Source organism: Corythoichthys intestinalis, chromosome 8 (assembly GCF_030265065.1).
Source record: "Corythoichthys intestinalis isolate RoL2023-P3 chromosome 8, ASM3026506v1, whole genome shotgun sequence".
NCBI lineage: Eukaryota > Metazoa > Chordata > Actinopteri > Syngnathiformes > Syngnathidae > Corythoichthys > Corythoichthys intestinalis.
The window spans coordinates 21564089-21708267 of NC_080402.1; the positions used below are offsets into that span (position 1 = coordinate 21564089).

The 144179-nt window shown below is 39.6% G+C and overlaps 4 protein-coding genes across 10 annotated transcripts; all 4 read right to left on the reverse strand.

Annotated features, from left to right (window-relative positions):
• Window positions 1–4751: 4751 nt before the first annotated feature.
• On the reverse strand, window positions 4752–69041 carry tacr3a (tachykinin receptor 3a). The gene is made up of 5 exons (XM_057844201.1): window positions 68475–69041; window positions 50263–50451; window positions 49907–50057; window positions 12677–12873; window positions 4752–7207 (listed from the first exon to the last, which is right to left on the reverse strand). The coding sequence occupies exons 1-5, from the start codon at window positions 68840–68842 to the stop codon at window positions 6886–6888; spliced, it is 1227 nt and encodes a 408-aa protein (XP_057700184.1). The 5' UTR covers window positions 68843–69041; the 3' UTR covers window positions 4752–6885.
• Window positions 30166–32812, reverse strand: LOC130920762 (E3 ubiquitin-protein ligase TRIM35-like). Its single transcript, XM_057844200.1, has one exon. It carries the CDS (start codon window positions 32778–32780, stop codon window positions 31422–31424), a length of 1359 nt encoding a protein of 452 aa, XP_057700183.1. The 5' UTR covers window positions 32781–32812; the 3' UTR covers window positions 30166–31421.
• Window positions 69042–107941: 38900 nt separating the features above from the next.
• On the reverse strand, window positions 107942–122167 carry cnga1a (cyclic nucleotide gated channel subunit alpha 1a). Of its 6 annotated transcripts, none has more exons than XM_057844710.1 (9): window positions 121973–122167; window positions 121805–121878; window positions 119382–119432; window positions 119219–119281; window positions 119022–119081; window positions 118801–118905; window positions 112534–112640; window positions 111794–112404; window positions 107942–111699 (listed from the first exon to the last, which is right to left on the reverse strand). In XM_057844710.1, exons 3-9 carry the CDS (start codon window positions 119429–119431, stop codon window positions 110758–110760), a joined length of 1938 nt encoding a protein of 645 aa, XP_057700693.1. In that variant the 5' UTR covers window position 119432; window positions 121805–121878; window positions 121973–122167; the 3' UTR covers window positions 107942–110757. The 6 variants fall into 6 exon arrangements, with proteins under 6 accessions (XP_057700693.1, XP_057700689.1, XP_057700692.1 ...); XM_057844706.1 differs by having other exon boundaries at window positions 119382–119501; window positions 121973–122166; XM_057844709.1 differs by lacking the exon at window positions 121973–122167 and having other exon boundaries at window positions 121805–121952.
• A 3519-nt stretch (window positions 122168–125686) lies between these two features.
• On the reverse strand, window positions 125687–132719 carry enam (enamelin). Of its 2 annotated transcripts, XM_057844680.1 has the most exons (8): window positions 132594–132719; window positions 132470–132528; window positions 132350–132373; window positions 132155–132217; window positions 132007–132078; window positions 126503–126529; window positions 126315–126422; window positions 125687–126137 (listed from the first exon to the last, which is right to left on the reverse strand). In XM_057844680.1, the coding sequence occupies exons 2-8, from the start codon at window positions 132521–132523 to the stop codon at window positions 125856–125858; spliced, it is 630 nt and encodes a 209-aa protein (XP_057700663.1). In that variant the 5' UTR covers window positions 132524–132528; window positions 132594–132719; the 3' UTR covers window positions 125687–125855. The 2 variants fall into 2 exon arrangements, with proteins under 2 accessions (XP_057700663.1, XP_057700664.1); XM_057844681.1 differs by lacking the exon at window positions 126503–126529.
• Window positions 132720–144179: the final 11460 nt, after the last annotated feature.

Genomic DNA, 144179 nt, shown 5'->3' on the forward strand with positions numbered 1-144179 from the left:
TTGCTGTGGTTTAGCACAATACCAGTTCCTGTCTTTGTCACTCCTTCCCCCCTCGACCTCCACCTACTGTTCATCGTCTGGCCGGCCAAGAGGCACTTTTCTTGGCTTTCATACCTGCAAAAGCCGTCCTCCTGTCCTGGTCCTGGATCAGCTTTTTTTTTTTTTTTTCGCTTTCTCTCTTGCGTCACCTCATGACACCTGCAAGACGATAATGACCTCCAGCTTTAATGCAATGTGCTAGTGTGTTGCCGTCAAATTAAAGGGGAAGTTAGCCACTCCGGAGCACTGAAACTAACAAATATCTGACAAACTGCACAGTATTTGTTGAAATCGACTCCACCAACTAATTAATCCCCCGCTAACTCGAAGACTAAGCCTAATGTAAAAAATTCTGAACTTCCCCTTTAATTAATCTTTTCTTAAATTGTAAATATTAAAGTATTATCCAAGCATTTTGAACCAAGAAGTCAAAGTGAAATCTTGTCTCCTGACTGATATATATACCTCTTTGCGCGCACACGTGCATGTTTACTGAGTGAATGTTTTATTTTTTTGGGCTTAAAAAATTCTGGGCACATTCAGATTGTTGTGCAAACCTGGTGAAAATCCAAGGCTGATTTAAAAAAAAAAAATAGAAAAAAACTTTAGTGCCACCTTTAGTAAATTCAGTTTGTAAGCATTTGCTTTTCAGATGTGATATCAAATGACATCACTGCTCTCCATTAAGAACCAAAACACTATCAATTGTTGGACCTGGTTGGCCACTGCCAATAACGGACAGTTTACAATGATGTGCGCTGATAAACTAGCTCTCCGAAACCAATTGTGTCTGAAGGTCAGCTCGCCCTGGTTTGATGAACTTCCTCATTTAAGTTGTTCGTGTTTATATTGCATTAGGTTGAGTGCTCTGTGTTGATACCTTTTGTAAGATAACTATTCAAGGGGAATGCTTTAATCCACTTCAAAGAGGTGCCCAGGTATTGTATCAACAAAAGGTGCATGTCCTGTAAATATAACAAGACAGATGGCTGCTGACTACTTGACATTCTCTACATTGGTGTCAACTCTTTTACTTTTCTGGATTTTCAAGATGAACTGACATACCACTAATTTCCAATTGGATAAATAAATCAGTATTGTTAATTATAATAATAATAATAATAATAATAATAATAATAATAATAATAGATCACCTATAATTCATATTGAAAATGTGTCCAAAATCTTGATTTATCTCACTGAAATGATGAATGCTTAAAGTAGACTGGACACACAACAAGTGAAGATGAGCACACACTGTAGCCTATACACAAACTAAAATACGGGGAAATTACTTTTCAACAATCTTGTTTCATGTGTTATAGTGAATAAGTATAATAATACCATTAGAAATATTTAAATTTGTATTCAGTGTGTCATGTTTTGTGTTGAAATAATTAATATAAATGTAATGTTGCAAGTATACATGTCACGCGGGAGGGTTCTCTCCTGTCTAGATATTGTTGTCTCATCAAGTTTTTATTTTGAAGCCTCACCCTCCTGTTTCCATCACTCACCCTTCTTGCTGCCTCACCTGTCTCTGATTGTGATTGTTCCCACCTGTGTCCCGTTCCTCTTGTGCTTAAATTGTTTGTCACTCCCTAGTCTCGCGCCAAAGTGTTTTCGCCCTCCGTTGACACTACAGCCCGAATCTATAGTTACAGAAATTCTAAGTCCTAAGTTCGTTTTACATGTCTGCCAGTTTGTTGTTATTTAGTGACTTATGCGTTGTCCTTTGTTTTAGTGACCTACTGCATTTTGCCTGGCTTCTTTGTTTCTCGTTTGAATCGTTTTGTCTCTGGGCACGTTAATTCCTTCTTCTGGAGCACCCTGAGTTTTTTCCCACCTCTGAGCACCTGTGGTAATATAAAGACTGACGCCGCCACCGCCGATGTATCGGCTGGATGTCGCCTGCTCTGGCGGGGTACCCTGCCTTGCCCTGGGCTTGGCAGGCCGCTGGGGATCCCGTGGCGTGCTGTGCTGTTTGGGGGGTTGCGGCTGTGGCTCGTCATCCGGGTGGGTGGCCGGGGGTAGGGGCGGGCGCGGGGTTGGTGGTGCGTCCTCTTTTCCCATCCCTGAGGGCCGGTTGAGGGAGACCACCCTGGATTCCGGGGGGGTGACGATGGCTCTTTTGCTGGGCTGCGGGAGAAGGGATGGGCTGTGCTGCGCACCCCCTTTCCGGCCTGCCATCTCGCCCCGGGCTGGCTGGGTGGGGGCCGTGGCCCTGGGTTGGCGCCTACGCGGTGTCTCCGCTCGTCTGCGGGGCTGCCGTGTGTTTGGTGGGGCTCGCATGCGGCTGGATGTGATTGGGCGTGCTCGGGCGGGGGGTCCCGGTGCCGGGACAGGCGATGGGGCGGCGTAGGGTAGGTTGCCAACGAGCTTACACTCACAAGGGATTCACACGATTACTGGGTTCTAGATCACAGAGTTGATTTGTGGATACTATACCCCTCCAAATCACTTAGGTTATAGACTTCCCCACCCCCCTCTCCTTTTTTCCCTTGTCAACAGGCCCCCCACTTGGTGTTAAACGGAAATACATCTAGGGACAGTAACACCAACATATTAATAGTTAGTGTAGGCGTTCAATGTATTTCCGTGAAAAAAAAAAAATTAATGTATCACATGGGAGTATGACATACTCTCATCGTGATCATTCAGCGTGCCCCGTTTATTAGGAGTAAGCAGCGAACAGGAAAGGGTTATGGGAGGACAGAAGAAAAGGAGAGAAAGACAGAAGAAGCACAAACAACAAGAAGAAATACATTGAACGCCTAGCCTAACTATGAATGTGTTGGTGCTATCATTAGTTAGTTGTATTGACGGTTTAGACCAGGGGTGTCCAAACTTTTTGCAAAGGGGGCCAGATTTGGTGTGGTAAAAATGTGGGGGGGCGACCTTGGCTGACGTACTTTACGTAGAACAGTATATTTAAGCAAATTTTATCAAGTCATTCTGTGTGTCACATTTGCTTTATTATTATTTTTTAATGAATAATTTCAACAATCTCGCCACTAGCCTTTGTGGCGTTCTCTTTCGATTCTCGGGAGCTTGCGAAATACTGCTGCTGTGAAATTAAACTAGCTTCAAGTTTCTTCAATTTCTCGCTGCGTATCTTCCCTGTAATCTTGTCGTGCATGTCAGCGTGTCTTGTTTGGTAATATCGCCTCACATTAAACTCTTTAAAAACAGCGACTGTTTCTTTGCAAAGGAGGCAGACACAGTTGTTGCGTATTTTAGTGAAGAAATAGTCAATTTTCCACCTATCCTTGAAGCATCGGCCGTCACAGTCAACTTTTTTTGTTGTTGTTGTTGATTGTTGCCATTTTAGAAAATTGGAAGTCAAGGGTCATACGGGGTAATGTTGCTTGAAGGGCTGCTGCCTTTTAGTGGGTAAATGAGGATCAGCATTTAATGTGTAAGCTACTTCATATGCTAGTAGCAGTACTGCTGACCAATTTATCAAGTCTGTGTGCGGGCCAGACGTTATTGATCTTATGACAGAGGCTGGGGGCCCCCGGGCCGCACTTTGGACATGTCTGGTTTAGACTATTTCAGGGGCCTGATGACAGAGGTGAAAGAGGCGGGGGGGTTAGAAAAATATTGATATTGAAAGAAGTGGAGTGTACACAAATCATGAGGTGTAGAACCCAGTATTTGTGTGAATCCCTATGTTGGCATCCTATTCTCTGTGGTCTGATCACTAAACCTGACACTGAGTTTTTGTACTTGAGTGTGTCTAATTGCACCTCGTCATGTGTGAATCCCATCATATGTGATATTCCTGCAGACGAGTGCAAATGCCGTGGGGGAGCCACCCCAGGGCCATGGACCTTCCCCAGCCAATCGGCATTCAGGAGTGGGATGAGGGGACGCGCCACGACACCCCGCCCACTCATCCGGCCCATGAGCCACCGCCGCAGCCCCCCTACCGGCACGACACACCGCAGGACCCCCAACGGCCCACTAAGCCCAAGGCAGGGCAGGATCCCCACCCGGAGCGGGCGATACCCAGCCGACTTACCGGCGCCCAGCCAGCAACCCGCACAGAAAACCCAGACAGAAAAGAGAGGGGAAGGCGAAAACAGGAGAGAAAACAAGAAGGCGCTGTGGGATCGGAGTCCTGACCCCCATTGTCACAGCGGCCGGCAGGCCAGGCAGAGAGGAGGCCACGCCCTGGGAGCCACGCCATAGAGCCAGGTCTCCGACTGGCACCCATTACCCAGCACAGTGATGAGTCTGCTCCACCTCGTCTAAGTGTGACAATAAACCAGTACTGTATTCTGTCATATGATATATTTATAATTCATTCCTCATTTTTGGGCAAAATAGACCTTATTTCAATAAAAATGCCTACCATAAAAATAATTGGATTTCAGCTGTTATTATTCCCAAACTACTAATTGTATTTAACATGAGCTTGGATTTTTTTTCCTCAGGGTGTTATCGTCTCTAAGCACAATGGATAATTCTTAATTTTCTGTGAAATTTGCCATTGCGGTGCCATTAAGAAAAATATGCACTGCCTTTTTGCTGGCTTGCTTTTAAATTCACAAAAACATGTTTGGTGTCTTACTTTATTTATTCATTTTTATTTTATTTATATTTTGTCACCAATGTGATGAAGAATTTGAGGTGTACCAATTTAGAATGTTGGGTGAGGGATGGGGAGTAGAAATTACTGGTATATGGACATCATTTGTAGCCACAGTTTTAAAATAACGACAATGATATATTTTGGGGGGATGAATAATGGGTTTTTTTTTAATAAGAATTTATCAGCAGCAATAAACGAGAAGGTTAACGTTGTTGCTGTCCAATGAAAAACACATACATCCAAATTTTGTACATTTTTCTGCCCTCTAACTAAAATGCCACTCATTCATTCTTCCGTTCTGCTTAACTTCACAAAGGTCGTGTTGAACAGTATTTACCGTATTGGAGCGAATATAAGACGGCCCTGATTATAAGAAGACCCTCTCCTTTTCAAGACTGAAGTTTGAAAAAAGACTTTTTGAACACCAAATTATTTTTTATTCAGAAAATAATTACAGTATATCTGAAACAAATGATTATAACAATATATTTGAGAGAAAAAGCATGTTATCTTGCCCCATCCAAATCTTAATATTTGAACAAAAATATGTAAACTAAAGTGCAATTACATTCGTAAATGAATGGCTTCTGGTTTTTGAAATGTAAGTAAACCAATCTATTGTGATAAAACAACAAAATTGCAATAACTGCATTAACCATCAAAGTGAAGTCTAACTGTAACTGTAGTCTTGAAACAAATCTGAATAAGGAAAAACATTGCAATAAAATAATGCAAACTGGTTAAACTTCAGAGTAGCTGAGATCTGACATGACAGAACATCGCTTCAATGATATCTGGCGCCATCTAGAGTCGTGAATGGGTGTAATGTCTCGACCCTGAATATAAGTCGATCCCCACTTTTTCAGTCTTATTTCAATGCAAAAAACACTGTCTTATATTCAGGCCAATATAGGGTATTTGGTCTTTGGATTGGATGAAAACAAGCATGAAAATTTGGAAGCCCGTGTTTATCATCGGACAGCGACAAATGACCAATTAATGATGAATTACATAAGATTAAAAATTTTAAAAAATAAAAATAAAAAACTGATCTTCGCCAAGGAAGAATGAAAGCATTGCTTGCTGAAAACATAAATCCCAAAATGCAATGTTAAAAAAAATAAAGCAATGTTTTCAATAAAATCACTACTTGAAATGAGGTGAACATACTGTTAATATTTTTCAAGATACAACATTGAAGAGTTATCACATGTAAACACACAGTATACTTTAACATCCAAACAAATCACATTATTAAACAACACTTATTATTTTACTTCACATTCTTGTGCCTTTACTTTCAAGAAGTCTCTAAACATTCAGAACTCCTATTTATTTAAAGGGCTTCACAACAGCAAGAACATTAATCTTTTTTGTCTTCTTGTTTTGAACTCCTAATACACGATGTTAAAGGGCTTGATCAAAGCAAGAACCATACTTTTTTTCATTAAAATGTTGATTTTCCTTTCTTGTTTTAACATTTTAACATTAATTTATTTACAGCAGGAGAAAAAAATATCTATAGAACAAAGATGCTTTCCTTTCGATTTACTGAGCCCAACACCTGTCAAAATCTATGGCTCATTTTTCTTTTTTATTTAACTGTACACTTTCATTGAAAAGGTTTGAACATGCATTAAAGTGTCCAAACTGCAACGTCTTTTCCTAGAGTGCCCATTCAGGTTCTCATATTCTTACTTTTATACTGTATGTAATGTAAAGAGTACTATTCACAAAATGTAGCAGACTGTAATAACTTGACATTCATTTCTTATGAGAAACACATTATAGCGCTACACGGCAAATGAAATTCACAGTTAATATTGCTCGGAAAATAAAACTTTGACGTACTTACATATTTACAACCCCCACGACGTATTGTCTGATTCACTCTGCTAAGAATAGAATTTCAGTCAAGCATGCAGTGTTTTAATTGTGTAAATTCAAGCAGATAACTGGAACCACGGGGCTGAGACGTTCCCAAAATAACGGCACAATTAACATTTAGATGTTAATTATTGATATCGTTTGTTTTAGCTGAGCGGGAATTCACCGTTGCAAGAGACACTTGATCTGATAAGAGGGAAATATTGTTTAACATTAAGTGCACTCTTATTTTAGCTAAGAATTGTGACGATCATTATAATAGAACACACAGACTCTTGATTGCACATAAGTGTAATGTAAATGGAGGAAATGGCACATGCTGTTTCTTTGTCATTGTGATGCGTGACAGGAAAAAAAAACAGTCAAGAGAATTGCTCAGCTTGAGCAATGGGGATGTTGCCGTTTTGAGTTTTTATGCTTCCAGTGCTGCTAGAGGACAGTGTGTGGCGAGAAGTGATGTAGCTTCTCTTCCTGGAGGAAAGGGACCACTTCCTTCCAGAGCTGTTGCCATCACCATCAGCTTGGTCATAAACCACAACCATGGTGGTGTCCATTCTTGAGAGCGTGTACATGCTGCTTTGACGGGTTGGGTGTTGCCTGGTCGAGCGAAGTTCCAGTTCGTCGTAGCTAGACACCTTGATGAAAGGGCACCAGCGAAAAGCTCTCTTGAAGCCAGCTCGAAACCTGATGTGGTATTAGAGATCAGACGTAGCACATTAGCTGTTACATGGCAGATAGTGGGGAGAAAACGATAGCTAGAAGATATGTAAGATTTCATGTGTGGCAGCTACCCTATAATATATTCTGCGCTTCAATGTCATGTTTAGAGAGCTAGTAGAGTTAATTTAAAATACTTTTCTACTCCATGCATGCTCCACCAATGCCCTGATGTGTACACAGAGCCCTGACATTTTAAGTGAGACTGCCCCCAAAAGCTAATTTTCTTAACTTCAATAGAGAGACTTTCAGTCAAACACTCTGTGCAAGCACACACCTTTGCACATCCACGTACGTTCCCGTGGCAGCAGCGCCATTACAACGAGCCTCCGCTTAGTCTCTGCTTAGCAAAAACATTTTTCTAACCCGCGTAAGACTTGCTTCTAACTGTTTTTACGTTTTTGGTGCTGATTTGATGGGCCAAATGCTCGTTGCTTAATGTTCGTGCTTGTAAAAGCATGCATGCTATGCACGAGCTGCAGTTACGCTTTAAGCTGGAGGTGGCAGTAGCGAGTAAAAAAGTGACAAACACAGTATAGACCCCTAAACGACCACAAATGGCGTACCGCACGCATGCTATTTTTTAGACCGTGACGTCGCATCGTAAAGCGGAAGTAAAGCCGAAGCGGGACATTATAGACCCGCCCTCGCATAGAAACAACGTAATTTGTGCTACATTTCTCTGGTAATCTTTCAAAAACGAACATGCCGATCACGCATTGCTTTTTTGGAACTTGTAGAAACGACTCTAGACATTACGACACATGAAGGATGTTTTCTTCATATGTTTCCGGAAACTAAAAACTCGGGAGGAAAAAATGTGAAGACCGAATCAACTTGCGCGGACTTTAACACCAGCTCGGTGAATCCATTCACATTTCATATGCAGTAAACATTTTGTTGGGTTGGCATGGTCTTTCAGAGGACAAAGAGGTAAGCTATTTTTATATTTTTAACTTATTTTTTTGGCGTAACATTGTGCCGTACAGCTTCTGTCTGACAATGAATGACCTGAAAAGAATTACAATGGTATCTGACTGCCACTGTAACCGTTTCTGTTATATATAAAAACAACTTTAGTAAGGGGGAAGTGTAAATAAATTATAGAATTAAGATGTGTTATCAATGAAAAAATTAAAAGTGTTCGTTGGCTGTCACTGAGTAGCATTTGAGATCGCTACACAAAGCTAACTAAATTACCCCCAAGAACGGTAAGAGACGTAGGACAACCAGAGGATATATAAGAAAGACAGGGCTGATGGTAAAGGAAAGCTTGTTGAAACAGGCGAATGTCATTGTCAGTCACGTCGATAAAAAAGCTAAGGCTATGCTTAGGTCGGCTCGTTTTTTTTCGTCTTTTTCAGGCTTCGACACTCAAGCCATCTCTTTAACTGAACATTTTTATGTTCTTCCACATCTTTGCCAGTGAATTTGGCACCAGTCACATCATTTTCGGAGAGAATTGGTAGGTTTAGCTCTGTAAACATCTCCTTAGTACACGATTTTCATTCATTTCCTATTGCGGACAAACGGTGGCTTATCCCTCCTTGGCAACAGTAGCTAATGTCATGAATATTAATGAGCGGAAGTGACGTGTTGCTTGCGGTACGCCATTAGCTGTGCAAAGGAAATTGTTGGGCTGATGAATTTTTGTTTGTTTGCGTTTTACTGCAATGTATCTTTGTTCAACTACGTATCCTTACCAGGAACAAATTTAGATTTTTTTTATGGTGATAGTTTTTTTCTTTTCTTTCCCAAATACAAAAATCTAGGCTTTAGTTTATTAAGTTAGTATAAAGTAAAAATAAGTCCTTATACATTTTTTTTCACATTGTTCCTCAGTATGGCTTTTCTTACTATGTGAGGTCTAAATATTTGGATAAATTTTGATGCTTTTATGACACACTCGGGTCAACTTTAACAATAAAGCACTTTGCCAAAATAGTGACGTTTTTTTGCCATTTAAGGAAAAGTACTGCACTTGGTCAAACAACTCCAAGTCTGCGTGTCACATCAACACAAACTAAAAATTAAAGTTTTAATGTGGAAGCCAATGACCTCACATGTATGTTTGTTTGTCGCATTGTGCAGTGTGCATTTATCTGTATATATACTTTATATACATATAACCAGAGCTGTACGATAGTGTTAAGCACACTGCTGATTTCAAAACAGGGTGTGTCCATGCTCATGTTTAGACAATAAAAGAAACACATTGAGAATCAGAAATACAAACAAGATATAAAAGATTAAAAAGACAACTAAAGTCAATTTTGAGCCGTAGCTACTAAAACAGGCTGTTGCGCTCACATCACCACTGACCAGTGTTGTTAATCTTACTGAAAAAAAGTAATTAATTATAGTTACAAATTACTTCTCCCAAAAAGTAATTGCGTTAGTAACTCAATTACCTGAATGTAAGAGTAATTAGTTACTTGGCAAAGTAATTGGTGATAATTACTTTTTTTTTTCCCTCAAAAAAAAAACAAAAAAAAAACATTGGCCACACTATGTGAAGTTTTTTGTGAAGGTTTTTGGTACAATTGGCCCGAGCCCAATTCTTTACCCTAATTTACCCTTTACCCTGAATCAACTGTTGAAAGTTGTTAAAATTGCTCCCATTATTGCATTTGTTCCCTTCTCTCTACTTTCGACATATGAAAGTTTTAAAACTGTTTCATCATTTAAAGATAGATTCAAGTCAAGATTTTGCCGATTTAGAAGTATTTTAGATAAAAAGTTACTTAGGTTCGCTAGGAAGGTTCTCTACAACAGAGCCGTCCTAAAAAGTCTACTGCTTTAAGATGGCGGCTGTCTACTAACGCATTTAGTGCCATGCAGTGTTGTTAATTTTACTTTAAAAAAGTAATTACAGTTACAAATTACTTCTCCCAAAAAGTAATTGCGTTAGTAACTCAGTTACCTGAATGTAAGAGTAATTAGTTACTTGGCAAAGTAACTAGTGATATTTTTTTTTTCTCAAAAAAAAAAAACCAAAAAAAAAACAAAAAAAAAACAGGTCACACAATGTGAAGCTTAAAGGGTTTGGGGGACAATTGGCCCAAGCCCAATTCTTTACCCTCCACTTAACTAGACACAAGGGTATTGCGATAACTAGCTAGTAACCTTTGCTATGTGTGGAAGTCATTTAAAGTTGTGAATCAATCATTAAAGTTGTTAAAATTTCTCCCGTTATTGCATTAGTTCCCTTCTGTCTACTTTAAACATGTGTAAGTTTTAAAACTGTTTCATCATTTAAAGATAGATTTAAGTTAAGATTTTGCCGATTTAGGACCATTTTAGATTTTAAAAAATTACTTAGGTTCGCTAGGAAGGATCTCTACATCAGGGCCTTCCTGAGAGGTCTACTGCTTTAAGATGGCGGCTGTTTACAAACGCATGTAGTCCTTAAAACATGTTGGCAATGCAGCAGTGTCTGTCATTTGCATCTAGTTCTATAATATGATATCTACCGTGTCATGTGGGCGTAGTTTGTCGGCTATGGCTGCAGTCAGGTATTATTGGAGCCATCTAGCATCGCGGTTGCAACGGCGTCTTCCCCACTCCTGCTCTGCTCTCGTCCCTGTGAGTCCGTTTCTCTCAGACTTTTTTTAATTTAACCATCTTAGTAACGCATAGTAACGCACGCCTTTCCCGCCTCAGTAACGGTAACGGCGTTGCCAAGATGAGAAAAGTAATTAATTAGATTACTCATTACTGAAAAAAATAACGCCGTTAGTAACGCCGTTATATTGTAACGCCGTTATTAACAACACTGCCACTGACACACACAGTCGTAACCTGCCGTTCAGTCAGCCAGTCACATTCTGCCAGCCTTAGAGACTCCTCACGACAGTATAAAATGCTTTGTGTTTGGTGTTGTTTCCTCAGAGTGTAGCTCTTGCTTGGTTAACCCTGTCCTGTTTCGGATTATGCTGTAAAGACTAATTGTTTGTTCTCTATCCTAGCCTCTGTGAAATGTGGATTAAGTAACAAGCTTTGCTACCTCTAAACCTGTTGGAATACAGAAATTTACAAGACTCTGCCTAGAATTCAAAAGGAACTGTTACCAGTGGAACCAGAATCAGTAAAGAAATTTCCTACCGTTTCATAAAATGTGGGTCGGTCAAAAAAGAAGTGTCAAACATTTTAGACAAAAATAAGTATAAATAATCAATGATTCCTTACCCAAATTGAATTACAAGGGCCTTTGTAGCAAAAAAAAATATCTGGCATGTTTATGGTAGTTATGGAAATATATTCTGACATGAATGACAATTTGTATTAAGGGAGGAGACTGAATTATTGGCCTTGGCATTGGTCCATTCTTTCCTGATTGCCCTTCTACTTTCCGGCTCAACGCACTCAGACAATCCAACTGCATGTAATGCACTTAGCCCTTTTCCCTTTCATTAGGATGCACTGATTAAAACCACCATTTTACTTTCAAAGTACATATGATTACATAATTTTTTAATTTTGTAATTGTAATTTTGTATCTGCATCAACTCGCGTGAGAAAAATGCACCTCCTACCTCCCATCTTCTATTTTCTTATGCCATTTGATACACACGTTAAATTCAGTTTTATTACCCTTTGAAATCCATGATCTAAGAAATGTGAAATAAAAAATTGTCATAATTGAAGTTAAAATACATTTTACTCAGTGTGGAATAAAAATATATTTACTAGGGCTGTCAAAATTATCGCTTTAATGGGTGGTAATTAATTTTTTAAATTAATCACGTTAAAATATTTTACGCAATTAATGCACATGCCCTCCTCAAACAGATTAAAATGACAGCACAGTGCAATGTCCACTTGTTACTTGTGTTTTTTGGAGTTTTGTCGCCCTCTGCTGGCGCTTGGGCGCGACTGATTTTATGGGCTTCAACAGCACCCATGAGCATTGTGTAATTATTGACATCAACAATGGCGGGCTACTAGTTTATTCTTTGATTGAAAATTTTACAAATTTTATTAAAATGAAAACATTAAGAGGGGTTTTAATACAAAATTTCTATAACTTGTATTAACATTTATCTTTTAAGAACTACAAGTCTTTCTATGCATGGATCGCTTTAACAGAACGTTAATGTAATGCCATCTTGTTGATTTATTGTTATAATAAACAAATACAGTACTTATGTACCGTATGTTGAATGTATATATCCATCTTGTGTTTTATCTTTCCATTCCAAAAATAATTTACAGAAAAATATGGCATATTTTATAGATGGTTTGAATTGCTATGAATTACGATTAATTAATTTTTAAGCTGCAATTAACTCAATTAAAATTTTTAATCGTTTGACAGCCCTAATATTTACATATATAGCACATTCTTTTAAAACATTGCAAAAACCCAAATACGAATCGCCTTAAGCACATGAATGTTGGAAATAATTTATTGTGCAACTTTGCTTTTGAACTCACCTGCTGTTCAAGCAACAGTAGATAATGGGATTGTACATGGTGGAGCTCATGGCCAACCACAGCACTGACAGGTAAACTTGCTGAATAGACTTCCACCTGCTCAGTTGCTTTTTAAGTCCAATCACAATAAAGTAGATATGGTAGGGCAGCCAGCAAAGGGCAAAGGTCACCAGGACAATGATCATCATCTTCACCACCTGGTTTAGAAATCAAAGGGCATAGGTGAATGATTTATAAGGTACAGTTCTCAGTTCACAGTTCTTCTCATTGTAATAACAAGGAACGCACTACTGAGAAACAAGTTATATCTGAGAACATAAAAAACGAGGGGATACAAAATAAACAATAAAGACACTGGTTTCTTTACAAACAACTGAAGTTGTGCAACACATGTTTATGGTATTGAATTCCACCAACTGCAGCACAATAAATATTTAAAGTTTACCATAATTTTCGGACTATGAGGCGCACCTGACTATAAGTCACCACCCACCCAATTTGACATGAAAACAACATTTGTTCCTTGATAAACCGCACCAGACTATAAGCCGCAGCTGCCCTCACTGTATTTTGGGATATTTACACCAAAAGATATTAACCGATAACCCCTGGTTTTTACATTCAAAAACTATTTTCTATGATTGAAATTTTTCTTTTTTTGATCAAAGTGATTTTTCTTTTGAGAATCTTTATTTTTTTGAAGCAACTTATTTTTTGATTGAATAATAAAGACAAAAACGTCCTAGGCAAAATTTGGCCCAAACACAAATCAACATTACTTCAATAAAAAAGTTGCTTCAATCAAAAAAAAAAAAAAAAAAAAAATTAATCATCAAAGAAAAATGGCTTTTATATGCATTTTTTTTTATTTCAAATTTATTTTTGCATTCAAGCATATATATATATATTTTTTAAGCGACATTTTTTTTTGTTTGAAAATATATATTTTGATTGAAGGAACTTTTTTTTTTTTTGTTATTACAGCAACTTTTTTTTAATTGAATAATAAAGACACAAATCTACCTCCGTATGGCTCCTCCCAGGGGATACAATTTTTGACTGGGGTAACTACCTTGGCACGACACAGGCCGGCGTACCAAATTCAATGGATGACGATTTTGGCGAAAAGTATTTCCTAAGCTACCTGATTTAGAATTCCCTTCAAGAATGATGGGAAACAAAAAACGCTCATTGTCAACTTATATTATAAATATTCTTGTAAGTTAATTTTATTGCTGACACTGCGTTTTGGAGTCATCAACATCTTGTGCCCGCCCCAAAATTCAAACTCCGCCTATGCCGGTAACACTTTATTCGACAGCGGCGTCACAAGCCTCTCATAAGACCATCATAAATATGACATGACACTGTCGTGAGCATTAATGAATGCTTATGACGGAGGTCATTTAGCATCATCGGGCAAATTATCTCACTTTTGAATGGATGTATAAGATCCGAGCTGAAAATAAATGGAGTTCGTAACAAAATTTGCTGGTGACACTTAATGAGATCAAAAGTGTTACCAATCAACAAATAAGCCGCACTCGACTGTAAGACGCAGGTTTTGAAATGAGGGGGAATTGTAGTGGTTTATAGTCCGATAATTACGGTAAGTTTAAAATGAAAGGTGATGTAACATAATGGTTAAAAAGTGTTTTGGTTTTATTGAACTATTACACAAAATGTTCGACAGCAACATTACTGAAATTGGGTTTTTTACTTTTTGCAGGGAGCTTCAGCATGTGATGCAAAATAAAAACAACATGATGGAAGACAAATGGAAAAATATGCAATATTCTTCTCTCAGATGGTTCTTAGCCTGGGTTCGATCGAACCCCTGAGGTTCGGTGAGTCATTCTAAGGCAGGGGTAACCAACTCCGGTCCTCGAGGGCCCCTATCCGGCTTGTTTTCCATGTCTCCCTCCTTTAAAACACCTGAATCAAATGATCAGCTCATCAGTAAGCACTGCAGGAGCCTGATAAGGATCCTGATTATTTCAGTCAGGTGTGTTGGAGGAGGGAGACATGGAAAACAAGCTGGATAGGGGCCCTCGAGGACCAGAGTTGGCTACCCCTGGTCTAAGGGTTTCGTTCAGTGAAGTTTAAAGTGCATGTGACACGAAAACGCATGTTTATTTCATAATACACGCGATATTTTATGCTCCTGAATGATATGGACCGCTTGGATGTGTGTGGAAGCGATCGCTATATTTATTTAGTTTTTTTAATCCCGTGCCATGAAAATGAGTGACTTCCGGCTTCGGTCTTGCATTGAGGAGGAGGGCGCTGTGACGTGTACGGTAGAAGGCGTCCTCTTCACTAAACAGCAGTACTGTTGTGTATGAGGACGAAGGATTCAGCTGATTTTGCGGATTAATACGTTTATTTTTCGCATCACGCCAGCCAAACGACTGCAGAAAAATCTTGCTTTATGAGGGAGAGGCGTGTGCGCCTTTTTGGAGTTTCAAAAGGTTTCCATTCACTGTGGATATTGGCCAAAACAAGCCCTACTACTGTGGGACCATTGGACTTACGAGGAAGTGAGTAAACATCTTGTTTTGTATTATGTCAAATACGAATACAGCGATTACAAAGTATACACTGCAAACTTTCTTTAAATAAAGGACTACTTATGTTTGATCATTGATAGGCATATAAAAAGCTCTCCTCATGCACATTAGCTGCACGTTAGCTGCACGTTAGCTGCACAACAACTGCAGCCGCCCTCCTCCGGGGAACGAACTGTAAATTGCTCTCCGCCGGGCTGTTTGCCGATCCGCGAAGACAATCGACAACCGGGTCGTCATGTCAAATAATCCGGGCTAGTTATGTGTGATTTTCTGCTTTGAAGACTTTGAAACATCACTCGGTTCGGGTTAGCATGTCGGCTAGCTGTCACGCCTCTTGGTTTGTTTACATTCTCCGAAGCCGGGGAAGGGAAATGACATATGTCCGATGCAGGTGTCATAAAATATCGTTCGGTAGGTGCGACAGTAAAGGTGAAGTCGACAGTTTTGACCATTATGGAGTAATTTTGCCATGTCGTCCTGAATAAGTGCATTTTTATTATTTTATATTCCATTTAGCACAAGACTGTTATTTGTCATGACCATGCCATTTATTTAGCAATTGGGGAAAATACTCGGTTAAAAAGAATATCCTGTAAAAATATTGAAGTAAAGAGACAGAAACAATGACATTTTGCAGCTCTCTTCGTTGCTTTTTCCACGTTGTGAATAGTTCCCCCTCGACGGGCTGACTGGTCCTTCTCAAGCCATTTATTTAGCTATTGGGGAAAAATACTTGAATAAAAAGAATATCCTGTAAAAATATTGGAGTAGAGAGACTGAAACAATGACATTTTGCGGCTCTCTTCGTCACGTTTTCCTTGTTCTGAATAATTCCCTCTCAATGGGCTGAATAGTAAAACCGATGAGCCCAGTCACCTGCTGACGTCATCCACCTGTTGGGGACGCTAGAGCCCTATAATGGTAGGCGTGGCTAACCGGCAGATTAAAAGACTAATTTCTCGTCATCTGCGCTTTGCTAAATTGTTGTATATAGTCGAATCGTCTCAAAATATGATTCTAATTCACATAATAATGCTATTTAAGACTTTTTTTTCTCCTGTCGTATGCTCTTTAAGACACACACAGCCCTATTTTTCGACGTTGGCTAAATCTAGGCAAAGTGCAGTTTTAGACCAGGTTTTGGACTGGTTAGTCGCCAATTTAGAGGCTTTGTTCCAATTCTTTCAACTACTAGTCCTATATCTGATTAGAGGTGAAACTCTCACATGGTATGAGGAAGTACAACAGACCTACGGGTAACGTGCACCGCGTGTACACATTTGCGTCACATTTTACGTCATGAAATAAAGAATGTGAGGCAAGGATGTGATAGAACAGGAATGTTGACATGACAACAAAAATAGAAACTGCAAAATGAATCGAGTTTAATTTCATTTTCTGATTTGAAAAGCAAATCAAAAGGAAAAATCTTTTGTTGACACAGGTTATTGAATTTGTGAGATGATTGATGTTTAATTTTTTTTACGTAATGACTGTGTACAAATTTGGCGATCATTTTGTGCAGGGTTTTTTATATAATTTGAGATGTAAACATGACAACCTGCACGGGCCAGGTTAATGCAACCAAACAGGTTTAATATTGAACAATATAATATATATTCCTCTAAATTTAAATGAAAATTTCTAAGATATGCGCATTGGGCCAGCCGTGGTTTAGAAGTCTGATGATGCTGCAGGCATAAAGATAAAACATACATTTTGGCCTGCTTAAAAACATGCTGTCTAAACATGCTGTCTAAATAAGGAGAAATTTAAATGGAAAAACACTTACCGGTATAGGTTTAAAAAAAAAAAAAAAAAAAAAATCTATTCCAATTCATGTCGTTCTGTACCTTTAGCAAGGTTAAGAACCACTGAATTATACACAGGCAGAATTTTAAGGATTAGAGGGTCAGTATTAATATTGGGATAATGATTTAATAATAAAGACAATAAATCCTCACCAATGTTATCCTGTAATATTATGGCATTACATTGCGAAAAAAGAAATCCACGCAAAATCCTTATTTTGTGTGGAGCATATTAAAACCAACTTGAAATTAGTATCAAACAAATATATACTTAAATAAACATTTACCATTCAAATGCGAATTATCGGTTGAGTAATGAAAAGGTAAAATCTGAGGGCCATTCAGACAGCTTTAGTTTGACGATGAAATTCATAAAATGTACATCAAATTTTGCTAAATAGAGCTTCCTGCTTAAAAATGACCCAACCCAACCACCATTTGAAAAATAAATGTTTTTGTCTCAACGTGTTGCTCTGCAATCCATACTAGATCCAGATCACCTCCCACAACCTACTGTATGTGTTAACAAGGCTGTGTTTTCTGCTCCAACTTTCAATCATATAGCCGGTTCTGTGACACATGCTTTCAACAATTCACTTCTGTGGACAGCCACCATTTGATGCCTGGCAAAACACTCTTCGTGAATAATGTGGTTCTCCTTCGAAGTAGGCTACTGGAGACAAAACAGACATCAGCGTGTCCTTTCTGGAATGTAAACTCATGTGAGAAATGAATACACCTCTGGTTTTGACAAATGCTCATGGCATAAAACAAGGCAGGCTGTGAACTGTGAGATGGTGGCCTAACAAATGAAATCAAATGAAGTCAGTAACTTTTGTGAAAAGGAAATATTTAAGATGTAAGGGATAAAGATTTCAACAGTCGGAATGAAAACACTGTGTCCTCTTTTCATTCCAAAGTGACATCCCCAAGAGGGTAGTTTAATATGCATCAGCTCCTCTGTAACAATTTAATGAGAGATGCGCAATACAGATACCAACATCGGTACTGTCACTGAACATTTTTTCCCTGATACTGATACTTGGTACCAATACCACTTCTCCAACCTGACATACTGTAATGTATACTAACAGTAGGAGTAGGGTTGCCACCTTTCAGAAATAGAAATAAGGGGTGCCCCCCTCGCGCCCAAAGCCTTACGGGCGAAAAATAGGGGCATCCCGAAAACTCCTAAAATGCATAGAAATGTATCTATTTTTGTGGGCATGTGGGCATGGCAGTTTCCTTACGGCAGCCTGTTTTGTTTTTTTCTGCAGGTTAGTGAAAACGAAGTTATGACTATAATAATTAACATTTGTGTTGTCGGCACTGAATCCGGTCACGTGATCCATTGGCAAGCCAAATTTCTTAAGGGAATGTTCCAGGAGAGCTACAATTCCAGCAGCTGACTCGTCCGCATTCTCTATGAAGTCCAGCATTTTGTCAGTGACCCCAGACTCTGGACTGAAGTACTGGAAAGCAAGGCGAAACATCTTCCTGCTCAATTTATTCGAGGCATCGGTCTGTATGGAGAATGGGATGGGTGACGTTAAGATCTTGAGCACATCACCCACTGCCTTTGGACCCAGGACTTGTTTCAACAATGCCTCTTGCTTTGTTCTCCTCAAAGGCATTTTCTTCACCATTTTGGAATCACATAAAAATCTTCTGATTGAGCCTGTGTCCACAGTCAGCACAGTTGTACAGTAGCTCTGGCCACGTTTTACTGTGTTTTATACCTGTGTCACCTCAGCTGCAGTTTAGAGGGTAGGCGTGGGACGATGTCAAATTATTGCTTTAATTTTGGTATCACTATTAATCAATCAGTAGATAGTACATATTTGCAGTAGGACTATTTATTCAGTGTTTATTTGCTGTTAGGGATAATTCCAAATGAGGAGCATTAGTTTGCATAGCAAAATAAGATGTTCTTTATGGGTATATAAATCTATTCCATATTGATTGATAATAAATGCATGTTTCAAAAAAATATATATAAAAAATCAACATTCCTGAAAATAATAAACCATAGTAGTAACTGAAATAGCCTCGCTGTGCTCCTATCAATGCAAGATGTATGAAGGTAAATATAAATATAGCCTATATGTTATCCATATACAAGAGCATAATAACATACCAAATCAAGCTCAGGGGGTGTTTCAGGTACAAAGAATTGTGACAAATGCTCTTCTGGGATCTTATATTCCATTTGTGGAGGTCCCCTGCAGCATGCTGTTTTACACCGCCGTGAGACACTGCAAAAACTTTCCTCCCTACCTTGCAGTTCCTTTATAATCATCATCAGTGACTCTATCGAGCCACGGGTTACCCTCTTCCCACTCCAGTCTATTTTTTGGAGACGTTTCCTATTTTGAGGATGAGGTGGGGTGTCCTGACTCCTGAGCGTCTGCTTTTGAAGACATCTTATTTTTGAAAACGCGCGGGGCAGTGCATTTAGGCAACAAACCCGGAAGTGGAGCGCAGTGCTGGGCAGAAAGCAGCGGGCAGGCAGATAACCATCTTGTTGTCTTTAATATCTCCTGCCCCTTTTGTTCATTATTGTTGGCTCAGTGTTCACTCATGAGTGCAGGTATGTGTTTGTGTGTGACAGACGTGCATGGGCTGGACGCACCGCCGCTCGCCCCTCCCCGCCGCCGGAGCCGCGGGTCGCGCAGGGTCACCCCATGGGACAATTTTGAAATAGGGAATAAACTGCGTTACGTATTGGTTCGATACGGAACGCAACTTTTAATTTCCAATTACGGAACGATTCCGTATTTCAAGGGACGGGTGGCAAGTCTAAGTAGGAGCCATGTCAGACACATAGAAATACTTTATGGTACATAGATGACAACACTTTTAGGAAACTGCAAAGTATGTACTGCAAAATGAATGCTCCCAGTGTTAAGACTGAATGACCAAATAATTGAAATTCCTAGTAACAGGCTACATAATAGGAAATGTGTGGCAAGACAGAGAAAAGCACATAATTGAATGTTAAAATGTCAGTAATTACAAAGCAAGACAATATATTATAAAATATTAGCACCTAATATCATTGAGCTCTCAAATGCAAATTACCGGTTTATGTACGGGCTCTGAAGAAAGTGATCTCGATTTATCTGTAGCCTTAATGAATGGTGGCTACAATTCAGAGTACAAAAGATTAAATCATATTAACACACCCAAGAATATATTTTCGAATTCAACAGACAAGGTCAGAATGAGATGCTGAGTTAATGCACAAACGGACACTGCGATGTCCCTGTTGTGCTGTGTTCTCTTTTGAAAGGCACATGCTGATCAGCTTTTGCGGACACTGTATAAAAAGGGCTCGAGATGATCTTCATTTGTTTTGCTCATTCTTTTGTCTTGCTCCATTATGAAACATTGCTAGGAATACAACAACAACAAAAATCCCTAATACATGAATTATAACAATAATCAAAACAGAAAATGTGTGTTCTTGTCATGCCATTGTATCTATTGTGTAGAGACCTTCGAGAGGCATGTCTGACGAATGGCAGTTATCACATTGGAAGTTGTAACAGGACAAAATTCAGTGTTTGAATGCTACAAACTATTTTTCTCAGAATGTCCAAAGGATATGTGACATTTTGGCTGGATTTCTTCAAATACAACTCTACAGTGCATGAGAATTTCATTTCATCACCCAGCTTTGAATCAACGTGTCTGTTCTGGTTGTCTAGGAAGATGTTCTGCCTTTCATCCAAGGAGGCTTCATCAGTTCAATTAGTAGACCAGTATGGAAAGCTGTCATCCCACATTAACACATATGGTGGTGTTTACGTTGCTCATAGGTCTTGTAAAAACCCAATCAGGTATACAAATTGCAAGTAAGGTAAAACAAGTAAACCCATGCTGTGAAAAAAGCAGTTGCTTGAATGTGAAATTTATGCATTCATGCACCTAAACTCATTTTGCTTTGACCATGTGTTTGTTTCTCCCAATCTAAAGTTTTCATATTGACTTAGTTTTTTCCTCCACCTGCAAAATATAATTATGAATTCAATTAATTGAAATATATTTCAGTGCCATTTTGACTCATTCACCAACAAACATCATGTCACATGACATCCCCTTCTTTCAAGCGCCACAGAAAATTGTGTTCTACAGCTAAATTAGATTCCCATCTTTAGTTATGAGCAGTTGAACATCATAAACATTGTCATATGCAGTGTTGGGAATAATGGCGTTATTTATAACGGCGTTATTTAACAGCGTTATTTTTTCAGTAATGGGGTAATCTAACTAATTATTTTTTCCGCCGTAACAATGCCGTTACCGTTACTGACGGTCAAAAGCAGTGCGTTACTTACTCTGAATAAATTGAAGAAACTACCAGCCGTGGCGAGTCTACTCTGCTCTGTTTATTTGTCATCCAAGACTTGGGGTACGTTTAGGTTCGAGAATAGCGTTTTGTTTTGTGCTTTTTCTTAGCAAAGATATACCACACAGGACGTGCTGGCACTCTGTTTCTTTAATAGCACATACAGTATAACTTCAACATTAACACAAACGTACGGCTCTCGACAGGCCGTGTCTCTACCTCACTCTCGCATCATGTGAGCAAAACAATATTGGCGCCGTGTGCACTTTAGGGTGCCTCGGATAATTCTGTATCAGAATATTACAGCACGTACTTCTTATGACTCCAGGCTGTTTGTCCCTGCTCATTCAATTAGACAATGCTTTCCAAGCTTGCTAACGTTTCTGTGTTTGCTATACCTGAATGCTAGCCTCGTTCCATCCCCCACTCTCAGCCAGCAAGAATGCTGCTTCCATCTTGAGGACGGCAGACGCTTTGAGGGTGACGAGGCTACCTGAATGTCAAATGTACCAAATGTCTATGCGATGGAAATGATTGTGATTGGCTGGGGGTTAGAGTTATGTGTCCTGGTAAGCCAATCAGAGCCGGTGTTTTCACACACAAACCGGAACAGCGCGTGCGGCAAACACACACACGCAAAACCAATGCAAAGGGATATGATGGCAGAGCATTCAGAGGAAATTTTGTCCTTTACAAGGTGGAGATATAAACACTATTTCAAGTCAAAAATACTTGAAGTACAGTAGGCTATGTCTACTTGACTAGTTGTTTCGGGTTGTGAGAGTTAGATTTAATTGATTAAACTCACTTTATATTGTTTACTGCTGATTTTAATTTTATTAAATTGTTTACTGTTTATTTTTGTTGCACTTCAAGTGTAGGATAAATCTGTTGCTGGTGAGGTGCAATAAATATTACAAGGTTCTATAACACAACTACCTATCTGTTCTTCTCTATTCAACTGACTCGAATACTGCTCAGAAAATGTCAAATTCTTTGATATACATCAACTTCTTTTTAAAGTAACGGAAATAATTACTTTCCCTGGTAACTAGTTACTTTTACAATAGAGTAATTCAGTTACTAACTCAGTTACTTTTTGGAAGAAGTAGTGAGTAACTATAACTAATTACTAGGGCTCTCAAAATTATCGCTTTAACGGGCGTTAATTAATTTTTTAAATTAATCACGTTAATATATTTGACGCAATAAACGCATGCACTGAATGACCCGCTCACGCATAGCCTCAAACAGATTACAATGACGCAGTTTATGGACATTAAGAGTGAAGAGAATGCCACCGGCTGCTTGGGGGCAGTGCCGTGTTGCATTGTGCTATTTGTGCTCCACGCATATTTCTGTAAGGTTTCTTTCTTTTATTGGCAATTATGTGTCTCTTGTTGTATTTTGGGTAAGATATGTACAGAGATATATATATGTTATAATGGCAAGTGGACACAAGCAGTCTTTGGACCGCGCCGTTTATTGGCATAAGCTTCGGCAACTCCTTCACAAAAAACATAAGTATCATTTTAGTGAAAGCACAACAAAAATAATATTCCTATCTCTCAAAAAAAATAATGTTCACAAAAAGAAAAGCACTTCAGTCTGTACTAATGAGGCCCTATTTTCACACAGTTAAACAACAATGCAAAGTGAACTGGCATACCCAATCAAAATAGCTATGCAAAATACACATAAAACTTACTCAGACTTTGGTCACGCTATTCTTATTATTGTTATTTTTATTCTTATTATTATTATATTAACTCTACTTTTGATTGAACATTTTACAAATTTTATTAAAATGAAAACATGAAGAGGGGTTTTAATTAGGGCTGTCAAACGATTAAAATTTTTAATCAAGTAAATTACAGCTTAAAAATTAATTAATCGTAATTAATCGCAATTCAAACCATCTATAAAATATGCCATATTTTTCTGTAAATTATATATATATTCTGTAAAATAAATTGTTGGAAAGTAAGATAAGACACAAGATGGATATATACATTCACCATACGCTACATAAGGACTGTAGTGGGCATTTCACTCTACTGTCATTTAAATCCGTCTATGCTGTCCTCACTCCGAAGCATCTACTTTTTCCAAAGCTAGACAGGTAGTGAACGACGCCTTAATAATCAGACTTCTTCCTTTTTCATCTGATTTATTAATAAAATGGCCTCAAACCATTGTCCTCTTTAGACCGTCGTAAAACTACAAAAAAAAAGTACACAAGCATTGCATTAGCAACAACTTTAGCTTAGCACGCTATACAGGTTCACTAAACATAAACAAAAAGCGTCTCATACAAAAAATATAACATTTCGCTTACTAACATAATATGTACATTCTTTACAACAACCATATTTACGGACAAATCTTGTCCAAGGATCATATCAGCACAACATTACAACGTAGGCGTCAGCCCAAGACGTCGTGCAGCCATATTGAACTGGCAAGAAAACAATAAACCATGTCGCAAAGCGACCACAAGAGTTCGCTGTTAGACAGCACAAAAAGCCTTGCTGTAAAACTTACCAAAAGGCAGAATACTGTCTGAGCGGGACATGTGCGTTAATTGCGTCAAATATTTTAACGTGATTAATTAAAAAAAATAATTACCGCACGTTAACGCGATAATTTTGACAGCTCTAGTTTTAATATAAAATTACTATAACTTGTAACTATAACATTTTATTTTTTAAGAACTACATGTCTTTCTATCCGTGGATCACTTTAACAGAAAGAATGTTAATAATGCCATTTGTGGATTTATTGTTATAATAAACAAATAAAGTACTTATGTTCAGTATGTTGTATGTATAAATCCGTCTTGTGTCTTATCTTTCCATTCCAACAATAATTTACAGAAAAATATGGCATATTTTAGAGATGGTTTGAATTGCGATTAATTACGATTAATTAATTTTTAAGCTGTGATTAACTCGATTAAAAATTTTAATCGTTTGACAGCCCTACTAATTGCTTTTTTAAAGTAACGTGCCTAACACTGGTTATATGTCTTTGGTAGTGAATGAGTAATAACCGTTCTTTTTACTAGTCACAACAACATGCAATAAAACTCTATCCGCAACCTTTGTCAAGTACATATTTGTTCAGGCAGCTATATTTAATCTCAAATTATTTCAGAATGGCCTTAGATGTTTTAAGGATGGTATGCAATGATAATTGAAGATTTGCATATTGGTTGCTCAGACATCAAAGGCAGATTTCGTCTTTCATGCAGCTTTAATTTTTCACGATTAGACTTCGAAGGTATCTATCCATTCGCTTTACTACTTATCCTCAATAGGCTGGAGGGTGGGGATTGTGCCTTGAATATTTCTTTAACCTTTATTTATCAGAGTAAGTGAATTGAAAAGTTTTTCAATGCCAACCTGGTTGTAGACAGCAGGAAATTGATATAGTAATATTACATTTATTTAATAAATTACATCATCTTAATAATGATGAAATGAATTATAGCAGCAAAAGGGTGTGATAATTGCATAGGATCCAATTCATTCTCATATTGAGTCTGGTTACATTACAATTCGGGACACAATCAAGCGTCATCCATTACGCTTCCTAATAACTAATTAATGTAAAATATTACATCCATCATTCTTGTATAGTAGGATGACGTTTTTGCCATTGCCATGGCATCAACTATTGATTTAAAACTTCAAAGTGATTTTATGCTGTGTTGTTGTAAAACTCGGTAGTAATGTGACTATAACTGACCAAATGACTGAATGAAGGAGGAACTCTTGAACAGTTCATCCATCATCCTGGCAATTTGTTGATCACCGTTATTTTGATATTTAGGGTCATTAAAGTTATTGGGGAGAACTTGAACACATCCCCACAAGAATAAAAATCATGCATAGTGCACTCTGAAGATATTCGCAGGCCATGCAATAAGTCAAGGTATGAAGGTAGTCAAGGTCAAGGTTTTCTGATGGAACTACAGCATCGCTATGGCAGTCATTGAAAACTTGAGACAATGTTCTTTAATCATGATTATTGGATGACATCGTAAAATATGTTTATTATTTTTATAATACCCTTTTATACTGTACATGTTTTTCTCTCCAAGGAGTTAATGAGGGGAAAAAAAAGCTCGTTTTCCAAATCTGACATTGGGTCGTCCTGCCACCAAATGTGTAGTTTCACACACTAGATTAGATCCTGCACGTGTACTTCTAAATGCCAGTCATTTATGATGGGGCTTGGTGGAAATGAGGTGGAACAACTTATATCACAGAGCTTGGCTAAGTTCTCACACACTCTTGCAGTATTAACAAGTACAATTAATCATTTACCAACTGCATATTATTAGAGTACACAACAAAAGGTATAAATTGTCTGGGCTTGATAAAGAAGTGCCCACGTTTGCATATATTATGTTGAATACACTTTAGAGACAGTATTCAGTCTTAGTTTTTCAAAGTGATGAACTTTGATTGTATTGTTCTTTCAAAATCAATAGAAGCCCCCCTGTTCCCGAATGCAACACCACCTCCCCCTCCTCGCCTGGTGGATGTTAGGTTTTGTGTTTGGTTTCTCCTTGTGTGACTTGTCCTGTGATTACCCATTGCTCTCACCTGTGTGTGTTTTCCCAGTGTATTCGGCAATCTGCATCCACCTGTGTTACCCAGCTGTTCCTTGTCTCGTTATCCCTTGTCTGCTTGTGTATATATGCTCCCATTTTCTGTTCACTCCTTGCTGCGTCATTGTCTATGTCAATGTCTGTGCCTGCGTCAAAGTTGAAGTCCTGTCCTAGCCCTCGTGTTCGTCTCAGTAAGTTTTTGATATTCAGCCTTTGTTAGTGACCTAAGTTATTTGTTGATAGTTTTTTGATCACCACAGCCTTTGTTTTGTACTTTGTGCCTTTTGTTAGTTATCATTAAAGCCTTTTTGAGTTCTCTGCCACCTGCCTCGCTGCCTTTTTCGTTTTCCCTGCATTTGGGTCCATAACAACCTGCCTGCCTGCCCGTTCATTCCTGACAGAATGACGCAGCCACTAGTGGACCCAGCGGGAAAAATCCAGCACCGGCGTACACGCCGACGACCATCCGCATGTTCCCCTGATTATATTCTGCCTCGCCACGTTTTTTTAGATTCAGATTTTTCTGATTTTGAAGATCACGATTCATATGATTTCCATTCTGATTCCGACTCCGACCTGGATTTTGATTTCACGCCCTCCGTTTCCCCTGGTAATTTTTCTTTCCACCCGTCGCACTTTATATCCCGTTCTGAAATCTTGGCCAAAGACTCCTACCTGGGATCCCGGTGGGCCATCTATCGGGGACCCCCCCGGGGTGGTCTGCGGGGACGCCCAGGCTCACTGCGGCCTAATGGGGCTATTCTGCCGCCCCTGCCACCTGAAGGCCCTCAGCAAAAGCCTCGGCGTGGCCGTCAACGCCGACGGCGGGCGGCGGTGCTGACGTCGTGGGTTCCCGAAGCTCCCGCGCCGGCTCCCCGCAGTCAAGTTCCGCCAACGCCGGCTCCCCGCAGTCAAGTTCCGCCAACGCCGGCTCCCCGCAGCCAAGTTCCGCCAACGCCGGCTCCCCGCAGTCAAGTTCCGCCAACGCCGGCTCCCCGCAGTCAAGTTCCGCCAACGCCGGCTCCCCGCAGTCAAGTTCCTTCCGCGCCGGCTCCACGCAGTCAAGTTCCTCCCGCGCCGGCTCCACGCAGTCAAGTTCCTCCCGCGCCGGCTCCACGCAGTCAAGTTCCTCCCGCGCCGGCTCCACGCAGTCAAGTTCCTCCCGCGCCGGCTCCCCGCAGTCAAGTTCCTCCCGCGCCGGCTCCCCGCAGTCCAGTTCCTCCCGCGCCGGCTCCCCGCAGTCCCGTGCCCGTCCCTGCGCCCAAGCTGCCCGAGGTGCCCGTCCCGGCGCCTCGTCGCCTAGTCCTTGTCCCGGCACCTCGCCGTCTGGCCTCCGTTCCAGTGCCTGCGCTGATTCCACGCAGTCCAGTGCCCGCGCCAAAGTCCAAGCTGCCCGAGGTGCCCGTCCCGGCGCCTCGTCGCCTAGTCCCTGTCCCGGCGCCTCGCCGTCTGACCTTCGTTCCGGTGCCCGACGACTCCGCTGCTGTTCCGCCAGCAGACGACGGCGACTCCGCTGCTGTTCCGCCAGCAGACTCCTGCGACTCCGCTGCTGTTCCGCCAGCAGACTCCTGCGACTCCGCTGCTGTTCCGCCAGCAGACTCCTGCGACTCCGCTGCTGTTCCGCCAGCAGACTCCTGCGACTCCGCTGCTGTTCCGCCAGCAGCCTCCTGCGACGCCGCTGCTGTTCCGCCAGCAGCCTCCTGCGACGCCGCTGCTGTTCCGCCAGCAGCCTCCTGCGACGCCGCTGCTGTTCCGCCAGCAGCCTCCTGCGACGCCGCTGCTGTTCCGCCAGCAGCCTCCTGCGACGCCGCTGCTGTTCCGCCAGCAGCCTCCTGCGACGCCGCTGCTGTTCCGCCAGCAGCCTCCTGCGACGCCGCTGCTGTTCCGCCAGCAGCCTCCTGCGACGCCGCTGCTGTTCCGCCAGCAGCCTCCTGCGACGCCGCTGCTGTTCCGCCAGCAGCCTCCTGCGACGCCGCTGCTGCTCCGCCAGCAGTCTCCTGCGACTCCGCTGCTGTCCCGCCAGCAGACGACACCGCTGCTGTCCCGCCAGCAGACGACACCGCTGCTGTCCCGCCAGCACACCGCTGCTGTCCCGCCAGCAGACGACACCGCTGCTGTCCCGCCAGCAGACGACACCGCTGCTGTCCCGCCAGCAGACGACGACGACTCCGACTCCGACTCAGACTCTGTTCCTGGTCCGCACGACGACTCAGACTCTGTTCCTGGTCCGCACGACGACTCCGACTCTGTTCCTGGTCCGCACGACGACTCCGACTCTGTTCCTGGTCCGCACGACGACTCCGACTCTGTTCCTGGTCCGCACGACGACTCCGACTCTGTTCCTGGTCCGCACGACGACTCCGACTCTGTTCCTGGTCCGCACGACGACTCCGACTCTGTTCCTGGTCCGCACGACGACTCCGACTCTGTTCCTGGTCCGCACGACGACTCCGACTCTGTTCCTGGTCCGCACGACGACTCCGACTCTGTTCCTGGTCCGCACGACGACTCCGACTCCGTTCCTGGTCCGCACGACGACTCCGACTCCGTTCCTGGTCCGCACGACGACTCCGACTCTGTTCCGGACCCTCGCCCCGATGATGCTGCTCCCCGTTTCCTGCCAAAACGTGGCGGTATGGACAACCGAGCACTACCTCGTCGGGGACGCCCGCCTGATCTGCCTGTGCGGTCGCCCAATGTCTGGCGCCCCGGGCGCCCTCCCGATCGACCCGTGCGATCGGCCCACGTCTGGCGTCCTGGACGCCCGCCTGACTGGCCGTGACGGGCTGGTGTTGCTCCCTCCTCCGAGCAACCTTCTGACTTTTTGTTTCCTTGGGGCGTCTGGGATCCGTCCCTTGAGGGGGGGGTACTGTTAGGTTTTGTGTTTGGTTTCTCCTTGTGTGACTTGTCCTGTGATTACCCATTGCTCTCACCTGTGTGTGTTTTCCCAGTGTATTCGGCAATCTGCATCCACCTGTGTTACCCAGCTGTTCCTTGTCTCGTTATCCCTTGTCTGCTTGTGTATATATGCTCCCATTTTCTGTTCACTCCTTGCTGCGTCATTGTCTATGTCAATGTCTGTGCCTGCGTCAAAGTTGAAGTCCTGTCCTAGCCCTCGTGTTCGTCTCAGTAAGTTTTTGATATTCAGCCTTTGTTAGTGACCTAAGTTATTTGTTGATAGTTTTTTGATCACCACAGCCTTTGTTTTGTACTTTGTGCCTTTTGTTAGTTATCATTAAAGCCTTTTTGAGTTCTCTGCCACCTGCCTCGCTGCCTTTTTCGTTTTCCCTGCATTTGGGTCCATAACAACCTGCCTGCCTGCCCGTTCATTCCTGACAGTGGATGGGGGTCCTGTCTACACTGTTCGCAGCCGGCGGGGCAGGGGCCTCCAATATCTGGTGAACTGGGAGGGATACGGTCCTGAGGAGAGGATGTGGGTCCCAGCTGGGCGGATTGTAGCCCGGACCCTCATATCAGACTTCCATCGCCTCCATCCTGACCAGCCGTCCGTCCATTGCGGTCGACCGAGAGTGGCTTGCTCTCAGCCCATGCCTGTATCTGACTCTGACTATGAGCCCGATCCGGTGCCATCGGAAGTTCAATCCTTTCAGTCCAAGATTGAGCCGATGCCCACTGTGGATGAGGCCATGGACTCTAATGGGTCGGAGGAATATTAACCCTCCTCCTGTTCCTTCTCCGCCCTCCGCCCTCCCTGCTTGGTGACTCGATTCTTGGGACTTCTGGGGTCGTCCCTCGAGAGGGCGCTTCTGTTATGTTCCTTGCCCTTCTCTACTAATTGCCAGCATATTCCATCACACTCATGCTCACAAAGACAGTGTGCTCCTTAATGCGTCACAAAGAACAACTGAGAACACAAACATGTAACAAAGAACAACTGAGAACAAAAACATGACAGTTACCAGCTGTGTATATAAGGGAGGGGTCCCCAAACTACGGCCCGTGGGCCGGATACGGCCCGCCTCCACATTTGGTCCGGCCCCCTGAACAATTTTTTTTTTCCCCCCAATAGTGTTATTTCCTGGCTTTTTTCTGTGAAAAACCCAGAGAGGGTTATTTGTTTATTATCTAATTAATAGTGTTATTATTAGTATATTATATCATATTATTATTTTATTTACTTTTATTCTGTGAATGTAAGGCCGAGATGACGAGGCGGACTCAGTTGCGGAGGTTCAGGCAAAAACTTTATTTTGAACACAGGTTCTTCCGCTGACATGCGGGAATGAGAAAAAGGTGCAAACAAAAAACTCTCCAACGGAGGAATAAGTCAGGTGCAACCACAATCAAAGTTCAAACAAAAATTCACTCCAAAAGGGAGGAAAGGCAAAAACACAAAACGCTCCAAATGGAGGAAAAAGGCAAGATGGCTAAGATCGAAAAGGTTCAAACACAAAGCGCTCCAATGGAGGATAATATTCAGTAAAACAATGATAGGTTATGGCGATTGGCTATGGCGATTGGCTATGGCGAGAGGCTGACGTGACTGACCTTGGATGAAAGACACTTCTGCACAAGACAAGGGGAACTAGGGCATTATATACACACACATGGTAATGGGGAACAGGTGGAAACAATAGGTGATTAGATGACAAGAGGAAGGGCAAGTACGCGACTATGAAGAGGGTGAAGCCTTCAAAATAAAACAGGAAGCTACGTGGCATGACAGTGAAGAATCTAGAAAGGGTTATTTGATTGTTGCTTTCTGAAAAATAATATATCTTTACATTTTGGCACTCCTGCAATCGTCACACCTTTTCTGTTACAAACTGACCCCGGCTCCTCATCAGAGAAAGGGAAAGTTATGTGGCCCTCACAGGAAAAAGTTTGGGGACCCCTGATATAAGGCATGGACTCATAGCATTCGGTGTCAGTTTGTCAAGGACTCAGCACATGTCGACTGTCCATATCAATAAAATCCTGTGTTCGCGATACGCAACTGGTTCTTCCGTCTCGTACCTGACAGTACGAACTGACCTCAGTCGCTGACGAACTGACACTGAATGCTACGCGGCCATGTCTTAAATGCATAGCTGGTAACTGTCATGTCTTCTGGTTGATTACGAATATTATTTTTCAGGAAGTCTCATTTTGTTTCTTACACCAAGTGAGACAAGAAACATTCAACTTGAAAACAACGTCACAAAAGATTGTATTTGGAGAAGAAAACAATAGAAATCTGCAGGTCATTCAAAACACGTAATGATTTTGGCTAAATGAATAATTCTTTTTTATTTTTTACATTGTACAAATCGATAATTGTCCATTCAAAAACTATAGCAGAAATAGTTTAACTGATTTCAATTGATTTATAATACCACAATATTAACTATTAGCTTTTCCTGCATGCAAAAAAAATTAAAGGAGGAAAACACTCTCATTTATTCGCAGTCGTAACACGACGTGAACGTGGGATTATTTTCAGCGGACTTTTAGCTGCTGTAGAAAAGTAAGGATACATTTTTTTGTTCCCACTCAAGTCAATATTCAATTTTGTCATTATATGGGCATTTGTAAGAGAGTTTGACACCGAAAGTGACCTTTTGTCCATGTCCACATGAAGGCGCATCATCTGAAGTTTCTCGGGCGGATTCCAGGATTCAATTGGGGCACCAAACTTTATGTATTTACCATAACGGAATCCAGTGAGACAACAGTTCAGGCTAGCTAGTGAACATGGGTCCCCCCACAAAACCCCCACGTACCAGTATGCGTTGTCTCCCACCTCAACGTCCCACGTGTGTGCTCCTGAGGAGGACAAAGCACAACCGAGCACTTCGTTCCACACACGTCTCTCGGGATTCTTTGGACGTTGCTGTGTTTCTTTTAAACTCACGCTGGTCAGATCTTCAGAAAGATGGAGTTGTGGACCGGCCGTGTTTGGGTCCAGAATGACGTAACTGTAGCAGACCATTCCCTTCATTTGCTCCCACACAGTGAACTTGAGGTTGGCCACATGTTTGGCTTCATCCAGGAGAGCTCCTTGGGGTAGCTGAGGCTTGTCGGGCAGGTCTTGGATTCTGCTCATTGCAGTCTGGAAGTTCTGCATTAAGGAAACAGGGTTGGACACAAGCTGCTCTTCTGTGCTTTTGATCATGTTTGAGAGAGCAGCCATTTCTTCACTGAGAGATGCAATTTTCTCCTTCATCATCTGACTCTTCTTAATCTCTTCTTCCCTGACAGCAGACAACCTGGCCTCCTCTTCAATCTGCAGGAAGTGCCGAAGCTCCTCAAAATCCTTCTTAATCTTGCTTTCCACCTGCTTTCTCTGGGCCTTGATGTACTCTGCTTGTTCATTGCATTTGTTTGTACAATCCATATAATCTTTTAGTCGTTCCTTTGCATTCTGTAGGCCTTCCTGGATCTTTTTTCCGTAATCTTGGGAAGCTTCTTCAACAGAGGAGAACTCGTGGCCAGTGTGGCTTTTTGAAGGTACGCGGAGGACACACACAAGCTCTTGGTGGTTTAAACAGAGGAGTTGAAGTTTCTCCATCTGTAAACTGCAGATGTTCTCTGAGTTCACTGAGGCTCCTTCAAAGTTCTCACACATATTCCTCAATGCTAAGTTTGGAGATGGTTCCACTGAACTAAAATCTGTCCTACAGACTGGACACGATTGATCTCCTTTCTCCTTCCACTGGTGCAAACAGGCACGACAGAAGCTGTGACCGCATGGCAGTATGACAGGATCTTTGAAAGTCTCCAGACATGTCGGGCAATTTAGATCATGCTCCATTCTTTTTCCAGTCAGAGTGCATCTGCCTCCCAGTTGCGTTCAGTAACAAGTGGATGGTATGTTCTTGTTTTCGGAATTGTCACGTCAGCCAAGCAGACTTTCAAGTTGTTCAAGTTTTCAGCTGTTTTGTGTGCCAAGATTGTATTAGATAACTAAAATATGTTTAGCGCTCACCAGTGCGGAAGTATGTGTGCAAAACACCCAGCAACACCACAACCACCTTCTCTGTGCAAAGAAGTGACACGACTGAATTCAAAGGGCAACATCCTAGCCATACAGTGAAGAGCAGAAGTATTTGCACCCTTCTGATTTTGCAAGTTCACCCACTTAGAAAATAGGTACGGGTCTGAAATTTCAATCAAACATGTATTTTCACTCATAGAGACATAATCTAAAAGAAAATCCAGAAATCACATTATATGATTTTTATAAAGAATTGACTTGTAATTTACTGGGGCTCATAAGTATTTGTACCCCTGAGAATCAGCAATAATAATAACAATCAAAGAGTTGTCAGTCTACCAAAAAAAAAAAAAGTCGACCTTTATGAGTAACGACACACCCACCTCCCGTTTGCGCTCATTATTGTCACCTGTGCACCCCACAATCAGTCTGAAGGGAAAAGGTACTGTTCTCGCACACACCATATACCGTAAATTCCGGATTACAAGCCGCTACTTTTTTCCCTCATTTTGAATCCTGCGGCGTATGCAATGATTCGGCCAATTTATCAATTTTTCTAATGACCGCCAGGAGCGCTCGAGCATAAAATGCAAGCATAAGACACGTGGAATATGTGTGTCGAGGAAGACGCTAGTTGGCACTCTTACCCGTATTTTAAGTTTGTGCTTTGTGCACGGATAAAAGTAGCAGAGCCTCATCTTTGTGCATTAGTAGAATTAGCAAAGCCTGGTACTCCAGACTCACCGCTGTTCCAGCTATTGAGTCTGGCCACCATTAAGCGGATAAAATTTTCAGAGCGGAGCAAGCCACAACAAACAGACAGCGGAGTGGACCAATCAGCGACGGGCGGGACGAGGGACTTGCGCGCGGAAGTAAACATACGAGGAGAGCGGAGTTTATTCAACATGGCTAGCGCGAGACAGACTGTTGTCACTGACTTGCGTCGATGTGTTTTTGGTAATTTAAAACTGATTTTACCGTGGATTGGAGCATATTTTCAGCTCTCCTGTTCGCCATCTGTGTTTTGGAGACGACTTCCGACGCGGAAGAGTGACACCGCTCGTTAAGAGCACGTCACGCAAATAAACGAATCTATCGACTGATTTTGTACTTGCTCGAGAGGGCGTTAATGGGCTGGGTCTCAGACTTCTCTCAGTGTTTGAAAAACACACGGAGAACAGTCTGGCCGTGCCAGGCAAGAATTAGCATACCCGCATCATGCTAGAAGAAATGGATATGATGTGCCGAGTTGAATTGAAGGCTTGGATGGCCAGTGGCGTCAGATTGTTTACAAAAGTGGTCGTATTCGAAGAGCAACTTTTGCAAAAGTCTGACAGCGTGGAGCAGCGTGAAAAAAATCCACCATCACCAACGGGTTTCGAAAAGCCGGTCTGCTGCGTGATGAAGAAGGAGTGAGCTTGAGGAGTCAGCTAAGTGCCGTGTTGCTGGCGCTGTTTGGAAAGAAAAGTTAAGGTATTGTAACGATGACAAACCGTTAAGTTAGGTTGCAATTCTTTATTTTGGAAACTCGTCGAACAACACACGACTGCTGCCTCTAGCAGCCGACGCACACACACAGACACACCCGCAACAACAACGACAGCACGTCTCTTGCTCTTCCGCACCTCCCTTACCTGTAAGTCACGCGCTGTATCATAACCCGATTTGTTAAAATATGGTATTTAAACTTGGAAAACTGTGTATTTCTTTATAAATATTTCAGTTTAATATGTGGGCACACGCGGCTTACAGGCAGGAGAGGCTTATGTATGTACAAAATGCTTTTTCCTTTAAAAATGTACTGGGTGAGGCTTGTAATCCGGGGCGCTCAATGGTCCGGAATTTACGGTAATTGTTTGCATTAATATAACACATTCATTTAACTATAGTTTAGGCAGACTTGAAAACAGTAAAGTGAATCACCTTATCGGCGCTCATGAGGGGGAAAAGGAAAAATGGTACCGTTTCCCGTAGGCACCGTCTAACTGTTTGCATTACTCGAACACACGTAATATAATCAATCAGGGAATAGTATCATTTCTCATATTCACTGTAGGACTGCACTACTCTAACACACCTAATGTAAAATAAATAGCACACCATAGTTTAAAGAAACAGAATAGATACACAACGCCATCTTATCACAGAAGCCCAACGTGTGCATCACGAGCAAGATTGATGCACCAACTCTGGCAATCAGTTCTCCCGACAAACGAACAAGGACAAAGACCAGCGCGCTTTGTCCTAAAACAAGTAGCGCCAACCCAGCTAAAAAAGTTGATAGCGGGCGCTTGTGACGTCAAGACCAGCGTCGGTCGCTGTGGCAACCACATCCCATCCACGCACGAACCTAAACAGCCCGAAACCGGCCAGAGAGGGATGATCCCAAAGCAACGCCTGGACACACCTTTGGCCGGCCCACTACGCCACGGACTTAAAAAACACTGGACACTGAGATAAGACAGATTCGCTGCTCGGAAACTTTTCTATGTAGCCTTGTTTTGGATCCAGAATTGTCCCTCCGTCGTCTGTTTTTGCCTTGTTTTTTGACCATTGTCGACAAATAAATTGTTAACCTGGTTTCGGTGAGTCTTCTTCAAACTTTTGGAACATGGAGTCAGTACAAAGGGTTAACATAAGAAGAGAACTCGCGGAATTCCGCCTTCCCGGTTGGCGCGCGCGAAGGCAGCATCGGCAGAGCAGCACTTTGTTCGGCTGTCGCTGTTTCCGTGTGTCTGGGCCGGGGGGGGCGAATTCCAACAAGTCATAATCCAAATGCTACCATGTGCAAGACCAAAGAGCAGTCCAAAGACACCAAAGACACAATTGTAGACCTCTACAATGCTGGACAGGGTTACGGGGCAATTGCTAAGCAGCTTTGTAAAATAAGAGCCACAGTTGGAGCAATTATTAGAAAATGGAAAAAGCTAAGCATGACTCTCAATCTCTCTCGGACTGGGGTTCCATGCAAGATCTACCTCGCAGGGTTTCAATAATCCGAATAATGGTGTTGAGTCAGCCAAGAACTACACAGGAGGAGGTGGTCAATGACCTGAAAGGAGCTGGGACCACCTTTTCCAAGGTTACTGTTGGTAATACACTAAAACGTAATGGTTTAAAATCATCCATGGCATGGAAGGTTCCCCTGCTTAAACTAGCATACGTCCAAGCCCGTTTTAAGTTTACCAATGACCATTTGGATGATCCAGAGGACTCATGGGAGAAAGTCATGTGGTCATATGAGAGCAAAATTGATTTTTTGGTCTCAATTCCACTCATAGTGTTTGGAGGAAGAAGAATGATGAGTACCATCCCAAGAACACCATCCATACTGTGAAGCATGGGGGTAGTAGTATCATGCTTTGTTTTTTTTTCTTCTTCTGTATATAAGACTAGACTACTACACTGTATTAAGGAAAGGATGACCAAGTCTTTGACCAAATGACCCAATCTTTGGATGAAGCTGTTTCTCAATGACAGCCCCAAAACCTGACAGATCTAGAGAAGATTTGTGTGAAGGAATGTGCAAAAATCCTGTTTCCATATGTGAAAACCTGGTGAAGAACTACAGAAAGCATCTGACCTCTGTAATTACAAACAAAGGCTTCTGCACTAAATATTAGCACTGGTTTTCTCAGGGGTACAAATACTTATGAATAACATTAAATTACAAATAAATTAGGGCTGTCAAACGATTAAAAATTTTAATTGAGTTAATTACAGCGTAAAAATTAATTAATTGTAATTAATCGCAATTCAAACCATCTATTAAATATGCAATATTTTTCTGTCAATTATTGTTGGAATGGAACGATAAGACACAAGATGGATATATACATTCAACATACGGTACATAAGTACTGCATTTGTTTATTATAACAATAAATCAACATGATGGCATTAACATTATTAACATTCTGTTAAAGCGATCCATGGATAGAAAGACTTGTTGTTCTTAAAAGATAAATGTTAGTACAAGTTATAGAATTTTTATATTAAAACCCTTCTTAATGTTTTTGTTTTAATAAAATTTGTAAAATTTTCAATCAAAAAAATAAACTAGTAGCCCGCCATTGCTGATGTCAATAATTGCACAATGCTCATGGGTGCTGAAGCCCATAAACTCAGTCGCACCCGACCGCCAACAGAGGGCGACAAAACTCCAAAAAACACAAGTAACAAGTGGACATTGCACTGTGCTGTCATTTTAATCTGTTTGAGCGGGGCATGTGCGTTAATTGTGTCAAATATTTTAACGTGATTAATTTAAAAAATTAATTTCCGCCCGTTAACGCAATAATTTTGACAGCCCTAAAATAAATGACTGAAAAATATGAGTTCCCAATTATTTTTTTTAGATTATGTCTCTATAAGTGGAAATGTATCTATGATTGAAATCTCAAACCTCTACCTATTTTTTTCTAAGTGGGTGAACCTGCAAAATCACAACAGGTGCGAAAAGTTCTGCTCCTCACTGTATATCAACAACACCTACAGTAGCAACGCCCAACTGTGGAAATAGTATTTGTACATTGCATGATGTACTGCAGAAATAAATGAATAAGCAGTGGTTACATTATGAATAAGCAGTGGTTACATTATGCCCTACAGCTGACACGAAAATGATCACAGTAAACATGACACGCTATTCCAACATACAGTCTTGTGATGTCCTTTGCTCTGTTTTTCACATCTAAATTGAAATGTGCAGGGGGGAAACAATGATTTGTTTTGCTCTGTTGAAGAAAACTAATGACATACAAACACTAATGAGCTTTTTAATGCAGAAAAAGGATCCCAGGTTAAAATGTAATCGACCAAAATAGTCTCGGGGCTTTCTATGCCGCAAGATTTATGTTGGTTTATTATACCAATAAATGGCCATCTATTAATTATCCCGCATTCAGGACGAGTCTTACCATCTACAATCTATTTGCAACATGATACAGTGAGGAAAGAGAGACTGTTGTAACGATAGCTAAGTGGGCGGGGATAAAATTGGAATTAAAGGGGAATTTAAAAATACTTGAGGTAAAGAAATCCTCCTCATTTGTCCTTCATTAGATACACTACACCCACACATTGCAATTAGAATTCATAGTGGGCGAGGGTTTAAATGCACTGCTCTACTGAATGCCTCAATTGTAAGGACTGGATTAATTAATTAATTTCACATTGTACATTGAACTTTTTTTTTAACTTGAGCTGGACATAATGGTTTTGCAAAATAACGTTCAGGCCCTCCCAGATTCACCCGAGCCTACGTATTTGGCATTGTGAAGTTTTTACTTCATTTCAATTACCTACACCTACCGGTATTTTAGTTTAAAAAAAAAACCTTTCAATAGGTTTACCTCAGTTTACCCTTTAGTGTCAAGTAATTATTCCTCTTTGTGAAAACCCCAGCTCTCCTGTTTAAAAAGGATGGACAAGGTGACTGAGGTAAAATGTTAGATCAGTACACACTCCTAGTTGGTTGTTATATGACTCTACAATACACAGCAATATTTACTGCAGGTCCAGTGAGCAAGGGATTGTTTTACTTGACAAGTGTTTATAGTATCGCCTGGCTGTTTACAGCGATAGGATACAGTATTTTCATTAGCTGCCAAGCTGCAGCACACTATGTCTATAACTCGGGCTAGAGGGTAATGTCAAACAATACCATTCCTTGATTTAACTTTTAAATCCGTTTATGCCATCAGTTTTCTGGACCCTCCTCACCACCAATTACAAATGGCCCACTGTGCCCTTTACAATGCATCGTGAATGTGATCAAACCATTTGTAACGGGTTAGATTGATCACTAATTAGCAAATTATAACAGATCCAGATGGAATTTGACCAATTGTATAATTTCTGGAAAAATTTTAAGTAAAATTTTCCAAATATGACACAGAAAGTTTAAGCAATGCCTGCAATAAATGTTAAAGAGTCGTTTCACATCACAAGCTAAGTGCTTGAAATCCAATTTAACATTTCTACTATCTCTTTTGTTTAGCAGCAAAACATTTTTTATCTTTTTTTTGACGAGTTTGAACTTTTGCTCATTTCTCTATTTGGGTATTTTTATTTTATTTTTTTAAATATCGTTAACTCATTCAGCTATTTTCACCGGTGTTCGGCCATTCCTTACTACGCGGCGAAACGTCCTACACAATGCTCAGGGCGCTTGCGCATGCATTCACACGCATGCGCACATCGGTTGGAGGCGGCGATTACTCACTATTTTTGTTTTTATTTAGTTATTTAAAACCTTTTCACAGCCTCAAAGATACTTTTTGCATGTATTACCCTCTCATACTTTTAACCATTGTGTTTTTTTGTGTTAGCTTTGAAGCAGTTGACCGCATTAGTCACGTAACGTGTTTAAACCGTCCTTATTTGATATAACTACATTTAAGTATTTTCTGCAGGCATTTTTCTAGTACCTTATTCCTGTATGCAGCTAAACAAAACAAGTTTAGAGCGCACGGTACTACTTTAGGTGTCAAATTCGACTAATGTAGCACGTTTCGCCGATGTAGAATATTTTGGCAGAACACCGGAGCAAGGCCCTTCGGTCCTGGCCGTTTTACTGGATTTTGACTGATTTTGCAAGGCCCACAGAAAATTATGTTCTATTGCTATATAAACATGGAACACATCAAATGAAAGATTAGACTCTCTTCTTTCAGCAGGAAAAAAAGTAAGTTCATATCATTTTCCATTTTTTAGAAATCAGCATTAGAAAATAGCTTAGTTTGAGCAATTTTCCAATTTCTGATGAAAAATAATTAGAAATTTAGTTTTTAGTGAAAGCATACATTTCAAACATAACTTTGATTTTAACAAAGCTATTTTTTGCTTTAGTTACATCCCAAACATCTGAATAATGTTTTCCTTTTACAAAATAACATAAACAACAAGACAAATAGAGCTTTTGATAGCAAAGTAACAATTTATTTTCATATAACTGAGAGATGACGCTGTTGTCGCCGCAACAGCCGGGTAAACCTTTCCCTCATCGCCGCCTGTCTCAATAAGATGGATTTTTTTTTTGTCTCTGCGGGGTCTGCTCGACGAGCAGCACGGACTCAACGGCATTTTCCGCTGCACTGGTGGTCCCGGTCGTTCTGCTCGGTCATCCAGCGCCTGACATCCTGGGTGTCCTCTCGGTTGTCCTGCTCGGTCGTCCGCCATCTGGCATCCTTCCACCGGCGCTCTGACCGTGCGGACCGGCAGTTCGTTGCCGTTGAATCGGGTTGCGGGTCTTACCAAATGCGCTACTGCCCTCCAGTGGCCAGTTTTATTGCTTTTATTGATTTTCAGCTTTGTGCTTTGGAGCTCAGTTGAATCAGAACCCATAGATGTCTCTTATGAGAAAAAAAAATGTAAAAGACGTATAAATACGTCTTTGGGACACTGAAACAATTTAAAATAGAATGTATTTATACGTTTTTGGGAGCAAATGAGTTAATGGCAGTGCCAGTGATATGTCTGCTCTGTTGCAGCTTAGGTGCATTAGGCAGATGGGATCATCTAGAAATGCCAGGGTCAGTTGTTCAATTCTGACATCAAAGTGTCCTTGGTCAGAGATTGTTTTACTATGAACTATTACCAGTAGTTAAGTTTGTCATTTACTGTCAGATATGACCTAAACCAGACCTTAAAGTCATGAAAGGTTTTATAATGATGGCAGTTGTTTGCATTTTCAGACCAGAGTGGTTGTCACCCTTTTTAAGAAGGGGGACCGGAGGGTGTATTCCTATTATAGAGGTGTCACACTCCTCAGCCTCCCCAGTAAAGTCTATTCAGTGGTGCTGGAGAAGAGGGTCCGTCGGGGATTCGAACCTAGGATTCAGGAGGAGCAGTGTGGTTTTCGTCCCGGCCATGGAACAGTGGACAAGCTCTACACCCTCGGCAGGGTCCTCGAAGGTGCATAGGAGTTCGCCCAACCGTTCTACATGTGTTTTGTGGATTAGGAGAAGGCGTTCGACCGTGTCCCTCAGGGAGTCCTGTGGGGGGTACTTTGGGAGTACGGGGTAACGAGGCCCTGGGTAAGGGCTGTTCAGTCCCTTTACGTCTGGTGTCAGAGTTTGGTCCCCATTGGCGGAGGTAAGTCGGATTCATTTCCAGTGAGGGTTGGACTCTGCCAAGGTTGCCCTTTGTCACTGATTCTGTTCATAACTTTTATGGACAGAATTTCTAGGCGCAGCAGAAGCGTTGAAGGGGTCCGGTTTGGTGGCCTCAGCATTGCATCTCTACTTTTTCCAGATGATGTGGTGCTGTTGGCTTCATCGAGCAGTGACCTCCAACTCTCACTGGAGCGGTTCGAAGCTGAGTGTGAAGCGCTTGGGATTAAGATCAGCCCGTCCAAATCCAAGACCTTGCTCTTCAGTCGGAAAAGGCTGGCGTGTCCTCTCCGGATCAGAGATGGGATCCTGCCCCAAGTGGAGGCATTTAAGTATCTTGGGGTCTTGTTCACGAGTGAGGGTAGGAGGGAGCAGGAGATCGACAGGCGGATCGGTGCAGCGTCTGCAGTGATGCAGAGTCTGCTCCGGTCCGTAGTGGTGAAGAAAGAGCTAAGCCAAAAGGCGAAGCTCTCGATTTACCAGCCGATCTACATTTTCAAAGTATCGGAATCGGCAAAAAAATATCGGCCATGCCTTTTTTTAATATATATATATTTTTTAATTAAATTGTTTTCTAATTGTATTTAATGTTACAGACATGATATGTTACATTCATCCAGTCTTTAGTTTAGGCTTAAGGTAGGGTTATCAAATTCATCCCGAAAACGGCGGTAAATAATTTTTTAAAAAATGTATCACGTTAAATATTTAACGCGATTAATGCATGCGTTGCACGACCCACTCACGCATTGTCGCGGTCAATCTGCAATGGCACCGTTTTACCTATATAGAGAGATAAAGGGCAGCGTAAAATGAGTAGAGTGAATTTTGGTAGCCTTTGGAGCCTTTTTTTAATCGGCTAAAGCTTTACACTCCCTCTCCCTACGATTAGAAATATCATGGGAAGCCATGTGGGGAAGCAAGGTAGCAATTGTTCTTTTTCTTAACACCTTATGTTATTTCCCAACGCAGAGAAGATATATCAAATGGCAGCACGACGCACAGTCATGGTTCCACTTCCCATCATGCATTTGGGTTGAATGGCTGCAGTATCATTTACTGAAAGCTCGACAAATACACTAGATGGCAATATTTAGTCACGAAATACAAAGTCACAAGTCTTTCTATCCGTGGATTCCTCTCACAGAAAGAATGTTAATAATGTAAATGCCATCTTGAGGATTTATTGTCATAAAAAACAAATACAGTACTTATGTACTGTATGTTGAATGTATATATTCGTCCGAGTTTTATTCATTTTTTTCTTAATGCATTGCCAAAATGTATATGATCGGGACAAATTATCGGGAATGATTGGAATTGAATCGGGAGCAAAAAAAAGCAATCGGATCGGGAAATATCGGGATCGGCAGATACTCAAACTAAAATGATCGGGATCGGATCGGGAGCAAAAAAACATGATCGGAACAACCCTACTAAAGAGACTATGTCCCTTGGCTGACCTGGGAACACCTTGAGATCCCTCTGGTGGAGCTGGTTAAAGTGGCTGGGGATAGGAAAGTCCGGGCTTCACTGCTAAAGCTGCTGCTACTCGACCACAGATTAAGCGATGGATGGATGGATGGATGGATGTATGGATGGATGGATGTATGTATGGATGGATGGATGGATGGATGTTTTCATTTCTACATACATCATCCTTAGAGAAAAAAAACACTTGCGCCATGTTTATCTTAGTAGTGCGACTGTTTTGTTGTTGTTGTTTTTTCTTAACTTTTATACATTTTTTTTTGTCCCCGTGTGTAGTTTCTTAAGGTTAATGCAAAAGAAAAAATGATATTCTCAGACTGACCCTTAACATTGTTTCTTCTGTAATTTCCATCACAGCATGATTGCGCACAAGAGAGCTCGCCCCCCCTTGTTGAGTCAGGATGAGAGCACTCACATTATCCAGGTGCAACATGCCCAAAAAATCTCAGGGGGTGCATTGCATTGCCGCCACTGTTTAACACGCCATCAATTCATAATCAAACTCTCACCAAGAAAATTGACTAAGATGTTTTCTTACCAACACCCAAATATACCCAAAGGGAGGGTTCGGGTATGTGGCGCCTATACAACAAGTGGTCTTTGTCTGGAAGAGCTTTGGTAGATGTGTAAACATCATTAGTGCTGCACTCTGGGTTGACATTTGAAACGCTGAGCCCTGGGCTGAGAATAACAGAACTGTTGTGTTAAGTCTGTCTATCACTGAAGATGATGAGAAATCAAATGAAGCAATGAACAGGGTATTAGCCATCTGACTGACCTGCCACACTCATTCAAGTAAGGTGTGATTGAGGCAAAATATGATTGAGTATGTTGCTGAAACGAGCACTTTCTGCATCAATTCATACCTCCATTCACTTCATCTAAGTGACCTTTGCTTCCGTAATCACTTGCCAACAGAATTACTTCATGTATTGAGTGGTTTTCAGATGTAATTTTTCTTCGGGGAAGTTATTAGCTCTGAGCACTGTACAGTATAGCACAAATCAATGAAATAGGGTTCGGCCTGGTAGTATTTGGTGCAAAAAACTGTTTGTGACATGATTATCCAAAATGTGAAAAGACTGTAAACAGTCTAATAAAATACACAATTAAACATACACAATAAATATTTAATGGTTAACTATTTGTAAGTTATAATATTCTTAAACAAAAAAGTGAAAATGACAAAAATAATAATCTTGTATGAATATATATCGTTTGTACTGTATGTTAATAGGTAGCTAAAATATTCATTCATTCATTTATCTTCTGCTTATCCTCACAAAGTCCGCAAGGGTGCTGGAGCATATCCCAGCTAATAAAGGCAATGTATTCGATCAATTTTCTAAATGACCTTTCCTCATTAGGGTCGCGTTTAACTGTAGCCTATCCCAGCTGAGTTCAGGCGAGAGCGGGGCCGGATCTATGGGTGGGCCGGGGTGGGCACGGCCCACCCAGACGTGAGTCGTGCCCACCCAATCAAAATGTTGGTGTTCTGTTATGCATAAAAGATTGATGGGTTTTGTGTTTGAATACCTGAGTTTTATTGCTTTTACGTCTTATTAGCATCATCTAGTGGACGCCTTTATTTACTGCATCCCATGTGCACTTTATTTGAAAGAAACTGTCACACGGATGTTCAGTAGTTGTTCAGTAGGGAATCACACGAAGACGGCTGCAGTCAGTTCGCACCGTCTCTGTGACCACTTTGCCTTGAATTTGAGGTTGCATCGCCGGTATGTATTGTTTAAATGTGTTTAAAAACGTAAATATGTGAATTGTGTGTACTTCAGTGCAAAAAAAGTGTGACAGATTCACTTAGCATGAAACTTGTGATATGTTAATTACCCATGAGTTAGAGGGTCGGCAAAATGGCGTCTCGGGTGCTCTGCTAATTGTTTATTCATATTTTCATATGCAGTTTGCTACAGATAGGGCAGTACATATGCGATTTCATATATTGTGCATAATTTGATTGTGTTGTTTTGTCAGTTTTTTTTAGTTTCACCCTTTTGAGTGTTAATAAACCTGCTTAGACATAGCCACGTCTGTAGAGTCGTTGATACGAGAAAGGTGTTCATAGCCACGACTATCGTGACGGCACAGTCTCTATTTAGTGTCGCACTGGATATAGAGAACGCACGGAGAGTTGGTCTCACCTACTTTTTTATTGCAGGATTAACGGTTACTGTTGGCCACAACCACGGCGAACAAGTAATCACCAAAACAAGCTGATTTTCCAACCTCATTTGTTATCCGCGCGCTTCCTCTCTCTCCTCCAGACACATTCTCGCAGTCGGACATCCGGGCATTAATGACGTCACCAGCCACAACAAAGCGTTGCCATATTGAAATGGGGGCAAAACACGAGTCACAAGCAGTTGCTCTGTCCTTTATTGTAGTACAAACGCGTTGAACTTTTGTCTTATTAGTGGTCTTTTTTTCCATCGGAATGACTAAAAGTTGCCGTGTTGAGGTTTGTAACACAAGGAAGAGTTTGGAGCCGCATTTGAAGTTCTTTATTCTTCCTTGTGAGAAGAAAAGGACAAGCAAATGGCTGAAAGCAATTAATTAAGGAACAGTAAAAGAAGACTGTTCCGTGGACCATTCTCGCCAGTGGGAACCTAAATCCAGGCACATTTACTGTACGTTTGCAGCTGACATTTTATTACTGGTGAGTAAACTTTAATCGATTTTTCTTGCCCCAATTAGCTGCTAGGATTCAATAGACTAAGCATTTTTATTATTACCGTAACTGACAACTTACAAAGCGTTATTTTTCTTTTGCCATGAGCTGCTCTGATCGGTCAATCGGTATATTATTGGCCTGGTGGGAATTGGTTGTTTTGCCGTGACGTGTTCACAGCTAAATAACGCTTGGAGGCGAATTACCGGTTACGGCAGAAATGATCACTCCGTATATACTACCAGTTTTCTTAGTTCCGCACAGTACATATTCCACGTAATTGGTAAAGGTCAACTTACTGGGTGACTTTATGAGGTAGTTGTAGATGTTACCGAACTCCACTGCAGGCAATTTCTTTGGATTGTTTATCCAGCTATCAGCTGCGACTTTGTATGGGCAGATTTGCAGGCCAATACACGCTAATTTTAAGTTGTATCGCCTCCTCGCGTCTGTCGGCAGTGACTCGTGATAATAAGTCATGTTTAGGACATTTTTAATGAAAAAAAGACGCAAAACACAGCTGAAATATAAGAATTTCAGACGTTTGTCTACGGATGTTTACCTGTGTGTGCCCCCATCTCAAAATGGCGACACGTTGCTATGCGAGATGACGTCATCGTGACATCACGCCGACAGCGAGAATAAGTAGATAGATGAATGAAAAAAAACAACAAACAAAAAACAAACCCCCCCAAAAATTAATGCAGCCTCAACGGGACACAAGCCAGTGTCCTATTTGCGCCGGTCCCAAGCCTGGAGAAATGCAGAAAGTAAAAAAAAGTCTGCATTGGGGGTGCCCCCTCAAGTTTTCTTAGTGCCCACTCTGGTGGGTAAACCTAGATCCGGGCCTGGGCGAGAGGTAGGAATAGACCTTGGATCAGTCCCTAGTCATTTGCAAATCACTTATAGAAAACAAAAGCATTTAAACTCTATATAGTAAATGAAGAGAAACTGGATTACACAGTAAAACATAAAAAAATACTCCTTGTTTTGATAGTGTGTAGTAGAATGTATATCTTCTACGAATGATAAAAAAAATTACTGTATACGTTTGAAGTTTTGTTCACCCACAACTGACCTGAATACTCATTATTTGTCACATTTTAGCATGAAGCTTTTAACCTATGTTCCTCTCGTTTGCGGTTATGTTGCACAATTTTATCTGATTTTTTTCCCCTTTCTTTCGTTGTGAATGTCATGTGGGCCGATAGTTTTTTGTTTTTTTTAACCTTGCAGGCTACAGTCAGAGCTAGTTAGAAAAGCGCGATAGAGCAGCCTCAGGCAACACTCTCAAGTATAGCAAAAAAGCTGCTTTAAAAGCAAATGTACACTTTTTTATTTTCCAAAACTAAATACTACACACACACACACACACACACGCACACACACACACACACACACACACACACACAAAAGGATCTACTCAACATCAAAATGAAAATGCCCGCGCAGTGACCTGCACAGAAATCTCTACAAATTGAACTTTTGCACTGCAATTCTCAGTCAATAATACTGTTGATGAATTTCTGGCTGTTCTATTCTCGAAATGATTCGCGGTTTAGGTGATTAATCCAATCGTATCTCTTTTGACAGACTCTTAGAGAGGATTATGGGCTACATGCACAATGTTATATGGTCTAATACCAGTTTTCCAAGTATTGCTTGACACACTCAGAAAATCATAATTTAGTATTTTTGCAAGCCTGTTTGTACAGTATGTATTTACTAATATACAGTATTATGTATAGTGAAGGAATCTGACCTCTGAGCCAGATTGCCGGAATCAAGCCAGCCGAACCGCCGGACCCGCGCTGGCGCAACTCCAACGACCTGGGCCAGCGAAACTCCTACAACCCGTCCAAAAGACCAAACCCCGCGCATTCACCTTAGTCGTAACCCCTTGTACTGACTCCATTTTGAAAGCTGGAAATAGGCTTCGAAACACAAGTTGAAAATTTATTCTGAGTCGACAACACTCATACAGCACAGAGAGACCCAGACGAGGATCCAAGGTCACCATATCGCAAGTGAACAAAAGGTTACAGAGACAAAATGACAACGATTTGTTAAACATTCAGTCTTTTTGAAGGCTCTCGCGGGACGGGCTGTGGGCAGAAGAAGGGTGTGTTTGGGCATTGTTTATTGTCTGTTTGTGGATTAGACAGGAGGATTCGGGAGTTTCTGTTGTCAGGGCAAACGAGGGTTGTGGATTTTGCCACCGCAGCATCAAAGGGGCTCTTGGAGTCCTATCAGTGCTGTTATCAGTTGTATATCGGGCGTTCTCCGATATTCCTTGTGTTGGGACAGGGTGTCTCGCTATTTGTTCTGGACTGGCCGGGAGAACTGATTGCAAGAGTTTTTGGTGCAGACGTGGCCTAGTCAGTGTCAGTCTTGCTCAGTCAGTTGCATGACGCACTCGTTGGGCTTCTGTGATAAGGTGTCATGTATCTATTATGCACTATATTCTACTTGTTTTCCTTAAGCTATGGTATAAGTGCTATTTATTTTATATTGGGTGTGTTAGAGTAATACAAACAATCAAACAGTAAATACGAGAAACGATACTATTCCCTGATTGATTCTATTAAGTATGTTAGAGTAATGCAAACAGAAGGTGCCTACGAGAAAAGGTGCTATCTCCTTCAATAGTAAGATACCAACATTTTTAAAAGATTGCAAAATTTTGAAATAAGGACAAAAGGAAAATCAGGAACAAATATACAGAAGGGAATGGAGTTTAGGAAAAGAAAGCCTCAACTCAAATGGGATAAGCCTCAGCTCAATCAGTGTATGGATGGACATGTCATTGCATTTACCACAGCTGGTAGTCTGACATTTCATCATGACAAGATCAATATTTTAACTGAGAAAATTAAATTACCAATGCAAGAGGATTAAACTGACACTGCCAGGGAGCATTTGCCTTATTTTCTCAGCTGGCAGGTTTTTTTTCCCCAGATCATAGTTGGAACAAAGTGTGATGAATTTAAAGAGTGAAGACATTTTTATTTAAAAACACAAGAAGTTAACTGATACAGTGATTAAGGTAACAATAAAAATACCAGTCCAGTAGAAGCACAGCAGAGCCGCTCGCTGCAACAGGATTAGTGCACTGAATGAAACCAGTCCATCACCTTAATCGATTTAAATTGTATTCTTTCTGAGGGTGCATCTTCATTAAGTGAGGGAGGCACAGTAAAGTCGAATAAAGCCATGCATCAGCAGGATTTTGAACATTTTCTGGCCCACAGGATCAGATGTTGAATTAGTGGGGCTTCCAGAGCACACAAAATACTTAGTAATTATTTGCGAACAACGCAAATGCCCATCGTGCAGAACCCGCTGCTGTGGTCGGCTTACATTAAGGATAGGTTTTACAATTTGGTAAATTTATGGAACTCTTATATGCATAGGCGGAGTTTGACTGTTTTGGGGCGGGGGGGGGGCACAACATGTAGATGACGCCCAAATGCAGTGTCAGCAATAAAATTAACTTAAGAGAATATTTATAATAATAAGTTAACAATGAGCGTTTTTTGTTTCCCATCATTCTTAATGGGAATTCTAAATCAGGCTGCTTAGGCAATACTTTTCGCCAAGATCGACATCCATTGAATATGGTACGCCCGCCGGTGTCGTGCCAATGTCGTTACCCCAGTCAAAAATTGTATCCCCGGGCGGAGCCATATGGAGGTAAATTTGTGTCTTCATTATTCAATCCAAAAAAATAGTTGCTTCAGTAAAAAAAAAAAAAAAAAAAAGTTGCTTCAATCAAAAAAAAAAAAAAAACGTGTCTGAATGCAACAATAAATTTGAAATTCAATAAAATGCATGTGAAAGCTGTTTTTCTTTGATAGATTTTTTATTTTATTGGAGTCAAGTTTTTTGATTTAAGTAATGTTGATTTGTGTTTGGGCCACATTTTGGCTAGGACGTTTTTGGCTGTATTATTCAATCTAAAAATAAGTTGCTTCAAAAAATATATATTTTCAAAATGAAAAATTCAGTCAAAAAAAGAAAATTTCCAATCATAGACGTTTTTGAATGCGAAAAAATATTTGGGATTAAAAAATTTGCATTTGAAAAATAAAAATGCCCTCCTCTAATTTTTTGGGGAAAATTATACGCAAAGCAAATGATTAAGTCACATAATCTGTTCGAAAAATAATATTATAAATATTACATATATAAAAATATATTATACTATTTTGTTCATTTCATTCTTTTTTTGTTGCAGTTTTATAGCTTTACACCTTGAAAGTCAATTTCAAGCCACGACTTTTCGGCCACCAGGGGTCCCCCCCGCCCACCCCCCGGGGGTCTGCCCCCCCGCACACACTTATGGTTGTATGACTGTCTCAATGACAAGTCAATTTGACTTTCATTTTGGCAACCCCTATTTGCTAAATGATTGAATGATACACAGAATAACGTCAGAAAGCTAAGCTTGTAACACAGTTTTGCTTATATGCAAATTGATTTTCATGTGTGTTGCCCTTTACACGTCTGAAAGCGTCTCAGAACATAAATGACTAATTCTAATGCTTGAATCATCTTTCACCGCTAGGTGTTTCCAGTTATCCCACAACCTAGTGATTCATGATTAAGATCTGAAATTCATGAGTTGCACATTTCCCTTTAAGCACACTCACCTTCCTTTTAGCTCGAAGTTGTCCATGATAATTGTCAGACGAATCTCCAGGGATCTCCCCTCCCCACAGAGTGACTCCCACGATGGAGTATGTGATGCCCATTACCACCAATGGCAGCACATAGACCAGCACGGTCACAATGATGTGGTACCTTCAGAGACATTTTCAACAAAAGCTGTCAACTTGATACTTCATATACAGCACTGTTCAAACTTTTTTAAAGTTTTTTATCTCGAAAATTTTGTGGAGCAAAAAAGCCAGCAGGGTATTATGAAAACTAATGACTTGGTTAATGGACTTCCCAATTTTGAATCTATCAAACTGAAGAAGAATAAAATGAATGAAAGACTGCTCACATGACGGGGTCGTCTTCCATGCGCGGCCATGCCACATAGCATAAGGTCCTGCGAGGCATAACCCGAATTGTGGAGAAGTAGCAGAGGGGAAAGGCTAGAAACACGGCCAGACTCCAGATGCAGGCAATCACCCCCATAGTGGCTTTGGCTGACAGACGAGGTTTCAGTGGGTGGATGATGGCCATATACCTATGGAGTCAAATTTCAGAAGCTTTCGTGACACATAGGCTAATTATAATAAAACATATATTGCAAGTAGGGCTGTCAAAATTATCGCGTTAACGCGGTAATTACTTTTTTAAATTAATCACGTTAAAATATTTGACGCAATTAACGCACATATCCCGCTCAGAAAGTATTCTGCCTTTTGGTAAGTTTTACAGCAAGGCTTTTTGCGCTCTCCAACAGCGAACTCTTGTGGTCGCTTTGCGACATGGTTTATTATTTTCTTCTTTTCTTTCTTCATTATGGCTGCACGACGTCTCGGGCTGATAATGTTGTGCTTATATGATCCTTGGACAAGATTTGTCCGTAAGTATGGTTGTTGTAAAGAATGTACATATTATGTTAGTAAGCGAAATGTTATATTTTTTGTATGACACGCTTTTGGTTTATGTTTAGTGAACCTGTTTAGCGTGCTAAGCTAACGTTGTTGCTAATGCAATGCTTGTGTACTTTTATTTTGTAGTTTTACAACGGTCTAAAGAGGACAATGGTTTGAGGCCATTTTATTAATAAATCAGATGAAAAAGGAAGAAGTCTAATTATTAAGGCGTCGTTCACTAGCTGTCTAGCTTTGGAAAAAGTAGACGCTTCGGAGTAAGGACAGCATAGACAGATTTAAATGACAGTAGAGTGAAATGCCCACTACAGTCCTTATGTACCGTATGTTGAATGTATATATACATCTTGTGTCTTATCTTTCCATTCCAACAATTTATTTTACAGAATATATATATAATTTACAGAAAAATATGGCATATTTTATAGATGGTTTGAATTGCGATTAATTGCGATTAATTACGATTAATTAATTTTTAAGCTGTAATTAACTCGATTAAAAATTTTAATCGTTTGACAGCCCTAATTGTAAGTCATTGCTCTTGTGGGATTTCTTTGTTGTTGTTCTTCCCAGTACGAGCATATTGGTGAAATGTCACTGTGGATAGAGCTTGATAACCAGCACTCTGGTTTGAGTTTATCCGAAGTGTTTGAATGACTTGAAGTCAGAGCTCTCACATTCCTCCAAACCAAACAAGTCCAAGCATGCCTTAATGGCCCTGACTTTATCGACAGGGTCACATGAAATGTAGTGAAATTGACATGAGGTTCACAATGGAGTCAGTTGAAAATGTACCATAGTCGGGGCCGTTCTTGACGAATTTGGTACCCTGGGCAACATATTTGCTTATAATGCCCCCCCCCCCCCCCCCCCACGACAACTAATTTCTAGGGCTGTCAAAATTATCGCGTTAACGGGGTAATTATTTTTTTTAATTAATCACGTTAAAATATTTGACGCATTTAACGCACATGCCCCGCTCAAACAGATTAAAATGACAGCTCAGTGTCATGTCCACTTGTCACTTGTTACGCCCTCTACTGGTGCTTGGGTGCGACTAATTTTATGGGTTTCAGCACTATGAGCATTGTGTAATTACTGACATCAACAATGGTAAGCTACTAGTTTATTTTTTGATTGAAAATTTTACAAATTTTATTAAAACGAAAACATTAAGAGGGGTTTTAATATAACATTTCTATAACTTGTACTAACATTTATCTTTTAAGAACTACAAGTCTTTCTATCCATGGATAGCTTCAACGGAATGTTCATAATGTTAATGCCATCTTGTTGATTTATTGTTATAATAACAAATACAGTACTTGTGTACAGTATGTTGATTGTATATATCCGTCTTGTGTCTTATCTTTCCATTCCAACAATAATGTACATAAAAAGATGGCATATTGTATAGATGGTTTGAATTGCGATTAATTACGATTAATTAATGTTTAAGCTGTGATTAACTCGATTAAAAATTTTAATCGTTTGACAGCCCTACTAATTTCACCACAAATATTTATGGCGGAAAACACTCAGGTGACTTGAAGTTCCGCTCTGAGACCCCCAATTTAGCCATCTTTCAAAATTGTCCTAGAAGCATGTGTGATACATCATTGGAAAGCTTAAAAGCTCAATTTTCTGGGAGAAGAAAAATTTTGAGCAGGAGGGCATTTTTTGGAAAAAATGTTTTTTAAACAGCAAAACCCTATTTGTAAGTGAGAGCACATGAGAACAGAATTACAGATGCCATGACTTTAACGAGATATTATCGCGTATTTACCTTGTTTTGATCCAAAAACTCCATGTAGCATGAATCACTGAGTGTCAAGACACAGCTGTGAATGGCCACAGCTGGATTTTTGGGGGATTTTATGGGTGAAACATGGTCATATAACAAGGGCTGCGATGCAGAAATCGCAGAAATCAAGGAGTAATCGAGATTTTCATTTTCATATATTTACCCTTTTAAACGTTTTTTTTTTCAATTTTTCTTTGTTTGGATCGATTCTTTATCATCTAAAATATCAGGGAAAATGCGAAAGTAACAAAAAAAATTTTTTTTTAATTGAGCGATAGTTATGACTGTGACTTTTTTACTGACACCAATTTTGTCATTGTGACATAATTTGTTTTGTTTAAAAGTTTAAAATATGTGAGTGAATAATTTTTTGAAGTAGTTTTTTTTTTTTCAAACCAAATATGAGACATTAATTAATGGTTCTAAGCTAAAAACGACAGACTAAATATAACTAATTATTAGAGTTGTTCCGATCATGTTTTTTTGCTCCCGATCCGATCGTTTTAGTTTGAGTATCTGCCGATCCCGATACTTCCCGATCTGATTGCTCTTTTTTTGCTCCCGATTCAATTCCAATCATTTCCGATAATTTTTCCCGATCATATACATTTTGGCAATGCATTAAGAAAAAAATGAATAAAACTCGGACGAATATATACATCCAACATACCGTACATAGGTACTGTATTTGTTTATTATGACAATAAATCCTCAAGATGGCATTTACATTATTAACATTCTTTCTGTGAGAGGGATCCACGGATAGAAAGACTTGTAATTCTTAAAGGATAAATGTGACTTTGTATATTGTGACTAAATATTGCCATCTAGTGTATTTGTTGAGCTTTCAGTAAATGATACTGTAGCCATGCCCAAATGCATGATGGGAAGTGCAACCATGACTTTGCTTAGTGCTACCAATTCATATATCTTCTCTGCATTGGGAAATAAAATAGGGTGTTAAGAAAAAGCTCAATTACTACTTTGCTACCCCACATTGCTTCGCACGATATGTCTAATCGTAGGGAGAGGATTGTAAGGCTTTAGCCATTTAAAACAAGGCTCCAAAGGCTGCCAAAATTCACTCTACTCATTTTACGCTGCCTTTTAGCTCTCTATATAGGTAAAACGGCACCATTACAAATTGAGCGCAACAATGCGTGAGTGGGTCGTGCAGCGCATTCATTACTTGCGTTAATTATTTTAACGTCATACTTTTTTTTTTTTTTTTTATTAATTACCGCTGTTATCGGGATAAATTTGATAACCCTACCTTAAGCCTAAACTAAAGACTCTGGATAAGTGTAACATATTATGTCTGTAACGTTAAATACAATTAGAAAACGATTTAATAAAAAAAAAAAAAAAATACTGTATATATATTTAAAAATGGCATGTCCGATATTTTTTTGCTGATTCCGATACTTTAAAAATGACGTGATCGGACTCGATCGATCGGGATGCCGACATCTCTACTAATTACCTTCGTTTTATGGCTGGGTTGAAACAAAAGCGGTTGTGCGACGTCTGTAAATGGGGTTTTTTTTGGGGTAAAACGGACAAATTAAAGATTGTTTGGGGGCTTAATGCGCCATGAATCTGCTATGGCAGCATATAGAAATATTGTTCTATCCAGTTGTTTCGGCATAAAATACAGCAGTTTGTCTTAAAGAGGAGTGCAAGAGCAGAAACTGCTTTTTCAGTCTTGTCTGTGTTTCCGCCTTATACACTGACTCAGAAATATTATAACTTAACATAACTCTCTTTGTAATTTTTTTTTACATTTTATTTAATATTATATTAGTCAAATAGCTGTTGTTTGTTATGGTTGAGGGTTAGGGCCAATGAAAGCAGGGGGCTCTGATTGGACATTGAAAGCAGGAGGCGAGCACTGGTGGCCGCAGCTGGACCCTTCTCTACTTGGGGGGGGGGGGACAATTGCGGAGGATTGTGGGCTAAAAATAGTACCTTCAGGTATTTCTTATGCCTGTGGGGGTGAGTGAGATTAGGGATTGTGGTGAATTTACATTACATTACAAAAAATGTTTCATCATTAAAGATTTATTACTATATGTACTGTTGTTGTTGTTTTGTTTTATTTTCTTGCATAACTTTTTGAATACTGTTCTTACTAATTTTATTTGAACATTTTTTTTCTTGACGCCCTAGTACTACTTTTAGAAGCTGCGACTCCGCTAGCATTTGCCTTGCCTGTCCTATGGACCGCACAGGCCTGAATATAGTTCCAAAATTATCTGAGATATGCTCACTCTCACCACGAGTAGGTTAGGATAAAATTATATGAAGGAAAGAAAATAGAAGGATTGCTGCACATAAGGGTAGTGCTCCTGTAATGGCACTAGCCCCTTTGTAGTTACATTACTGCGGGGCGTCTACGATCTCGTTCTGACACGAGCCGAATGCGTAAAAAAAACACACAAAAAATCATAAAAAATACCATGAATGGAAAATTAATTTATTATTAACATGAATACTGACAATAACTGAGAAGATTGTAAGAAAAGTAACAAACCAAAAGATGGTGTACACAATACACACGGCTCACAAGGCACACCCGGCATGGTAAAAAAAAATATATATATATATATTTGTTTCTATTGAGGCGTACCTGCTGTCCTATTCACTTGTGTTAAATAGCCTGTCAGGCTGAACCAATAGAGCCCCCTGTTGGCTTGTTTCCAACTAAATAACAATTTACAATAATAATAACTATTTATTATTTATAATAAATTATTAATAACTTACTGCTCCTTTGGTTTGTTGCAAAACGTGATCATGACTTTCCAGAAGATTAGGCACATTCACGCATTTCCTAGTTGTTGAAATGTTTTTACCAAATGAAAGACAGATACAGTGAACTCTCACTATTTGGCGGGGTCAGGGATTGAGCCCAGTTATAAATACCATTAAAGACCTGTGAGTACTGATACACAAAAAAAAAGTTTGTAATTGCCACAAGATTTAGTAGGCTAGAAGGAAAAATTCAGATGATACAGTCAATAGGTGAGCGGTGTCAAGATACCAATACAGTAGATCATGCCCTTTTCCCCCAGGGAATGAAAATGGATAGAATGAACACAAAAATGTACACACAAATCTTTTGGGTCGAACTAATATCCAAAGCGCTACTGAGCATGCCCACGACAACAACACACCTCCAGGGGTAATCACATATCAAATGTCCTTCGAGTTCATCTACCATTTTAACTACGACGTTGTTGCTGTAGTTGTTGCTGTGAGTAATATATATATATTTAAATATATCCATTTTATAGTGCCTTTTGACCACTAAACTCTGTAAGCTATCACTTACAGTGCTGCTCGAAAGTTTGTGAACCCCACAGCGATGGTCAGATTTTTTGTAAAAAAAACTAAAATAACCTTATTAAATGTTAAGTTATACCCAAATCCACAATACTGACATTCCAAATAATGGACTGAAACAAAAGAAATAGTTATATTGTCATTCTTTATTTAACAAAAGTGGTTGATTTAAGAAAAACTCAGATATCATGTGTGCAAAAGTATGTGAACCCCTTCAGTTAATAGGATATTGCGCCTCCTTTTGCAGAGATTACCTCAACCAAACGGTTTCTGTAGTGACTAATCAGCCTCTCACATCTACTTTGGGGGATTTTTGCCCATTCTTCCTTGCAGAACGCAGTCAGTTGAGAGAGGTTTGATGGGCGTCTGGCATGAACTGCTCGCTTCAGGTCCCGCCACAGCATTTCAATGGGATTTAGGTCAGGACTTTGACTGTGCCAGTCCAGAACACGAATCTTCTTCTTTTTCAGCCATTCCTTGGTTGTATTGCTGGAATGCTTTGGATCATTATCATGTTGCATGATCCACCTTCTGCCAAGCTTTAACTTCAAAACAGATGGCGTCAGGTTATGTTCTAGGATTTGACAATATTCCTCAGAATTCATGATTCCCTGGACTATGTGGAGTTGTCCAGGTCCTGAGGATGAAAAGCAAGCCCAGATCTTGACATTCCCACCTCCATGCTTCACTGTTGGGAGAAGGTTCTTTTGGTGGTATGCAGTGTTGACTTTTCGCCAGACATGGCGGTTTTGGTTGTGACCAAACAGTTCAATTTTGCACCTACATCAGTTGATGAAAACTCTTTTTAATTTAGTCTCGACAACACAACTGTTAAAAAAACAAAAAAAAAACTACTGAATTGATTGATTAGGAAATCAGGTTGAAATAATAGAAAATTCCAAAATGTTGAGGGGGTTCACAAACTTTTGAGCAGCACTGTATATGCACGAAAGACTACAATAGAATATTGATGATATTGCGAGATGATAGCATTATGACGTTAACGTACAGTGTATCACAAAAGTGAGTACAACCTTCGCATTTCTGCAGATATTTAAGTGTATCTTTTCATGGGACAAAACTGACAAAATTACACTTTGACACAATGAAAGGTAGTGTTTGTGCAGCTTATGTAATAGAGTTAATTTATTTTCGCCTCATAATAACTCAAAATATAGCCATTAATATCTAAACCCCTGGCAACAAAAGTGAGTACACCCCTTAGAAACTTCGTACATCCGTAAATATCCAAATTGAGTACTGCTTGTCATTTTATTTTCCCCTAAAAATAACTCAAAATATAGCTATTAATATCTAAACCCCTGGCAACAAAAGTGAGTATACCCCTTAGAAACTTTGTACATCCCTAAATGTCCAAATTGAGTGCTGCTTGTCATTTTCCCTCCAAAATGTCATGTGACTCGTTACAGGCATTGCTGCAGAGATTGAAGAGGTGGGTGGTCAGGCTGTTAGTGCTCAGACCATACGCTGCACTCAACATCAAATTGGTGTGTATGGCTGTCACCCCAGAAGGAAGCCTCTTCTGAAGACGGTACACAAGAAAGCCCGGCTGTCTCATCAGACCATAGGACATGGTTCCAGTAATCCATGTGCTTTGTTGACATGTCTTCAGCAAACTGTTTGCGGGCTCTCTTGAGTACCGTCTTCAGAAGAGGATAATTATATTGAAGGGACACATTCCCTAGACACTGCACCACGCCTTTTATAGGAGGCCGTCCCACACTCCGCTTCAGTTATTCGCAGTTGGTCGCAGTTATTTTCTAAAACACATGCAGCAATTCAACACCAGATTTGGGTTAAAAAGTACAAAAGCTGTACCGCATGCAAACTGGAAGGATTGTCTCAGGAGTGATTTGTTTGGGGATTCAAGGTAATGAAGGGAATAGTAAACCTTCTCGCACACACCATATAACTGTTTGCATTACTCTAACACACTTAACATAATCAATCAGGGAATAGTACCGTTTGTCATATGTACTGTAGGATTGTTTGTACTTCTCTAACACACGTAACATAAATAGCACACCATAGTTTAATGAAAAGAAGCAGAATAGATACACAACGCCATCTTATCACAGAGGCCCAATGTGTGCGTCCCGAGCAAGATTGACGCCCCAACTCTTGCAATCAGTTCTCCCGGCCACACCAAGGACAAAGAGCAGGGCGCTCTGTCCTAAAACAAATAGCGTCTCGCCCAGCCTGGATAACAAGTTGATAGCGGGCGCTTGGGACGTCAAGACCGGCGTCGGTCGCTGTGGCAACCACATCCCAGCCACGAAGGAGGACGCACGAACCTAACTGCCCAAAACCAGCCACAGAGGGATGATCCCAAAACAACACCCAGCCCCACCTTCGGCCCGGCACATTCCACCGCAGCCTTCAAAAAGACTGGACACTGAGATAACAAACACTTCGCTGCTCGGGATCATTGCTATGTAGCCGTTGTTTTGACGACCATGGATCCAGAATTGTCCCTCCGTCATCTGTTTTTGCCTTGTTTTTTGACTATTGTCGACGAATAAATTGTCAACCTGTTTTCGGTGAGCCTTCTTCAAACTTTTGGAACATGGAGTCAGAACAAAGGGTTAACACAGGACGGGAACGCGCGGAATGTCGGCCCCCACCAGTTGACTCGCGGAGGCAGCATCAACAGAGCGGCACTTTGTTTGGCTGTCACCGTTTCCGCGGCTTGGCGGGGGGCGAATTCCTTCAGTAATTATCAATATTTTTTGTACCATGCATGCATTTTGAAAAGTTGTGAAAAAAATCAATGGGAGAAATTAACCGCTACAACATTGGCTTCATAATTTGCGATATTTACGTGAAATAAATGCTAACTGCCCGTTTTTTTTGGTTTTTTTTTTGCTTTTAACAAAGAATTGAGGCTGTTTTACGTTCATATCTATAAAGAATTCAGGGTTTTAAGCATTTATTCACAAGAATTTTCAACGTAAAAAGCTCTTTGTTTTAAGGCTTAGTAAACATTGACTAACGGACTCATATCATTCTTCGACATATTTATGTAAAATAAATGCTAACTGCGCAGTTTTTTGCTTTTGACAACGAATCAAGACTGTTTTATGTTTTTTACTTGTTTTATTATGAAGTCTATGGATAAGCAGTAAACGTGTGTCGCCTGTTGCCTAGCACGGCCAGACTGTTCTCCCTGTATTTTTCAAACACTGCGAGAATAGTCTGGGACCCAGCCCATTAACGGCCTCTTGAGCACGGACAAAATCAACCGTCCAATCAGATTCGTTTATTTGCGTGACGTGTTCTTAACGAGCAACGTCACTCTTCCGCGTCGGAAGTCGTCTCTACAACAACATAGATGGCGAACAGGAGAGCCGAGAATATGTTCCAATCCACGGTAAAATCAGTTTTAAACTACCAAAAATACATTGACACGAGTTCATGACAACAGTCTGTCTCGCGCTAGCCATGTTGAATAAACTCCGCTCTCCTCGTATGTTTATTTCCGCGCGCAAGTCCCTCGTCCTGCCCTCGTCGCTTTACTAACGTCACGTCCGCCCGTCGCTGATTGGTCCACTCCGCTGTCTGTTTGCTGCGGCTTGCTCCGCCCTGGAAAATGTATCCGCTGAATGGTGGCCAGACTCAATAGCTGGAACAGCAGTGACTCTGGTGTACCAGGCTATGTCGCCTGGGTTTTAATAGTGTTTTATTGTTCAAGATAGAATACTGACATTATAGCGGGAGTATCTAAATATTTAATTTAATAATATAACTTTAAGATATCTAAATAAAGTAGATTTGTTCAACATTAAGATGCTATCAAGAACGAGTAGAATACTTCGACAAAGGCGCGCTAATCAACAGAACACTGGGCCTGAGTATGCAGGGGGTACCTGTCAGACATATTTGAATTCTTTTCTTTACACGGTTCTTTTTAAATGAACATTGTTTTCAAATTAATTAGATTACATTACCGACCAACAGCCTTTCTTTGTTTATGCATTTAATTAAGGATTCTACATGATTTCCATTTGTCCAGCCAGGCAAAAATTTGTTAATTAAGCCTTCATAAGAGGTCTCTGACCTGCTTTCAACTCAGTGTTTGGAACACAAAGGCAATCCGACTTCTAACCGCTAATTAAAGTAAAACCAGTCCTTATACATTAAAGCATTGTGAGACACCTTTCAGGTGAACAGTAAACCACATGACAGTTATTCAAGATAATTTTCAAAATGTCACAAAAGAGAAATGCACTCACAGTCACCATGTTGGACTAGAGCAATTACAAAAAGACGCCCCGGAGGCAGATTAATGACCCCTGTCAACTTTTAATCTCAATTTGACATTTTGTCATGCTTGAAATAACAAAGGGTGCTTTCTGAAAGCATCCCTTCTGAAAGCTTGTCGCTGCGCTGTGACAGTAACAACTTACAAGCACTTTATCATCGCCTGGTGTTTAACTGGCAGCAGTTATGTTGCCAGGCAAAAGTAACTGCGAAGACATTAAATGTCAAGATGTCCCTTGCATGAATGGAGAGGCAAGATGATAACCCTCCTGTCAACCTCGCTTTACAACATTGCAGTAAGTTTTGCAAGATTTTTATTTATTTATTGTCAAACACAATATCAAGGATTACAGACACCACTGTCAACAGATAAGGTTTTTTGTTTCAAAAAAGTATATGCATGAATGATGCTCTATGTGTTATATTACTACTGGTGGAAAAATATACAGCATGTGCTTGGACCTTTTTTTTATAAATTGAAGCTCTACTATACGGTATATAGAGTACTTCATGAACGCCATAAAGGAAATCAAATCAAATACATCCTGGCATGCTAAGAGAGCTGTCCAACAAATAGGCCACACACAACACAAAACACGGAACACAAAACCACACAACCCATAAGATTGATTCTGTGTCTTGAACAAGGGCAACTTAAAAAACATAGACAGTTTTCTAACTACCAACCCAGCTACAACTCACTTCAGTCTTCGCATTTTAGCCACAGCTTGGCTTACTGACTTGTTCCTTATCTCTTTTTGAAAATAGTTTAATAAACAGTGTTGTTAATCTTACTTTAAAAAAGTAATTATGTACAGTTACAAATTACTTCTCCCAAAAAGTAACTGAGTTAGTAACTCAATTACCTGTGTTAGTAACTCAGTTACCTGAATGTAAAAGTAATTAGTTACTTGACAAAGTAACTGGTGATAATTTCCATGTTTTTTTTTTTCTACAAAAAAATAAATACAGATTAAAAAAACTGGTCACACAATCTGAAATTTAAAGGGTTTTTGGGACAACAGGGGTATTGCGGATATTGCGATAACTAGATAATAATAATAATAATAACTAGATATTAACCTTTGCTATGTGTGGAAGTCATTTAATGTTGTGAATCAATCGTTAAAGTTGTTAAAATTGCTCCCGTTATTGCATTAGTTCCCTTCCGTCTATTTTCGACATGTGTAAGTTTTAAAACTGTTTCATCATTTAAAGAAAGAGCATTTTAGATAAAAAGTGACTTAGATTTGCCAGGAAGGTTCTCTACAACAGAGCCTTCATGAGAAGTCTACTGCTTTAAGATGGCGGCTGTTTACTAACGCATCCACTTCTTTATTATATATGTTGCTAATGCCGCCGTGTCTGACATTTCCATCTAGTTCTGTATATATAGTGGGACAAATAATATTTAGTTAACCACAAACTGTGCAAGTTCTCCCACTTGAAAATATTAGAGGGGGTTGAGATCTGGAGACTGGCTAGGCCACTCCAGGACCTTGAAATGCTTCTTACAAAGCCACTCCTTTGTTGCCCTGGCTGTGTGTTTGGGATCATTGTCATGCTGAAAGATCCAGCCACGTCTCATTTTCAATGCCCTTGCTGATGAAAGGAGATTTTCACTCAAAATCTCTCGATACATAGCCCCATTCATTTTTTTTTTTTACACAGATCAGTCGTCCTGGTCCCGTTGCAGAAAAACAGCCCCAAAGCATGATGTTTCCACCCCCATGCTTCACAGTGGGTATGGTGTTCTTCGGATGCAATTCAGTATTCTTTCTCCTCCAAACACGAGAACCCGTGTTTCTACCAAAAAGTTCTATTTTGGTTTCATCTGACCATAACACATTCTCCCAGTCCTCTTCTGGATCATCCAAATGCTCTCTAGCGACGTGTACTTTCTTCAGCAGGGGGACACGTCTGGCGGTGCAGGATTTGAGTCCCTGGTGGCACATTGTGTTACTAATAGTAGCCTTTCTTACTGTGGTCCCAGCTCTCTGTAGGTCATTCACTAGGTCCCCTCGTGTGGTTCTGGGATTTTTGCTCACCGTTCTTGTTATCATTTTGACGCCACGGGGTAAGATCTTGCATGGAGCCCCAGATCGAGGGAGATTATCAGTAGTCTTGTATGTCTTCCATTTTCTAATAAGTGCTCCCACAGTTGATTTCTTTACACCAAGCGTTTTACCTATTGCAAATTCAGTCTTCCCAGCCTGGTGCAAGTCTTCAATTTTGTCTCTGGTGTCCTTCGACAGCTCTTTGGTCTTGGCCATAATGGAGTTTGGAGTTTGACTGACTAAGATTGTGGACAGGTGTGTTTTATACCAATTATGAGTTAAAACAGGTGCCATTAATACAGGGAATGAGTGGAGCATCGTTAGACCTCATTAGAAGAAGTTCGACCTCTTTAACAGTCAGAAATGTTGCTTGTTTGTAGGTGATTTGCTTATTTTCCACTCTAATTTGGAAATAAATTCTTTAAAAATCAAACAATGAGATTTTCTAGTTTTTTTTTCACATTCTGTCTCTTATGGCTCAGGGTTTACCCATGTTGACAATTACAGGCCTCTCTAATCTTTTCAAGTAGGAGAACTTGCACAATTGGTTGTTGACTAAATACTTATTTGCCCCACTGTATGTGATATCTACCGAAGCATCATGTGGGCGTAGTTTGTAGGCTATCGGCTACAGTCAGGTATTATTGGAGCCACCTAGCATAGTAGCATCAGCGTTTGCAACGGCGTCACACTCCCTTGCCTCCTCCCAACTCCTGCTCTGCTCTCTCGTCTCTGTGAGTCTGTCGTTCTCAGACTTTTCTCGTGTTAGTCAATCAACATAGTAACGCACGCCTTTCCCGCCTCAGTAACGGTAACGGCGTTGCCAAGATGAGAAAAGTAATTAATTAGATTACTCACTACTGAAGAAAATAACGCCGTTAGTAACGCCATTATATTCTAACTCCGTTATTAACAACACTGTTAATAAACATCAGAAATGTAGCGTAAATAAGTGAAAACAAATCTTAATCAGCAATAAACATTACATTGTGTTGTAAAGAAATACTTTGGAATACATGGGGGAGGCCTGTTTTTTTCATGCAACGGTTGGTGGGTTAATTTGTTGCTCTGCTACTTTCTGTTAGGATTGATAAGAGTAGGTAAATCATTTTGCAAACTGCCGCGTATTCATTAATAGCAAAGAAAGAAAGAGTAAAAAGATAAATTGCCTTCAGTGCCAATATTACTGAATCTGATAGCAACACAGAACATTTCTGAAGACTAAAACAAGGACCACAAATCAAATACGTTTACATTTTTCCCCATAGAGGCAAAAGGAAGGACAAACTCATGGCTGATCATGAACTGTGGCCTTGTGCCATTTCAAGAGAGCAAAGAGCAAGGTACAAAAATAAGCATAACCTGGGGTTACATGTGCACCACGCAGGTCATGCTGATGTTTCTATTCTTTTTTTTCTATTGAGGAAATCAGAAGGGCACGAAAGACCATATAGTACTCAGACATTGCGGCAATTATATAAATAAGCTTGAGTTTTCTCCTAGAGGCCTGGGAGATTGAGGGTTCTGTGCAGTATCTGGACTGAGGCTGGAGCAAGTCGAGTGTTCCAACTACCACGGGAACCATGCGAGCATTCACCTTCCACATCTGCTTTATCTGCTCTTTCAGTCCTTGGTGTTTCTCCACCTTCTCGTGTTCTTTCTTCCTGAAGATGGCATCAGCTTGTATTACCACATCAGGGGTCGCGTTAACCGAATATTTTCCGTCGTTGACCGGTTTTTTAAAACGGTGACGGAAAAAACTGAAGTCCATCCGTCATTTTGACAGGTTGCAATTCACACCCCAGACCACAGGGTGGCGAGTGAGCATATTAATTAGCTATTGTCTCTCTTAATGCATGACGTCGTTGGCTATTCTGTCAGAATATTGTAGCGTCACCGGGGTCTGGCGGCGGCACCGTGATTGACACATCAATGCGAGGTTCCTATTGGTGCACCCGGTGTGCCAGCGCGTCATCCAATTGGTGGACTAGATTGCCGCCTGTGTATAGACCCCAATCACATGACGTCACAACTCCGCCCCCCTGACTGGAGCCGCCATATTGTGTGTCAGCTCGTCTTGTTTACACATTACTGCTACGTACATGCCTCCTATTACGGCGTATTTTTCTGCTCGTTAACATTAATAAAATAACAATAAAATAAATAAAATAACAAAATGGTGAAGGCGTGTGTCGCGGTTGTTTGCAGTAACAGAGAAGATAGACGGAGAGACTTGAAGTTCTACCGTATTCTGAGAGACTCGAAGAGGAGAGCGAGATGGACTGCTGTAATTCGACAAGAAATCTGGGCACCAAACGATCACCACTGACTATGTAGTAGTCATTTTATATCTGGTAAGATGCATTTAATATATATTTAGAAGATTTTGGGCTGACAACCACAATTAAGATCATTGTGTGACGTTGGTGATTGGGGTCTATATAGTTGCCTCTTTTTCTTTGGGGGCGGAGTTGTTGTTTTGTTGGTGTTGTTGGCGGTAAGTAGAGTAAATCACCATCACCCTCTTCTGCTCTTTGTCCACCACTACGATTTCTGGTTGGTTAGCCCTGAGCTGTTTGTCAGTGTGGAAGCTGAAGTCCCACTGAACCCTTGCCTTTTTGTTCTCAGCAACACTCTATGGCATGGCCCATTGTGATGTGGGCACTTCTATACCATACTGGTTACAGATGGTCCTGTATACTACCCCAACCACTTCTAGCATCTTACACCCTGCTACAACGGGCTGAACTGTCTCCAGAGCATCTGTGCACTGCCTGCTCCTCAGATCTGATCCGCTCTGGTTTGCGCTTCTGCTCGACATCAAGGAAGAACACCAATTACGTCATCGCCTAACAATTACGTCATCGCCCAAGAATGCACAGTGCATTCAAAAATGTTTCATTTTCTCACTAGACTACATGCTTGGAAAAAATCTTATACAATATATTTATAGTAGAGTAGCAGTTGTGTTTGTATACCTCTCAGTTTGTTGTTTATGTGTCGTGTACATTAGCTGAATGTGTTATGTTAACATACCGTACACCTGTCCAGCCTGTTGTATTCTATTCTATTCTATTTTATTTTAAATTGCCTATCGAGATAAAATGTTTTTTCATGGTGTTGCATTTTATAAAAAAAATAAAAAATTAAAAAAAATCGCCCCAAAATGTAATTCATATGCCAGTGAGACTTTATTATGCATTTTTTTGGCATATTCATACAGTATCTACAGCAGGGGTGTCCAAACGTTTTGCAAAGGGGGCCAGATTTGGTGTGGTAAAAATGTGGGGGGCCGACCTTGGCTGACGTCCTTTACGTAGAACAATATGCTTAAGCAAATTTTAGCAAGCTATTCTGTGTGACACAGTTGCTTTATTATTTTTTTAAATTAATAATTTCAACAATCTCGCAACTAGCCTTTGTGGCGTTCTTTCGACTCTCGGGCTCTTGTGAAATACTGCTGTTGTGAAATTAAACTAGCTTCAAGTTGCTTCAATTTCTCGCTGCGTATCTTCCCTGTAATCTTGTCGTACATGTCAGTGTGTCTTGTTTGGTAATATCTTCTCACATTGAACTCTTTAACAACAGCGACTGTCTCTTTGCAAATGAGGCAAAAACAGTTGTTGCGTATTTTAGTGAAGAAATAGTCCAATTTCCACCTATCCTTGAAACGTCGGCCGTCACGGTCAACTTTCTTTTTATTATGTCGATTATCGCCATTTTAGAAAATTGGAAGTAAAAGGTCCCATGGGGTAATGTTGCTTAGAGTGCTGCTGCCTTTTAGTGGGTAAATGAGGAGCAGCATTTAGTGTGTAAGCTACTTCATATGCTGGTAGCAGTACTGCTGACCAATTTATTAAGTCTGTTTGCGGGCCAGACGTTATTGATTTTATGACAGAGGCTGGGGGCCGGATGAAATTTGACCACAGGCCGCATTTGGCCCCCAGGCCGGACTTTGGACATGTCTGATCTACAGTATGACTCTCGTGGAATCACATCTTGAAAACATCTTTTAAAATGCGAAGGTTTTTTGGGGGGGCTCCTTCAGTTAAAAATGTATACAACCTCTGATATACTGTATGGCTCGAGTGAATCAAATTTTTAATAATATTACTTTTTCTTTAGGCTCTCCCAGTCAAATTGGTTCCTGAAACCTACTGTAGGACATAGCCTCGTACAGTGCCCAACAGTGATACACTGGCGTACACACTCACCCACACAATGATGACGATGAAGCTACGACCTTCATCATTGTCTTATTGAACCATTATGACGAATGATAATCCTGTGTTGAGTGAAAAACTAATCTGATAACAATCATCGCATTACCTGAAGTCACATGGGCATGAGAGACATAATGTTTTATGCTGTAGACACACTAAGGATGGGCATAATAATAGAATAATTGGATGACTGATTAGTAAGTCCTACATTGTTTTTGTGCACTACTTGTAAGCATCTGGCTGAGGTGCAGTTGATTCATTCTCAACTTTGTGGTCTAGAGCAGAACAACCTGACATCATCCATTGAACATTGAACCACTCGGCAGACATCCACCATAACAAGTTGTATTCTGTACTGTATTTAATTCAGATAAAACAATTAAATGTATTTTCCATTTGTCCTATTCAGCTGCTTAGACATATGGAATAAACACATAGTAACCATGATGATAGAAAGAAGGAGGGTAGATCAGACAGGGATGTGATAAGGCAGGTAAGTGTGCAAACATTGTTAGTGATGTGGAATGGGGAACCCAGTATTACGACCAATCACCTGTGAGCATTGATAAATTGACAACCTACTTTTACTGCAACCATATAAATGTAAACCAGTCAACAACGGTTATACGTACAGTATACCAGTGTGTGTCGAGTGAAACCTATTCATGCATGCACTCACTCTAATGTGTGTTCGTCAAGTGGAGAATGGAATTGCTGCGTTGCAGCTGTCAGACAAGATGCCCCCCTCCCCCCCAATACAAAATGGTTAATGAATTATTGATTATTAGCCACCTTAAAACCAATCACTGGAATGGACTCATAATGCCTAGTGCAGCGCAGTGCCTAATTTAATAAAATACAATGACATACCTGTACATATAAGTCACGGTCTCATGTTGTGAGTGAACAGCTGTTGAAAATGGTTGAATAAAATATTGACAATTCATGCTTAGACTGAAGTTGGCACAACATGGTTGTCCCTTCTCCCCCCTCTTTTACCTGTTTTAGACCGGGAATTATTTATCTGCTATTTTGATCGTGCTTCACAACAAAATTCCTTCATTGCTGCTTTTGCGAATGAAATTGTCATACTTTGCATATGTTAAAATATTAATTTTCTCATTCATCACTAGATAAATATGAGTTTTCCAAACTATATTCTACCTTTCCTAAAGCTATAAGAGAGGGAAATGGTTTATTGTTTGTAAAACTGCACACTTATACTAGAAAGGTCTTTTTAATTTAAAAAGGAAGTAAAAATACAATAGCTCAGATTGAGGTGTTATGATATGGAGGACCAAAGCTGCCGAAACTAAAATTAAAAATAATAAATAAATAAATAATCAATAAAAGGCCAAATAAAAACGACTATAAATACAAAAAATAAGAAATAAGATGCAAAATTTAAAAATAAATACAAAAATAAATATGGAAATAAGTAGCTAATTAAATAAAAGTTAAAAATAACTAAGTCAGAAAAGTATTTTTTTCTGTATTTATCTCCGTATATATATATATATATATATATATATATATATATATATATATATATATATGTATATATATATATATGTGTGTGTGTATATATATTTTTATATATTCGGTTTTATTTAATCGTTTATTTATTTATGTATTTATTATACATTTATTTTTGTGTTCGTAGCAATTTTAGTTTTACTTTTATTTATTTTTTTTTTTATTTTGGCAGCGTTGGTCCTCAATATGATGCTGACATTCAACCACGTAGCCTATATCGAATGGACTACAGCATCTCCCAGCCTTGTGCGCCACTGCCGTCTTCACCCACAATAATGATCGTAACACCTCTCTAATAGTCTAAGATATGCATGACACATTACTGATATGAGACAACTTGTTTTGGATCGTATTTGACTGCTATTAACGGTGACTTAGGTCAGACGTTGACGCGTGATGCCTACCTGTCCACGGCAATTGCAGTCATGGAATAAATGCTGGCGAACACGGACGTGACCGGGAAGAAGTTATGGAATTTGCAGTAAGCCTCCCCAAAGTACCACTCTCCGTGAGTCGCGTAGATGAAGTTGATCAAAGTGTTGAAGGCAGCCATCGAAGCGTCGGAGAAAGCCAAGTTAAGCAGAAAGTAGTTAGTCACCGTCCTCATGCGCTTGTGAGCCAAAATGATCCAAATTACGATGAGGTTGCCGAACACGGCTACGGCCAGCACCGAGCTGTAAGCGACGGACCAGAGTGCAACTCGCCATGGCGGCTGCACAAACTGGTTCGTATAGTTTGAGGTAATATTCGATCCATTATGGGAGGCTGCCATCCTTTTTTTCCTTCACCTCCCACAAATAAAGCAGATGATGGAGCTACTGAGACAGGCGCGCAACAAAGACGGACAGGAGACGTTTAGGCACCACAGTGCGCAATCGGACCAGATCCATTTCTAAACATGACGTATAATTTCTCGTCCAAACGCGTCCGATCCGGAGGTGTAAGTGCGCACAAATTGCCTGTTGAATGAGGCTGTGAGAGCACAGCAGCAGTACAACGCTAGACCGTGCGCACTCGCTGACGCACGAGTGGAGTGGGCACACGCTGGAGAAGATTGATCGTCACTTGTGGCTACTGTTTTAAACTTGATGAATAACAAATGCAAGCAGAACGCTGCGCATTATCTCACAGGGCGCATTGTGGTTCCTTATCTCGTTTTCAGCCCATGCACCTAACGTGTGGTCGCACCATGCATACCGCAGGATATTGACATTTTCCACGAGTGTGTGTGCGTGTGCATTTTGTGTGTATGCTGAGTGTTTCCTGAGATGAAGAAAAGCAGGGACAATATGTTTGCTCAGTTTAAACATTCAAATCCTGACTAACTACGTGTGTTATTTAAAAAAAAAAAAAAAATGAAGTTAAGGCAAGGCAAATTTATTTGTATAGCACAATTCAACACAAGGAAATTCAAAGTGCCATCACATGAAGGTCATAAAAATCACATTAAATTAAAAGAACAAATCGAAGGCAATCGAAACAGGAAATAAAATTATAGATGAAAATTACATTGAATTCAAACTGAAATCAGAAATGGAAATAAGGCAGAAAAGTAATGAAAAATAGCTTGAAGTTTGAAATATGTAGACAGTTATGGACAGTGTTGGGCACATTACTTTAAAAAAGTAATTAGTTATAGTTACTCACTACTTCTTCCAAAAAGTAATTGAGTTAGTAACTGAATTACTCTTTAGTAAAAGTAACTAGTTACCAGGGAAACTATTTAACTAGTAACTATTTGCGTTACTTTAAAGTGATCCTCGATCTTATTACAAGTAATTCTTAAAAGATAAATATTAGTATGAGTTATAGTAATTTGATATTATAACCCCTCTTAATGTTTTCGTTTGAATAAAATTTCTAAAATTATTTTAAGTGATAGGTCGCCATTCTTGTTACGTTGCAGTGCGCGACGTCACCGGGCCGAACTTCCAGCGTATCACTCTTAGCTACCCCAACATGTCGTCGGTTCTGCCCTTCCAATTTGAACCAGATCGGAAAAGTGAAGAGCAAGACAGCACTGTCGGTCGTTCATGAGACGAGCATCAAAGGCAAAATGAGAACAGGAAATACAGTACCCTATAAGAGAAGAATTGGGCAAAACTGATGATGTACTCGCTGCAAGTGTGTCTCATTGACAACGGAGTTAGAGAGTGTATGCTGTTGAGAACTCCGGTTTTTGTTGGCAGATCTTCAAGGTAAGATATTGCGTTTTCAAACTTATCCCAGTATAATTATGTAGATTGTTAGTGTCCAGAGCTGTCGTATGCTTTACATACAGTACAAGCCAATAGTTTGACGGGAACAAATCCTGGAATCGAGTGTAATCCATGTCTTGTACATTGTAACGCGTTGTAGGTAGGATACGTGCCAATACGTACCAAAAGGGGAGAAGCTTCCACTTATGCACATTTATTCACACAAAAAATATATATTTTCACCTTGACCACTCGTCACTCGGGAGCTCAGCGGTATGCACACACGCGTTCCCATACGAACGCCAACATAAAAGTAAGGTCCATGTCAGAGTCACTGTCGTCACTGTAGCGTGCCATAGTGCTTTAATTATTTGGTATGATTTGGGGAAAACTCCCACGAAGAATAGTCGACAAAAAAGATAGCAATAGTAATCCAAATCCGCGTTTTTTTCACTCACTCGAAGATTCAGGAATTAGATTGATCTCATGTCAATGTTGCAACCGCGATCAGGCCGTCGAATCCTCAAAATAGACTGATCCGAAAAGCCACTGTGGGACCGACAAATCCAGGAAATTAGACATATCCGAAACCAATATTGCCGCCGCGGTGAGACCGTCGGATCCAGAAATTAGACTGATCCCTTACTTGACTGAGGATCCAGGAAAAATGTCCGGGTGCCAGTTGCAAAGTGTGGTAGGTAGGACACCAAAAAGGGGAGAAGCTTCCACTTATGCACATTTATTCACAAAAAAATAATAATTCCACCTTGACCACTCACGTCACTCCACTTGTTACCATTTGACTGGAAATTGCATCCAAAAGCAGCACATCGTGGCATTTTACTTCGCGAGTTTAGGCAGCGATACGCAATTGTTGTATTCGCGACATATTTGGAAACATCCCATTTACGTCATCACTGCGAGCCCGCAAAACATGGCGCCAACTATCGGTCAAAATGTTTCCTAAATATTATATAATATTGCCATTGATTTAACATTTTATGTGTTTCTAACAACATATTTTAGTACAAGAGAACAATTGTGGTTAATTAGAGCCTACATGTACTTAAGGTAGAGGATCACTTTAAAAAGAAGTTGCTGTATGTCAAAGAATTTTAAATTTTCTGAGCAGTATTCGAGTCAGTTGAATAGAGAAGAACAGACAGGTAGTCGTGTTATAGAACCTTGTAATATCTATTGCACCTCACCAGCAACAGATTTATCCTACACTTGAAGTGCAAGAAAAATAAACAGATTTGAATTGCTTACCACAGATGTCGACAAAAGCTTTAGCCCGGGACATAAATTACACTTTACATGCACGTTCTTTCCTTTAATTTTGACTAACTTGAAATAGTGTTTATAGCTCCACCTCGTAAAAAACTAAATTTCCTCTGAATGCTCTGCCATCATATCCCTCTACATCTGTTTTGCGTGTGTGTGTTTGCTGCACGCGCTGTTCCGGTTTGTGTGTGAAAACACCAGCTCTGAAGTACGTGCGCTATTAAACTCGAGCATTTACGTCACAGAATGGGGGATGATGTGAGATTTGACAACAACGCAGCCATATTGGAAGCAGGTCTGGCTCGCAGGACATTAAACTTCAACTTGCCAGTTCAATAAAGAGACAAACTTGTTACTAAGGTAAATAACAGATATGTGATCAAACTTAAGGATGTGAACAATGTTGACCCTTACGAGCAAGCCGAAGACAAATGGAGTAAAGATGTCAACGGGCTTCCACAATTACGCGAAATGGACATTCTGCTGTATTTATTGTTTGTTGTATGTTACTAAACTCATAAACGATTCCGAAATTACAAATCGCTACAAAGCTACCAACAGTTTTGCTGCGGATGGGTACAGGACCTGCACATTATGATCGTATAAAACGGCAACTCCATCATTCTTACTAAGGTAGGCTATGTGTGTTTACTATTTTCATTGCCATGAACTTGAACGCACCCCAAGTCTTGGATGACAAATAAACAGAGCAGAGTAGACTCGCTACAGCTGTAGCTTCTTCAATTTATTCAAAGTAAGAAACGCACCGCTTTTGACCGCCAGTAATGGTAACGGCGTTGTAACGGTGGAAAAAATAATTAGTTAGATTACCCCGCTACTGAAAAAATAACGCCGTTATGTAACGGCGTTATTTATAACAGCGTTATTCCCAACACTGGTTATGGATATGCTGTTGGAAACAAAAGCGTTTTTGGCACTGATTTAAAGGAGCTAACAGTTTTAGCACACTTCAGACCTTCAGGTAATTTGTTCCAGAGGTGAGGAGCATCATAACTAAATGCTGTCTCACCCTGCTTGGTTCTTGTCCTTGGAGCATATAGGAGACCGGTTCCAGGCGACCTTAGGGTCTAGATGTTTCATATGGGATCCAACAAATCAAGCATGTATTTTCGTCTAAGGCCATTAAGTGTTTTGTAGACGAGCAGTATTTTATAGTCTATCCTTTGACTCAATGGAGGCCAGTGTAACGATTTCGAAACCGGTGTAATGTGGTCCAATTTACTTGTATTTGTAAGGACTCTGGCATTCTGTACTAGCTGCAGCTTCCTGACTGATTTTTTATCAAGACCTGTAAATATACCATTGCAATAGTCCAATATACTGAAAATGAATGCATCCATAAGTTTTTCCATGTCTTGTTGAGTCAGAAGCCCCTTAATTCTGGCTATACTTTTTTAGGTGGTAATAAGCAGATTTAGTGACGGACTTTAGATGGCTATCAATTTTAGGTCTGAGTCAATAATTACTCCAAGATTTCTGACTTGATTTGTAGCTGTAAGTGACATAGTACTAAGGTCCGTGGTTATCTTTGACCTTTCCTTTTTTGGCCCAAAGATGATCACCTGTGTCTTCTCCACATTTAGCTGGAGAAAATTTTGGCACATCCATTCATTGATTTGATTAATGCATTTACACAGGGGGACTAAGGGACTATAATCATGTGGGGACATAGAAATGTAGAGTTGTGTGTCATCTGTATAGGTGTGATATAGATGTCATACAGCTCCATCATCTGAGATAGGGGAAGCATATAAATGTTAAAAAAGTGTGGTCCAAGAATGGACCCTTGAGGGACTCCACATGTGAATTTGGTTCGTGGCAAAAACACTAAATATGTCTTGGTAATCCAAATGAAACCTACAAGCAGGATTTCTAGAATTTTTGTCACTATGATGATGAACATAGAGATCAATAACGCACAATGCTTCCAAAAGTTCAACAAAACAGAAAATAAATTGTTTAATAAAATGTAGACCAATATGAACACTGAACAGTAAAGTTGAAGGCCCCGAATGCTGTACCAATGGAATTCGAACCAAAATGTAGGAGTAAAAAAATAACATTATCAAAAGATTCATTCTGATCATGAGGTGAACTGACACACATTTAAATTGTGAAAAAAAACACCAAAAATTTTGTTATTTTGGTGATCGACTTCTGGTTACATGCAGGGATGTAGGTTTGCATAGGGACAGTAGAACATAACACTACCAACTTTTAAGTATGCAAGTATATTTTTTTTGCTCAAACGCACGTTTCACTGGCTGATTACTTTAACACTCCCACAACCCACACACACACACTCACAGCTCCGACAGAAATACAACATGTCGACAACATGCCACCCCCTTCAAAGAGGAGGGATATTAGAGGTTTTTTTTCTGCCAGTAGCAGCATCCACTGTAAATAATGTAAAAAGACGTCAATGTTGTGGAATTGGGGAACACACCACCAATACTGAAAGTCCGACCTGCATTAGAGCGTAACATTAAACTGTGTGAATTTGCTAACCTGCAAAACATGAGTAGGAAGTGGCTTAGCATCCTCCGTTATGTGTTTTCTACTGTTAACGTTAAACTGTGAGAAATGTAGTCAACCAAGGTTTACCCCCTTCTCCCCAATTTTCATTTTTTATTTCATTTATGTGGTCCTAAAGTAGCCCCACATTGCCTCTTGTGGCAAGCCTTGAAACTATTGTAACAGAAACTTTATTGTTTACTCAAAATTCAAGGTAAGAGTCTTGTTTTGAAGCTGACTAAATGGCGGATACACCAAAGCCAATTTAAAGAACAATGAGATTAGTTAAGGTCACTTATTAATGATCTGAATAATAGGGGCTTTTCAAAATGATAATGGATGATGTCAAATTATATGAACAGATGTGATTTTTACCTGCTGGGTTCTTGCTTATGTTTTATATAACTTACTTACCATACTTAGTAAGTACTTACTATATGAAACATGAAGTTGCTATGATGATACCTTATAGTTCCAGGCCTAGCCGTATTGGCTAATAGGCATACTGTATGCCTGTGGATTTGATTTAGAAATCCATTCTATTTGACTGACCGCTATAATCTATCTAAATGGTACGAAATTGCGCTTAAATGGCACCTAACATATTTCTTTCATATTTGAATGTTATTTATATTTGTTTTAAACTTAAAATATGGGTATCTTCAAGCAGGAAATCGGCATGTTTCTTATTTTTGTCAGAAGCAGAATGTATCGAGTGTGTATTTTTTTTATTTTTTATTTTTTTAAGTCATTTAAATGGTAGTCATAGTTAGTTCACAGGTTAAGTAGTATGCCATTATTTTTCAGGAATACAATATGATTGTCAAAGAAGATAATTTGACACAAAAAATGGGGACCTATTTGTGAATCGTGATCTTGATTGGTAAGAAGTCGAGGGTTGTGCCTAATTACGATGAAAACTATGTACAGTTGAAGATAATAGTAGATGTGATAGAAATTGAGAGAGTACATGAAATCAGGTTTTTGGGGGGGTAATTATGGATGAAAAACGTTTAACTGGAAACAACATATCATATATATACAGGGCAAAATTTCACGGAACATTGCAATAATAAATAAAGCAAAGTGGGTATTGGATTCCAAATCACTCCACACTCTATATGGTTCACTAGTCTCTCCTTACTTGCAATACAGTGCCGAAGTATGGGGCAATAATAACAAAACTTCGCTATATTCTGTAAATGTACTGCAGAAAAGAACATTACGGATCATACACAAAGCTGGTTATCAGGATCATACAAACACACTATTTCATAAGTCAAAATTGTTCAAGCTTTCGGATATCGTACAATACCAAACAGCACAAATAATGTTCAAAGCTATAAGAAATTTATTACCTCAGAATATTCAGCAGTTGTTTACAAACTACGAAAAAAGTTACAATTTACGAGGATATTGGGACTTCAAAGAACGCAGATTTCGGACGACAAGGAAAAATTTTTGCATATCAGTATGTGGGGTGAGACTTCTGAAGAAATTTCATGTGGATTTAAAACAATGTATGAATATTGGACAATTTAAGAAACTGTATAAAGATATGATTTTCAAAAAATATAAGGATGAGGGAGATATGGATAACAACTAGGGTGTCGTGGTTATTGGGATATGGGACATAAGGTCATTTATTCATTTATTTATGTTTTCTCGGCTGATTAATGGACTGGGTTTTTGCAACATTTGTGTATAGGTAATATGCAGGTTTACATGGTGAGATTGTTTGTGTTAAACAAGAATGTATATATTTAAATGTAAGGAATGGAACTGATATGTCAGGACTTGAGGACAAGGGGTGGGAGTAAGTTTTACTTCTTCTCACTCCTTTTCGAATACTCATATTTTGTGTTTCTTTTCTTTTCATTATTGTCACCGATTATTGGTACCTATGTATTAAGTATTCGAAATAAACATGTTCAAACAATACTTACCTTTTTTCGATCCAAAAACTTTGTGTAGCATGTCTCACCGAGTGTCAAGACAGAGCTGTGAATGGCCCCAGCCGGACATTTTGGGGATTTTATGGGTGAAACACGGTAAAATAACAAGGGTTGCAATGCAGAAATCGCAGACATCAAGGAGTGGTCGAGATTTTCATTTTCAAATATTGACCCTTTTAAACGTTTTTTTTTGTTTTTTTTTTTGTCTTTGTTTGGATCGATCATTTATCATCTAAAATATTGGTGAAAATGCGACAGTAACAATAAAAATATAATTAAGCGATAGTTATGAGGTACGTATCCGTGACCTATACACAGACACTATTTTTTTCATTTTAATTTGTTTAAAAGTTTAAAATATGCGAGTGAATGGTTTTATGAAGTAGTTTTTTTTTTTTTTTTTTTTTTTTTAACTAAATGTTAGACATCAATTTATTTTTCTAAGCTAAAAATGTTAGACATTTCGAATAATAAATATACAGTAATTACTTCTTTTTATGGCTGGGTTGAAACAAAAGCGGTTGCGTGATGTCTGTAAACAGGGGTCTCCAGGGTAAAACGGGCAAATTAAAAATAGTTTGGGGGCTTATTGCGGCATGAAACTGCTATGGCAGCATATAGACATATTGTTCTATGAAACACAACAGTTCTTACGGGTGCAAGAGTAGAAACCGCTTTTTCAGCCTTGTCTGTGTTTTCCGCCATGTATTTAAATTAGCTTATACAGTATCTTTGTGCTTTTTCATTATGGAAATACATTAGGTTAAACGTTTGATGTAAATTTTCCACTATTGCGTTTGATTAACTACTACATTTGTGAGATTGCTAAAGAAAAATTCATAACGTTATGATGTAAAACATTGTTTGATACAATTACAGTTCAACCCTGCAATCAATTCATTTTCAGAGTGTTGAAATTGTTTTCAATTAGCATTTAAGAACATAAAAATGCTTCTGTAGGTAGTCATGTCTTTTGATATCCTCATCTGTAGTTCTATGTCTATATAAATCATATATCAAATAGCCTTAGGGCTGCTACCAGCTAAAATCCGTTGACCTTCAACACACCTGAGGGATTGGAGCAGCGTTTCAGCATGCAATGATAGCTCGCTTTAGTATGGAGCCTATCTAAGATGACTGGGCGAGAGGCAGGATACACAATGAACTGTGCGCCAGTCAATCACAGATTTTCTGCGTTTAAGATCCTATAACCTTTTGGCAATTTTGTGCCTGATATCCCTCTATGCGCTTCCAGTCCAGCACTGCTAAACCTATAAAATACGTTCCTAATCCCAAATGGTATAGTGGTGCTATAATTGATGACAGTTACGATATACAGAAGGTCCCATGTATCGACGTACATGGGGTCTGTGCCTAATTGAGCACAATCATGTAATATGTAAAGCTGCCTAAAACCGTACGTCACTATGATACAAAAGATGTTACTGTTGTGCTTACCTTTTGGTAATGATTCTCTCTCAGAGAATGTGCTGCAAGCAAGTAAACAATACAAAAATAATAAAAGAAAAGTGTGTGTGAAAAAATTGTGTTGATACAAAAAAGACAGTTTATGTTGATCTGTAATAAATGTTGAAACTGCACCATTTGAATTACAAATTATCTTGATTGGCACTCTCAAAAGTTCCACTTGCCCTGTTTTTGATTTACTTAAGCACAGCCGTGATGGCTTGGAAGATTTTCTTGTCAGAATCCGTTACTAGCAAGCCTTTAAAATGAATTGCTGTACAGCATAACCAACACCAGCAGGTATAATTGAATATGAAATTAAAGGGAGTCTTACTTCTTCCATGCAAATATCTTTAAAATTTTGCCATTTCGAAAAATATCCTGTTGCCATGGCAGTTAGTTGTGTGCAAAACCTGCCAATAGTGTGTCACATATAAAACGTATAGCAGACATCACATTTTCAACAGTAATTTATAGTTAATACGAGAAAAACATCATGTGGTCCTGCTTAAAATACTCTAATATTACAGGCAATTTGCTGAGTACATGCTTGGCCAGCACAGCTTTTCCAAAGAGAGGCTCCTTCTGCCTGAGGGCAAAAAAGAAATTACACACTTTTCAGTTTAATAATGACGGCAGTGATGGAATTCAATTTTTTTTCTAATTGTATTGTATTTATTATATATTTTTCATTTATATATTTTTCAGAAAACAAAAAATCTGAACGCTTTTAATAATTAAAAAAAAAAAATGACATAGGCTGTCATTTTAAAAAGGTAACGTTATTAATATATACCTAACATGCCTAACAGATGCATTGTAGCTCGTTGTGGCCAAGGGCGTAAGTTTTAGGGCTGCAGCTATCGATTATTTTAGAAGTTGATTAATCGGTGAACCATTAATTCGAATAATCGAGTAATCGGATAAGGAACATGAAAAAATTAATTTACCTGAGCTGAGCCTCAAACGGTATAAAAAAATAAATAAATGAGGATCTATGTACAACAAAAGAATAATTGGCTAACTTACATAGCAATGTCCGCTAGTTTAAATGGTATAAAATGATAACTTTTTAATAATGCGCTTAACAAATAATTCAGACATGTATTCCCACAAAAATTGGCTAAATATACCTGAAACTAAATTATGAATGCATTACAAAAAAGAAAAAAATCATTAGCTCAAACAAAAACTTATGTTGTTCTTAACAGGGAGTACCTGGATTCAGCAATGTAAAATGAGGCAGACTAGAAGGCAGGGTATCCACCCAAATCAATAAAACTAAACGCAAACACTTTCAAAATCAAACGATTACAACGCCACTTTAATTAAACGAATACTTGAAGCAGCAAAATTTAATTCAAATCTTTTTTTTCTAATTGAATACTCGAGTTAATCGATTATTCGTTGCAGCACTAGCAAGTTTGGTCTCAATATTGGTAGGGATGATATAACAGCATAACCTGCATGTACACTTTTTGCCGGGGTTGGGACATTTAACAGACCAAACAGATTGGGTGAACAGTTAACAGACCAAACTGATTGGGTGAACAGTTAACACATTAATGTGTCAGATTCTTCCACTTATTTTAAGAATATTACTACAGTATTTGTTCTTATGAAAGCCGACATCGAAAAGTTGGTCATTTTTCACCTAAATCAAGAAAAAAATGCCTTCAAATAATGTTTTGAACAATATCTATTCTTGAATTAAGAACATTTCTGACAAAAACGTTTTTTAATATTAAATATACAAACTTTTTGCTTAAAATAAGTCTGTTAAGATCATTTTCAGCTAGGTATTTTTCTTATTTCAAGAAATCTAAGTAAGTAAAATTTACTTGAAGCACGATCTGATAATTTCACTTATTTCCATAGGCGGAGTTTGACTTTTGGGGTTGGGGGGCACAACATGTTGATGACCCCGAAACGCAGCGTAAGCAATAAAATTAACTTACATGGATATTTATAATAATAAGTTGACAATTAGCGTTTTTTATTTCCCATCATTCTTGAGGGGAATTCTAAATCAGGCTGCTTAGGCAATGCTTTTCGCCAAGAACGTCAACCATTGAATATGGTACACCCGCCGGTGTTGGGCCAATGTAGTTACACCAGTCAAAAATTGTATCCCCTGGGCGGAGCCATATGGAGGTAGATTTGTGTTTTTATTATTCAATCCAAAAAAAAGTTGCTTCAATAAAAAAAAAAATGTTGCTTCAATCAAAATATATATTTTCAATTCCAAAAAAGTCGCTTCAATACAAAACAAAACAAAAAATCTGTTTGAATGTATAAATAAATTTGAACCTTAAAAAAAAATGCACGTGAAAGCTATTTTTCTTTGATTGATTTTTTTTTTTTTTTTTTTAATTGAAGCCACTTTTTTGATTGAAGTAATGTTGATTTGTTCTTGGGCCGCATTTTGGCTACGATGTTTTTGTCTTTATTATTCAATCAAAAAATAAGTTGCTTCAAAAAATATATATTTTCAAAAAGAAAAATCACTTCAATCATAAAAAGAAAAATTGCAACCATAGAAAACGTTTTTGAATGCGAAAAAATATTTGAGATTGAAAAATTTGCATTTGAACATTTAATTTTTCATTGAAAAAGTTTCATTTGGTTGAAGCAATACTTTTTGTGTTTGGGCCATATTATGGGTAGGACATTTGTGTCTAAATCATTCAATCCAAAAAAAAGTTGCTTCAATCAAAAAAAATATTTTCAATCAAAGAAAAAAATCATTTGAAAATAAAATTGCCCTCCCCTAGTTTTTTTTTTTTTTTTTTTTTTTTTTAATTATATGCAAAGCAAATGACCGTCTAAGGTACTAGTCACCAGTGTTGGGAATAACGGCATTATAAATAATGCCGTTACATAACAGCATTATTTTTTCAGTAACGGGGTAATCTAACTAATTATTTTTCCCACCGTTACAACGCCGTTACCGTTACTGACGGTCAAAAGCGGTGCGTCACTTACTCTGAATAAATTGAAGAAACTACCAGCTGTAGCGAGTCTACTCTGCTCTGTTTATTTGTCATCCAAGACTTTGGGTGCGTTCAGGTTCAAGAAGAGCGCACGTACTTTTTATGACTCCAGGCTGTTTGTCCCTGCTCATTCAATTAGACAATGCTTTCCAAAGCTTGCTAACGTTTCTGTTTTTGCTACACCTGAATGCTAGCCTCGTTCCCATCCCCCACTGTCAGTCAGCAAGAATGCTGCTTCCATCTTGAGGACAGCAGACGCTTTGAGGGTGACGGGAGGAGTAGGGGGACGAGGCTACCTGAATGCATCTCCTGGATACATGCGATGGAAGTGATTGTGATTGGCTGAGGGTTAGAGTCATGTGTCACGGTAAGCCAATCAGAGTCGGTGTTTTCACACACAAACCGGAACAGCACGTGCGGCAAACACACACACGCAAAACAGATGCAGAGGGGTATGATGGCAGAGCATTCAGAGGAAAATTTGTCCTTTACGAGGTGGAGATATACAGTAAACACTATTTGAAGTTGGTCGAAATTAAAGGAAAGAACGTGCATGTAAAGTGTAATTTATGTCCCGGGGCAAAGCTTTTGTCGACGTCTGTGGTAAGCAATTTAAATCTGTTTATTTTTGTTGCACTTCAAATGTAGGATAAATCTGTTGCTGGTGAGGTGCAATAGATATTACAAGGTTCTATTACACAACTACCGGTCTGTTCTTCTCTATTCAACTGACTCGAATACTGCTCAGAAAATTTCAAATTCTTTGACATACAACTTCTTTTTAAAGTAACGGAAATCATTACTTTCCCTGGTAACTAGTTACTTTTACTATAGGGTAATTCAGTTACTAACTCAGTTACTTTTTGGAAGAAGTAGTGAGTAACTATAACTAATTACTTTTTTAAAGTAACGTGCCCAACACTGCTAGTCACATGATCTGTTCGAAAAATTATTTTGACCCATTATGAAAATATATTTTTTGTTCATTTCATTCATTTTTGTTGCATTTTTATTGCTTTACAACTTATATATATATAGGAAAGTCAATTTCATGCAATAATACTGTTCGGCCAGCAGGGGGGGCCTGGCCCCCCCCTTAAAATCCGCTTATGCTTATTTCCCCCACTTTTAAGGAGGTGGGGTTTTGCAGTGCATATGTATTGGTTTCGGTGGCACACCATTCGATTCATACCTTTATTTTCAAAATCTATTGGGGTGCAAGTCATCAGCCAAACAAACTTGTCTTTGAGGGGGGAAAAAATAGATTAGCACATTCAGTAAGTGAAAAGGGGTCAATGAAAATACTGTCATTCATTTAATTATGGTAGGGTTAATTCTATCCCTACAGCATGGGAAGACGGTCTAAATTACCTATATAATTGAAGTCATTATATAATGCAAATAAGGTTGTGTAAAAGTTAGTAGGGACAGTCTGGGCATCCTGAAAAGGTGGTAGTTGTCATGTACGAGACGGAGGACCCAGTTGCGTATCGCAGACACAGGATTTTATTGATGTTGACAGGCAAGGGAAAACTATCAGGTCAAGCGATAATGGCAAGTTGACATGCAGACCTATATTTTTCGCTGACGACCTGACACTGGATGTTGTCTGCTCGAGGCTTATATAGTGTTCTCAGTTATTCTTTATGACATAATAAAGGACTTTGTGATGCATGAGTGTGAAGCGACATAATAAAGGGTTTTGTGATGTATGAGTGTGAAGCAATATGATGAAACATTACTAGCTGAAATATTACACATGCAAGAAGATGAGACATTAATGGCAGAAACATTCATACGTGAACATTACTAGCTGAAATATTACACATGCAAGAAGATGAGACATTAATGGCTGAAAGATTAATACGTGACAGAACATGCAAACTGCGGACCCCGGTCAGATACAACATCCCTCGGTAGTCCGTGAATTCGGAACACCTGCTCCATAACCACCTGTGCCGTCTTCTTAGCAGTGGGCAATCTTGGCAGTGGGATGAAGTGGGCCATCTTGCTGAACCTGTCCACGACCGTGAGAATGACAGTGTTTCTTTCAGAAGGAGGGAGTCCAGTTACAAAGTCCATTGATATATGGGACCAAGGGCGTTTGGGGACTGGCAGGGGTTGGAGCAAGCCGGCTGGGGGACGGCTGGTGGTCTTGTTCTGGCTACAGGTGGGGCAGGCCTTCACGAAGTCTTGGACATCTGTTCTCAACGATGGCCACCAGAATCGCTGGGAGAGCAGGTGGATGGTGCGTGTGACCCCAGGGTGGCAAGCCAGGTGGGAGTTGTGGCCCCACTGGATCACCTGGGACCTCAGATTATCAGGAACAAAGAGGCGATCAGTGGGGCAGGCGCTGGGACCAGGCTGATCCCGGATGGCTTCTTTAACCTGCTCCTCAATGTCCCAGGTAAGCGTGGAAACTAGGCAGGATTCCGGGTTAACAGGACTGACAGGTTCAGGGTTTTCCGCGTTAACAGGACTGACAGATTCAGGGTTGGTGGGTATGATAGCCTCCCTCAGGCAGGTCTGATGGCATCTACTGCCCCATTCTCGTACCACTCCAGTTTCCCAATCTATGTTAGGGTTGTGCTGGCGCAGCCACGGATACCCAAGGATGAGAGGCTGACCTGGTGAGGGGAGCAGATGGAACTGAATGGACTCGTGGTGGTTTCCGGACAGAAGCATGGTCACTGTGCCGAGTAGATGTCCATCCAGAGCTCGTGCAGGAACGGATGGGGAAAGTTGGTGACGCCGAATGCCGAGCTGCTGGGCTAGATCTACATCCATGATGTTGGCCTCCGCTCCAGAGTCGATGAGAGCGGTCAAGTGACGGGTGGTGTCAGACAGCAGGAGGCGAATTTGGAGAAGGGGTTTACGAATGGGGAGAGACAGAAGACACGTTGAGCTCACCCGAATCTCCCCGACGTCTGGTGAGCTCTGGCTTTTACTGGGCAGGTTGCGATTCGATGACCCTCACCTCCGCAGTACAGACACAGATTAAAGGTGAAACGTCGCTGGCGCTCTTCAGGGGTTAGGGCAGCACGGCCGATCTCCATGGGCACAGGCTGGTTTAAATGAGTGGGAGTAGCAACTGGAACAGGCTGAGAGGCAGCGGGTGCGTTCCGACCTCCCCTCTCTCGCCGTCGGGTCTGAATCCGACGGTCGATGCGGTTTACAAGGGCAATGGCTTCATCAAGGGTTCTGGGTAAATCATAGGAGACGAGCTCATCTTTGATGTAGTCCGCCAGGCTGTGATAGAATGCGTCGATCACAGCTTCCATGTTCCAATCGCTTTGCCTCACCAGAGTTCGGAATTCAATCGAATACTCCGACAATGACCGACTACCTTGACGGATGGTCATAAGGGCGCGGGATGTCTCAGCGTTAGCAAAGCCCGGGTCGAACACTTTGATCATTTCATCGGCAAAGGCTTTGAAGTTGTTACAAGCTGGTGTTTGTCTATCAAATTCCGCTGTTCCCCAAAGCCGAGCCCGACCAGTCAAGTGGGTGATGACGTATCCAACCTTAGCCCCTTCGGTTGAAAAGGTCCGGGGTTGCAGGGAAAATTGTAGTTTGCAGCTTGTCAGAAACGCTCGTACCTGAGTTGGGTCGCCGTTAAAACGTTCGGGGTATCCAATCTTGGGCTCAGGAGCGTCAATAGCCAAGGCTGGGTTCACCGGAGCCGAGGTTTCTGGAACCAGATCATGGGATTGTGATGGCGATGGAGTTGCCAGTTTGGTGAGAGTTTGGATCACCTGAGTCAGTTGTTCTTGCTGTTGCTGGAGTTGCTGCTGGTGTTCTTGGCCGATCTGGATTAACGATGCGAGGTCACCAGGCATCCGGGAGACCTTCTTTTCCTTTTGGTGAGGACGGTCCAGAACAGAGGGTTGATACGCTGGTCCCATTCTGGTCAGGTCGTACTGTCATGTACGAGACGGAGGACCCAGTTGCGTATCGCAGACACAGGATTTTATTGATGTTGACAGGCAAGGGAAAACTATCAGGTCAAGCGATAATGGCAAGTTGACATGCACACCTATGTTTTTCGCTGACGACCTGACACTGGATGTTGTCTGCTCGAGGCTTATATAGTGTTCTCAGTTATTCTTTATGACATAATAAAGGACTTTGTGATGCATGAGTGTGAAGCGACATAATAAAGGGTTTTATGATGTATGAGTGTGAAGCAATATGATGAAACATTACTAGCTGAAATATTACACATGCAAGAAGATGAGACATTAATGGCAGAAACATTAATACGTGAACATTACTAGCTGAAATATTACGCATGCAAGAAGATGAGACATTATTGGCTGAAACATTAATACGTGACAGTAGTGTTACTGTATGTCCCTACCGTCCCTATGCAAACCTACTCCCTTGGTTGTTGCAACACCCCAAAAGAAGGAGTCAGCCTGAATAATTCCTGAAGGATAAGAAAATGACAAGGACCTGCACTTGTAAATGGACTTGACATTGCATAATTAAAGCAACACTAGGTAACTTTTCAACCTTTATAGATTATTGTCAAAACATTTGTGATACTATGAGTATGACTGACAACTAGTTGAATGATTGACACCTCTTTTATATCTTGAGAGGGTCTGTATCGCTTTCACTGGCACTAATTCACTTTGAGGAGGGTGGCAGGAACCCCGCCACACAAAAAAACTACAAATGTGCTGACTACTTTAGGACATACGTCACTTCCCCTTTCCCCGTTCATTATAAACACGGAAGTCGTTGCGAACACTTTCCTGCAAATTCCGCAAAGATGGTAGAACAAGAAAAGAGACAAAAAGTTTTGTCTGAGGAGGGTAAAAAAAGGCAGGCTACCAGGCTATACAGAATAAACAGTGGCCCCGCTTTCACTCGTTGGCGTGACACCCCTCCTCCCCCAACCGAACTCGTCAGCGCTGACGAGTTCGGGTGGGGCAGGGGGTTTGCCACACTAAGCCATAGGGTTGCTAATAGTCATATGCTATTGTTTTGCCACTACTGCATTCATTACCTTATTACTATTCGTCTTTCACGCGGCCACTGGAAACAGAAATGTTGTTTAACCCATCTGCAGGTGACCAATGATTTCATCACACTGTTCAGATGTGCGTTGGTCTTCATGGCAAACGCAGCGCTGGTCAGCATGGGAAACGCAGTCTTCCTTAAAGTGCGTATGACAGGAGAAAAAAAAGTCTTAAATAACATTATTATGTGACTTAGAACCATATTTTGAGACGATTCGACTATATACAACAATTTAGCAAAGCGCAGATGACACGAAATTAGTCTTTTAATCTGCCGGTTAGCCACACCTACCATTATAGGGCTCCAACAGGTGGATGACGTCAGCGGAGTAACGATTTCATTTAATTTAGTATGCAGCCCATTGAGGGGGAATTTTTCTGAACAAGGAAAACGCGACGAAGAGAGCCGCAAAATGTCATTGTTTCAGTCGCTCTACTCCAATATTTTTAAAGGATATTCTTTTTATCCAAGTATGTTTTTTCCCAATAGCTAAATAAATGGCACGGTCATGACAAATAACAGCTTGTGGTAAATGGAATATGAAATAATAAGAATGCATTTATTCAGGACGACATGGCAAAATTACTCCATAATGGTCAAAACTGTTGACTTCACCTTTACTGTCGCACCTCCCGAATGATATTTTATGCCACCTAAATCGGGCTTATGTCATTTCCCTTCCCCGGCTTCGGAGAATATAAACAAGCCAAGAGGCGTGACAGCTAGCCGACATGCTTACCCGAACCAAGCGATGTTTCAAAGTCTTCGAAGCGGAAAATCACACAAAATTAGCCCGGATCATTTCACATGACGACTGGATTGTCGATTGTCTTCGCCGATCGGCAGCCCACCCGGCGGAGAGCAATTTACAACTCGTTCCTCTGCTACTACGGACAGGAGAGCTTGCCGGGGAAGCGGCTGGACAATGACCGCTGAACAAACCGGCCGACGTCGGAGGAGCGTGTAGCTGCCAAATGGTCAACACGAAAATGGCAAAATAATGTTTTACTACATGGCGAAGTCATAAACAGCGAGAGACTACTGAGAGGAGGGCGGCTGCAGTTGTTATGCAGCTAACATGACAATGCAAGGTTTTTACATGCCCATCCATGATCAAACGTAAGTAGTCCTTTATTTAAAGAAAGTTTCTGGTGTTTACTTTATAATCGCTGTATTTGCGGCTATTTTTAACACAAAGTTGCAATTTCTGATCGGTCAGAAAATTTGACAGAACACAGGCACTCTAAGGTAAAACACTACCGCTTTTGTCCACTGGCGTCACTAAAATCGACCAAAACTGAAAAGTTACAAAGTGTTGCTTTAAATATTTGACATTTTACTTCATAGTTTGCGTACCGACATCTATAAAGTACTCAAGCCGACTGCAATAACGACAAGAAAGCACACCTTCACAGAGAGTTAGGTCTGTTAAAAAAAAAAAAAAAAGCTATTTAAGAAAGGCATCAGCTCATTTACTCATTTAATGATCTTTTTCTCAGTTTTTCTTTTGAATTCCCAGCACGCACTCAATTTTTTTTTACCTTCATTTCTGTTAAAGTACCTATTTTACTTGCACTTCTGCCTCTCTTTTGCTTCCCTGCCATCCACCTGCCTTTGCCACCACTTCAACAACGAATCACAACACTTTGTGCTGGCAGCACAGACTGATTGTTAATTTGCCTCTTGCACTCACGTTGGTGCCAAAGTTACTGTGTAATGAGGTGCTCATGTTCTATATCAGCAAGTGCGGTATGGGACTAAGATGCAATCCAGTGGAAATGCATTTGGCAAAGGGTTAAGCTAGCAATGTATCTGTTTAATTAAATGTTCATTCTGCAGTCTTCAATTATGTCTCACCTCAAATACACAAGCACAAACAAAGACATCACATCCTACCCCAAAAAAAAAAAAACTCCAGAGGCAGAAAAGTACAATCCCAAAATGCCTTTGCATGGTTCCTTAATAGGAACATAATGTTCTGTTAATAATCCACCATCCTTACTAATAGGGAAATAATTGAGTGCCATTGCTCTTTGGTTTGCTCATCAGTGGTTAGCCCTGGTTCAGCTACAAATTGATCAAGGAAAATTGCCCTCTAAATTGCAACCACAGAAGAACACACCACAGAAGCTTCTGGGAAAAGAGTTGACATTTCTGCCATTTTATACAGTGATGTGGCATTTCTTTGGGGAAAAAAAAAGCTATAATTACCTAATGGAAATCGGGCCATTCAGGACACTCCGCACATAGGTAAGCACAGCCCCTTTGAACAGCTAGTTTCTCAATGTTCCTTTGGGGGAAAAATTAGGCCTCGACACAGCGACATGGTGGACAAGGTTGATTTTTTTTTTTTTTTTTTTTTTTTTTTTTTTAATCAAACGATAATAGGCTGGCATGAAGTGTCAGTGTCACAATATACTATCTAACAGTTATCTCTCATAGTACGCCAGTGACAACCGACAGCACATCACATCAATATCTAATCTCCCAAGTGCAATTTTGGCACTTGAACTAATTTGCTCATTTTTAAGTGTTTGCTCATTAAAAGTTTGGGGTTTTTTTTTTACTGTGTACTAATAAATTTAGAGTTGAGTGCCTTATTTGTATTGTCGTGTCATACTTTTCTAAGGTCTTCAGGAAGCGACGCAGAGTAATTAAAAGGAAGAAAAACAGGCGGAATACTTCCCTAATTGTAATTTCCAGCAAACTGTTGTTCCCGCAGAGCAGTGAGAATGAATGACATTGAACAATGTTGTACTATCGACATTATATGTATTCCTGCTATGTGTGTAATGTAGTAAGAGGAGTTTAACTGCATATGCAGTGGGGCAAATAAGTATTTAGTCAACCACTAATTGTGCAAGTTCTCCCACTTGAAAATATTAGAGAGGCCTGTAATTGTCAACATGGATAAACCTCAACCATGACAGACAGAATGTGGGAAAAAAAACAGAAAATCACATTGTTTAATTTTTAAAGAATTTATTTGCAAATCATGGTGGAAAATACGTATTTGGTCAATACCAAAAGTTCATCTCAATACTTTGTTATGTACCCTTTGTTGGCAATAACGGAGGCCAAACCTTTTCTGTAACTCTTCACAAGCTTTTCACACACTGTTGCTGGTATTTTGACCCATTCCTCCGTACAGATCTCCTGTAGAGCAGAAATGTTTTGGGGCTGTCGTTGGGCAACACGGACTTTCAACTCCCTCCACAGATTTTCTATGGGGTTGAAATCTGGAGACTGGCTGGGCCACTCCACGACCTTGAAATGCTTTTTACGAAGCCACTCCTTTGTTGCCCTGGCTGTGTGTTTGGGATCATTGTTATGCTGAAGGACCCAGCCACGTCTCATCTTCAATGCCCTTGCTGATGGAAGGAGATTTTCACTCAAAATCTCTCGCTACATGGCCCCATTCATTCTTTCCTTTACACAGATCGGTCGTCCTGGTCCCTTTGCAGAAAAACAGCCCCAAAGCATGATGTTTCCACCCCCATGCTTCACAGTGGGTATGGTGTTCTTCGGATGCAATTCAGTATTCTTTCTCCTCCAAATACGAGAACCTGTGTTTCTACCAAAAAGTTCTATTTCGGTTTCATCTGACCATAACACATTCTCCCAGTCCTCTTCTGGATCATCCAAATGCTTTCTAGCGAACCGCAGACGGGCCTGGACGTGTACTTTCTTCAGCAGGGGGACACGTCTGGCAGTGCAGGATTTGAGTCCCTGGCGGCGCATTGTGTTGCTGATAGCAGTCTTTGTTACTGTGGTTCCAGCTCTCTGTAGGTCATTCAGTAGGTTCACCCGTGTGGTTCTGGGATTTTTGCTCACCGTTCTTGTTATCATTTTGACGCCACGGGGTGAGATCTTGCATGGAGCCCCAGATCAAGGGAGATTATCAGTGGTCTTGTATGTCTTCCATTTTCTAATAATTGCTCCCACAGTTGATTTCTTTACACCAGGGGTGCCCAATCCTGGTCCTCGAGAGCCCCTATCCAGCTTGTTTTCCATGTCTCCCTCCTCTAAAACACCTGAATCAACTAATCAGGATCGTTATCAGGCTGCTGCAGAGCTTGCGGACGAGCTGATCATTTGATTCAGGTGTGTTAAAGGAGGGAGACACAGAAAACAAGCTGGATAAGGGCTCTCGAGGACTGGGATTGGGCACCCTTGCTTTCCACCAAGCGTTTTACCTATTGCAGATTCAGTCTTCCCAGCCTGTTACAGTTTTGTCTCTGGTGTCCTTCGACAGCTCTTTGGTCTTGGCCATAGTGGAGTTTGGAGTGTGACTGACAGTGGACAGGTGTCTTCTATACCGATAATGAGTTAAAACAGGGGCCATTAATACAGGTAACGAGTGAAGCCTCATTAGACCTCGTTAGAAGAAGTTAGACCTCTTTGACAAATTCTTTAAATTCTTTAAAAATCAAACAATGTGATTTTCAGTTGTTGTTTTTTTTTCCACATTCTGTCTCTCATGGTTGAGGTTTACCCATGTTACCAATTACAGGCCTCTCTAATCTTTTCAAGTAGGAGAACTTGCACAATTGGTGGTTGACTAAATACTTATTTGCCCCACTGTATATATCATAAAATCTATGCTTAATGTATCATTTGTGGAATTTCATTATTATCTATTTTATTATATAATTTGGGTTTCATTGTGAAGTAATAGCAGATGACAGTGAAATAGACTGAATGTAAGTACGAATCTTAACGTTTAACCTACGGTATAGATAACAGTGATAATAACAATAAATATTTGTGGCAAAAATGAAGATGGAGATTGTATTAATTATGTGTATACGAACCAAAACCTATATTTATGCTTATTCTATATCAATCAGTTTCATTAGGTTGCTTCAGGTTCCATTAAAGACAGGAAAGGAAACTGATTTTTTTTTTTTTTTTTTAATGTTGGTTTGTTTGTTTTTTAACTGATATCTGTTGTATTTTTAACTATTTCTTCATGGCTACAGTGGACATGAGTTCTGATAGGCGTTTGTTCTAGTGGTTAATGTCAGTTATTTTCTTGGATTTCCTATTCATGAAAATTCAGTTGTTACTTGGGGGACATTTAGCAAAATGAGCAAGTTATTCTTGTATTAATTTCGTAGATTTATTTTGTTTGAGGCATCTCCCACTAACACCGAACTGAGGGATTCTTCAGCACCGAGTGGTGAAGAGTGATGATTAAGCAACTGCCAAGTGTTAAATGAGTGTGTCCTTTCCAACCTAGCAGAGGCTGTTGGGCAGCTTAAAGGTATGAATTCTGTGTCATTTTGATAAAATGTCACCAAAACATATCATTATATACGTCAGCTGGGTTTGATATGCTACGTATTCTTTGGTTAATAATAGGGCCAGCACCCCTATATAGAAACATTACAGTGTATGACTATGAGCTGGCTATTGTGCTTTCCATTCCATATACTATATGACAATTTTTGCTTACCTTACCTTAAATGAAAAGTCACAGTTGTCACGGAAATAAAATCAAAAGAAAATCCAAACAGCCAAACAAATAAACAATTAATTGACAATAAACTAATGGAAAATCAGAAATGAGTATTGTGTTTCAACAGAATACATAAAAAACCCTTATGAAATAGGCCAATGGTATGGTAACCTTACCTTTACATTTTGGTGCATGACGTTTTGTAGCGATCCCAGAAATCAATTATTTGTCAAACTTTCATTGAGTCTTATCTGCAGGTTTTTTTGGTCACTCTTTTTGAGCAAAGAGCTCCAGTTGTCTCAGGTTTGAAGGGTGTCTTTTATTGAAAGGATTTTTCAGCTCATTCTACTGATGTTCAATAAGATTTACAGCGATATGACATGGAATTTCTCACATTTCTGCATAAAATCACCAATCAATGTGATCTGATCTTTGTCAAAATCACACAGATGAAAAAAAAACTCTCTGGTTTAAATAGAAACCACCCAAAAATATATAGGTTTTTATATTTTAATGAGGATTGTATGCAAACAATGACAGAAGGGGGAAAAACAAGTAAGTGAACCATTACATTTATTACTTTGTGCACGCCCCTTTGGCAGCAATGACTTCAACCAGACGCTTCCTGTAGCTGCAGATCAACCTGGCACATCGATCAAGACTAATCTTGGCCCATTCTTCCCTGCAAAACTGCTGTAGTTCAGTCAGATTCCTGGGATGTCCGGCATGAATCGCTGTTTTTAGGTCTCAATCAGGTTCAAGTCTGGACTTTGACTTGGCCACTCCAGAACATGTATTTTGTTCTTCTGAAAGCATTCTCTAGTTGTTTTACTTCTATTTTGGATCATTGTCTTGTTGCAGCATCCAACCTCTTTTTATCTTCAACTGTCTGACAGACAGCCTCGGGTTGTCCTGCAAAACATTCTGATAAACTTTTGAATTTATTCTTCCATTAATGATTGCAAGTTGTCCAGGCCCTGAGGGAGCAAAACAGCCCCAAATAATGTTGCTCTCTCCACCATGCTTCACGGTGGGAATGAGGTGTTGATGTTGATGAGCTGTTCCGTTTTGTGTGTTACTCCCAAACAATTCAACTTTGGTTTCATCACTCTACTAAATATTTTGCCAAAACGTCTGTGGAGTTTCCAAGTGCCTTTTTGCGAACATTAAATGAGCAACCATGTTTTTTAGACAGCAGTGGCTTCCTCCTTAGAGTCCCCCCATGAACACCATTCTTGGCCATTCTTTTACATATATTTGATGTGTGCACAGAGATATTGGACTGTGCCAGTAATTTCTGTAAGTCTTTAGCAGACACGCTAGTGTTCTTTTGTTTACCTCTCCGAGTATTTTGCGCTGAACTCTTTGCGTCATCTTTGGTGGACGGCCTTTCCTTGGGAGAGCAGCAACAGTGCCAAACATTTGTAGACAACTTCTCTGACTGTCAATTGATGAACATCCAGACTTTTAAAGATGGTTTTTTATCCTTTCCCAGCTTTAAACAAATCAACAATCCTTGATTGCAGGTCTTCAGACAGCTCTTTTGACCCAGCCTTGATGCACATCAGACAATGCTTCTCATCAAGACAATTCCTACCAGGTGTTTGTTTTATAGTGGGCAGGGCAACTTTAAACCATTCATCAGTGATTAAGCACACACCTGACTTAAAATGTTTGGTAAAAATTGGTTTCAATTGCTCTTTAAGTCTCCTTAGGCAGAGGGTTCACTTACTTCTTTCCCCCTACTGTCTTTGTTTGCATGCTATCATCATTAAAATATGAAAACCTATAAATGTTGGGGTTGTTTTACTTAAAGCAGAGAATGTATTTTCATATGTGTGATTTTGACAAAGATCAAATCACATTTGATGGTGATTTTAAACATAAATGTGAGAAATTCCGAAAGGTTCAGATATTTGTTCAGACCACTGTAGATCTGGATTCACAGTTTGCAGGATGTTATACTCCTAATCATTCTTGGGTGTTTTACCATAAACAACAACTAATTCCAAACTTTCCAACACTGGACAGCACATTTTTCTTCAGAAAACCTAAGATGCTGTTGTAACATGTACCAGATGTAGCAAAAGTCTCCTCCATGTTGCAAAGTAGGAACATTATATTTTTCAGTGACCTTAAAAAAGTTGTATGGACACTTTAGTATATGTGCAAAATTGTTCCGATCATGTTTTTTTTGCTCCCGATCCGATCACGATCGTTTTAGTTTGAGTATCTGCCGATCCCGATATTTCCCGATCCGATTGCTTTTTTTTGCTCCCGATTCAGTTCCAATCATTCCCGATAATTTTTCCCGGTCATATACATTTTGGCAATGCATTAAGAAAAAAATGAATAAAACTCGGACGAATATATACATTCAACATACAGTACATAAGTACTGTATTTGTTTATTATGAAAATAAATTCTCAAGATGGCATTTATTTTATTAACATTCTTTCTGTAAGAGGGATCCACGGATAGAAAGACTTGTGACTTTGTATATTGTGACTAAATATTTCCATCTAGTGTATTTGTTGAGCTTTCAGTAAATGATACTGAAGGCCATGCCCAAATGCATGATGGGAAGTGGAACAATGACTGTGCGTAGTGCTACCAATGGATATATCTTCTCTGCGTTGGGAAATAACATAAGGTGTAAAGAAAAAGATCAATTGCTACCTTGCTTCCCCACATTGCTTCCCATGATATTTCTAATCGTAGGGAGAGGGATTGTAAGGCTTTAGCCAATTAAAATAAGGCTCCAATGGCTGCCAGAATTCACTCTACTCATTTTACGCTGCCTTTTAGCTCTCTATATAGGCAAAACGGCGCCATTACAGATGGAGCGCGACAATGCGTGAGTGGGTCGTGTAGCGCATGCATTAATTGCGTTAAATATTTTAACGTCACACTTTTTTTTTTTAAATTAATTACCGCCGTTATTGGGATAAATTTGATAACCCTACCTTAAGCCTAAACTAAAGACTCTGGATGAGTGTAACATATTATGTCTGTAACGTTAAATACAATTAGAAAACGATTTAGTTAAAAAATATATGTATATTAAAAAAAGGCATGGCCGATATTTTATTTTTTGGCCAATTCCGATACTTTGAAAATGACGTGATCGGACCTGATCGATCGGCATCCCGATCGATCGGGACATCTCTAGTGCAAATCATCCAAAAAATAATAAATGGAATGCTAAAATTCATGTTGTTGTTGCACGTCAAAAACCACTTGTGGGAGATTGCCTGTTGTCGGTTGTCGCCTCATGAAGTTCAGTGTATGATTGACATGTGCTCAAAAGTGCTGGTACCCCTTTGTCAAGCTTATCTTCATATTTTTTACACTCTTTTGTCAACAACAAAACACAAGCAGGAGCTTTGATTATAAAGTGAGTGGAATATTATTTCTAAACAGCATGAGCATATTTCGATTAGGTTTTTATGGCATTGCAATAATACAATTGAGGATGGATTGGATGTGTGTGTGGTAATCTACAAATAGAAAATGCAAGATGCACAGCATTGTTTTGTTCTTAATGTGAACAACCTCTGAATGATGTTCTTAATGTGAACAACCTCTTAATGATACGTGGATGCGTTAATATTGTTTCAACAGAGTCAAACCCTTACAGGCGATAAATTCCCGAGACACCCTCTCGTGGGAAATATACAGAATATGTACCAAGATAAATGGCATGTGCTTCATCATATCACCTTTCTTGCTTTGGATGGATGGATCTTTGGTTTCGAGCAACTCATAACAACACAGATTACATACCACAATGTATGGAATTTTGTGGTATGTAATCTGTTGATTCTGTTCTGTCTACTGTTTTTCCTAATAATTTCACATTTCACACAAAGCATCAATTTAAATTCAAATTAGGTACATTTCATTATTCAGTGGCTACTGAAAGTACTACAGTATATGGGGGTAAAGTGTAAGAAAGCATGCTGTCGGTATTATTTTTAATAGTAAAACTAATTAGGGCTGTCAAAATTAGCGCGTTAACGGGTGGTAATTAATTTTTTAAATTAATCACGTTAAAATATTTGACGCATTTAACGCACATGCCCCGCTCAAACAGATTAAAATGACAGCACAGTGTCATGTCCACTTGTTACTTGTGTTTTTTGGTGTTTTGTCGCCCTCTGCTGGTGCTTGGGTACGACTGATTTTATGGGTTTCAGCACCATGAGCACTGTGTAACTATTGATATACATGATTGATATACATGAACTCCTGGGGAGGGGTTTCTGATAAGATTGGTAAACTGAAAGCATGGTTTGATAGAAACAAATTATCATTTAACTTAAGTAAAACTAAATTCATGTTATTTAGCAGCCACAATAAATATAGTCAAGTACAGATACTGATAGATGGGGTGAATATTGAAAGGGTCCATGAAAATAAGTTTCTTGGCGTTGTAATTGATGACAAGGTTAACTGGAAGGCTCATATAAAACATATACAAAGTAAATTAGCAAGAAGCATTTCAGTTCTGAATAAAGCAAAACACATTCTTTATAATAAATCACTCCTCATTCTTTACTGCTCTTTAATTCAATTCAATTCAATTCCTTTATTGTCAATGCAAGCCAAGCAAACAACAAAATTGGAAAGCTACTCTGTGGGACCATAAAACACAAGACAGTAAAATAACACACAACTTAAACATACTACTAAATAAAAGACAAAGAATAAATTATAGTGCAAAAGTCGCTACATAGCAGCATCATGAACAATTAGTGCTGTTCAGTGTTGAGAACGCGGATGGCCCTTGTCTAGTTGTACGTGATCTCATCACCTTGTATCTCCTGCCAGAGGGCAACAGTTCAAACAGGTGATGACCAGGATGGGAAGAGTCTTTAATAATGTTCTTAGCTCTTTTAAGGTGTCGCGCAGCAGCAATGTCCTCCAGAGGTGGCAGAGAGGAACCAATAATTTTCTCCGCCGCTTTCACCACGCTCTGCAGTGATTTTTTTGTGCGCTATCGAGCAGGTTCCATACCACGTTGAGATGTAGTAGGTGAGGATGGACTCAATAGCTGCTCGGTAGAAGGCAATCATTAGTTCCTTGCCCGTGTTGTTCCTCCTGAGGCCCCTCAGAAAGTGGAGTCTCTGGCGAGCTTTCCTCACCACGGCCGAGGAGTTAGCTGACCAGCAGAGGTCATCAGATAAGTGTACGCCGAGGAATTTGAAGGTCTTTACACGCTCCACACATACTCTGTTTACCCAGAGAGATGCCGGTTCCGAGGCAGGCACCTTCCTGTAGTCCACTATTATTTTCTTGGTCTTGGTGGAATTCAGAACCAAGTTGTTCTCCAAGCACCATGCTGACAGTCGCTGTACCTCATCTCTGTGGGCGGATTCGTCTCCTCTGGAGATGAGACCAACAGCAGTTGTGTCGTCAGCAAATTTTATGATGGTGTTTGATGAGTGGACAGGTGCGCAGTCATGAGTATACAAGGAATAGAGAAGCGGGCTCAGCACTCAGCCTTGAGGGGCTCCAGTGCTCAGTTTGATGGTAGGGGATGTGTAGTGGTCGAGTTTAACATACTGTGAGCGGTTAATCAGAATTTCCTTGACCCAGGAACAAATGGAGGTGAGGAGGATAAATGTACAACAAATTCACTATCCATTTTGCAAAAAAGAGCCATAAGAATAATACATAATGCTGGTTATAGGGATCATACTAATATATTATTTTTTTTAAATCCAAAACTTTAAAACTCACGGACTTGGTACATTTTCAAACAGCTCAGCTCATGTATAAGGTTATCCACATGTTGCTTCCTAGCAATATACAGAAGTTGTTGTCTAACAGAGAAGGTCATTACAGTTTGAGAGGGGAGCTTCACTTACAGCATCAGAGAGTAAGGACTACATTAAAAAGCTTTTGTATTTCTGTTCGTGGAGTAAGGCTGTGGAATAAGTTAGATGAGGGGCTCAAGCAATGTCCAAGCATGACCCAGTTTAGGAAGTGCTACAAACACATGGTTTTCACAGGGTATAGGGAAGAGGAAGGGTTTTAATATAGGGGGTTTTCACATATCTGTTATTGGCTGGTAATTTTTATTTCATTTTATTTTTATTTTGTCTTGCCTCTTATGTATATGGTTGCATTATTTCTTTGTTGATATGAGGCCTAATTAAATAGGGTGGACTGATATTATTGAGGAATAGAAAAGGGGGGTAGGTTTTAATAAGCAAATGCTTCATCCTACTCATTTTTGGACACAATGAATAAATTCTAATATTTATTACTATTATTATTATTATCGTCTTAAATATTGTAGCTGTTATCTCAAGTATTATAATTGGTTTGCCTAATTTTTTTGTTTTGTTTTTGTTTGTCTGTTTATTACTTTTATTTTCTCATGTCCAAAATAAAGCATTCTCATTCATTCATTCATTCATTCATTGACATCAACAATGGCGAGCTACTAGTTTGTGTTTTTGATTGAAAAATTTACAAATGTTATTAAAACGAAAACATTAGAGGGGTTTTAATATAAAATTTCTATAACTTGTACTAACATTTATCGTTTAAGAACTACAAGTCTTTCTATCCATGGATCGCTTTAACAGAATGTTAATAATGTTAATGCCATCTTGTTGATTTATTGTTATAATAAATACAGTACTCATGTACAGTACGTTGAATGTATACAGTATATCCGTCTTATCTTTCTATTCCAACAATAATTTACAGAAAAATATGGCATATTTTAAGGATGGTTTGAATTGTGATTAATTACGATTAATTCATTTTTAAGCTGTAATTAACTCGATTAAAAATTTGAATCGTTTGACAGCTCCAAAACTAATACATGGTCAAGTAGTGCAGGACTCTGAATTGATCTGATTGAAAGTATGGCATGAAAACAGACTTGAGGACTAGACTAGATTCCTTCCCGGAAATGAAGTCATTATGAGGTTTATGCTAAAGCGAATCAACTTTATTGAGGTACTTATACAAAGAAAGAAAGCATAATAATGCTTGTTGATACTATGAGAGCAAAATGTGCCCGGTTGTATAAGAATTTAGTGTGTCAGCTGCAGGAGATGTTCGCTGCTGTTGCATGAACTGCCTTGGAGAAATAGGTAGAAAGAGGAAATGACTATTCCACAAAATGTAAAGGTGTTATAAACAGAAATGCAGAAGAGGAAGTCGATAAGGAATTGCCTGAGAACAGTGTCATCCTGTAATAAAACAATAAAGGAAGAGTAAAAACATTAGGGAAAATGTGCAACCGTTAGTTAGTTAGGAGGTTAACTATAAGCAGGGGGTGCACATTTTTTTGCCCAGGTTCTCAGAGGAGGACCTGGAGATGTGACTTGGTCCTCATTGAGCTTGAGAGCCGACCCACCTGATGCGATAAAATTATGACAAGCTTTACTTAGAGCCAATTACCTTTAATTAATTATATAAACAATGAACGCTTGATTAACATCAACTGGCACAACAAAATTGCCATTACTTTGAAGTGAAATGTAAAGAAATAAACATAAAAGCACTAATTCAAAATAAAGGGCATTCATATGCGGCTTCCACATTAACTCCAAGCCTTTGTAAAAGTGGGATGTCCTCCTCATAAGAGCTCTTTGAACGTGCATGTTTAGCTTTGTGAAATGCGAGCAAAAACACGTTTGTCAGTGCATGGCGCTGTTCTTCAATAACTTTATTCCGCCACTTGTCCATAGGGCGAGTGGGGTCCAGTCTGACATCGATAGTTTGCTTAATTGCCACATGCTGTTTTTTTCAGGCTTTTCAAAGTTTGGATGGCTAAAATTCTTTGACCCTACATAAAATGCGCTGCTCTTATTAGCGACACTGGGATTCTCACGGCAAATGTTGCACCACATTTCCGTGCGAGCATCATTTGCTTCTAGCCATGGTACCTCCTGCAGCCACTTTTCAGCAAAGTCCTTTTTTCGGTAGCTCTGGTGACGTCTCTGTCGTCTGTCTGTCTTTTGACGGGGGTGGGGGAACACAGATATAATTACTCAGTGGGGCCTGCCTCTTTGACATTTTGAGAAGTGATTTTCTCGTGTCCGCCGCAAATATAGTGGTCAGCCATCGGTACGCAAAAGCGTATGGAAGCCGTTGAGGGCCAGCGCGTTTGTCTACGTCCAGTACGCATGCGCGCATGCGGACCACTTATGTGCACCCCTGACTATAAGGGAGTAACTGTAACAAAGATGCTCTTATACAGTGGACTAAGATCATAAAAATGTCTGCGTTGACAAAACTGTGGCTTTCTTCTGTTCTCTGCTCTTCTTTTAATGAGGAAATTAAATGTATTCCCATCAAAACTTCAGAAATTGACCAATCTACAAGAACTACTTTGCACTCTGACATTGTATTCAACCAGATTGTTTGCTTCCTGGTCATGTCTGCAGCTCCCACCTCTTTCCCATGATTAGCTCGGTCATCAGACGACCGCAAATTGATTAGACACTTGAGGTTGACAAGACTGTACTGTATGAATAAATAATGAATCAGACAGGACTGTCTTGCTATCAAGGCTAGCTCTCAAGGTGCCAAGGTAAAAGATATAGACCACCATGATGTGTTGGAGAAATGTAGTTAGCTAAGCAATTACATGGCAGCAGAAGTGTTGCACTGAAAAAGCGAATTAAGAGTGGAGGCATAATGGCAGGGTGACGATATATTAGACCACTCAGATGGCAGCTCAGAAGAATCTCGGTACATAGTGTTGCCCACTGGCGCTCTCTGTGCAGGGAGGGCTGCTGGCGTGATTTTACATCACATCATTTTTGGTCGTCATCGGCTGTAACAATGTTGGTCAAATCATGTTTTCTTTTGGAGGAAGCATTCCCGACGTCGTAACTAACCACTGGAGAGCCAGCCCGAAAGCCGCCAGTGGAAGGAAGAATCCCGCTGGTTTCTAACCGCTGGAGAGCCAGCCCGAAAGCTGCCGGGGGAAGGAAGAATCCCGCTGGCTTTGTTTTCTTGTCTTATCGGCTCTCTGCCTACCTCTTAGGTTAGTATTATTGAGCCCTATCAACCCACTCTCATAGACCCATTGTGTTATTCCCCCTTTTCCGCAATTGCGTGTATTTTTTTTATTTGATAAACCCTTGAATCATCACTCCGCTGTTTTCTGCTTTGAAGTACAATCTTGTTTCCGCAGTAGTGGAACCTGAAATTAACAAAATAAACCACACATTTCCAAAGATGGACGATGGACTCTCTTCCTCGACTCTACGATCCGGTAGCAATTTAATTTTGTGATGTCTGTTTACCGCTTTTCATCTTACTGCGAAGAGAGAGGAAGTGACGATCGGCCTGCCATGATTTTTATGTCACCAGACATTGTGCTGTGACCCGGGAAAAATTAAGTGTTCAAATGCAAAATTTTGATAATAAACATATATAGAAATGAATATTTTTTGAAGCAACTTATTTTTGATTGAATAATAAAGACAAAAACGTCCTAGCCAAAATGTGGCCCAAACAAAAATCAACATTTCTTCATGATTGAATAATAAAGACAAAAACGTCCTAGCCAAAATGTGGCCCAAACAAAAATCAACATTCAATCAAAAAAGTTGCTTAAATCCCCCCAAAAATAGCTTTCACATGCATTTTTTTTTTTAGTTTCACATTTATTTTTGCATTCAAAAACATTTTTTTGATTGAAGCGACTTTTTTTTTGATTGAAAATATATATTTTGATTGAAGCAACTTTTTTTTATGGAAGCAACTGTTTTTTTTGGATGGAATAATAAAGACACAAATTTACCTCCATATGGCTCCGCCCAGGGGATACAATTTTTGACTCGGGTAACTACATTGGCACGACACCGGCAAGCGTACCAAATTTAATGGATGACGATCTTGGTGAAAAGTATTACCTAAGCAGCCTGATTAAGAATTCCCCTCAAGAATGATGGTGAACAAAAAAAACGCTCATCATCAACTTATTATTTTAAATGTTTTTGTAAATTAATTTTATTGCTGACACTGCGTTTTGGGGTCATCAACATGTTGTGCCCCCCCCCCTGCCCCAAAAGTCAAACTCTGCCTATGCTCATGATAGCAATGTCTTTAAAATGAACAACAAAGTATGCAGGTACTTAGCAGTATCCAAGGACCTGTTACTTAAGAATTGTATCCCTCCATGAGAAAATATAACCCACCCTACCAGATGAAATTTTGCAATCTTGCAAAGAGTAGCATAGCTGAAGCCTGAATGACGTTATTTGGAAACTCCCTGTGGTGATACAGAAGCAACGCAGTTGAACCCTCCATATAAAGTATCATAGCTGTCTCCATGTCATCTCCTGACTGGATGGTATTTTATTGGCCTGGCTATGTTAAAAATTACCAAAGTGTGTTCGCGTACGAAAGGCGGCGCATCTATAATTGAGAGAAATTGTTACACGTCCAGTGTTGAGCTCAGCCACATTGATGGCAGCCTGCATCCTGGAAAATCACAACAACCTCCTCAAACACTGCCACACTCCCTCCGGTGTGGCTGAAGGTCAGTGAATTCACAGGTCTGGCATCGATTTCAGGTAACATTCACTGACCTATTTGTCACAGTTTGCGACATACACTATATAAAAGACATGCTTTTTATCTCCTCCAATTTCTGACATGAAATCAGACCAAAAGTTCTCAGGACAACTAGGATTACTGTTTTTTTTTTTCTTTAAATGCCAATCTAATCAAAAGATTTTCTTAGCTACATTTCATTTTAGTTTATTTTTTGAAGATAAAAGTTTACATACAGCAAGAGAACTTGTACTTGCAAAAGTCTGGTTCATCCTTGGGTGCAATTACCAGATTCCTATAGATGCCACAGTTAGTATTTATTTGAACACTTATAAACAATTGTAAAAACCCAGACTATATGTTCATATTTTTGACACAAAATAATTAAGATTTACTCACAATATTTGTCACCAAAACTTGAGATTAAAAAATACAAAATTACCATAGTATTATTGCAAAACACATGCAGCCAGGCAGGCATAGCACCCTGAAACATAAAGATGGATGCACATTTTAAAAGAAATGGAATCTAACTAATAATTGGAAATGATAATTAATGGTTGTGAAGCCACAAACAGAAATGCTCGTTGCTGATTGCTGATTGTAAATGTGTGGAGCTAACAGTCACAGTATAAGTATTAAGTTATTACTGTTTGTTTTCCGAAAGGTAATCTATTTTCAGTGCTTCAAGTGAAAGACAAACCTATTCATTATGTTGGTGCGTTGATTGGATTAGCAGTGACAATTTTATTTCTTTAAAAGTTTGGTTAAGTGGTTTTATAATGAATCACAGGTGATTTAAATTACACAGTGGAGCTACTGTTGTTATTGTCATGCCTACCTAAACAGATTTTATTATTGCATAGAGATTTCATTGTAAACCTTTTAATGTTAATTTGGATCAATGTTTGATTACATTGCCTTGGTTAAGTTTTGGACAATTGTGACTTGGTTCATACACTACAGTGTATCACAAAAGTGAGTACACCCCTCGCATTTCTGAAGATATTTAAGTATATCTTTTCATGGGACAACACTGACAAAACGGCACTTTGACACAATGAAAAGTAGTCCGTGTGCAGTTTATATAATAGAGTTAATTTATTTTCCCCTCAAAATAACTCAAAATATAGCCATTAATATATAAACCCCTGGCAACAACAGTGAGTACACCACATAGAAACTACATACATTTCTAAATGTCCAAATTGAGTACTGCTTGTCATTTTCCCTCCAAAATGTCATGTGACTCATTACAGGAGTGCTGTCAGCATTGCTGTAGAGATTGAAGAGGTGGGGGGTCAGCCTGTTAGTGCTCAGAGTCCAGGGGTTTTCAACCCAGTCCTCAAGGCACACTGTGGGTCCTGGTTTTTGTTCCAGCCGATCCAGCAGAGACAGTTGAACCAATGAGGCTTCTGCTAAAACAAGCCACACCTGACTGCAATCAACTGATTGCACTTGTAAAACACCAGATTGGGGAAAAAGTGTTGTCATCTTGTTTGGTAAGAATGAAATCCTGCACCCACAGTGTGCCTTAGTGGAATAGGTTGGGAACCCCTGGCTCAGACCATACGCCGCCGTTTAGATATTAATGGCTATATTTTGAGGTGAAAATAAATGAACTCTATTATATATTATACTTTTCATTGTGTCAAAGTGTCATTTTTTCAGTGTTGTCCCATGAAAATATATACTTAAATATCTGCAGAAATGCGATGGGTGTAGTCACTTTTGTGATATACTGAATATTTCAAGTGTCACGTGCCATGGGCATGGAGGACCCAATAGCGTACCGCACGAATGCTAATTTTAGATCGTGACGTCGGCATCCTAACGTAGAAGTGGGACATTATTGATATGCCCTCGCATACAATCAATGTTATTTTTGCTTGTTTTCTCCGGTAACCTTTCAAAAAAGAAAATGCCGATCGAACGTTGCTGATATGGAACTTGTAGAAACGACTCTAGACATTACGACATATGAAGGATGTTTTCTTTATACGTTTCCCGAAACCAAAAACCCGGAGGAAAAAATGTGAAGAATGGATCAACTTGCATGGACGTCCAAAAGACCAGTTTAACGCCAGCAATGTGAAGCCATTTACATTTCATATGCAGTAAACATTTTGTTGGGGGCCACGGTCTTACAGAGGATGAAGAGGTAAGCCATTTTGATATTTGTACTTACGTACTTTGCACTTACATTTAGCGTAGCGTTTTGCCATGCTGCTTCTGTCTGACAATGAATGACTTGGAAAAAAATTAAAATGGTATCTGACTGCCACTGTTGTTACCTTTTCTGTTGTAAAAACAACTTTAGTAAGGGGGAAGTGTAGATGAATTATAGAATTAAGATTTGTTATTCATGAAAAAATTAAAAGTGTTCGTTGGCTGTCACTGATTAGCATTTATCGCTACACAAAAATAGCAATGTAAAATGCCCTCAAGAACGGTCAGAGACGTAAGACAACCAGAGGATATAATATATAAGAAAGACAGGGCATATGGTGGTAAAGTATAGATTGTTGAAACAGGAGAATGTGATTGTCAGTGGCGTAAAGCAATGCACACAAGAAAAGGGTGCCGATAAAAAAGCTAACTCTGGATCACGTCGTCTCTTGTCTTTTTCAGCCGTCGACACTCAAGTCATCTATTTAACTGAGCATTTGTATGTTCTTCCACATCTTTACCAATGAATTTGGCACCAGGGTCATCATTTTTGGACAGAATTGGTAGGTTTAGCTCAGTAAACATCTCAATCGTACACTATTTCCATGCTTTTACTATTGGGACAAGCGGGAGGTTGACCCCCCTAGCCACAATTGCTAACCTCATGAATATTAATGAGCAAAAGTGACGTGTTTTTTGCGGTAAGCCATTGCAGGGAAACAACAGGGAAAAACAAAGCAAGGCAAGGCAGGGTATCGGGGAACTCAACATGCCTTAATGATAACTAACAAAAACACAAAGTACAAAGAAAAGGCATCAAAAACATTTAAATACAGGATGCAGGAACAAAAGGGCAATGGACGGCAAAATAGACATGAACAGACCTTGGGATAGACAATAACAGAACAAAGACTGACAGCACATGGGGCACTTAAATGCTGACATGGGGTAATAAGACACAGGTGGGTGACACAAGAGGCAGTGGATTGGTCAACACACAAGGAGCAGGCCACAACAGGGGAAATCAACGAGTAATCACATGGACAAGACACTAGGACACAGAAGCAAACTCAAACCATGACATCTAGACATAAAAGTAATCTCTTGTTCAACAAAAGCTTATCGTATCTGATAGGTAAGGGACACTTTTTTTCAGCATACAAACGCATGGATACTTTGAGTTTGGTGAAGATTTGATGAAAAGAATGATCATATTTTTAAAAACCTTCCTGGATGTTCATTGTAATTCTCATTAGTGATTAAGGTACCTCCTTATGTAATTCGTACTGATTCCCAAAACAAAATTCTGCCCTGTAGGTCTAAGTAGTGTGTTTGTACTTTGTTGTCGTTGAGCAAATGGTCATTGATTTTTCCTTCAGCTCATTTTTTGTTTTTTTTTTGTTTTTGATGTGTTTACAGATTTGATAATGACTAATAAATCAAAAGGGTGTCAAACCACTACAACCAACGTAATTTCTCTGGTCAAACCACATTACAAGTGACACAAGTGAGTGATGTACATGTGCATGGCCAATACGATCATCTTTTAATGTATACACAAGTGCTGTAAATCACCCAATACAAAAACATGTATTTAATCTTTTTTTTTTTTTTTTTTTTTTTTTTATGTAATACGGACAATGGTGTTGTTTCTCTCTTGCTGATCCTACCAAACCTAATTTAGAAAGTCAGTGGTGGTGCAAATATTGCTGCGGACTAGAACAAAATTCATAATGGAAAAAAAACATTATTTTAAATTCAAAAAGGGTTTTGTTTGTGTGGGACAGACATTAATTGGCGTCTGATCAGATTTTTGTCTCTTCAACTACCTTTGTCTGAACATTATGAGAAAATGAATAAAGCATAAAACAGTAAATTAAACTGTGTTTGCACATCCTTGAAACTCCATTAGATAATGAGATTTATTTGAACGCATTGAACTGCCTGATAGCATCTACAGCAATTGTGGATGTTGGCATACTTAATGTTAAACCTTTTCATTTGTTTTACAAACAAGCGGGCTATTAGAAAAATGTACAAACAGGTTAACTCATTCATGTTTTCTAGATATTGATATGTTTTGATGTTTCCTTATATTGTTTCTATTTGATGTCACATTATACTCTTCCAATTAGATGTTTGCATGTGGTACACTCCTTGTGATTTGTTACTAATGGCTGTGCTGTGTGTAAAGTTATAACCTCATTAACCTGGTGTGGACAACAACAAAGGGACTGCATGTGACTGCTGTGAAAAAAAAAAAGGCTTGAAGGTTCGGGTTGATGAATCGCTGAGTGCATCAATCAAGGGCTGGAGCTATGGCAATTGCTCTAAGACTGCAAGGGAAGCTCAGCTTCCCCCAAAAGGTCAAAAAATAATTGATTAATTATATATTGTAGTGTGTACATGTCATTGGCTAAATACGCACTATGACGCATAGATGCCTCGTTTTCGTCTGCTGATATCTTTAGCTGTCACACATTTTGCCATTATTGATAGTGAATTTTGATTTGTACTTTCATTTTATGGAGAAAATGTCGAGTATTGGTGAACTTAAGAAGAAAAATACTTCCAAACTGTAAGGAAAGCAAAAAAAAGAATAAAATACCAAAACTCAAATATGTTTCATTGACATATCGTCTTCATTCCTCCACTGTTTTCATTTACCACATACAGTAGGATTTAATTAAACATATGTTTTCTGCTGTCTTTTGACAAATGAAAACTGATTTAAAGTAAGACAAATTACAGGAACATGAAAGATGACACACAGCTGTGTTCCTTGAAGTCATCAGATTTAAGTACCCACAGTATTGTTTTCGTCAGCGATGATGATAACAAAAATATTTCGTCAATAAACAATTTTTTCATAATGAAGACGTCACGATGACGAGCTAAAAACGTGTCTTGGGAGACTAAAACATAACGAGATGGATGCCAGTTGTCTGATGAGACGAGAACGAGATGTGCATTCGCCATTGTTTCCGTCATAAGTTCACAACTTGTGATATTTTCTTATGTGTAGTTAGCACGCATCTTAACAAAGTTTGGTCGTGTCACTCATGTGACATGCTGCACCTCCCCCCGATCCTCCCGCCCCACACACAGGCTTACTCTCTGGCCAGTGAGTTAGCGTGTGCTCCTTTTGTAAAACACATGCGTCAGGTGCTGCCTGGTAATTTTTTTTTCTTATCTTGGTTATGCCATGTTGCTTTAAAGGTCTGCACTGTGTGATCATCACACACCTAACTTACTTGTAGCATTAGCATAGCATTCGCATTACCATTAGAGTTTAGCGCGGTGACTCAGTGATTGTCTTCTTAAAGTCATGGAAAACATTTTACAGTGTATCACAAAAGTGAGTACACCCCTTGCATTTCTGCAGATATTTAAGTATATCTTTTCATGGGACAACACTGATAAAGTGAAACTTTGACACAATGAATTGTCTGTGTGCACCTTATATAATATAGTTCATTTATTTTCCCCTCAAAATAACTCAAAATATAGGCATTAATATCTAAACCCCTGGCAACAAAAGTGAGTAAACCGCATGGGAACTACGTACATCCCTAAATGTCCAAATTGAGTACTGCTTGTCATTTTCACCCCAAAATGTCATGTGACTCGTTACAGGAGTGCTGTCAGCATTGCTGCAGAGATTGAGGGGGGGGGGGGGGGGGTCATTCCCACCACCATGCTTAACGGTAGGCATGACACACTTATCTTTGTACTCCTCACCTGGTCGCCGCCACACATGCTTGAGACCATCGGAACCAAACAAATTAATCTTCGTCTCATCAGAGCATTGGCCATGGTTCCAGTAATCCATGTGCTTTGTTGACATGTCTTCAGCAAACTGATTGCAGGCTTTCTTGTGTAAAGTCTTCAGAAGAGGCTGCCTTCTGGGATGACAGCCATGCACACCAATTTGATGTAGAGTACGGCGTATGGTCTGAGCACTAACATGCTGACCCCCCCCCCACCTCTTCAATCTCTGCAGCAATGCTGACAGCACTCCTGTAACGAGTCACATGACATTTTGGAGGGAAAATGACAAGCAGTACTCAATTTGGACATTTAGAGATGTACGTAGTTCTCATGCGGTGTACTCACTTTTGCCAGGGGTTTAGATATTAATGGCTATATTTTGAGTTATTTTGAGGGGAAAATAAATGAACTCTATTCTATAAGCTGCACACAGACTACTTTTCATTGTGTCAAAGTGTCATTTTGTCAGTGTTGTCCCCTGAAAAGGTATACTTAAATATCTGCAGAAATGCGAGGGGTGTACTTTTGTAATACACTGTACATACACTCCATGTCGCCCAGGCGAGTTAATGTATTTGCAAATAATGTGCTGTTTTCCTTCTGAGTGTTTATTATTATCATGAAGATGTTGCTGTCCCTGTAGAATCTACAATGGCGTACCGCAAGCAACACGTCACTTCCGCTCATTAATATTCATGACATTAGCTACTGTTGCTAAGTAAGGACAAGCCACCGTTTGTCCCTAATAGGAAATGAATGGAAATCATGTACGAAGGAGATGTTTACAGAGCCAAACCTACCAATTCTCTCTGAAAATGATGTGCCTGGTGCCAAATTGACTGGCAAAGATGTTGAAGAACATAAAAATGTTCAGTTAAAGAGATGGCTTTAGTGTCGAAGGCTGAAAAAGACGAAAAAAACGAGCCGATCTAACTTTTAACTTTTTTATCGACGCGACTGACAGTGACATTCTCCTGTTTCAACAAGCTATCCTTTACCATCAGCCCTGCCTTTCTTATATATCCTCTAGTTGTTCTACGTCTCTTACCGCTCTTGGGGGTAATTTAGTTAGCTTTGTGTAGCGATCGCAAATGCTACTCAGTGACGGCCAACGAACACTTTTAATTTTTTCACACATCTTAATCCTATAATGTATTTACACTTCCGCCTTACTAAAGTTGTTTTTTATATATATATATAACAGAAACGGTAACAGTGGCAGTCAGATACCATTGTAATTCTTTTCGGGTCATTCAGTGTCAGACAGAAGCAGTACGGCACAACGTTACGCTAAAAAAAAATAAGTTAAAAATATAAAAATGGCTTACCTCTTTGTCCTCTGAAAGACCATGTCAACCCAACATAATGTTTACTGCTTACGAAACGTGAATGGATTCGCCGAGCTGGTGTTAAAGTCCGCGCAAGTTGATTCGGTCTTCACATTTTTTCCTCCCGAGTTTTTGGTTTCCGGAAACGTATGAAGAAAACATCCTTCATGGTTGTAATGTCTAGAGTCGTTTCTACACGTTCCAAAAAAGCAATGCGTGATCGGCATGTTCGTTTTCGAAAGATTACCGGCGAAAAGTAGCACTAATTGCATTGTGTCTATGCGAGGGCGGGTCTATAATGTCCCACTTCGGGTTTACTTCCGCTTTACGATGCGACGTCACGGTCTAAAAATAGCCTGCGTGCGGTACGCCATTATGAGCTCATCTGTTGATGTTCATTCGAAATTGTTGGAAACCTTTATTTATTTATTTATTTATTTATTTATTTATTTATTCATGGACTAAAACTTTGTAAGTTTATAAATGAAAACATTTGAGAATTGTCGACTAAAACTAGACGAAGACGAACACATTTTGAAATGACTAAAATATGACGAACACTATAAAGTAGGGCTGTCAAATGATTAAAATTTTTAATCGAGTTAATTACAGCTTAAAAATTAACTAATCGTAATTAATCACGATTCAAACCATCTACAAAATATGCCATATTTTTCTGTAAATTATTGTTGGAATGGAAAGATAAGACACAAGACGGATATAGACATTCAACATACAGTACATAAGTACTGTGTTTGTTTATTATAACAATAAATCAACAAGATGGCATTAACATTATTAACATTCCGTTAAAGCGATCCATGAATAGAAAGACTTGTATTTCTTAAAAGATGAATGTTAGTATAAGTTATAGAAATTTTATATTAAAACCCCTCTTAGTGTTTTCGTTTTAATAAAATTTGTAAAATTTTCAATAAAAAAATAAACTAGTAGCTCGCCATTGTTGATGTCAATAATTACCCAATGCTCATTATGCTGAAACGCATAAAATCAGTCGCACTCAAGCGCCAGCAGAGGGCGACAAAACACCAAAAAAATACAGGTAACAAGTGGACACTACACTGTGCTGTCATTTTAATCTGTTTGAGCAGGGCATGTGCGTTAAACGCGTCAAATATTTTAACATGATTAATTTAAAAAATTAATTCCTGCCCGTTAACGTGATAATTTTGACAGCCCTACTATAAAGTATTTTTGTCCAAAAGAGAAAATTAAAAGGGCTGCCAAAAACAACACTGCGTACCCATTCAGCTCTGGCCAGCTCTCCCAAATGGTTTTGATTTTGTTTTAGGCTGTCTTTGTCCATCATTGGATTAGAGCTGGATGACTGACAATCCACACAGACACCATTTGATTAGAACTTGTGATGAGAAGCGTGGATGGCATTTAGTCATTGCAGCCTTGGGACCAACACAAAAGATGGATATTCGCACAGAGTTGCATCACTTCTATTCTGGGGATTTGTTTATGTTCATTAAAGGTCTACTGAAAGAAATGGTAAATGGTAAATGGTGTTATACTTATATAGCGCTTTTCCACCTTTCAGGGGGAAGATTTGTAAACTATTGGTGTGTCTTTTCTATTGATTAATACCTTTAAGTGCAGTGAAGAACACTCAGTTCCATTTGCCCATATGAGTACATAAAATCTTTCCAACAGTGTTTTGAGCTTTGCTCCTATAAATACATTGATAAAGATTAACTGCCCAAAAGTGTGCAATTTAAGGGTCTTTGATATACTGTTGACTACCGGCAGTTCACTCAAACTGTTCATTGGCTGCACCCGTAGAATTGCTGCCTTCATTCATAGACACTAAATTTAGTTTCCATGGTTACAAGTCCAGCTATTTTTTGTCGTTTTGTTCTGAATATGTGAATGCACCTGTGTTCAATGTTCTACCCACAGACAAAGATCTTTTGTGTAGACTTTGGATTTACTTATTTTTTGTCTTCGTGTTCCTCTTTCTGTATGTCTTTTTCTTTCATATCCTTCTCTTCAGCCTTTTCTTCCTCTTCTCGCTCTTCTTTCTTTTCCTCTCCATCGATCTCTTTTACTGTAACTTTATCTTCAATTTTTTCCTTTTCCATTTGAATTTCCTCCTTTTTCAACTCTGTTTCTTCCTCTTCATCATCTTCTACCTCTTCCCCTGTCAGACGCTCCAGGTCTTTGATGCGATGCCACAGAGTCTTATCAGTTTTCTTGTATTTTTCCAGAATTTTCTTTAGTTTAACTTGCATCAGATCCATGGTGCTGTACAACCTGTTGACTTTCTCTTCCAGCTCTTTGGCCTCTGGCTTGATGTTAGCTGGGTCCAAGTCAATCAAGCCATCTTTCATCAGGATTTGTCGGCCCTTCTCTTCCAGCAAGCTTTTAGCATCCGGGTATTCAGTCAGTGACTCCATCAGGTCATCCTTAGACAGGCAGAATAGGTCTGAGTATCCAATGCTGCGGATGTTGGCTGTCCGCCTGTTGCCTGCTTTGCTCCCCTTGATATTTAGGATACTGATCTCACCAAAATAGCTTCCGCTTCCCAGCACAACAAATTGAGTTATACCATCATCAGCGACTACTGCAAGTTTTCCATCCTTGATGATATACATCTCACGACCGATATCGCCCTTTTTGCATATGTAGTCTCCAGGGCTGAACACCTGAGGCCGGAGTTTGAGAACGAGCTCAATCAGCAGTCCTGCCTCACAGTCTGAAAAGATGCGAACCTTCTTGAGTGTCTCCATGTGAACTTGGATGGCGATCTCGGCTTTCAATTTATCTGGAAGGTACCGCAACACCTCCCGCTCGTCCTGTGCTTTGCCATTGTTCCACAGGTAGTCAAACCACTTAATGACACGCAATTCCAGATCCTTGCTGACCTTTCGAACCTTAAAATGATAGGGTTTACAAGCAATCAGATACAATCAGTAAGAAATTGCATTCAATTATCTGTTTGTAAAAACAAAATAGTAAATTATCTACCTGCATGTACTGTTTAATGTTGTCAATTCGAGCCTGAAATTGGGCTTGGGCAGCATTCATGTTGGAGATCATGGTAGCGATATTCCCCACAATGGTGGCAAAGATGAGCACCCCAACTAAGAAGTCCACCACATGGAAGATAAATTCGGAATCGAGGGCTGGTGGTGGAGTTTCTCCGATTGTGGTCAGGGTTAATGTGGACCAGTAGAGGCTGAAAGCATATTTCCTCATCGGCTGGCCAAAAGCAGGCTCCTCTGGATCATCTAGAGCTGGGTAAACCCATTCATCTGACCCAAAACCAATCGATTTGGAAAATGAGAAGTAGAAGCAAGCGTTCCAGTGGATAATAATGAGGATGTACATAATCAAGTTTGCAATACGAAAAATGTTGGGGTAATTTGTTTTAGTCTCCGTTCTTTTGAAGAACTCCATCATGCGACCAATCCTTAGAAGTTTATTCACGCGAATCTCAGGGTAGTCCAATCCCAGAAAGAAATACAGGATATCAGTGGGTAACATGGAGACAACGTCCATCTGGAATTGAAAACTGTTGACGTAGCGGTCGCGGAGTAGCTTCTCGTCTTTGACCATCAAGCCTTGTTCAAGGAAACCTTCAGAGGTATGCCAATAGATGATTGATATTTGGGTTATTTACCAGCAGTATTGGGAAATTAACATCATAATTCATAACATTGTTGAATGAAAATAAAGTGCTGCTTTATAGTTTTTATAATTTTCACCTGTTCTGGTCCTGATGAACATATCAGCCACATAGATGAGGTCGGAGGTGTAGTCAAGTAAAACCCAATACAGGATGTAGTTGTGCTGTAGCTCTTCAAAGCATGCCCTGTTTGGAAGAGAAAAAGACTAGAACAACAGGTGACTAATCTTGTCGCATTGGTGCACAGTTTCTGCAACAGTGTGTTTTTATTTTTTGATTGACCCAGTGTTGTTTCATTTCTCCAGCACCCCTGAATAGACTTTGCCAGGGAGGCTGAGGAGTGTGATCCCTCTATAATTGGAACACAATCTCCGGTCCCGCTTCTTAAAAAGGGGGACCAACAGCCTGGTCTGCCAATCCAGAGGCACTGTCCTGTCCCCAATGTCCACACGATGTTGTAGAGGCGTGTGAGCCATGAGCAGTGTTGTTAATCTTACTTTAAAAAAGTAATTAATTACAGTTACAAATTACTTCTTCCAAAAAGTAATTGCGTTAGTAATTCAGTTACCTGAATGTAAGAGTAATTAGTTATTTGGCAAAGTAACTGGTGATCATTTTCATGTTTTTTCTCTAAAAAAAAAAAAAAAAAAAAAAACCCCAAAGGTCACACAATGTGAAGTTTAAGGGGTTTTTGGGAAAATTGGCCCTAGCCCAATTCTTTACCCTAAACTGAACTAGACACAGAGGTATTGCGGATACTGCGATAACTAGATAGTAACCTTTGCTATATGTGGAAGTCATTTAATATTGTGAATCAACCGTTAAAGTTTTTAAAATTGCTCCCGTTATTGGATTAGTTCCTTTCTGTCTATTTTCGACATGTGTACGTTGTAAAACTGTTTCATCATTTAAAGATAGATTTAAGTTAAGTTTTGCCAATTTAGGAATATTTTAGATTTAGAGTTACTTAGGTTCGCTAGAAAGGTTCTGTACAACAGAGCCTTCCTGAGAAATCTACTGCTTTAAGATGGCAGCTGTTTACTAACGCATCTAGTTCTTTATTATACATGTTACTAATGCCGCCGTGTCTGTCATTTGCATCTAGTTTTGTATATATGTGATATCTACCGAAGCATCATGTGGGCACAGCTTGTAGGCCAGACATGTCCAAAGTGCGGCCCGTGGTCAAATTTCATCCGGCCCCCAGCCTCTGTCATAAAATCAATAACATCTGGCCCACACACAGACTTAATAAATTGGTCAGCAGTACTGCCACCAGCATATGAAGTAGCTTACACACTAAATGCTGCTCCTCATTTACCCACTAAATGGCAGCGGCACTCTAAGCAACATTACCCCATGTGACCCTTTACTCCCAATTTTCTAAAATGGCGACAATCAACAAAAAAAGTTGACTGCGAAAGGCCGACGCGTCAAGGATAGGTGGAAATTGGACTATTTCTTCACGACAATAAGCAACAACTGTGTCTGCCTCATTTGCAAAGAGACAGTCGCTATTTTTAAAGAGTTCAATGTGAGGCGATATTACCAAACAAGACATGCTGATATGTACAACAAGATTACAGGGAAGATACGCAGCGAGAAATCTAAGCAACTTGAAGATAGTTTAATTTCACAGCAGCAGTATTTCGCAAGAGCCCGAGAGTCGAAAGAGAACGCCACAAGGCTAGTTGCGAGAATGTTGAAATTATTAATTAAAAAAAATAATGAAGACACAGAATGGCTTGCTAAAATTTGCTTAAATATATTATTCTACGTAAAGGTAGTCAGCCAAGGTCGGCCCCCCACATTTTTAACACACCAAATCTGGCCCCCTTTGCAAAAAGTTTGGACACCCCTGTTGTAGGCTATCGGCTACAGTCAGGTATTATTGGAGCCACCTAGCATAGAAGCATCGCGTTTTCAACAGCGTCACACTCCCTTGCCTCCTCCCTACTCCTGCTCTGCTCTGGTCTCCGTGAGTCCGTCTTTTTCAGACTTTTCTCGAGTCAGTCAACCAACATCGTAACGCATAGTAACGCACGCCTTTCGCGCCTAAGTAACGGTAATGGCGTTGCCAAGATGAGAAAAGTAATTAAAATTAGATTACTCACTACTGAAGAAAATAACGCCGTTAGTAACGCCGTTATATTCTAACAGTTATTAACAACACGGGCCATGAAGGCCTTTAGGAACTCCAGGCAGATCCCATCCACCCCAGGGACCTTGCCACCACGATTTCCCACTTCCCCCCAGACAAGGGAGAAGTTCTTTCGGAGGTGGGCGTTGAAGCTGTTTTTGACAGGGGATTCTGCCAGACGTTCCCAGCAGGCCCTCACAATACATTTAGGTCTGCTAAGCCTTGCCAGCATCTTCCCCCACCATCGGAGCCAATGTAAAACTCAATTAACATAATCTCAAATGTGTGCCCTAGTGTGTCTTGTCATGTTATTATCCATTGATTTCACCTTCTGTGCCTGCTGCTTGGATATTCACCGATCTGCGGCCTCTTGTATCAGCCACCTGTGTCTCATTGTCTCGTTACCCCACATCTGTATTTAAGTTCCCAATGTGCTGTCTGTTCTTGTTCAGTCACTGTCTATCCCAATGTTGTCAATATCCTGTCAAAGCCCTCGTGTTGATATTCCTGATTTCCCAATTAAGTTAAAACTTCCTGGTCTTTTGGTTGATCCCCACTGGTTTTGTTTGTACTTGTTTTTTTTTTTTTTTTTTTTGTTAAATGAAATTATATCGATTTTTGAATTCACCACCGCCCTGCCTAGCCTCCTTTTGTTGTTTTCCCTGCATTACTCGTCCTTGAAACCCTGACAGTGTGTCACTGCAATAGCACTAAGCCATCATGCTAAAAATATATATACATTATATGTGCGTGTGGTGGTATTGGACAAGTAGTTACCTGGAAATAATTATGGTCCAGTTGTACATGACAGGAAAATGACACACTAAGCCACCATACAAATATATATATATATATATATATATATATATATATATATATATATATATATATATATATATATATATATATATATATATATATATATATATATATATATATTAGGGCTGTCAAACGGTTAAAATTTTTAATCGAGTTAATTACAGCTTAAAAATTAATTAATCATAATTAATCGCAATTAATCGCAATTCAAACCATCTATAAAATATGCCATATTTTTCTGTAAATTATATATATATTCTGTAAAATAAATTGTTGGAATGGAAAGATAAGACACAAGATGGATATATACATTCAACATACGGTACATAAGGACTGTAGTGGGCATTTCACTCTACTGTCATTTAAATCTGTCTATGCTGTCCTCACTCCGAAGCGTCTACTTTTTCCAAAGCTAGACAGCTAGTGAACGACGCCTTAATAATCAGACTTCTTCCTTTTTCATCTGATTTATTAAAAAAATGGCCTCAAAACATTGTCCTCTTTAGACCGCCGTAAAACTACAAAAAAAAGAGTACACAAGCATTGCATTAGCAACAACGTTAGCTTAGCACGCTATAAAGGTTCACTAAACATAAACAAAAAGCGTCTCATACAAAAAATAGAACATTTCGCTTACTAACATAATATGTACATTCTTTACAACAACCATACTTACGGACAAATCTTGTCCAAGGATCATATAAGCACATCATTACAACGTAGGCGTCAGCCCGAGACGTCGTGCAGCCATATTGAACTGGCAAGAAAGCAATAAACCATGTCGCAAAGCGACCACAAGAGTTCGCTGTTAGACAGCACAAAAAACCTTGCTGTAAACCATACCAAAAGGCAGAATACTGTCTGAGCGGGACATGTGCGATAATTGCTCAAATATTTTAACGTGATTAATTAAAAAAAAAAATTACCACGCGTTAACGCAATAATTTTGACAGCCCTAATATATATATATAATATCAAAGGTTGCGCTAGACATTTTCGTTGTCTGTCATTTTGACTGACAGGGTCATAAAAATCCGGTCATAGTCTATTTTTACCCGTCACTTAAATTTTTAAAATGATAATGATGACATATTCAATAGTATTTAGTATTCATTCATTTTTAATTAATATTGTAACGCTTGCTTGGCGGCGAAAAATTAGACACGGAAGTCATGGTATTTTTCTCCCTTTTTACTCTGCTTACCGCCAACAACTCCGCCCCCAAAGAAAAAGAGGCAACGATATAGACCCCAATCACCAACGTCACACAATGATCTTAATTGTGGTTGTCAGCCCAAAATCTTCTAAATGTATATTAAATGCATCTTACCAGATATAAAAAGACTACTACATAGTCTGTGGTGATCGTTTGGTGCCCAGATTTCTTGTCGAATTACAGCAGTCCATCTCGCTCTCCTCTTCGGGTCTCTCAGAATACGGTAGAACTTCAAGTCTCTCCGTCTATCTTCTCTGTTACAGCAACCAACCGCCACACACGCCTTCACCATTTTGATTATTAATATTAACGAGCAGAAAAACACGCCGTAATAGGAGGCATGTACGTAGCGGTAATGTGTAAACATGATGAGCTGACACACAATATGGCGGCTCCGGTCAGGGGGGCGGAGTTGTGACGTCATGTGATTGGGGTCTATACACAGGCGGCAATCTTGTCCATCAATTGGATGACGCGCTGGCACACCGGGTGCACCAATAAGAACCTCGCGTTGATGTGTCAATCACGGTGCCGCCGCCAGACCCCGGTGACGCTACAATATTCTGACAGAAGAGTCAATGACGTCATGCATTAAGAGAGACAATAGCTAATTAATATGCTAACTCGCCACCCTGTGGTCTGGGGTGTGAATTGCAACCTGTCAAAATGACGGACAGACTTCAGTTTTTTCCGTCACCGTTTTAAAAAAACGGTCAACGACGGAAAATATCCGGTTAACACGACCCCTGATATATATATATATATATATATATATATATATATATATATATATATATATATATATATATATATATACATATATATATATATACAGTGGCAAATAAAAAGGGGCAAATAAAAGTGTTTAGTCAACCACCAATTGTGCAAATTCTCCTACTTGAAAAGATTAGAGAGGCCTGTAATTGTCAACATGGGTAAACCTCAACCATGAGAGCCAGAATGTGGGGAAAAAAAACTGAAAATTACATTGTTTTATTTTTAAAGAATTTATTTCCAAATTAGAGTGGAAAATAAGTGTTTGGTCACCCACAAGCAAGCAAGATTTCTGGCTGTCAAAGAGGTCTAATTTCTTATAACGAGGTCTAACGAGGTTAATGGCATCTGTTTTAACTCATTATCGATATAAACGGCACCTGTCCACAATCTCAGTCAGTCACACTCCAAACTCCACTATGGCCAAGACCAAAGAGCTGTCGAAGGACACCAGAGACAAAATTGTAGACCTGCACCAGGCTGGGAAGACTGAATCTGCATTAGGTAAAATGCTTGGTGTAAAGAAATCAACTGTGCGAGCAATTATTAGAAAATGGAAGACATACAAGACCACTGATAATATCCCTCGATCTGGGGCTCCATGCAAGATCTCACCCCATGGCGTCAAAATGATAACAAGAATGGTGAGCAAAAATCCCAGAACCACACGGGGGCACCTAGTGAATGACCTACAGAGAGCTGGGACCAGAGTAACAAAGGCTACTATCAGTAACACAATGCGCCGCCAGGGACTCAAATCCTGTACTGCCAGACATGTCCCCCTGTTGAAGCCAGTACACGTCCAGGCCCGTCTGCAGTTCGCTAGAAAGCATTTGGATGATCCAGAAGAGGACTGGGAGAATGTATTATGGTCAGATGAAACCAAAACAGAACCTTTTGGTAGAAACATAGGTTCTCGTATTTGGAGGAGATAGAATACTGAATTTTATCCGAAGAACACCATAACCACTGTGAAGCATGGGGGTGGAAACATCATGCTTTGGGGCTGTTTTTTTGCAAAGGGATCAGAACGACTGATCTGTATAAAGGAAGGAATGAATGGGGCCATGTATTGAGAGATTTTGAGTGAAAATCTCCTTCCATCAGCAAGGGCATTGAAGATGAGACCTGGCTGGGTCATTTAACATGACAATGATCCCAAACACACAGCAGGGCAACAAAGGACTGGCTTCGTAAAAGCGTTGCGTCCTGGAGTGGCCTCGCCAGTCTCCAGATCTCAATCCCATAGAAAATCTGTGGAGGGTGTAGTGGTTGACTAAATACTTATTTGTCCCACTGTGTGTGTGTGTGTGTGTATATATATATATATATAGAGAGAGAGAGAGAGAGAGAGAGAGAGAGAGAGACGGTTAGGGTTGTATTGGACAAGTAGTTACCTGGCAATAATCATGGTCCAGTTGTACATGACAGGCAATGTGATTATAAAGAGCCAGTTGTAATATATGTTTCCAGCTGGGTTAATGACAAATAATTCTTTAGGCCTGGCGCAGAAAGAGAGAGAGAGTGTGACAGAACAAAATGCCTAAATAATTCAAATCACAATTAATCCTCTTTCGTTCCTTTCCATTAAGCCAGTTTTGATGGATGATGCACGTACTTGTCTCCTTCTTTTTCCTTGTCTTTTTCATTTGCTCCTTTCTCTTGATTTTCCTTCTTTCTGTGCAACACAATACACATTAACACCGTTTGTAGTGAATTATTTAAATGTAAGTAACATATTCTCACAATATTTAAAGAAAAGTGAATGTGAACAAGGTTTAATTTCTCGAGAGTGTGGAATTACTCTGTACTTACTCGTCATTGTTATTACTGTTGTTTATGTTGAGTAGTTGACTGGGTAGAGATTGAGGTGCAATCCTGTAGTAAATCACAATACATCAGTGCAATCATAACAATCAAGCATAAAGAAGCCCATTTTTGCTTCTATATTTGAGTATGAATTTAGAGGTCTACTCACATTTTGATAGTTGTATTTGATGCAGCTGGTGGTCCCGTGTTATTAGCCATGCTAAGGTCGGAAGTGGTCAAAGTAACAGCTTTGCAGTGAGGCAGTCAAACAATGCTATACACATACCTACTGTAAGATTGACAACATTGCAGAATGTATAGCAAGAACAGAATAGAATCAAGAATGTCTTAAAATAACCTGTATTAGAACGTAATGGGAAAATTAATCTGACACTAAAAACACACTACCAAATAAGGTCTTTCTGCTTTAATTTTGTTTCTGTTTTCATTTTGCAGAGCCTTTGTATCAAAATTGTCATTTTTCTTTGTTTTCCGGATAGAAAATTATTTTTTTTCACCAAATTTCTTCAGAATGTACTTATTTAGATATCTGCATTACACATTTATACATGACTACTGATTCCAAATTGAATTTGATATTAATGATCAGGGGTGCACATAAGTGGTCCGCATGCGCGCATGCGTACTGTAAGTAGACAAACGCGCTGGCCCTCAACGGCTTCCATACGCTTTTGCGTACCGATGGCTGACCACTGTGTTTGCGGCAGACACGAGAAAATCACTTCTCAAAATGTCAAAGAGGCAGGACCCACTGAGTAATTATTTCCGTGTTCCCCCACCCCTGTCAAAAGACAGACAGACGACAGAGACGTCACCGGAGCTACCGGAAAAAAAAGACTTTTGCTGAAAAGTGGCTGCAGAAGGTAACATGGCTAGAAGCAAATGATGCTCGCACGGAAATGTGGTGCAACATTTCCCGTGAGAATCCCAATGTCGTTAATAAGAGCAGCGCATTTTATGTAGGGTCAAAGAATTTTAGCCATCCAAACTTTGAAAAGCACGAGAAAAAAAACAGAGCATGTGGCAATTAAGCAAACTATCGATGTCAAACAGGACCCCACTTACCCTATGGACAAGTGGCGGAAAAAAAGTTATTGAAGAACAGCGCCATGGACTGACAAACGTGTTTTTGCTCGCATTTCACAAAGCTAAACATGCACATTCAATGAGCTCTTATGAGGAGGACATCCCACTTTTACAAAGGCTTGGAGTTAATGTGGGAGTCGCATAATGCCCTTTATTTTGAATTAGTAGTGTTTTTATGTTTATTTCATGATTTGAAGATGCAGATATTTGCTCATAATTTTATGTTTTTGTCTATCTGATGACATTGTCAAAAAAAATAATCAGACTTCATGTTCATTTTGGCAGATCCGGCAGCTCTCGTGCATATAAAATAATAATATAAAAACGTTGGGGGGAAAGAAGGAGATGAGTCATTGTTATATCTTGACCGAGTGACCCACAAGACACCTTTATTGGCTTTTACAACTTTACTCAACGTCTTGCCAAGTGACTCTGAACAACTTTTCTCTATTTTAGTGAACGAGTAAGGCACAAACAATAACACATCTAAATGACATGCGTACACTCTACTGGTGAACTCCCGTATTACAACTAAATAAAATCCACTTCGTGCGAATGAAAGATGTCCATTTACGTGCCCTGCTATCCTTTGGCCACTCATACAACTTTTCGTTTGAGTGAGAACAAAACATCGCCACACACCGCCGTGGCATCTTACCGAGAAGCAATGCAACAAACAATACTGTTCTATGGTGGACTTCCCTCGCACGTCTAGGTGTGACGTAATTTCTGAAGATTGCCGAAGAAAAGCATTTTCGTTGTCAAGGGCGTTGCTATGGGTTAAACAAAGAATCTGGAAGGGTTGCGTTAAAAAAAATAATGAAAATATGCTTATAATTGTTTAGCCATTGATATTATTCAAAAACATGGTTGGCCAACCTTAGTTCACATTTGGCCTTTAATGTGGGAGCCGCATATGAATGCCCTTTATTTTGAATTAGTGCTTTTATGTTTATTTCTTTACATTTCACTTCAAAGTAATGGCAATTTTGTTGTGCCAGTTGACGTTAATCAAGCGTTCATTTTTTTGTATAATTAATTCAAGGTAATTGGCTCTAACTAAAGCTTGTCATAATTTTATCGCATCAGGCGGGTCGGCTCTCAAGCTCAATGAGGACCAAGTCACATCTCCAGGTCCTCCTCTGAGAACCTGGGCAAAAAAAATATGTGCACCCCTGTTAATGATATTTTGCATAACAATCACTTACATGTGCAATTGGTGTAAAATTATGTCATAAAACTAAGTGATACTGGATACGCTTATACGTACATGACTATGTAGTGCATGCTGAAAATTAGTTTGGGAGGTAACTTACATCTGCACATGTGAATGGGTCAACAAGAAAACACAACATAAAGCCTTACTATGTGTATATTTTTAGTCCTTCTCAAATTATGAGTACTGAGAGTCTTGACTATGTAAAAACAAAAAGAACAGAATCCCTTTCTGACAGTGCATGACAATATCTCATTATTTTAACCTACCGTAGTGTAAAGCAAGTCCATTTTCTTATTGTCTGAATGAAGCAGCAATATCTGTGCCAGCAGGTCCTCAGAATCTAATTGGACAAAATATGTAAATCTAGTTACATGCAAAACTAATACGTATAAAGCATCGGGACTAAATTAATAGTGTCACAGACGCATACCGACCCTGATAAGGATTAGGTGGATTAGAGGTGGCTGAGAAGAGAGGAGGAAAAGTCCTCCTTGTTCTGATGGATACCCTCATAAAGGTGACAGCCCAAGTGCTGAAGACTATTTAGTGATAAAGTTTCTAATTTTTTCCAACTTCCTTTCTGGTGAGATGTGCAAGATTAAAACATTTAGTCTACAAACACCCCATCCCAACACACACACATACACACGCCTACACACATGCTCTGTCAGCACTTCCAGCCATATCCAACCCTAATCTGATTAGATGTTGCCGGCAAGAGGAGTTTTTACATCAGGAAGACCTCTCTGGCTTAAGAACAGTAATTGAGGAGACATTTGAAATGATCGCAGTGTTGAGCACAATTCTTTATCACTTTTGTAACATCTTCTGTTGGCTCAGTAACGCTCCCTGTTTTATGACACGCCTTCTTAAATAGATGTTCTAACCCGGTGTTTTTCAACCACTGTGCAAGAGTGGCGTAGTGTCTGGTGTGCCGTGGAAAATCATCCACTTTCACCTAATTGATATAAAAATGTTTTTGGAAAATGAATCCAAGAATGCGCAAAATCCGGTGTCTGGGCTTTTTTTCACGGACCAGTGTTCTGTCAAATTTTGCACCCTTATAAAATTTGCTCCTAAAGCTTTTGTGGCGGTGAAAAAGCCCTTCTTTAAAATTCAGTTGGACTCTAAATGTTATCCAACGGTGCTAAAAAAACTATTTATATCATAAACATACATGTGCAACACGAAAATGGCATAAATTAATGCTTAACGACATGGCAAAGTCGTTAAGTGAGAGAGCTGCGTGCAGTTGTTGTGTGCAGCTAACATGGGAAACGTAAGTTAATATTCGTTTCTTACAAGAAAGTTTGTAGTGTTTACGGTACTTTGGAATCGCTGCATTCGCAGCCATTTTTAACGTTACTCGCATGGAAAATTTGTCAGAACACAATGCACGGCAGGAAAATACAGCTAATATAAAATAATGATAATAATAATAATAATAGTAATAATAATAAATAATAGTAAAAATAATAGATAATAATAAAAAATAAAAAAAATAATAATAAATAAAATAAGGGGAAAAAAATAACTCATTCGCTGAATCAGTGGGAGGCCTGAGCTTGTTTCGTTGAGATGAGATGGTCCCATCAAAGTGTGATGGGAGAGTGAGAGAAGCCCGCTTCACAAAGATACGATGCTGGAAATTGTAGCACGGTTTTCAATGCTCTCCTAGCGATTTCAGGGTATGACGTTTAACGTCATTTGTGGTCTCTACAAATTGATCATCCTGTTGCACAGAAATGCTCAAATCACTCGGTCTATTCACAAACGGGTCACGAATCCACTCCTTCGCAGTTTGTGGGTCTTTAGTTATTGGGAGGTAGTGTAGTTTTTGTTTTCTTAAAGGTTGTAGGCTCATCTTCTGGCTCATCAGGTGCCCTTTTCCTCATAAAAAATCTGTACACAGACGTCAGTTTTTAAGTCATTCTACTGTGGGGGCTAATTATTTCCGGGAACAAATGTGATGCGCCCGCCCTATGTCAGACATTATTATCGAGGACAAGCGCACATAGATATACAAAACAAGATGTAAGCTACTGCTAGCAGTCCAATCAATGGATTTCTATGACGACATTCCATCCTGAAGTATTACCGTATATGATTATAACAATATTTATGAGAGAAAAAGCATGTTATTTTGCCTCATTCAAATCTTAATATCTGAACATTTAAATATGTAAACTAAAGTCCAATCACATTTGTAAATGAATGGCTTCTGGTTTTTGAAATGTAAATAAACTGTTAGGTTTTGTGTTGGTATTTTCCTAGTGTGACTTGTCCCTGTGATTACCCATAGATTTCACCTGTTGTGCCTGCTCCTACTGAGTCCTCCTGTATTACCCTGCTGTTCCTCGTTGTCTCGTTACCCCTTGTCTGCATGTGTGTATATAAGTACCCAGTTTCTTTTCACTCCTTGTTGCGTCATTGTCAATGTCAGAGTCTCCGTAGCGTCAAAGTCTATGTCAATGCCCATGTGCTCGTCAGTGTTCTCAAGTTTTCTCCGTCCAAGTCCTTGTGTTCCTCAACGAAAGTTTTTTATATCAAGCCTTTTGTTAGTGACCTGAGTTTTGTTTGTTTCTGTGTTTTTTGGATCCCCACAATATTGGTTGATACTTTGTTTTTTGTTAGCCTTAATTAAATCATTTTGCACTGCCGGTCTGCCTCCCTGCTTACTTTTCCCTGCATTTGGGTCCACACAACCTGCCTGAACGCCTCCCTGACATAAACCAATCTATTCTGATAAAACAACAAAATTGCAATAACTGCATTAACCATCAAAGTGAAGTCTAACTGTAACTGTTGTCTTGAAACAAATCTGAAAAAGGCAAAACTTTGCAATATAATAATGCAAACTGGTTAAACTAGTAACTGAGATCTGTCATGACAGAACATCGCTTCAATGATATCTGACGCCATCTAGCGTCGTGAATGGGGAAAGTAGCTGAGATCTGTCTTAACAGAACATCGCTTCAATGATATCTGGCGTCATCGAGCGTCGTGAATTGGTATGATGCCTAGACCGCGAATATAAAACGACCCCCTCTTTTTCAATCTTATTTCAATGCAAAAAACACCGTCTTATATTCGGGCCAATACGGTACCAAATGTGCCATGGACCCCAGTTTTAAATTACTGTTTTTTGGAATGTGAAAAGCGATTTTTTTTTTATATATATATAATTATAATAATTTTACTCAAAATTGAATTAGGTACATATTTGAGTTATATAAGCACATGCAAAAACATTAGTGATCAGCAATGTATTTTTAATACAAAATATACTAGAATGAAATCTGTCCTGCTGAATTTGAAATTATTTAACATTTAAGGTCCTGAACCTTTATGATCTTTTTTTTTTTTTTTTTTTTTTTTTCTTTCAAATTATTGTTTTATGACTGGTCAAACCAGCCTCCAGCCTGAAACACAAACTCAAGTGAGCCATTAACGGTAAGTAGCAATGGCTTGGCTGCCCGATGACTGCACGACTCCATCTCCGCTGTCCTCCCGTAATTCACTCTCTCACTCTGTTACTGACGTAATTGCCCAATGCATTCCGATTTGGGTGACTTGAGAGTTCGGACCGCACCCACATTTTGAAAAATGTGGCCTAGATCAGAAATTTCTCATTTCCATATGTCTTGTTCAGATAACACAACAAAGCAAAATGAAACGGCAATTGTGTGCAATGACAGGAAACCCTGGACAAAGGTGTCAAGGGTAAAAATCTAATCTCACCACAAAGAAATGAGGTAAATATCTGGCGGGTTAAAGTAAAAAAAAAGTGAATTTTAAACAGATTTTCTGCCATAGCGAAAAGATCAATTTAGCATGATACATGAAATAGATGCTGTTGCATACATGTTCTTGAAATTTTAATCACTCGACTGCAAAGCCTGGGCTTCCATTCGAGCATCCAATTTTTCTCAATCATTTTGCAATCAATAATGCATGGTGCTTAATTGCTTAAACAAAACAATATGTAATTATAATCATTTTGCTCTTCGACTCCCTTTTAGTGCTGTAATGGGAGCAGGGTGAGTAAAAGCTCTAGAACTCTCAGTTTATGGCTTCGGGACATTGTTTATTGACTTTTTCTAGTAATCTCGATAAATGGTGTGTGGTATAACTACAGTCCGATAGAAAACATGAACAATGGAAGAGAAATGATTAGATTTTGCACTGACTGTATGCTAACTGCTCCCAACACAACCACCAAGGAATTTTCTTCAGCCTGCATTAGTTTTATTCCATCTTCTTGCAATTAAACTAAACACTGACATTTTTCAAGGCTGGAAATGTGTAGGGGCGTAATTACACTACGGTAGTGTCCGCCAGTGGAGAAGCAGCAGCAGTATTAAAAGCGGCAGCTTCTGCAGGGACTTCACCAACCGCTGCTTCAGCAGCTCGGGGGGCTTTAGGGGCAGCATCCACAGCTGGCACGTCAGCGGGAGCCACGGGATCTGCTGCAGGTGCCTCTGCTGCTTCTGCCTTGATCACAGTTGCCTCCCCCACCTCTTCAGTTTCTTCGTCTGCCTCTTCAGAGTTTGGAGGGGCAACAGGAGCAGCAGCAGCCTTTGAAGCCGGTTTAGCATCCTATTTTTCGGAAAATCGAGAATGGCTCAGTATTTATTCACTAGAAATGTGTCAATCCGTTGTCTGTGTGAAGTTATGAACAAAAATTCATGTGTGAAGGACAAAATGTGAGGTTTTTTTTCCTTTTTGGGGGGGATAATTTGATATTGCGTTAAATGTCAAGCTTCTGTGTGTCACCTCTTGCTCCTCTGATTCATCTCCAACTGGCTGAGCTGCAGCAGCATCAGCAGCTACAGGAGGGGGAGGAACGATAGTGGCTGCCTGCGCTGGCACGAAATCCACCTGCTTAAGAAGAATGAAAAATCAATTAACATAGGTGATTGCATTTTGGAAAAGGTCGCATCAAGCGCAGTTGGAGCACTAACCTCGGGTGTTGCCCTGGCTGGCCCTTCCTTGACAAAATGTACAAAATGACTTGAGAACTGATAACACTGGCAACAATTTTTTTGGGGGGGGGGGGAAATCTGATGTTTTAGGTGTGATAGCTGATAACTTAATTTTTGGGTGTAGGGAACTGATCTCACTTTTTCTCTAATCACGTCTTGTTTTTTGTCTATTACCTACGTTGTTACTAAATGCACACAAGTTGACATATCTTTTATAAAAACATAATAGAGCTAAATAAACATTGCAGTCATGCCCGTCTCTTCCATATTTTATTGTATGTCAATATATAAAAATGTTTATAAAACAGGCAAATAGTGTCTTAAAGCAACACTTTGTAACTTTTCAGTTTTGGTCGATTTTAGTGACACAAAAGTGGTAGTATTTTGCCTTAAGGAAGACTGGGTTTCCCATGAGGACCAGTACTGCGTTTCCATGAGGACCAGCACACATCCGAACAGTGCCGTAAAAAAATCAATGAATCAAAAATCAATCTCCTGGTCACCTGCAGATGGATTAAACAATATTTCTGTTTCCAGAGGCTGTTTGAAGGAATAGTAGTAATAGGGTAATGAATCCAGTTGTGGCTAAAAAATAGCATAAGACGGTTAGCTTTTTAAAAATCCGAACAATGTATTCATCCAGTTCAAAAAATTTGAATAGCGTACCGCACGAATGCTATTTTTAGACCATGATGTCATCATCGTAAACCCGGAAGTGGGTCAACAATACAATCCATGTTATTACTGCTTGTTTTCTGCCGAGAATCTTTCAAAAAAGAACACGCCGAGTAAACACTGCTGCTATGGAACTTGTAGAAACGACTCTTGACATCACGATATACGTGGGATGTTTTCTTCATACGTTTCCCGAAGCCAAAAACTCGGAGGAAAAAATGTGAAGAATAGATCAACTTGCGCGGACGTCCAAAAGACCAGTTTAACGCCAGCAAGGTGAAGTTATTCACATTTCATAAGCAGTAAACATTTTGTTGGGAGCCATGGTCGTACAGAAGATGAAGAGGTAAGCCATTTTGATATTTTTACTCATTTTTTTAGCGTGGCGTTTTGCCGTGCTGCCTTTGTCCGACAAAGAACGACTTGAAAAAAATTAAAATGGTATCTGACTGCCACTGTTGTTACCTTATCTGTTGTTAAAAACAACTTTAGTAAGGGGGAAAGGTAAATAAATTATAGAATTAAGATTTGTTAATAATGAAAAAATTAAAAGTGTTCGTTGCCTGTCACCGATTCCCATCTGCGATCGCTACACAAAAATAGCAATTTAAATTACCCCCAAGAACGGTCAGAGACGTAAGACGACCAGAGAATATAATATATAAGAACGACAGGGCATATGGAGGTAAAGGATAGATTGTTGAAATTTGTTGCTAGCTTGACCCGCCTAGCAACAAATGCTAACATCGTGAATATTAATGAGCAAAAGTGACGTGTTGTGTGCAGTCCGCCACTGCTACAACTTGTTCGTTAAATGTTTCATCATCAAAACAGCTTCTTCAATTCGAAAGGAGATGGTTTTGGTCACCATTTCTCCTCTATTGGTCCTTCTAAAAAAATAGCATGTTGTGATGAAGTTCATTATTTTCTGTAATGTACTGATAATGTTCTGATAAACATTAGACTTTCATATATTTTAGATTCATTACACACAACTGAAGTAGTTCAAGCCTTTTATTGTTTTAATATTGATGATTTTGGCAAAAAGTCAAGAAAAACCAAAAATCCCTATCTCAAAAAATTTGCATATTATGAAAAGGTACTCTAAAGAAGCTACTAACCTAATCATCTGAATCAACGAATTAACTCAAAACCCCTGCGAAAGATTCCTGAGGCTTTTAAAAACTCCCAGCCTGGTTCATTACTCAAAACCGCAATCATGGGCAAGGCTGCCGACCTGACTGCTGTCCAGAGGGCCATCATTGACACCCTCAAGCAAGAGGCTAAGACACAGAAAGAAATTTCTGAGCAAACAGGCTGTTCCCAGAGTGCTGTATCAAGGCACCCCAGTGGGAAGGAAAAAGTGTGGCAGGAAACGTTGCACAACCAGAAGAGGTGACCGCACCCTGAGAAAGATTGTGGAGAAGGGACCCTTTCAGACCTTGGGGGACCTGCAGAAAAAGTGGACTGAGTCTGGAGTAGAAACATCCAGAGCCACCGTGCACAGGTGTGTGATGGGAATGGGCTACACGTGCCGCATTCCCCATGTCAAGCCACTTTTGAACCTGAAACAGCGGCAGAAGGCCTGACCTGGGCTACAGAGAAGCAGCACTGGACTGTTGCTCAGTGTTCCAAAGTAGTTTTTTCAGATGAAAGCAAATTATGCATGTCATTCGGAAGTCAAGGTGCCAGAGTTTGGAGGAAGACTGAGGAGAAGGAAATGGCAACATGCCTGAAGTCCAGTGTCAAATACCCACAGTCAGTGATGGTCTGGGGTGCCATGTCAACTGCTGGTGTTGGTCTACTGTGTTTTATCAAGGGCAGGGTCAATGCAGTTAGCGATCAGGAGATTTTGGAGCACTTCATGCTTCCATCTCCTGAAAGCTTTATGCACAACCTGGCACCTGCTCAAAGTGCTAAAACCACTGGTAAATGGTTTACTGACCATGGCATTACTGTACTCAGTTGGCCAGCCAACTCTTCTGACCTGAACCCCATAGAGAATCTGTGGGATATTGTGAAGAGGAAGTTGAGAGACACCAGACCCAACACTGTTGATGAGCTTAAGGCCGCTATCGAAGCATCCTGGGCCTCCATAACACCTCAGCAGTGCCACAGGCTGATTGCCTCCATGCCACACCGCATTGAAGCAGTCATTTCTGCAAAAGGATTCCCGACCAAGTATTGAGTGCATAGCTGATATAATTAATTGAAGGTTGACTTTTTTTTTTAATTAAAAAACACTTTTTTGTATTGGTCAGATTAAATATGCTAATTTTTTTAGATAGGGATTTTTGTTTTTTCTTGACTTTTTTGCCAAAATCATCAATATTAAAACAATAAAAGGCTTGAACTACTTCAGTTGTGTGTAATGAATCTAAAATATATGAAAGTCTAGTGTTTTTCAGTACATGACAGAAAATAATGAACTTTATCACCAGTGTTGTTAATAACGGCGTTAGAATATAACGGTGTTACTAACGCCGTTATTTTATTCAGTAGTGAGTTATCTAATTAATTACTTTTCTCATCTTGGCAACACCGTTACCGTTACTGAGGCGGGTAAGGCGTGCATTTCTATGTTAGCTGACTGACGCGAGAAAAGTCTGAGAAACACGGACTCACGGAGACGAGAGAGCAGGAGTGGGGAGGAGGCAAGGGAGGGTGACGCTGATGCAAACGCGATGCTACTATGCTAGGTGGCTCCAATAATACCTGACTGTAGCCGATAGCCTACAAACTACGCCCACATGATGCTTCAGTAGATATCACATATATCCAGAACTAGATGCAAATGACAGACACGGCTGCATTAGCAAAATGTATAATAAAGAACTAGATGCGCTAGTACACAGCCACCATCTTAAAGCAGTAGACTCCTCAGAAGGGCTCTGTTGTAGAGAACCTTCCTAGCGAACCTAAGTAACTTTTTATCTAAAATGCTCCTAAATCGGCAAAATCTTGACTTAAATCTATCTTTAAATGATGAAATAGTTTTAAAACTTACAAATGTCAAAAGTAGACAGAAGGGAGCTAATGCAATAACGGGAGCAATTTTAACAACTTTAACGGTTGATTCACAACATTAAATGACTTCCGCACATAGCAAAGGTTACTATCTCGTTATCGCAATATCCGCAATACCACTGTGTCTGGTTAAGTTTAGGGTAAAGAATTGGGCTAGGGCCAATTGTCCCCTAATACTCTTTAAACTTCACATTATTTTTTTTTTTTGGAGAAAAAAAAACATGAAAATTATTACCAGTTACTTTGCCAAGTAAGTAATTACTCTTACATTCAGGTAACTGAGTTACGAACGCAATTACTTTTTGAGAGAAGTAATTTGTAACTGTAAATAATTACTTTTTTAAAGTAAGATTAACAACACTGTTTATCACAATATGCTATTTTTTTAGAAGGACTAGGTATTTCTTAAGGGTTTTTTTTTTTTTTTTTTTTAATGTTTTTGGATGATATCTGCTGTATGGGTTTATTTTCTGTCTGACTTTTATCGCGATGTGTCGTTTTGTTACATTTCTTTTTAGAGGTGTGCAAAATTTCCGATTCTTAGATTATTCGCGATTTGGCCGTGAAAGATTCGAGAACGATTCACAAACACCCAAATTCCGATTATTGAAATATGCCATGTAAAGTGGAAGTACAACACACTCAGCGCGCCGCGCGGTCAAAGAGGAAAGGAGCGAGAGTAGCTAAACATCATGCTTCTCATTACCCAGCCCCTCGGGTAATGCCAATGCTCAACTCACGGCTCTCGCTCAACTCATGCCACGAGATGAAAAAACACAACAACATACCTGACTGCTGCTGAAAAGCTGCTACTAAGTACATCCACATAATGTTACGGTAGATATCCTTTATATAGGACTAGATGCATTATAGATTTGGTAGCGTTAGATGAACAACTACAAAAAGCTAGATGCTAACGGCCGCCATCTTAAATCAGTACACTTCCCTGCAAGGCTGTTGTAGCGAACCTTCCAACCAAACCTAATTAACTTTTTATCTAAAATACTCCTAAATCGGTAAAATATTGACTTGAATCTATCTTTAAAATAGTTTTAAAACTTTCACATGTTGAAAGTAGACAAAAGGGAAATTATGGAATAACGGGAGCAATTTTAACAACTTTAACGGTTGATTCACAACATTAAATTAATTGAATGTAGTTTAAAGCTGCTGATACAGAATGGGGACTGGAGTTTTTTATTTACTGTTATTTTTGTATATTTGTTTACTGCTATATGTTAACTTGATACTGAAATAGTAGTTTGGTTTAGCCTGAGAGTATTTTTGAACAATTTTGGAACTAATGTAAAAAACATTAAAAAAAAAAAAAAAAAAAAAAAAAGGAGGGGGGTGCATCAATAATTGTTTTATAATCGAATCGGAGCCTCTGAATCGTAATCGTAATCGAATCGTTAGGTGCCCAAAGATTCCCAGCTCTATTTCTTTTTTCTTCATGTCATTGTATAATATTTTCCTGCCTTTAATTTACCATGAGCCATGTTTGTCTTTGTTGTAAAGCACTTCGGGGACCTTTCCGGTTTTGTAAAGGGCTATATTAATACATTTGTTTGATTGATCTGCTAACAACAATTTACTGACATATATACGCAAAAGGAAGTCTCGCTTCGTGGTAAAAGTGGCTAACACAAGAGAAAAATAGGGGGGCTTTGAAGGAAATGGTAAATTTAAAGAAGCTTTTTGGAAAATGTTTAAAATTAATAAATTTCATTTGTCAATATTTTTATTTTTTTTTTTGCTGTTTAGGTACTTTGGAATCTTACAGGCCTAACTTCAGGAGTAGCTTCGGTTCCGGGAATTTCAGCTGCTGGAAGAAAAGGGTTGGGGACAATCCCCTGGAAGGGGAAAAAAAAGTTTCGGTATTTTTTTTTATTCATTTATTTTTATTAAATGAAATTATCAGTTGCAAACCTGCTGCTGTAACAGCCTGTACATCTCCATCAACCTCAAGGCTTCATTGGCATGCGCCGCAATCTGTTGGAAAAATACCAAACATCTCCAGACACGCAAGTGCAATCGGGACAATTGCCATTTCATATACTATCTACACCTGTCATCAATGCAGCATTCTTTATGACAATCAGCACAGTGATAAGACTGACTTACTTCGTCGCTTTGACGTTTCTGAACCTATACAGGAAGGGAACATGGGCAAATAATAAATGGATTCACATCCTTGTGAATAAATATCATATTTGAGATCTTTTAAATTCAAGACAGACTTACAGGAGCAGCCGAGCAAGCGACAAACAGGCACATTATGATGACAGCTTTCTCCATCTTGGCTGGAGATAAAAAATATGTTTTTTTTTTTTTTTTTTTTTTTTAAGTCATGAATATAATGTCTCACCTCCTGTGTGATGCAGAGAACTTGAAGATGATATGTCTCTGGAGAGATGGAAAGTACCTGCTTTCTCCCGTGAATCTCATTTATATACCTGAGCATGCGGTGATAGCCAATCAAATCCCACCAAGCACACAGAAGAATGTGTTTGAAGACATAAATATTCTTCACACATGAAAAAATGAGGTGTATGGGGTCAAGGCCCTTCTATCTTTAATTAGATGCTGTGTAAGGATCACTCACACATCCGTCACTGACATAATAATTACCTATGCACTGCTATTAGATCAATTAAAGCAAAAACGTGACGCGAAGATGTTTTGTTTGATTTAGTGCATCCAAAAGTCAAGAAGTGAGACAAACACGTTGCTGGATATGATTGGGCGGCTTTCCAATTTGGTGAGCTGATGCTAGACAGCCAGTCATAACATGAGGGAATGATGCCTGTGCCCTTAGAAATGTAAGAGGTTCTGTTGTGACAAGCGTTTGTTCCCGAGGGAAGCGTCACATTGAAACCATCCTCTTGAGTTTCTTAGTATCTTGCTTTAGGATTTGCACTTGCATGCCACTGCTGTCAGAACGTGTCAATATGATGTACAGTAGCTGTACCTATAGTTTTCTAATAGTTTTCCAGACAGTACTGAATTTCTTGGTATGTATACAGTAGTTATAACAGCGTGATTTTTATAAGTTTAATTTATACATATACTGTAGAAAATTTATAAAAATAGTCATTATGTTTCATAAGTACTTGTTCTGAAACATCTTCTTCAGGTCTTTTGTTCTTTTCATGCATACCGAAAACTCATATAGAAAAGGCAATGTGAACTGTTTGGGACTTGATTCTACGTGATTTTATGCACACATCCCATCTTCCATAAATACAGTCCCTGATAAATGTCTTGTCGCTTATCCATTTTGTAGAAACAATTGCTAATAACCTGACTTTTAATAATCCATTTGGTTTCAGAAATGGCTCATATGAAAGCTAAGACCCTCCCAAATGATGTTGAATGTACAAAAATATACACTCACCGGCCACTTTATTAGGTACACCTGTCCAACTGCTCGTTAACACTTAATTTCTCATCAGCCAATCACATGGCGGCAACTCAGTGCATTTAGGCATGTAGACATAGTTTAAGACAATTTCCTGCAGTTCAAACCGAGCATCAGTATGGGGAAGTAAGGTGATTTGAGTGACGGGGGTGGCGTGGCTCAGTGGTGGAGTAGTTGTCCCCCAACCCAGAGGTTGTGGGTTCGATTCTCCACCCTGATGAACTCGTCTAAGTATCCTTGAGCAAGATACTGAACCCCGCATTGCTCCTGGTGCTGTGTCACCAGTAGGTAGATGGCAATGTAGTGTAAAGCGCTTTGAGTACCTTGAGAGGTAGAAAAGCGCTATACAAGTATAACACCATTTACTTTGAAGGTGGCATGGTTGTTGGTGCCAGAAGGGCTGGCCTGAGTATTTCAGAAACTGCTGATCTACTGGGATTTTCACGCACAACCATCTCTAGGGTTTACAGAGAATGGTCCGAAATAGAAAAAATATCCAGTGAGCGGCAGTTCTGTGGGCGGAAATGCCTTGTTGATGCCAGAGGTCAGAGGAGAATGGCCAGACTGGTTTGAGCTGATAGAAAGGCAACAGTGACTCAAATAACCATCTGTTACAACCAAGGTAGGCAGAAGAGCATCTCTGAACGCACAGTACGTCGAACTTTGAGGCAGATGAGCAACAGCAGCAGAAGACCACACTGTGTGCCACTCCTTTCAGCTATGAACAGGAAACTGAGGCTACAATTTACACAAACTCATCGAAATTGGACAATTGAAGATGGGAAAAACATTGCCTGGTCTGATGAGTCTCAATTTCTGCTGCGACATTCGGATGGTAGGGTCAGAATTTGGCGTCAACAACATGAAAGCGTGGATCCATCTTGCCTTGTATCAACGGTTCAGGCTGGTGGTGGTGGTGTGATGGTGTGGGGAATATTTTCTAGGCACTCTTTGGGCCCCTTGGTACCAATTGAGCATCGTTGGAACGCCACAGCCCACTTGAGTATTGTTGCTGACCGTTTCCATCCCTTTATGACCACAATGTACCCAACTTCTGATGGCTACTTTCAGCAGGATAATGCGCCATGTCCTAAAGCTGGAATCATCTCAGACTGGTTTCTTGAACATGACAATGAGTTCACTGTACTCAAATAGCCTCCACAGTCAACAGATCTCAATCCAATAGAGCATCTTTGGGATGTGGTGGAACGGGAGATTCGCATCATGGATGTGCAGCCGACAAATCTACACCAACTGTGTGATGCCATCATGTCAATATGGACCAAACTCTCTGAGGAATGCTGAGGGCAAAAGGGGGTCCAACCCGTTACTAGCATGGTGTACCTAATAAAGTAGCCGGTGAGTGTATTTGTTTCACAGAAAAAAGATTTATCATTTAATGAAGACATAAAGGTCAAATTTTGGCAAGACAAAAGTTTTGTCGCCTACAGAAAATAGTGTGAAAATTAAACAAAAAATGTACTTGAAATACAAAAATATGTTACATAACATAAGCGAATGAAGTAGTGGTGCTGTGAGATCCAAATTTAATATACATATATCTTTCATCCTACCCCAGACATGCTCAATTATGTTCATATCTGGTGACTGGGTTGGCCAGTCCTGGAGGATATTGATCTTCTTTGCCTTGAGAAACTTTGAGGTAGAGATTGAAGTATGCGATGGAGCACCATGCTGCTAGGTTATGGTTAGGAATGTAAGAGGCAGCTAACATTTGTTGATATTTCAGACTATTTATGTTGCCTTCCACCCTGCAGATCTCACGCACACCCCCATACTGGGCTTCACTGTTTTTTGAGTGAATCTCGGATCCATGTGGGCGACAGTAGGTCTCCTGCAATATTTGCGGCGACTGTGGTGTAATTCAATGGAAGATTCATCTGAAAAATCCACCTTTTGCCACTTTTCCAGCATCAATCCTTTTGACAGGCTGTGGGCCTTGGCAAATGCCATACGTTTTTTTAATTGTATTTTGTTTAATGCTGGTTTCTGGGCACCGATTCAACCATGGAGGCCATTTCTAGACAGAATTCGACAGATTGATCTGGTTGACACGGGGACTTCAGGTGACCAGGTCTCGTGGAGCTCTGCTGCAGTGGAAAAAGATCAAGATCCTCCAGGACTGGCCAGCCCAGTCACCAGACATGAACATCATTGAGCATGTCTGGGGTAGGATGAAAGAGGAAGCATGGAAGATGAAACCCAAGAATGTTGATGAACTCTGGGAGACATGCAAGACTGCTTTCTTTGATGTTCCTGATGACTTCATCAATAAATTGTATGAATCCTTGCTGAACTGCATGGATGCAGTCCTTCAAGCCCATGGAATTCATACAAAATTAAAAATTAAATTAAATTAAATTTGGCTCTCACAGCAGCACTACTTAATTCACTTGTGTTATGTAATATATTTTTGTACAGTGCTGCTCAAAAGTTTGTGAACCCCCTCAACATTTTGGAATTTTCTATTATTTCAACCTGATTTCCTAATCAATCAATTCAGTAGTTTTTTTTTGTTTTTTTAACAGTTGTGTTGTCGAGACTAAATTAAAAAGAGTTTTCATCAACTGATGTAGGTGCAAAATTGAACTGTTTGGTCACAACCAAAACCGCCATGTCTGGCAAAAAGTCAACACTGCATACCACCAAAAGAACCTTCTCCCAACAGTGAAGCATGGAGGTGGGAATGTCAAGATCTGGGCTTGCTTTTCATCCTTAGGACCTGGACAACTCCACATAGTCCAGGGAATCATGAATTCTGAGGAATATTGTCAAATCCTAGAACATAACCTGACGCCATCTGTTTTGAAGTTAAAGCTGGGCAGAAGGTGGATCATGCAACATGATAATGATCCAAAGCATTCCAGCAAAACAACCAAGGAATGGCTGAAAAAGAAGAAGATTCGTGTTCTGGACTGGCCCAGTCAAAGTCCTGACCTAAATCCCATTGAAATGCTGTGGCGGGACCTGAAGCGAGCAGTTCATGCCAGACGCCCATCAAACCTCTCTCAACTGACTGCGTTCTGCAAGGAAGAATGGGCAAAAATCCCCCAAAGTAGATGTGAGAGGCTGATTAGTCACTACAGAAACCGTTTGGTTGAGGTAATCTCTGCAAAAGGAGGCGCAATATCCTATTAACTGAAGGGGTTCACATACTTTTGCACACATGATATCTGAGTTTTTCTTAAATCAACCACTTTTGTTAAATAAAGAATGACAATATAACTAATTCTTTTGTTTCAGTCCATTATTTGGAATGTCAGTATTGTGGATTTGGGTATAAATTAACATTTAATAAGGTTATTTTAGTTTTTTTTACAAAAAATCTGACCATCGCGGTGGGGTTCACAAACTTTCGAGCAGCACTGTATTTGAAGAACATTTATTCAATTGAAATCTACTTTCTGTAGGCCACAAAACTATTGTCTTGCCAAAATTTGACCTTTATGTCTTCATTAAATGATAAATCTTTTTTCAGTGAAACAAATATATTTTTGTACATTCAACATCATTTCGGAGGGTCTTAGCTTTCATATGAGCCATTTCTGAAACTAATTGAATAATTAAAAGTCAGGTTATTCGCAATTGTTTCTACAAAATGGATAAGCGACAAGACTTTTGTCAGGGACTGTAGAAAATGTAAAAAAAATAGTAATTATGTTTCATAAATACTTGTTCTGAAACGTTTTCTTTAGGTCTTTTGTTCTTTTCATGCATACCAAAATCTATTATAGAAAAGGCAATGGGAATTATTTGGGACTTAATTCTATGTGGTTTTATGCGCACATCCCATCTTCCATAAATATGTACAATATCGTTTTTTTCTCTCTCTCTGAGGCTTGGATTTGCTGTGCAAGTTGCAACATCTTTTGTGATAGTAGAGCCTTAGTGTGGATCTGGAGAAGAAAAATCCCATAAAGAGAGAAAATGGAAGTACAGTGTTCGTATTTTCATATCAAAGCAACATCTTTATGTTTGTTCTCTCACATTTGGAGTTTGCCTGTGGTGGGAGTTGTGAAGTGAAAATTTTAAATAGCACCACCTGAAATGAAACAATATTTGGCCTCCGATGCACAAATAACAAAAGCATTTGTTTTTTATTTATATAGTGCCACTGAAACACAATAATGACTATTCTCTGTGGGATTCTTAAAATTTGCTACGGTATGTGTACCTGCTGCTGACGGAAGTCATATGGATAGTAGATGGTGAAAAAAAAGTTTTGTTTTGTTTTTTTAAATAAAATTGCTTACGGTGCTAAACATGAATACAGCCATTTAATAACTTCAGACCTTTAGCAACCACGTTGAATATGAGCGTGTTGATTTACACACTTCCACACCCCATGATCCCTTCCCGTTCACTGCTTTTTCCTAATAAATCAAACTTAATGAACAACCACAATGGGAGTACAGTGGTACCTCTACATACGAAGTTAATTCGTTCCACGACCTGGTTTGTAAGTCGAAATGGTCGTATGTCAAGCAGGATTTTCCCATAAGAATATGTTATAATTCCATTAATTCATTCCACAGCCTGAAAACCTACACTAAATCTTTAATAAATACTGCTGGAACCATTACAAATGGAAATTACACATAGCAAAACATATAAATTACAGGTCCTTCTCAAAAAATTAGCATATTGTGATAAAGTTCGTTATTTGTACTGATTAACATTTGACTTTCATATATTTTAGATTCATTACACACAACTGAAGGAGTTCAAGCCTTTTATTGTTTTAATATTGATGATTTTGGCAAAATAGTCTAATAATCTCAAAAAATTAGCATATTTCATCCGACCAAAACAAAAAAGTGTTTTTAATACAAAAAAAAAAAAAAAGTCATCCTTCAATTAATTATATCAGCTATGCACTCAATACTTGGTCGGGAATCCTTTTGCAGAAATGTCTGCTTCAATGCGGCGTGGCATGGAGCCAATCAGCCTGTGGCACTGCTGAGGTGTTATGGAGGCCCAGGATGCTTCGATAGCAGCCTTAAGCTCATTCAAAGTGTTGGGTCTGGTGTCTCTCAACTTCCTTTTCACAATATCCCACAGATTCTCTATGGGGTTCAGGTCAGCAGAGTTGGCCGTCCAATTGAGCACAATAATGCCGTGGTCAGTAAACCATCTACCAGTGGTTTTGGCACTGTGAGCAGGTGTCAGGTCATGCTGAAAAATGAAATCTTCATCTCCATAAAGCTTTTCAGCAGTTGGAAGCATGAAGTGCTCCAAACACTCCTGATAGCTAGCTGCATTGACCCTGCCCTTGATAAAACACAGTAGACCAACACAAGCAGCTGAAATGGCAGACCATTACTGACTGTGGGTACTTGACACTGGACTGGCATTTCCTTCTCCCCAGTCTTCCTCCAAACTCTGGCACCTTGATTTCCGATTGACATGCAAAATTTGTTTTTTTCTGAAACAAGTACTTTGGACCATTGAGTCACAGTCCAATGCTGCTTCTCTGTAGCCCAGGTCAGGCGCTTCTGCCGCTGTTTCAGGTTCAAAAGTGACTTGACCTGGGGAATGCGGCACCTGTAGACCATTTCCAGCACACGCCTGTGCACGGTGGCTCTGGATGTGTTTACTCCAGACTCAGTCCACTGTTTCTGCTGGTCCCCCAAGGTCTGGAATCTGCCCTCCTCCACAAGCTTTCTCAAGGTGCGGTCACCTCATCTGGTTGTGTAGCGTTTCTTGACACAATTTTTCCTTCCCACAGACTTCCCACTGAGTTGCCTTGATACAGCACTCTGGGAACAGCCTATTCGCTGAGAAATTTCTTTCTGTGTCTTAGCCTCTTGCTTGAGAGTGTCAATGACGGCCTTCTGGACAGCAGGTTGGCAGTCTTGGCCATGATTGCGGTTTTAAGTAATGAATCAGGCTGGGAGTTTTTAAAAGCCTCAGGAATCTTTCACAGGGGTTTTGAGTTCATTTGTTGATTCAGATGATTAGGTTAGTAGCTTCTTTAGAGTACCTTCTCATGATATGCTAATTTTTTGAGATAGGGATTTTTGTTTTTTTCTTGACATTTTTGCCAAAATACTCAATATTAAAACAATAAAAGGCTTGAACTACTTCAGTTGTGTGTAATGAATCTAAAATATATGAACGTCTAATGTTTATCAGTACATTACAGAAAAATAATGAACTTTATCACAATATGCTAATTTTTTGAGAAGGACCTGTATAAATAAAAATCGGAATAAAAATACGATAATAACTAGGCCTGCAAGCAGGGGTGAACGGGACCTCGCAGTTTGGCGCAACTCGGGCAAACATTTTTTTTTTTGCTGTATTCCCCTGGTTTTTCGCGGAAAAGCGGGGAATACAGTGAATATTTTTTGCTGTATTCCTTCGTTTTTTGCGGTTTTCGCAGGAAACCAGGAGAATACAGGGATTTTTTTTCCGCTGCATTCCTTCGTTTTTCATGTTTTTCAAGGAAATACGGGGATTCCCCCGTTTTATGTGGAACAGCGGAAGAACACAGTGAAAAAAAAATTGCTGTCGAAAAGATCGTGTGATGAAGCTATCGTATGTCAAGGTACCTCTGTATATTAAACTCCCATGTGATACATTAAAACTGTTCAGACCATGATGACACTCAGATTCCTATTCTCCGTGTCTATGCACCTGAACAGGACGGGTAAAAACAAAACGAGAAAAAAAAAAAAAAAAACGTTCAACATTTCCTTTTCTACTGTCAACACAATCCTACTGGCCAATAGTAATGCAGGAAAATGGAAATGGAAAGGTTCTTACTATTAATGGAGCTGGATCTTACCAGAAAAGCATTTATGATGCAACTTTTAAACTTTTCTGTGAATGGAAATTATCTATAACAACACGTATTATCTTTTGTATCCTGAATAGTTTTTAGTAAAAGAAAGTGAAAAAGCTTAGAAAAGCTTTTCATAAAATGACTTTTTCATGTACAGAAGCTTTCTTATCTCGAAATACTAGTGTATATAAGATATACTCACTTGTGCTGGGTTTACGTCCTCTTCATCACCAGCAAGTCTCTCTGAGGATAGTCTGCAAAAGTACAGTGAAAAATGAGAATGTGAAAGACATGAATGTGGTGGTCGAGTTAAAAGAGAAAAAAAAAAGAGGTAAAAGATACAGCCTGACCTCGCATTTTTTTTTACCTAAATGGAGTGAAAACCTGACATCAAAGCTGTTCTTTTTCTGCTGAACACTACCTGTGTAGCTGTAGCATGCAAAGAAAGATAGGTAATGGTACAATGACTAGAAAGGAACAGACAAGAAACCTAGTCGGTATAATGTAGGAATGAAAATGAGTACAGACCAGGTGAACGTGTGATGCAAAAGAATATAAGTGCAGCAGTGGAAAGACAGGCAAAGACACACAAGGACAACTTTGATTTTGACATGATTTTCCAACCCAGCTGGTGTCACCTTCGCCAAATTATAAGCACTGAAATGACTTTCGGATAAATGAACGATGAATTAATGTTTGTCTCTCACCTTCTGGAGGTATTAAGCATAAGCTGATTTGGAGGGGGGGCAGGGGGGCCAGGACCCCGTGGTAGCTGAAAAGTGTCACTGCATGTAACTGACTTTCCCATATATGATTTTAAAATGAAAACCTTTCCGGTAAAATAATGTTTATAAAAGTTGTAAAGCAATAGAACAACAACAAAAAATGGATGAAATAAACATTTTTCTTTTTTTATAATGGGTTATAATTATTTTTCGAACAGATCATGTGACTATTGTAATGATATGAGCAAATCGTATCTGCATGTTCGATTAGTAATGTCTGCTCGTCACAGCACACGGAAGTCAGAGATACGCGGCGAGCTCGAGACAGCTGATAAAAAGCCCGCCAGTAGACAGTTAATGTTGATTATGCCTCTCTTCTGTTCTGTATCTAAAAAATCTGTCAGTAAAAACGTCACCCCTTTCAGTAAGTTGTTTTATACAAGAAACTCACAAATACAAAGTAACACAACTAGCGCTTTAGACGGTCATTTGCTTTGCTTAGCCAAAACCACCTGAGGAACGAAGAGGCAAGATGGATATATTATAATTTTTTCAAACCTAAACTTTCAAAAGCAACAACTACTGAGCAAGAACCAAGGATTGAAAATGTGGACCATGAAAAGCCAGAGAGCACCACCAAAATGGTGAGCGGAGTTTCAATTTGCCCCACTAAAGACGTTAATTGTACAACAAATTTTGCACCCTTATAATATTTTGCTCCCAAAGTTGTTGTGGCGGTGAATAAGCCCTCTTTTACATTAAGTTGGACTCTCAATGTTAACCACTGGTGCTAAATAAACAAATAACATTCTAAACATACATGTTTAACATGAATATGGCGTAAATTAATGCTTAACCCTTTAAGGTCTGGGCCTATTTTGTCTGATTTTGCATGCCTTTGAAGTTGCCTTTATATTTCAAAGAAAGAATTGTTTACGATGGCCTGGTTTGGTCCCTTTTTTTGTGACACCTTGAACTTCATGTCCAAATTGTTGTTTCCTTCACTGATCAATTATAAATCATCATTTTGGGCCCAAAAAGACCAAAAATTCCAAAATCGTTTTGTCAAAATTTTTAATATTGATGTCCAATTGACAACCAAACATGCGTAACGAACCATTTTGAAACTTTGTAATATTTACTCAACATGTTAGGATGAACATTCAACCAAAAAAATTTAGAATAAATAGTCTTATAGTTGACAATTCAACATAAACAACAGGTATAGCCATAGGCGTTTTTTGCCTTTATACATGCTCCAGTCAAAACAGGTTATATACAGCAGACCTAACAGTGAAGAACAGTGAAAAAATATATACCATCTAACACAAAAAGTGTTTAGAGGCCATCTCTTTATGAGTTTAGGTATTGCGGCCCATCGCCTGATGAAAACTATGTACACACAATCAAGCTTCTTGAACACACATTTATATACACGAATTGAAGACTGATTGTGGGAATATATATAACATTGGAAAAAAAAGTATTTTCAAAAATATTTACAATAAACAAGTTAAATTTTTTTCAGTCATGCCACTCCGAAAAGCAGTTTCGTCCTGGAATTAGACACGGCTACATCACACAGCTCACACTTCCATGGGGTGTCGGTCCTCTTTCCACCCTTCCATTTTCATTTCACTTCACTTTCATTGTCACTATAAATGTACATGAAAATAAGTCAGTATTTATGAAAATAATAAAGTATAAAATAAAAATATATACAGCAATAAATAATAATGGAAATATATATGTATGACAATAGAAAGAATACCATAGCTGAATATGTGCTACATCCCTAATCTTCATATAGAAAGAAGAACACCACAAATTATAAATTCCTGCCTGGGATACCCACAGTGCACGTACGACTTTGATCTGATATGCACATTTTATTATTATATACACAAACACACACTTATATTGCATCAAAATTAACTTTGTCTTGCAATATCAAAAGAAACTTTCAAAAGAAACGTTTTCAGCATGAAAAAAAAGAGTGAGTTGGTTTACCTCTGCTCGTCGATGGCGTCACCCACGTGTTCAAATCCGTCACTATCTTCACTCGAGGACTCTTCCGAAGAAGACGATGATGACGAATTTGGACCATCCTCTTCCTCAAGTTGATCAGAAGCACAATTGCTTGCGCTAAATTTAGTTTTCCGTTCATTGTCAAAGTCACACAAAGTCGCTTCTCGATCCAGGAGTATGCAACTGGCCGTCGCTCGCCACCTCGCTGCTTCAGAACACTCCTCCCTCTAGTTCGGTTGAACCTCGCACCGCAGTTATATTTATAAAAAAAAAAAAAGAAAAACGCATTTTGTGCTTCCACTGTGACTTCGAAAGGGTTCGTTTGATTTGTGTTTTTTTCATGGAGCTTCCGTTTTGAAAAAGGACTAGAAATGACGGAAATATAGACATAAACAAATGATCCATGCAGCGTTTTAATTTTTTTTTGAGAGGACAATAAAACTATAAAACTTAAATGACAATATCTCACGTTCTAGTTGGTCGATTGACTTCAAATAATAACGAGAGTAAACCGCAACTTCCGCACTTTAAAACGAGACCAACCAACGGCATGTGGGTGACGTAATTAAAACGTGAGGGCGCTTCAAAGACGACGTGCGCTGAGGACGCGCCGGCGCGTCCTTCGACTCTCAAGGGTTAACTACACGGCAAACTCGTAAAAAGTGAGAGAGCAGTGTGCAGTTGTTGTGTGCAGCTAACATGGCAGGATGTGTCTGAGGAGAACTTTTCTACATGTCCGTCCATGATCAAACGTAAGTAAATATTCCTTTATTTAAAGACAGTTTGTAGTGTTTACTTTGTAACCGCTGTATTCGGGGCCATTTTTAACACAAAGTTCAATGGATGACGATCTTGGCGAAAAGCTAATTCCCCTTAAAAATGATGGGACACAAAAACTGCTTATTTTCAACTTATTATTATAAATATTTTTGTAAGTTAATTTTACTGTTGACACTGTATTTTGGGGTCATC

What these genes read in the sequence shown, in the direction of transcription:
- LOC130920762 (XM_057844200.1), bottom strand. Translation starts at nt 32,780, where the DNA reads ATGGAGCATGATCTAAATTGCCCGACATGTCTGGAGACTTTCAAAGAT.
- tacr3a (XM_057844201.1), bottom strand. Translation starts at nt 68,842, where the DNA reads ATGGCAGCCTCCCATAATGGATCGAATATTACCTCAAACTATACGAAC. An exon ending in ATGGAAGACGACCCCGTCAT is followed by an intron (nt 50,058 to 50,262) that starts GTGAGCAGTCTT and finishes ATGTCTCTGAAG; the next exon opens with GTACCACATCATTGTGACCG. An exon ending in AACTTCGAGCTAAAAGGAAG is followed by an intron (nt 12,874 to 49,906) that starts GTGAGTGTGCTT and finishes TTTCTAAACCAG; the next exon opens with GTGGTGAAGATGATGATCAT.
- cnga1a (XM_057844710.1), bottom strand. Translation starts at nt 119,431, where the DNA reads ATGGCTAATAACACGGGACCACCAGCTGCATCAAATACAACTATCAAA. An exon ending in AAGGAAAAAGAAGGAGACAA is followed by an intron (nt 118,906 to 119,021) that starts GTACGTGCATCA and finishes TTTCTGCGCCAG; the next exon opens with GCCTAAAGAATTATTTGTCA. An exon ending in ACATTAAACAGTACATGCAG is followed by an intron (nt 111,700 to 111,793) that starts GTAGATAATTTA and finishes TATCATTTTAAG; the next exon opens with GTTCGAAAGGTCAGCAAGGA.
- enam (XM_057844680.1), bottom strand. Translation starts at nt 132,523, where the DNA reads ATGGAGAAAGCTGTCATCATAATGTGCCTGTTTGTCGCTTGCTCGGCT. An exon ending in AGAAACGTCAAAGCGACGAA is followed by an intron (nt 132,218 to 132,349) that starts GTAAGTCAGTCT and finishes TTTTTCCAACAG; the next exon opens with ATTGCGGCGCATGCCAATGA. An exon ending in ATGAATCAGAGGAGCAAGAG is followed by an intron (nt 126,138 to 126,314) that starts GTGACACACAGA and finishes TCCGAAAAATAG; the next exon opens with GATGCTAAACCGGCTTCAAA.